Source organism: Castanea sativa, chromosome 3, assembly GCF_040712315.1.
Source record: "Castanea sativa cultivar Marrone di Chiusa Pesio chromosome 3, ASM4071231v1".
Taxonomy (NCBI): domain Eukaryota; kingdom Viridiplantae; phylum Streptophyta; class Magnoliopsida; order Fagales; family Fagaceae; genus Castanea; species Castanea sativa.
This window is the reverse complement of record NC_134015.1, coordinates 12,499,313-12,643,491: the sequence shown is the minus strand read 5'-3', so window position 1 is coordinate 12,643,491 and position 144,179 is coordinate 12,499,313. Positions and strand designations below refer to the sequence as shown.

Below are 144,179 nucleotides of genomic sequence, written 5' to 3'. Positions count from 1 at the left end.
CAGCTACACCCCATACGTGACGGCGTTGGGTTGAAGTATCAGCTGACGGAGTCAAAGTTGAGGGTCCTAAGCTGACGACCTTGCCGGAGACATACGTAGGCTGACGATTGTATAGGAGACGTACGTAGGGTGACGACCTTAGGAGGTAAAAGCTGAAGGGGTAACCCAACCTTCATCCTTAACCTGTTTTGTCCTCTACGTACGTGCATATAAGGAAAGTTCTTGTGCTACACGCTCGACCTTAGTCAAGAAGATTCTTATAAGGAAAAAGGCTCTAGGTGATACGCAAAATCCATAAATTACTCGCCTAGAAGAAAAGTACTTCCTCACCAAGGCGCTTATTTCGGATCCATGCCACTATATATACCTCAAAACTCTCATAACCCAAGGTACGCATAATTCACTTCAGCTCTAGCACTCTAGGGTTGTTAAAAAAAGACTCTAACTTGACCTTCGGAGGGTTTGTGGCCGGCACCACACCGGTGCTCTCTGTTAGGTCTTCTATTCTCCTTTTGTAGGTGTTGCTTCGGTTTGGAGAGTGCTCGCAGCTTACTGGTGATTTTTTCGGCATCATCAGTTGGCGCCGTCTGTGGAGAAGGATTATTTAGCCTTTGCTTTATTCCTGAGACAAAAAGTTGCATGGTACTCACTCGATCGATGGCAACGAACAACAATCAAGGCGACGAACCGCACGCCACAGCTCTAGAGAGGCAAGTCCAAACGCTTGCAGTGGCGGTTGAGCGCCTCACCAAGCAGAATCATGATATAGAAGAGTAACTACGACAAAGGAATGCACACCAAAGTGCACCTGAGGAAGACCAGGAAGGTGCTAGTCCGAAAGGAAGGAACGTAGAAGGGCCTGAGGGTAGCAACGCTCCGACTAGACCGGAGCGGCAGGAGACCAACCGGCCATCCGTCTCCGACACCTTGCAGGAGATGAGATGTAGGAGATGAGGGAACGTATGGACGTGATGATGAACGCCCTTAGAGGACAAATCTCCAACGACTTGGACGACCTAGTCCATAAAACAGATTCGCCTTTCACAGCGCTCGTGAACTCATGCCCCCTTCCTCCAAAGTTTCGCATGCCTCACGTCGAGAATTATGACGGATCCAAGGACCCATTGGACCACTTAGAATCTTTTAAGACCCTGATGCATCTGCAGGGCGTACCTGATGAAATCATGTGTAGGGCTTTCCTCACCACGTTGAAAGGGCCTATAAGGGACTGGTACAGTAGGTTGACACCTAATTCCATCAGCACTTTTAAGGAATTAGGTGCACAGTTTGTATCACACTTTATCGAGAGTCACCGGCATAAGAAGTCTACTGCGTGTCTGTTGAACATCAGGCAATGAGAAGACGAGACCTTAAGGTCATACATAGCCCGCTTCAACAAGGAAGCCCTCTCGATAGACGAGGCAGATGACAAGATACTTGTGGCAACATTCACAAACGGGCTACGAAAGAGTAAGTTCTTGTTTTCTCTGTACAAGAATGACCCAAAGACTATGTTCGATGTGTTTTACAGGACAGCGAAGTATATGAACGCAGAAGACGCATTACTGGCCCGAGAGGACAAACTTAAAAAGAGGGAAAGGCAGGAAGATGCACAATCGGACAGGGGACGAAAAGTGGCTAGAACCAGAGAACGGCGGGACGATCGACGACCCAAATCGCCTACAGGAAGATTCACAAACTTCACTCCCCTAAACACTCCTATCGATCAGGTATTAATGCAGATTAAAGATGAAGAAACTTTGGCCTTTCCTGGCAAACTGAAGGGAGATCCCAACAGGAGACCAAGAGACAAATACTGCCGTTTTCATCCAGATCATGGCCATGACACCGCTGATTGCTACGATTTGAAACAGCACATAGAAGCTCTTATTAGACGAGGGAGGCTACAGAGGTTCGTCAACAAGGAGAGGGCGGACTCGCCACAAAATCAAGCCCCCGACGAGACAATGATCGCCCCAAGCAACCCATAGGAGATATAAGGATGATTGGAAGGGGCACCATGACTATCGGGTCATCCAAGAAAGCCCGAAAGACATACCTCAGAACGGTTCAGAATGTCCAGATGACAAGTTCCGCGCTTGAAAGGTCGCGGATTGACAATCCCCCTTTTGAATTTTTAGAAGGAGACGCCCGGCGCCTTCATCATCCCCATGATGACGCTTTGGTCGTCACCATATAGGCAGGAGACTATAACATACACCGAGTCCTCGTTGACAACGGTAGTTTAGCAAACATCCTCTACTATCCTGCTTTCCAACAAATGGGAATTGGAAGGGAACGACTAGTTCCGACTAACGCCCCGCTCGTTGGCTTTGAAAGAGCGAGGGTACTTCCACTTGGCGTTGTCACTTTGGCAGTAACCATTTGAGACTACCCACAACGGATCACCCGGAATGTAACATTCCTTGTAGTCGATTGCTCGTCGGCCTACAATGCCATCATAGGACGTCCAACCCTCAACTCATAGAAAGCCGTAACATCGACATACCATTTGATGATAAAATTCCCTACTGATTATGGAATTGGAGAATTGAGAGGAAATCAAGTATCCGCACGCGAATGTTACGTAGCCATGATAGAGATGGACAACCACATTCAGGCCATGAACATAGAGGAACGTCGGGTGGCGACAGAGCCCGTCGAGAGGCTCAAAGACGTACTTCTTGACAAAACCCACCCGAAGCGAACAACCAAAATTGGCACCCTGGCAGACCCGACGGTACGTCAAGAACTCGCGACCTTCTTGAAAGAAAAACGGGACGTGTTCGCATGGAACCACGAAGACATGTCGAGAATCGACCTGTCAGTCATGGTACACAGGTTGAACGTGTCGCCATCTTTCCCACCTGTTCGACAAAAGAAAAGAACCTTTGCCCAAGAAAGAGATCAGGTAGTAGCAGAAGAAGTCCGCAAACTACAAGAGGCGAGATTTATCAAGGAAGTGTACTACCTTGATTGGTTGGCAAACGTCGTAATGGTCAAAAAGAACAATGGAAAATGGAGGATGTGTGTCGACTTCACGGACTTAAACAAAGCATGCCCCAAGGATAGCTACCCCGTCCCACGGGTCGACATCCTGGTGGACTCTACGGCCCAACATCAGCTACTGAGCTTCATGGATGCATTTTTCGGATATAACCAAATCTAAATGGACGAAGCTGATCAAGAGAAGACTTCGTTCGTAACAAGCCAAGGCCTTTTTTGCTACAAAGTCATGCCCTTTGGCTTGAAAAATGCTGGCGTAACCTATTAGAGGCTCATGAACAAGATGTTTGCACGACAGATTGGAAGAAACGTCCAGGTATATGTCGACGACATGCTGGTCAAAAGTCAAAGGGAAGAAGATCATTTGGAGGATCTCAAGGAAACCTTTGATACTCTTCGCTCCTACAACATAAAGCTCAATCTAAGCAAGTGTGCCTTCGGAGTGACGGCGGGAAAGTTCTTATGGTACATGGTATCCCATACGTGACGGCGTTAGGTTGAAGTATCAGCTGACGGAGTCAAAGCTGAGAGTCCTAAGCTGACGACCTTGCCGGAGACATACGTAGGCTAACGATTGTATAGGAGACGTACGTAGGGTGACGACCTTAGGAGGTAAAAGCTGAAGGGGTAACCCAACCTTCATCCTTAACCTGTTTTGTCCTTTACGTACGTGCTTATAAGGAAAGTTCTTGCGCTACACGCTCGGCCTTAGTCAAGAAGATTCCTATAAGAAAAATGGCTCTAGGTGATACGGAAAATCCATAAATTACTCTCCTAGAAGGAAAGTACTTTCTCACCAAGGCACTTATTTCGGGTCCATGCCACTATATATACCCCAAAACCCTCATAAGCCAAGGTACTCATACACTTCAGCTCTAGCACTCTAGGGTTGTTTAAAAAAAGACTCTAACTTGACCTTCGGAGGGTTTTTGGCCGGCACCACATCGGTGCTCTCTGTTAGGTCTTCTATTCTCCTTTTGTAGGTGTTGCTTCAGTTTGGAGAGTGGTCATAGCTTACTGGTGATTTTTTCGGCATCATCAAGGATAATATTTATATTTCAATATACATTAGCAAAATTATCTTTGTTTTTTTTCCTAGCTTATAATAGGTGGGGGGGGGGGGATTCGATTTTGGTTTTACAACAAGATGATATTTAGATTTCGAGCTAGGAACTAGTCACCACTTTCTATTTTTATCCGGGTTTTTGTTTACTTTTAGATTCTAAATGCTAATGCTCTCTTCTAATTTCTCAACTCTTAATTACTAATCAGTTACCGAGGTTATGTTTGGTAGCCGTTTTTGTTTTCTATTTTCAAAAACTTGTTTTAGAGAATATAAAGAAAAAACAATTTTCTTGTATTTTTTAAATTAAAAACATATTTGGTTAGTTGAAATTAAAAAAATAATTTTTTGAAGAAAAAAAAAATACTAAAATATGTTGTTACTAGGATTTGAACTGTAATACTAACTTATTAAATGAGACAAATTCATTAAATTAAATATGTGTTTTCATTGACTTTTGAAAACTAGAAACTGAAAACAGTTTTTTGCATGTTTTCAGTTTCCTTCACAAATTGAGTTTTGAAAACAGTTTTTATTTTTTGTCCATTTTGGGTTACGAAATAAGTTTTTTAGTCTCAAAAATAGAAAATTGTTTTTATAAACAGAAAATAAGGGGAAAAAAAGTTACCAAACATACCCTTAATAATTGTTCACAATAAATCTATAAAAACAAAATTCCATATATAAATTACAATAAATGACTTATTTAATTATTTTCTGAAAGTAATTTCTTCTCGTTCAAGTTTTGGCATTCATTGTCTTCCCCAATTTGATGACTCGAATGATATAATTACCTTTTTAAACCTGTGGTTTCCTCTAAAAATTCCACCATGCCATTAAAAAGCTTGCAATATCTTCAATTTGGTCACTATCTCTTTTTCTATAAAACACATGTAAATATTTAACAGTGCAATTGGTTCTACAGAATATCTACGATAGATTTCATGGCCAATATTACAATGCAAACCGTTTGAAATAACAAAGTTATGTTGTTATGTTCTTAACACAAATTGAAGTAACAACACTAGTTCATTGTGATTCTAACATGAGTTCTCCATTTTGCAAGTCTTGGCCGGGGGAGGAGGGGGATAAATGGTTAAGCTTCTACTGATCATATAATCAATTTTTTCTACACTAATTAAAGAAGCCTTCAACATTTTTTTCTGCAAGGAATAGGCTAATGAAGATTCGTCGTGCCATAATTCAAATTAGCATGCCCTCTCACAAAAATGTAGCTAATTTTTTTTTTAATTCCTTTGTTCATATTGGCATGCCCTGCTTGTGTATAGAGAAGAATAATTACCAATAGGACATGCTAACACACGCACAAAACTACCACATAGCTCAAACCTGGGCTCTAAAGCTGAATATATTTCAAGAAAACCAGCAGAGTAGCCAAGAGATGCTACAACCAGCATGATTCAAAGCCATTAAAAGAGCAAAAGCTAAGCCGTATGATTTCCAGATTATCAAAGCAATCAATCAAGAAAAATAATAGCGGAAGATATGCAGCATAATGTAGAAAACTATTAATGCATCCAACAAAGACAAATCTTTGTCCTTCTTAATTAAATATTGCTTCTAATTGATGTAAAATAGATGGCACAAGTCTTCCTTGAGCAGCAAAGGTGCTAGAAATCATGGTGCAAGATAAAAAGGTCAGTAGAAGCCATCGAGGCGACAATGTCGGAATTGCATGAAAATTGGACTGTTGAAGGAAAATGGTATTCTAATCAAGACTCGAGTCTTTGCCTCAAGGATTGCCCTAATTTAGGCGAATTCGTTCATTAAAGCCCCGAAAACAGTGTTTTTCCTTAATAATTTTTAGTTTAAAAGTTAGAATAAGGTTCTGTTTATTTCGGGATGTCTCTTAAAGATAGTAGTTTTAATTTCTGCAATTATCTCATTATTGCTATTTTTGGTAAAAATTACTATTTTACCACCTAATTACGTGATTAGCTTGAATTAGGGTTTTCTGGGTGTGATTAGCCCTAGGTTTTCCTTTTTACTATTTAAACATATTGTAACCTCTAACAGTTTAGTTTTCAGATTGATAAAAATACAAATTTTGTCTATTATTTTTTTCTAGTAGATTCCAGAACCTTATCACCTTGTGGATGAAAGAACCCCTCGTGGATTCAAGGCTTTGATTTAGAAGCTAACTTGTTTAGTTTCTTTTTTCATTAAGAAGGACAACGTGTTTGTTTTTTTTGTATCTTCTGCAACATCACTAATTAATCGGCCTTTAAATCCGAGGCACATTCCCGGTAGTCAATCGCTTTTATCCTCCTTCCAGCGATCCAATCTCTTGCAAGTAATGTTTTGCCTCCATAGCTGCCATGCAACCTGCATCATTACAGAAACCAAGTCAATTAGATTGAGATGCCCATAATACATAATCTGTGAATAAAACATAACTTAAATGGAACATGTCTTATTATTTAAAATTTAAAAGGTAACTTTGGTTGTTCGAAGAAACCCAAATATTGGTGATAGAAATAGTTTAAAACAATAATGGTAGATATCATGGCCAATAGTACAATTAAAATCATTGCCAAAATGATTTTTACATGATGGTTAATGAACAAGAATAAAACAGGGGGAAAAAAAGACATTCCTCCCCACCTCCCAAAAAAAATTACTTAGATTGGAGTTAGTAAGCAACAGCCTGCTGTACTATATATACAACTACCAATTATTTGTATTATCTCAATTCTTATACTCAATCATAGAATCTACCTAATTTCATGCATCCCAATGTAGCTAAAAGATTAACACAGAACACTTCCCCACATCTATTGAGTTTTTTTTTTTTTTTTTAATTTTAATTATTTTATTTTTTAAATCAAATTCAAGAAGACAAAAAATCCAAGCCTAGTCAAGTATCTTGCAATACATTCAGTTTGTGAGATTAAGGTTATGCACAAGCTTAATTTAAATTTTTGCAAAAATCATACATTCATGTCCACTCAATCTTAGGTTAGCAAGCACTGAAAGAAGCTAGAGCCCAACTCAAGCTTAGAGTGACAACCCATTTTATGTTTAACTAGTTGCAAACTTGCATGTTGCCCATGATAAATTCTTTTGAGTGACCTCATTATATATATTTTTAATAATATTATTATTTTAGTTATTAACAGTTGGTTTTGATCATTATCTTCTAAGTTAATAAAAACCTTACATATAACTTTTTTTTAAACCTTTACACACACACATGCGCGTATCTCATATATATATATATATATATATATATATATATATATATATATATAATGTGAATCTTTATGTAATGTCCCCAGTTAAAAAAAAAAAGGTATGGTCAAATATCTTTTGGGTGTCCCATATGCCCCACCTATTCCAATCACTACCCACTACATCTCACACACTCCTTAACTCTCTTGGTTGGCCGGCCATCTCTCTTCCTCTCATTTGTTTTCTTTCTCTTCTTCTCACTTAAACACACACTCCTCTCCCTCACACTCTCCCATGATACCCACTACACACCATCATTTTTCTGGCAAGATCATCGTAAAATTCTTAAGAACCTCTAAGCACCTTCACATATTTTATTTGAGGTAAAAGTTTCTAATTTTTTTAGTTGGATTTTATAATTTTGCTTAAGGTTATTTTTATCTAAGCTGTACGTTTTTAGACCCCTGTAAAACTAAATTGTTTAACCTAATTAATTAACCAAGTGAATACTTAGGTTTATTATTCAGATCTAGGTTAAAACAAAACAATCATATCATGCAAAGCAGTGGAAATATAAAGAACACAATGATATGATGACCCAAGAAAACCAAATCAGTAAAAAACCTGGGAAGGATTTAACCTAGCTATCCTCAAGGTAAAACAGCAAAACCACTATGAAAGAATTGAAGTTTGTACAATAGCGACTTAAACAACTAACATCCTATTGCTACCTCGAGTAGAAAACTTACTACCATGACCCCATGATAGTTCCGAGTCTACGAATTACTTCTTTCCTTGGCCTTTGCAAAACACAAACACCCACATTTGTGACTTTGAGATCCCACTCAAAGGTTTAGCAACACAAACTCTCCTGTTTATGACTCCAAGATCACCCTTGAAGGTTTGGATCATCAACACCTTTGATGAATAAAGAAGGCAGCAACTTCTACAACACCGGATCTTGAGATTCTTCAAGTAATAACACCGGTAGAAGATATAAGGGAGCTTTTTAGGAACAAAACCCTAAATACAAAAGAGGCACACTCTTCTCTCTCTGAAAAGCCTTATAAAAACGTGTTTAGGGTTTCTTTTATATACTGGGAGAAGTAGACCTAAAACCCTAATCCTTAATGGGCTTGAACTGCTATTTGGGCTTAATTAAAATTCTACAGATACGACTTTCAATCGGTCAAGCCTGTTCTACGATCGATTGAACCAGACAAATTCTGAAATCTTCTTTCTGCAGCTTGTATGTTCTTATGTGTTCATGATTTGCCAATTATTCTAAACTTTTAGAACTTAACAAAAGCTTTTATAATAATACCCATGTGATTTACAAGCTTTGGAAGTGATATTCATGTATTTATATGTATGGGTTTTGTATTGGTAGTGATAGGCCAAAAACGTATTGACCCTTTGTGATGGATTAATTGATTAATTAGCCAAAATTGATTAATTAGTCAAGTTTAATTAATTAATCAAATTAACATGCAAACGCGTGGTAGCACAAACAAATCACCAATAAACTAAATATAGTGGAAAATAGATTTGACACGGTGATTTGTTTACGAATGGGGAAAACCTCCAAGGGAAAAACCCCACCGGGTGATTTTAAGATCACCACTCCCGAGAATCCACTATTATCATAACAAGTGGTTACAAGTAAATGAATCTCAGTACCTTATACGAACCTACAGTTGAACCCTTACCCCAATACCCAATTGGACTTGTTCTGTAGTCACAATCTCTCCTTTTGATGCACGGCTCCTAGTACATGACTAACCAATTGCGCGGATCCCAGTACGCGACTTCAATCACCAACTTGAGAAAGATGTTGGCTACAAAGTTCTTCAGTTCATTCTCACAATAAAGAACAAGAAGATGCTTGGTTACAAAACCCTACGGTGCACAAACACAACAGCTTCTTCACAAAGAGATGAACTAGGGCAAACTTTGTCTTCGGTCACAAATTGATTGAACAGACTTTGCAACTTGTGTCTCAGTTGTGTGTAACCAGATACAACTCTTAAAATAATCCTTTTTATATATCTAGGGTTATGAGAAAAGAAGGTCCAAAGACATATCCACGGATTGGAATCAAAATAGATCTGAAAGTCTGTTTTTCTGAAACCTCGACAGCTAGAGGTGTCGAGATGGTGTCGAGCCTTGGGGCTGGAATAGCTTCTTAAGCTCGATAGATGCTAGCTGTTGAGCTTTGATGACAGGCACTTCTTCAACTTGTTTCTTCGACAGACTTGCATAGCTTTAACACTTGGTCTTGAAACAAGGTTTCTTGACGCATTATACACATCCTAGATCTACCTAAATACAAGTAAAGTACGTTTTGTCAAAGGATTAGCCAATTACATAAAAGAACGACATATGTTCTTAACAAGTGAACCACATATGTCCTAACAGGTAGAATTATTTGATGAGTGGGTTTATAGTTTTTACAATGGTAACTCTTTAAGTGGTGAAGATTTGGGGGGGGGGGGGGGAAGGGTGGTTGGCTTTTTAATGTGAAATAGATGGTGAATATAATTTTTATTGACTATTTGGAGCTAGTTTAAGATTCAAATTGTTTGTCTTGAAGAATATTATGATTTTGGTGTCATGGGTCTCTTGTTGATATTACATAAATCTTATGGAAACTACTTATAAATTGTTGAGGTTTTGATGTTAGAGATAATAACTTGGATGATTCATTAGTATTATGGGAGTTTATGCCTTGTAAATTAATTTGTTGAGAAACTTTGGAAGTGAAAAATATTATTTGTGAGGCTAAATACTAGGCTTGCCTAATTAAGTGCTTATCTGGCAATTCCTAATTTGTAGCTAGATACAATTTCAAGCTTTATGCTTATTGTGATAAGTTTGCTTGATATTATTTAGGTTCTAACTAATCTTCGTTGGAGCTTGAAGAATTAGGCTTTTTGCTAGTTGCAAGGTAAGTAGCTTTTTAATCGGATTTTTGAAAAATAACCATGTTGCATAAACGTTATTTTTGGGTCAAACACATTTTGGAAAATTATTTGGGGAACTATGTTTTTCTAAAAAGTTTTGTGTTGTGACCCTATTATATATGATTATATATAAAAAGCGCATTATGTTTAAAATTGCATATGAGGAAATGCATGAATTGTTGGCATGGAAAATATGAGCATCTTTGATTTAATCTTTGATAATGAATTCATGGATTTTATGGTTTACTAGAAAATTTAAAGATGCTTATCTTGTCTTGTTATTTGAGAAATTGATAGAAAATCTTTTTGACAAGAATGAAGTTGAAAACCTTACAAATTTTGTAGAAGTTAGATTATTTAAAGTTTTTTTTTTGAAATTACCTGGATATAAACTATGTATTTGAAAGTATATGTAGCATGTGAGCTTTATATTGTTTTAACCTTATGCCATGTGTGATTTTCTAGTGATCACCCGATTTGGTTTCCATAGTCTTTATGACAACGAAATCAAATCTAGGTCAGTGCCCTTTCACTTTGGATTACACGTTCTTTCCTGCTACCCATGGGGGGAAGAGGTTCTTTGATTGTGTGTAAGTGAGGCTGTTGCCAATGGGGCCAAAAGACCACATGTAAAAGAGGTCATATTTGATGCATTCTCCCTATTGCCCATGGGGGGAGCGACAAAACCTTAAGGGTATGGGTAAGGCTGCTACCCATGGGTCCAAGAGACTACATACCAGAGAGGACAATATCATGCCAGTTGTGAATGGGTGAATCCCCTAATCGGTCTACATGGTAGTGTGGTATATTTGTGATAAATTACCGTATGTTAGATTTTAAGGCTTTGGAATTATATTGTTAATGCTCACATATTATAGCATATAGTTTCAAGGTACTTTAAGAAACTTTTTGTTGCATTACTTAATCATTTTTGTCATATTATTATTATTGAAAATGAAACTTGCATTTCTCCCACCCTCATTAATTATGCTACTTATTAGGCTCTGTCTCATCCCATTCTTTTACAAAAATTTTCAAAGTAGGTAATGGTTGTTTTGAGACATGTTTTTGTGGCTAGCAATAGTTAGACTAACTACTGATGGACGCTAGATTTTTGTGATGGAGATATTTAGATAATGTATATCCTAGATTAGGCTTGACTCATTCTTTTGTATGTTATAGTGGTTATGACTTTATTTTCACTGATGAGACAAGTTAATGATATGTAATTGTATTTATTTAGACCTCCATTCTTTTGTGACCAATGATCCTTGTAATTATAGCATAGAGCTCTAACTTACTTTGAGAGTATCATCAATGAAATTATTAGGACAATTCTTGATGTTGGTACTTTGATAATGAATTTTGGATTGAATTGTCAAAAAGGAAAAATCTACAGATACCTTTGAGATGTTTTTCTCATGTTTTGGACCCTTTTGGGTTTGGGGCATGAGACTTTACATATACCTTTAAGTAAACTTTTTATATTTCACTTCTTAGATGTGTAAAACCATAGACTACTACTTCATAATGATAATTACTAATTAATTTTATCATTTTATTAAGGATCTCATTTGTAATGCCTCTTACCATTATCATATATTTACTAACTAATGATTTATATAACAGAGACGTTAAATGAGAGGTAGTTTCATTCATTAGATTTTCAAAATGTAATAGTGTATGAAAATTATATATATATATATATAGAGAGAGAGAGAGAGAGAGAGAGAGAGAGAGAGAGAGAGGTTCAAGTTACACCTGGTGTAATTATAAAGAGTTACACATTTTCTAAACCATTTGATTTAAGTAGATCAAACGGTTAAAAAAAGATACTCATTAATGCTAATATTCTAATTGATCTCTACAGTATGTTTCTCTCTCTCTCTCTCTCTCTCTCTCTCTCTCTCTCTCTCTCTAGGGTTCCCCCTCTATGGACAGGTCGCCAGCTGCAAAAAAGGCCACCGCCACCAGTTGCATTTCATTCTTCTCAGATCATTTTGCACTCTTGTCCCTTTTTTTTTACATGTGTATTTTATCTTTGGATCAAAATACAATTTTGTTGATCGATTTCTATAAGCAAAAGAGTCCTGAATCAAGATAATAGGTAGACTGCGAATCCATTATAAAACAACATGTTGATAATGTTTAATTGAAAGCCATCCTTGGAGACATTAACATGTTTTGGCAAAATTGTTAATAGACTTCCTCCAAAACATTTTCATCATTCTTCTAACAGATTGCTTCTCCAATATAAAATTTTATTCAATTTCCATGCCATTTAAATACTGCAATTTGAATCGCATAATTTAAATAAATAAATAAAAGCACTTTAAAAATTGGATTCTAAAATGAGAATAATTATTATTTTGAATGGCAGTAGGTATGAAAGTATCTGACATCTTGCATTTTACATGGTGGGATGCGTGTGTGTATATTTAAATTGTATAAGTCTAAGCATTTGAGTACAAGTAATAGGTACTTTATCACATGATGTTTTACTAGTGAAAACCTCAATAAAGTTGAAGGAAAACCAGTCATGATTGGATATGATGTCCTTGTTATAGGAGCGAAAAAAAAAAAACCATATACTTAAACCATATTTTGAGAGAGAGTGTTTACTGCTAAAGCTTTCAAGGCATTCGTACTTCTTGGATCTATTAGGACTTAGGAGAGGTTATATTGAGAGAATATGTTTACGGCTGAATCTTATGAGCCATTCACACTTATTTGATTTGTTAGGACTTCTTGGCTAATCGATAAAAGAGTTGTTTTTTTTGCATTTTTTTTAAATAAAAAAGTTACCACCAGACTTAGTATCTATTGTGTATCTCTGTTTCCGTTTATTTTTAGTAAAAAAAATTGCAGATTATCATTTAAATTTATGCATCATTGTCTCCAATTCGGATTGATTGGTAGAGTAGTGTTGCCTCTACACATCCTTCATTTGATGGAATATACAATCATCAAATCAGCATATCACTTGGTAGAGTATATGTATTTTGCTATTGACAATTTGGCTGTGGAGGTGGAACCCTAGAGAAGAGGAGGAGAGAGAGAGAGAGAGAGAGAGAGAGAGAGAAATACATATACCTTTTTTTGGGTTTATAGATAGGTATGGAATGACACAAATAAGAGATAATAAATGAGATCAACAAGAATATTAGCATTAATGAGTATCATTTTTTAACCATTGGATTTACTTTAATCCAATAGTTTAGAAAATGTGTAACTTGAACTCATCTCATATATATATATATATATATATATATATATATATATATATATAAGTTTAAAAAAAATAAGAGATCTGGGGTTCAATCCCCGCCTACACCAAAAACTGATTGGTGTCTTAGTCTGATAATAAAGAGCTATTATCAGAAACGGATGCCATAGGTTGAAACTCTCTCTCAAAAAAAATAATAATAAATGAAGATTTGCAATTCATAAAACAAAAGGTTAAATGAAATGTCAAAAAAATGATTTTAAATTTTTCTAACTTTATTTCTTATGCAATTTCTATTCTTACTAGGTAACATTTAACAATCAAAGTGAATAAAAAAAATAAAACACAACTAATTCGCATCAACCTAAAATAAAGTTCTAAAGAACACAAAAATATATCAACCTAAAACAGATATGCATGAAAGATTTTAAAAACCACCAAAAAATTGAGAGAGACATAACTTTTTTTTTTTTGTGAGGGAAAATTATGCATAGACTAGAAAAATGAATGAAAAATTTATGCTTAGAGGATGATAATAAAAAGAAAAAAAATAAAGGAAGCAAAAGAGAAAGAGGGATAGTGATATTAAGGTAGAGGTTTTGGAGAGATGAAAAGGAAAAGGGAATGAGAAAGGTTTGAGAAAGTGTAAAATATTTGAATTTCAGTAAAATATTATATTTTTAATTTTTAAAAATAAAAAGGGTGATAAAGTATAAATAATTTAATGATAAGGAGGATGTGGTTGAATTTCAATGTTGAATCAAATAAGATGAGAAGAAAAAAAGAGAGTTAAAAAATGATATATATATAAACACTAAGAATATGTTTGGTAGCTGTTTTTTCTCCTTATTTTCTGTTTCCAAAAACAATTTTCTATTTTTGAGACTAAAAAACTAGTTTGGCAACCCAAAATGAATAGAAAACAAAAACTATTATCAAAACTCAATTTGTGAAGGAAACTAAAAACATGCAAAATGCTGTTTTCAGTCTTTAATTTTCAAAAGTCAATAAAAATACGTATTTAATTTAATGAATCTATCTCATTTAGTGAGTTAGCATTAGAGTTCAAATCCTAGTAACAACATATTTTAGTATTTTTTTTTTCTTCAAAAAAAAAACTATCTTTTTTTAATTTCGACTAACCAAATATATTTGATTTCACAAATACAAGAATTTTTTTTTAATATTTCCATAAACAAGTTTTTGAAAATAAAAAACAAAAACGCTTACCAAACATTACCTAAATTATCCAAATCATGCTATATAATAGAATAATATTATTTTTTATAGACTATCTTTAATTCTTTATGATACAATAGGATAACATTTAACAATTAAAGAGAACAAAAAAAAATCACATAAACCCAAATTAGAATTCTAAAAAACACAAAATTATCAACCTAAAGTGCAAGAAAAAAAAATACACCAAAAAATTGAGAGAGAGAGAGAGACAGAGAGAGAGAGAGAAATAACATTTTTGTGAGGGAAAAAAAATTTATAGAAAGAGGGTGTAAATAAGAAGAGACAAAATAAAGTATGATAAAGGAAAATACGGATAGTGATATTAAGGTAGAGGATTGTGGGGAGATGAAAAGGTAAGGGAAGAAGAAAGGTTAGAGAAAATGTAAATATTAAAATAAAAAAAAAGTGAATGCTAAAAATGTTATAGGAAAATTGGAGAGAAAAATGATAAGATGCTGATGCAACTTTATAGATTATATAAACTAGCTTGTAACTCTATACATATGCATGGATACACTTAAAAATATACAATAAGATGTATAATATAATTCCTATATATATATATATAATTTAAATACTATTGATAGTTATTTTTATATTTTGTTAATTCTTTAAAAAAATTTGTAAGGATATTATTACGTATAAAATGTAAATTGTCCCTTTTTTTTCTTTTAAATTATTATGAAGCACTTTTTTATTTATTTTTTATTTTACGATTCATTTATTCTAGAGTCTTTGGTTTTTGTAATAACTCACTTAGATGAATATTTATGATGTAGTCCCACATTTGATTCTAAAATTAAGAAATAAAACTTTTTAAGAATAAATAATTTAGGACACATAACACAAAATTGGAACTCTAATTTAGAATTCTAATTTGAGTTTCTCTCAGTTTTCCCTATTATATACATATATATAGATTTGCAAGGCTTATATATAGTAAAATTTGTACTAAAATATCACTAAAAAATAATTAGGAGATTATTTATTAGGTTGTTGATGTGAGACTAACAAAACATGTCACTTTGTAAATTTTTGAATTAGTAAACTATATCATTTTAAATTTTTAGTTAGTAAACTATATCATTTTAGCTTTTAGATATTATATAGATATAGATTGATTTTTTTTTAATTGGACATATAGATTGAATATTGATTTCATACTTAGATGTGTTTGGCATACCATTTATTCCGATTTTTTTTATCACTTTAAAAGAATATAACCATTAGTTTCTTTTTATTATGGCTATTGTTAGGGTACTTTTTATTTTTACACCTAATTTTATTCAAGTACCACCTATTTATTTTCAAATACTATTAATAAGTTATTGGGTTTTCCCAAATATTTTTTGCCCTATTACTATGTTTATCACAAATGTTTCATATCCTATTATCTAAATTGGGTCATGATATAAACTATCACAAAAAACTCATATTTTATCTAATTTTATTATCATTATTTAGCTAAGTCCAAAACCGGCCCTATGAGCCTAATACACACATCCCATTCTATTTAAAGCCCAAGAATACTTGAACTTGACAATATTTGAAAAACTCATAATTCAAGTCCATGGAAAAACAATTTTATCAATGGAATTCAAATCCATAATCAAAGCCCATGATTTAAACCCATGGCAATTTTATCAATGGAATTCAAATCCATAATCAAAGCCCATGGTTTAAACCCATGGCAATTTATTTATTAAAAGCCCAATTCACATTGGCAACATCACTAAAAGCCTAGTTCTCGCTGGCAATATCAAAAATCTCAATTCTCATTAGTAACATCAAAACCCCAGTTCTCGCTGACAATATCAAAAGCCCAATTCTCATTGACACTATTAAAAGTCCAACTAACATTGGTATTATCAAAAGCCCAAGCTAACTACTTGGAACTATTTTATAAAAAAGTCTACGCTAACTATTTAATACAATTTTATCAAAAGCTCAAAGTTATTAATACTTGGCAAAATACTATATCATAAGTATTTTACTTAAAAGTCCAATGATGAACAATAATTTAAGTTCTTAAATCTATTACTATAATATTACAAGCCCATGAAATCTATGGCAATTATCTATTTTCAAAACCCATGGCAAACATCTTATAAAAGCCCATGGAAAATTATGATTATTTATTTCATATCATATTCTAAACTCAAAGTCATTATTTATCTTATATCGCAATATTCATAATATTTATTTCCAAAACTCATGATAATTATTTATCCTACATGCCCATTATGATTATCTATAAAAAAACTCATGGGAATATCACATTATTCCATTATAGTGGTTGTTACCATATTTTATTTGAAACTCATGGATATTGCCCTTATTTAAAACCCATGGTAAATATTATTCTCAAGAAAATATTGGAGGTCATTATTTAAAAAGCCCCAAAGAAAATATCATTTAAAAAGTAATCCATAGCAAAAATTATGAGAAACTATACAAGTTGTTATTTGAAGCCCATGGGAATTAAATATTTATTAAACCTCATGGATTCATTTTATTTCTGCTAACAACTAAAACCCACGTGGAATAAAAATCCATGACAATATATGGTAGCTTTGTCCATTTTGTAGGGCTTATAATGAAAAAGCAAAAGGATAGGCCCAAGTGGAGAGAACCACCAAGTCAGAGGCTCACCAAAATACTCAGCCCTTATGGCCAAGCCCAACATGAAATCTCAGCCAAAATAGCTCATGTGTGCAAACTGACCCTGTTGGAGAACTTCATTCTGTTCTGCCTTTCGTTGAAAGTCACCTTAAGAAGCAACCAAGCTCCTAAACCAAATTAGGAGCTGGCCACCTGTCACGCTGCCAACTCTAATGTGAATAGTACCAAAAGTTGACACCTAAAGGCTAATGGGCAATAAATACCCTTCTTCCCCAAGTTTTGGTCACAACTCAAGGAAGCCATAACCAAGACCTCCAAGCTCATGAAATCCTGAACCAAATAGTTTATTTTATTACTAAAACTGTATGCAATTGGTTCATGAACCAAGCCCATGAATCCTAAAGGGGAAAATTTGGGAACATGTGGTTTAGAGGGCATAAAGGGATCTCCAGCGAAACCCTCTGAAGTGGACTTAAACTTTGACACTTGGCTTGGGGTGTTGAATCTTACTTACTAGGGTCCAAATCTCGGTTGCAGCATTGGGATTCCTCCTTAATACCTGCCTTAATCCCATTGGCTGAACACAATCTCAGAATTCTTAGCATTTAATGCAAGATTATGCTGATTTTTACCCATGTGTGACATTGCCCAAAGAAGCAAAATAGCCCCAAAAGCAAATCTCCCATTTTAGGCCAAATCCTAAGATAATTAAGTATGTTGTCCTGCCCCTGATCAGTCCTACATTTTTGGACTTTTGCTAATCAATCCCTTAAGTTTCACTATAAAAGGGAAGTACCATCAACTCATGGAGGACAACAAATCTTATCATAAAATTTCTCACCCATCATTCTATTTCCAGCCCATAAATTAGTCCCTTAGTTTAGAAACGAGCCTTTAGTCCATAAATACTCATATACACTTACCCATAAACATCACATTCCATCTTCTCAAAAAATCCCATCACCTTAAAATAGACACCAAACTCTCTAAAAACCTCTGTTATTCTTGTTATTATGTCAAATTTCAGCTTGTAGTTAGCCCCACTAACCCACAAATAAGCCACTTCTGTCCATACCCACTTAGTTTCAGACATTCCCTTTCCTTTTTTGCATATTTTAAGCTCATAAATGCTTCCTAATCAGTCATAAACAACCATTTACCCATTAAAGACTTAGTTTCAGCATTAACTCTATCATACCATCACAAGCTTACATACCCACTCACTCAAAACAGCCTATAGTTATATATATATATATATATATATATATATATATATATATATATATATATTCCCCAAAATTTTAGTTCAACATTTGCTACACTGAGCTAGAATCTCTCTCTCTCTCTCTTCATTCCATCCTATTTTTTCCTCTTTTATTTGTAATTATGAAGTCTTAATCCTTGTTTATTGTTATTATGATGAAAGCCATAATGTTTTGGATACTATGGAAGCTTTCCCTTATGTTGACTTAATAATAATAAGAAAACATATAATTTTTATCATGTAAACACACTTATGAACCTGTCAGACGTCTACCACTTGAGGTCTGTCATTTTCACTATTGGACCGTTTTTCCTCTTGTGTACTTGTTATAATGGGCCCACTTTTATATTAACCAACTATGGAGGAAATACATAATTTTTACTATGCAAATACATTTATTAGTTTTCCAAACATCTACCGTTGGACGTTTCTCTTGCTTACCGCTAGACTATTATTTAAGCACTCATTGTGGTGGGCCACCCTTTGTGCTAACTTATATTTGTAGGAGGTATTTTGGGGCCTTATTATAATATTTGTTGGATGCAATCCGGACTTTGAGCAAAATGGGCCTTTTACACTTCACTAATAGCTTTTGGGCCATATTCTAAGCCTAAAGTCAAGTCTCGGTCTTGACCCCCCTAACATCATGCAGACAACAAATGAAAAATGCCCCCAACAGCTATTTTGTAATTTGAATACATTCCCAAGTAGCTTTAGTTGTTATTTGTTTGAAATATTATTTTCTTCTTGATTTTAGAAGTGATCAGTATTGAGCAAAATAATGACTGTTTTCTTTTCATTAAAACAACTGTGCAATTTAAATTAGTTCTTGCCTAATTTTATTTGTATACCATGTTCCCGTATATTCTTTTTTTTTTTCCCCTGATTCAGTGATGAAATATTAATTTTCAATGACTTTGAAAAGCATCTGTTTGAGATTTCTATTATTTCTTTATTTATTTATATTAAAAAGCTATATAAGAGTAAACTTGTACACATCTTAAAGAAATAATTTGAGAACTATTCATATATAAATTGGATTTTAATCTTATCCAACCCCAAATTTAAAGTGATTTTACAATTATTATTTGTAGTAATTGCTAATCTATACAATTCGTTGAAAAGATTTGAAGAAATGTGTAACATATAAACACTCAATCATTGACGAAACAATTTCTACATTGTTAAAGTGAAAACTAAAATAGTAAGAAGACTCCATATGTACCATGTGAAAATCATTAGCACCTATCATCACAAAAACATGTCATGACCCAACTCCAATTCTGAATTTGCAACCATGACCAACATGTTAATACCAAGCCTAGCCTAATGTTGGATAAAATAAGATGAGAAGAAAAAAAAAAGTAAAAATAAAAGATATAACAATAATATCTAATTTATCCAAATCATGCTATGTAATATAATAATATTATATTCTTACCTACTATCTTTAATTCTTTATAATGCAATAGGATAACATTTAACAATAAAAGAGAATCAAAAATAAAATAAAACTCAAAACTATATCGCATTAACCCAAATTAGGGTTCTAAAAAACACAAAAATTTATCAACCTAAAGCAAAGATACAAGAAAAATAAAAATAAAAATCCACCGAAAATTTGAGAGAGAGAGAGAGAGAGAGAGAGAGAAAAAAAACATTTTTATAAGGGAAAACTATGTAAAGAATGGAAGGGAGAATGACAATTTTTATAATAAGAGGGTGTGAATAAGAAGAGACAAAATAAAGGAAGATGAAGTGAAAGATTAATAGTAATATTAAGGTAGAGGGTAGTGAGGAGATGAAAAAGTAAGGGATGAAAATAGGTCAAAGGAAGTGTAAATATTAAAATAAATAAGTTAATGTTAAAAAAAAATTATAGGAAAATTGGAAAGAAAAAAGAATAATAACTTGGGTGCTGATGTGGCTTAACTAGAACGTAGCAACAATAAATGCAACACTTCAACTTTTAGATATATATAGATCAAGGGGTACAAAAATGGGTGGGACAAAATCAAGTTCCAAAACCTAGGTTGGACAAGCTTGGGTTTGCTCAAGAATGAGCTCTATCGACACCCGGCCTTGATCGGGGTGGAAACAGAAAAACTGCCGCTGCTGCCGCCGGCCCTCGTTCGACCACTCGCCGTGGTGACAACTCCCGCGTGCGCGGGGCCCCGTTGGAGGGCCCCTCTTGGTATATATGGTGTGCGCACATGCGTGCTTCATGTGGAGCTTTGAGTGCTCTCTCTCTTTCTCTCGGTGGAGGAAGATAGGTTTACCTTTGGCATTATAACAAGAATTTGGGCCAAATTTTAAGGGATTACCAAAGGTAAGTGGAGTTGCCACCTATCATTGGGTTTTTCTAAGGTGTGATTGGTCACCTGTTTCTAGTTAATTTTATTACCTATTCTAAGTTAAGAAAAATGGCATTTTTCCTAATCTAATGTGGATGGCAAAAAATCTTGATTCTTAGATCTAGAAGTTTGGTTACATGTGGGGAAGGTGTTAGGCACCCCACAACGCCTGTCCAAGGACAGTCATTTGTTTTGATAAAATCTTAATTTTTGGAGATTGGCAGTAAAAACATGATTTTGGCATTGGTTGTTGGGGCTTTACATGCATGGGGGCTTTGAGGTTTGGCTTTTGAATGGGTGTAGTCCCAATCTATGGTTTCCTAAGGCGTTCGATCAAAGTGCCAAATTTTCACGGCGAAAATCTGGCGATATGTCACCTTACCTTCATGGCAGAAATAAGGCATCGCTTGTCTTAGGTGACACGGACTGTAACGATCACACCGGAAAAGGGCGAGCATGTATATATATATATATATATATATATACACATATACATACATCATGCACAATGCAAGCATGCAAAGCTAGTGTAATGCCTACATCCCTAAAGCATGGCCCAAAATATAAGTGCAAGAAAGTAAACAAGGGTCATCATACTCTAGAGATGAGGATGAATGGTACACAGTATGATATACCTAATACAAACCATCTAAGAGAGAAAGGGGGGAGGAAGGAAGGGATTTAAAAGAGTACATGACCAAAGAGAGAAACTAAACTCCTAAACCTACTGACTGTAGCTGCTCGACTCACATCTACAAGCTCGCACCTGCGCCTTTTTTGCTTGCACCCTAGAGACCGTGCCCTAGCTCCAAGCGTCCTCGCTCCATATGTGTACATGCAAAGGCAAAGACAAGAAACCAGCAGACAAGAAACCAGCAGATATGCAATGGAAGGAAAAGGTGCAAAGAGTGTATGGAAGAGGCATAAAGCAGATAAGCATGATAGACATGGAAAGCATAGAAACAAGGATGCGAGCAAACAAGCGAAAAGGCAAACAAGCAAGATGGCAAACAAACAAACAAGAAAAAGGTGGTGTCCGCGAGGGACAAATGTAGGTTTGGATTGGATGTCCATAACTTCATTGTGTTGAAACATGGACGACACACTAGCAAGTAAGACTCATGGATGGACATATAAGGAAGTGTGTAAAGATGCATATAAAGCCAACAGGTGGCACAACCAAGCATGGTAAGCATATCATCGCACGGAGCGAAAAAGGGGAAAGGTATGCACGAAGTAACCAGCATCGTTGTCGATGCATCTCAAATGATTACATCCAAACAAGGCCTCATAGGCGTCGAATGTAACCACACAATCACAAATCCGCTAAGGGTGTCAGGCTTGGCAAAGCCTAGAACCAGAGAGGCTAACACAAGCATAAAGCACAAAAGCAAGCAAGCATAGACATTCAAATTGGGTGATCCAAACCCTTTGATGTGGGCCAAGGTGTATGGACGATGACAAAAACCATAGGGTCTAGATCGGGTTCGAACCAATAGGCCAAAACGCAAGAAAGAAAGATAAAGCGACAAAAAGGCTACAATAGCTTATGGCATGACAAACATAGCCTAGGTTTAGGCACACAAACAGGCATGGAGCGCACAAACACATAAAGCATGTAGCGAACATAGATCCAAGTACACAAGCATGTGAAAACATTGATCTAGGCATATAGGCATAGAAACATGCATGTGAACATATAGAAATTTAGCACAAAGACATGGTAGAACATGGATCCAAGCATATAGACATGTACGGATGCGGATCTAAGCATAAAACATGGCAAAAAGCATAGAAACACATAGATCCGAGCAAAGCATAGCCAACAATGCCATACAAGCATGTGAGCATATAAACCTAATCATCAACCTAGAACTAAAAAAAGGCATAAAACAAGGGAAAACATGTCATAAAACCCTAAGCATGTAGATCTAAACATATGAACATGTGGGAACATAGATCTAAGCACAAAAAATGGCATAAGACATAACAACAAAGAGATTTAAGCTAGAAACACAAATAAAGAAAGAAACATGCTACAGAAAGCAATAAATCATGTTATTCAAGCAAAAAGAGCAAGATAAATGCTAGAAAAAGATTTAGGAGATTAGGGGTGTGGATGATAGCTAGAAAAGCCACGTCCACACCCCTAAACCCCAAATCCAAAGTGTAGAACCAAGGAAAGAAAGATTGGGTATAAGAACAATACCTTGTGCTTTTGGTGAAGAGAGAAGAATCAAGAAGTTTTTATGTGTTTTTGGGTGCTTTTTTGTGTGTTTTCGGTGTTTTGAAGAGAGAAAAAACGTGTAGAGAAGCTGGATAGAGAGCAGAAAATCAGAAAAATGTCTTCCTCCCCTAGCCTAAGGGGTGCTTGGGGCTATTTATAGCCCCAGCGAGTTTTTCGAGGTAGCAGCCCTTGTAAGGTTGCCAGCAGCTCTTCAAGGACCGCCGGCCTCAAAAGGCCTTTGATCGGGTTGATATTAAAACCCTTGGAAAGATCTTGATTTTCAATTTTTGAAAAGGGGTGGAACTCAAAAATCCAACGATTGGATCAAAAGTTATGGCTTCGGGAAGTTAGTGATGCATCAATCGATGCGTTAACCCGGTTTTCGTGATATCTCGGCCGTTCTAACTCCCATTTCGACCCGTGAATAGTCGTTGGAATGAGAATTTGATAATATTTGCAATGACATTGGTTTTAACCCGTTCTGAAGGCCGGATCAAAATTAAGGTTTTTGGGCCCACTTGAAGTCAACTTCGGATCAAACTTGGTCAAAGTGGATAAAAATCTCCAAGAAGCTCGGGTTTGATGAAAAACTATGAAAGGTGCTATTTTGTGTGGATTTTGACCTTGTTTGACCTTCGGTCAACCCTAGGTTGGCCAGGGGCATTCTGATCATTTTAGCTGGAAAATACAATTTGGGTGCTCCGGTGTCCGAACGAGGTACGCCATGTCATTTTGCATGTTCTTGCGGTCCCATGAAGAGAAAATGATTTTTTGGGGTTTTCAGGGTTCGGCACACAAATCGAGGGCGGACAAAATGCAGTATCAACAGGTTCAATAGCTTAAGAGAATTTGCTTAAATCAAGACTCAATAGTTATCCATTTGCATATGAGAGACGGTGATCAAGCCATGTCAAACACATCATGAATATATTTAATTTCTTAGCAACTTTATATTACAAGTTTCATCATTTTTATTAAGAACAAAAAAAAAAGTGCATGGTCACACGAGGTGGGACTAATTTTATTTGTAAATCCACAAGCGTAGAATGGGCAAGAAACATCTATTTTTTAGAACATTCTTAACTATATCCCTATTAGGAGTGTGGTAAATAAAAAATAAAAATAATAAAAGACAAACTAGCAAACTAAGAAAGCACAAATCTTCTTTGTTCTTGTAGATCTGGACCCTTTATCATCTCTATTTTTGATTAAGTTAAGGGCAATTTGATGAAGAGCATGGAAAAAAATAAACTGTTGGGTGTGTGGCAAACATGGGTTCCAACCCACATTGATGGAATAGCTCAATTAATGACCTTGTCTCTAGAGTCTTCATGCCAACCATGTCTCTTAACATGACTTGACATGAAGGGTCCGTTAGATGAGTGAAAAAGTAGGAGGATAGAAAATGATGGGAGGGTGGAAAAGTAAGAGGATAGAAAATATTTTAATTTTCCTCCTTTTTGTTTGGTTGGAAGTGGAAAAGTTGAAGAGGCAACGTCCAAACCAGCAGGAAAAAAAAAAGAAAAAAAAAAAGAGCAACGGATTGGACAAGCCCATGCATTTTCGTTATTTACCTATTAAATTCTTCCCACTTAGTTTTCTCTCCATTTTGGAGAGAAAACATTTTGGTGGGCCCGAGGAGAAAACACCCAGGCCCCACCAAATTTTTTCCCTCCCCTCTCTCCAACCAAACACCCACCAAAAAAGTTTTTCTTCCAATTTTGTCTCTAAAGTTTTCTATCCACCCTATTTCACCTCCAGACACGTTAAAGGAAGAAAAAAATTTGGCTAAAGAAAACACAAGGACATTCGGCGAAGTGAAGAGAAGAATTGAATTCATCCTTTTTGTCTAATATCATGCACAAAAGTCAAGGCTTGTGTGCTTGCAATTATTGTGACTTGATTTGAAGAGTGTGGAAGGAAGAAAAGAAGAAAAGGTGAAAAAATAAAAGGAAAGGCCATTCAGCCATTTGGAGCAGAAGAGTGAAGAGAAGTCTTAGTGAGTGAGACTAAAGATGACGCAATCTTAGAGAACTGCCTGAGTGAGAGCAAGCAAAAGAGAAGAGAAAAATATAGAGAGGAAGAGAAAATTGTGAGAGATACACAGTGAGGGAGAGAGCAATGAGTGAAAAGAAAAAGGAATTTTTTTTTTTTTTTACTTAAGTTGTATCTCTAAGTGTTGTGATCTCTATTTAATATAGTGAAATTATTCTGAGTTTGTCCCGTAGTTTTTCCTTTTAAGGAGAAAGGGTTTTCACGTAAATTTTTGCTTTCGTATGTGCTTGTACTTTTACTGTACTTGCTGAAATTTATTCACAATTATATAAAAATTTTTCCAAACATAAGCATGCAACATGCAGTTGAAAGATGTATTTGAGTAAGTAGTACAGAGAAGAGGAGTGAACCAACTTAATAATTAGATCTTGAATGTCAGTTACACCAACATGTCACATGATAGATTCTATTGTGAATGAATATGTACCATAGGTGCTCCAAGTTAGTAGTTAAGATTATCGTCATCGTTATGTACACAAGTTAATGCAAAATTTAATATGACTACAAGTCTGTCTTTAGTCACAGTAGTTTGTGGGTAATTATTGAGTCTCTCTTTTGTCTAATATCATGCACAAAAGTCAAGGCTTGTGTGCTTGCAATTATTGTGACTTGATTTGAAGAGTGTGGAAGGAAGAAAAGAAGAAAAGGTGAAGAAATAAAAGGAAAGGCCATTCGGCCATTTGGAGCAGAAGAGTGAAGAGAAGTACTGGTGAGTGAGACTAAGGACGGTGCAGTCTTTGAGAACTGCCTGAGTGAGAGCAAGCAAAAGAGAAGAGAAAAATATAAAGAGCAAGAGAAAATTGTGAGAGATACATAGTGAGGATGAGAGCAATGAGTGGAAAAAAAAATAGGAGTTTCTTTCTTTGCTCAAGTTGTATCTCTAAGTGTTGTAATCTCTATTTAATACAGTGAAATTATTCTAAGTTTGTCCCGTAGTTTTTCCTTTTAAGGAAAAAGGGTTTTCACGTAAATTTTTATGTTCTTATATGGTTGTGCTTCTACAGTACTTGCTAAAATTTATTCAGAATTATATAGAATTTTTCCCGACATAAACATGTAACATGCAGTTGAAAGGTGTATTTGAGTAAGCAATACAGAGAAGAGGAGTGAACCAACTTAATAATTAGATCTTGAATGTCAGTTACACCAACTTGTCACATGATAGATTCTATTGCGAATGAATGTGTACCATAGGTGCACCAAGTTAGTAGTTAGGATTATCGTCATAGTTAGGTACACAAGTTAATGCAAAATTTAATATGACTACAAGTCTCTCTTTAGTCATAGTAGTTTATGGGTAATTATTGAGTCTCTCTTTTGTCTAATATCATGCACAAAAGTCAAGGCTTGTGTGCTTGCAATTATTGTGACTTGATTTGAAGAGTGTGGAAGGAAGAAAAGAAGAAAAGGATAAGAAATAAAAGGAGAGGCCATTCGGCCATTTGGAGCAAAAGAGTGAAGAGAAGTCCTAGGGAGTAAGACTAAGGTCGGTGCAGTTTTAAAGAATTGCCTGAGTGAGAGCAAGCAAAAGAGAAGAGAAAAATATAGAGAGCAAGAGAAAATTGTGAGAGATACACAGTGAGGAAGAGAGCAATAAGTGAAAAGAAAAAATGGAGTTTTTTTTTCTTTGCTCAAGTTGTATCTCTAAGTTTGTCCCGTAGTTTTTCCTTTTAAGGAGAAAGGGTTTTCACGTAAATTTTTGTATTCTTATATGGTTGTGTTTCCACTGTACTTGCTAAAATTTATTCACAGTTATATAGAATTTTTTTCCCAACATAAACATGCAACATGCAGTTGAAAGATGTATCTGAGTAAGCTGTACAAAGAAGAGGAGGGAACCAACTTAATAATTAGATCTTGAATGTCAGTTACACCAACTTGTCACATGATAGATTCTATTGCGAATGAATGTGTACCATAGGTGCACCAAGTTAGTAGTTAGGATTATCGTCATAGTTAGGTACACAAATTAATGCAAAATTTAATATGACTACAAGTCTCTCTTTAGTCATAGTAGTTTATGGGTAATTATTGAGTCTTTCTTTTGTCTAATATCATGCACAAAAGTCAAGGCTTGTGTGCTTGCAATTATTGTGACTTGATTTGAAGAGTGTGGAAGGAAGAAAAGAAGAAAAGGATAAGAAATAAAAGGAAAGGCCATTCGGCCATTTGGAGCAAAAGAGTGAAGAGAAGTCCTAGGGAGTGAGACTAAGGTCGGTGCAGTTTTAGAGAACTGCCTGAGTGAGAGCAAGCAAAAGAGAAAAGAAAAATATAGAGAGCAAGAGAAAATTGTGAGAGATACACAGTGAGGAAGAGAGCAATAAGTGAAAAGAAAAAATGGAGTTTTTTTTTTCTTTGCTCAAGTTATATCTCTAAGTGTTGTAATCTCTATTTAATATAGTGAAATTATTCTAAGTTTGTCCCGTAGTTTTTCCTTTTAAGGAGAAAGGGTTTTCACGTAAATTTTTGTGTTCTTATATGATTGCGTTTCCACTGTACTTGCTAAAATTTATTCACAGTTATATCGAATTTTTTCCCTAACATAAACATGCAACATGCAGTTGAAAGATGTATTTGAGTAAGCTGTACAGAGAAGAGGAGGGAACCAACTTAATAATTAGATCTTAAATGTCAGTTACACCAACTTGTCACATGATAGACTCTATTGCGAATGAATGTGTACCATAGGTGCACCAAGTTAGTATTTAGGATTATTGTCATAAGTCTCTCTTTAGTCATAGTAGTTTATGGGTAATTATTGAGTACTCCTGAAATACCATAAATGCATACTCCTTCCTCTTACATAATTGTGAATCCCACTAATTAAATTTATTGTAGGATCCACAATTCATTTGAAAGGAGGGAGTATGCATTTATGATACTCGCGGAGTATTCAATAATTTTCGGTAGTCCATGGGGATTGTTAAAATTAATAGTCCTTGATAAAAGTTAGCACCAATGACCAACTTTTTGTACGGTTGCTTAAATTTTGTTGCAATTTTTTTTGTTTGTTGAAGATAGTTGGTTCGTAATTTCTAGATATTACGAATAAACTTTGGTACGGGCTTAATCGCGGGATTATACATTTGGTAATGTGAAATTGTGAATCTCTACACGCTTTATGCACGTATAGAAGAGTGAGCAACTATTAGTCTATTACTTTTTCTTTTTTGATTTTTTGAGATTTATCCCATGCAATCAAAATTCCAAGTCAAACAAAATCCAATTCTCTAATTTATTCTTTCATTTTTTTCTTCTAGATTTCTCTCTCTCTCTCTCTCTCTCTCTCTCTCTCTCTCTCTCTCTATATATATATATATATATATATATATATATATTGTGTGTGTGTGTAATAAGTTATTTATATGTTCATATAGACAATTAGCATTCAGATATTTGGTAAGTTCAATATGTTAGTCATAATAGAATAATTAACCATTCTTTCAATTCTCACACTTAAATGTTGACTAAGAGCACAACTGTTAGAAAAATATGCCATTTATATTTTTAACACGTTAAAAAACTACTTTATTATTTTGGTAAACTGTTTATCAATTACAATCGCTCATGTAATCAAACAGTGGTAAGACGTGGGGTTGTAGAACTGTTTTTCTCATGTGAACTAGACTATAAAAGGTGTTGTGCACAGTAGCAAAATTGAATTTAATTTTCTCTAATACTAAGTTAAAGAATAATTTGTGAGTTCTAGTTAACTCAATTAGTAAAGTCTCTGATGGTTGAACAAGTGATCTGGGGATCAATCCTCAGTTACACCAAAAACTTATTGATGTCTTGATCTGATAATAAAGAGTTATCATCAGGAGCGAACGTCATAGGTTGAAATAATCTAAAAAAAGAAAGGTTAAAGGATTATTTAGTGTATGGAACACGATATTATTTTATAACGTAGAAATTTTTTGCAAGTGGATACTGTGAGGGTAAAAGATCTAGGGCTTGTTCTTGGGCTTGATCCGAGGGTATTAATTCACCCGAGGAGAGTTTCCGTGACATAAATAGTTCATTGCATGTAAATTGAGGATCTAGCCCATCACTTTTGTTATCCAATATCCATAGAACCTAGGTTTTAAGCCCACTCTCTACAAATTTCATTGTGTTGGGCTTTTTGGGCCTGTTCCCTTCATACTGTTGGGTTCGGATGCAAAACTATGTCCTTACAATTGGCACCATCTGTGGAAAAATCTTGTGTTTTAGGAATTGTAACAATATGGCAGGCTCAGGTCCATATCATGTAGAGTCTATGGGGTCTCAGCATGAAGATCACTTCTTGCATCTTGAGTAAGAAAGAGATCATGAGGGCAGTGTGCATACAAGGCACACCGGTGGGAGTCGTTCATAAAGTGGAAGCAAAATTCCTCACGAGAAAAATGCTAAGGCCATGCAGAAGGAGATTGACCACCTAAAGAAGAAGCTGCGTCGTGAGAGGCGAAGGCGAACTCCCTCTTTTTCTGACCCTTCTTATGAAGATTCCTAGGGTAGCAGTTATAGGCCCAGGTCAAGAACTCCTCCTAGTGAGTCTTTCTCTTATGAGGAGGATTATCTTCATGGTTATATGGGCAATAAGTCCTCCTCCAGAGGCTTAGGAAGTGATGCTATTAGTAGGGCGTTGCACCAAATTTCCAAGTCACCTTTTACCCAACCCACGTTCACTATTTATAATGGCTGAACGGATCCTGTAGAGCACGTGAGTCATTTCAATCAGAGAATGATGGTACACTCCAAAAATGAAACTTTAATGTGCAAAGTCTTCCCTTCTAGCATGGGACCTGTTGCGATGAGGTGGTTTAATGGCCTGAGGGCAGGTTCTATTGATTCTTTAATGTAACTCACTAGGGCATTTGGGTCTCGCTTCATCACTTGCAGTAGGGTTCCTCGGCCTCTGGATTCGTTATTGTCCATCGCCATGCGAGAGGGGGGGACTCTGAAAACATACTCTGACAGATACAGGGAAATGTTTAATGAGATCGATGGTGATTTGGACGATGTAGCAATAAAGACTTTCAAGGTTGGCCTCCCTAATGAGCACGACTTAAGGAAATCTCTGACTAAAAAGCATTGATGAGTACAAACGGGTTGAGGAAGATAAACAACAAGGTAAAGGAAAAACGAAGGTTATCCCTCAGGAGAGGAGGGATTTCAGGTCGAACAGATACAATAATAACAGGCCTCGAAGAGATTTTGCTGGGCCATCCAGTCCTACTATTCCTCAGGTGGTTAATACTGTATTCCGAGAACTTGTGCATCAAGTGTTGGAGAAAATCCAGAATGAACCATACTTCAGGTGGCCCAACAAGATGGTCGGGGACCCCATGAGGCGTAATCAGAATCTCCTTTGCAACTATCATCAAGAGAGGAGTCATACCACTGAGGATTGTAGGACACTGTGGAACCATTTGGAGCAGTTAGTTAAGGAAGGAAGGTTGAAACAGTTTTTGTATTGACCTAATAGGCAAGGGGGTCATTCAAGTTCGATAAATCAAGGTAACAATACTTCAAAGCCTCCTTTGGGTACGATCAATGTTATTTTTGCTGCTCCGGGTAGGACTGGCTCTTGTCCTTCCAGGGTGATGTCTGTGGCACGAACCCTTGCCGAGGAGTCTAGCTCTGTACCAAAGAGGATTAAGGGGAATGTCCCACCTATTTTAGGTTTTTCAGAAGAAGATAAGATCGAAGCTATCCAACCCCATGATGATGCTTTGGTGGTTACGCTGAGGATAGGGGTTACAACGTAAAGAGAGTGATGGTTGACCAGAGTAGTGGGGCAGATATTATGTACCCTGACTTATTCAAGGGGCTGAACTTAAGACTTGAGGATCTTACGGCTTATGACTCGCCGCTAATAAGTTTTGAGGGGAAGGCTGTCATCCCAAAGGGGCTAATTAGGTTGCTCGTGCAATCAGGTCCAAAAGTGGTAGAAGTGGATTTCATTATGGTAGATGCCTATTCTCCCTACACGGCTATTGTGGCAGGACCTTGGTTGCATGCTCTAGGTGCCGTGTCCTCGACTTTACATGTCAATGTCAAGTTTCCATCTAGGGATCAGATCAAGGAGTTGATTGGAAGTCAAGTTGTGGCTAGACAGTGCATATCAACTGAAGTCTTGCATCTGCCTGGATTGGAGTCCTCGGCCTCAGCTGAGGGGGACTCATAGCAATCAATGTCTCTGGTCATGCCCAAGGAAGCAGAGGTAGAAGAAGCTGCCTGTGAAGAATTAGAGAAGGTTCTTATAGATGGTGACCTTGAAAAATTCTTTCAGGTGGGAATTCAATTGCCACCTCAAGAGAAGATGGAGCTAGTTACATTTTTGAGAAAGAATGTGGATGTATTTGCATGGAATGCTTTTGAGGCCCCTAGGGTTGATCCGAGTTTCATTTGTCATCATTTGAATGTCAATCCGGCTATAGTACTGAGGAGGCAACCACCTCGGCGTTCCTCTAAAGAGCATTCTGAGGCTTTCAAGGAAGAGGTGCTCAAGCTCAAGAAGGCTGGGGCTATCAAAGAAGTGTTCTATCCTGAATGGTTGGCTCATACAGTAATGGTGAAGAAGAAGAATGGGAAGTCGAGAGTATGCGTAGACTTCACAAACTTGAACAAGGCTTGTCCTAAAGATTCTTTCCCAATGCCTCGCATAGATCAGTTGGTAGATGCTACCGTTGGGCATCCTTGGATGAGTTTCTTGGATACCTTTAGCTTTGGATGATCAGGAGAAGGCGGCCTTTGTCACTCCTATTGGGAATTATCACTATAAGGTGATGCCTTTCGGCTTGAAGAACGCAAGAGCTACCTATCAAAGGATGATGACTAGAATGTTTGAGCCACAGCTGGGAAAGACTTATGAAGTGTATGTGGATGACATGGTGGTAAAAAGTAAAACAGTTTCCATGCATGTGGGAGACCTACATGATACTTTTCAGACGCTAAGGAGGTACAAGTTGCCCCTTAATGCTTCCAAGTGTTCTTTTGGTGTGGGATTTGGTAGATTTCTAGGTTATATGGTAACTCGTCAGGGAATTGAAGTTAATCATGTACAGGTCAAAGCAATTAACAGCTTACAGCCACCTCAGAATCCTAAAGAGGTTCAAAGGTTGACAGGGATGACTACTGCCCTCAACCGGTTTATTTCTCGGTTCGCAGATAGGTGCAAGCCTTTCTTCCAACTGCTGAATAAGTGGAAAGGATTTGAATGGACCGAGGAGTGTGCTTTAGCTTTTCAACAGCTTAAGGACTATCTTTCGCGATCACCCATTATGTCTCGGCCAGAAGTTGATGAAGTTTTGTTTGCGTATATTGTTGTGGCTAGTCATGCCTCCAGTTTAGTTCTAATACGGGTTGATAATAGTGTACAGAGGCCAATTTATTACATGAGCAAATCTCTACATGAAGCCGAGGTGCATTATTTACCGTTGGAAAAAGCGATCCTAGCAGTGGTGCATGCTACGCGTAAACTTCCCCATTACTTCCAATCTCATACAGTAGTTGTTTTGACTCAACTTCCTCTTAAGTCTGTACTTCGGAGTGCTGATTACACGGGAAGGATTGCTAAATGGGGCACCATCTTGGGGGCTTTTGATATCGAGTATATGCCTCGCACCTCAATGAAGGGTCAATTCCTTGTTGATTTGGTCGCGGAATTTGCTGAACCCTCATTAGAAGAAAATGTCAAGAAGTTGGACATGGATGAAAAATCAGTTGGCTTGATCTCGTGTTTGGCCCTTTGACACTTTTTGTTATTTTTGTTATTTTTGTTTTTTTTGTTGGGCCAACTATTCTTCTTCAAACTCGCCCGCTCTTTTCTTTTTCTTGAGGTTGGGTATGGGAATGAGAGAGCCAGGTGGAGGAGGTAGGGGTGGTAGATTGGCAGGAGGTTGAGATCCCGAAGCGTTTTTCACTGTGGCTTGCTTGCCCCTTTTTGCAAGAAGATCCTTCAAACTTGTCCCTGGTTGTAGAGACATTTCTTCTTCTTCTTCCTTGGAGTTGTTATCTACACATGCAACTATGAAGCCTTTGATACCAAAGCTCTCGACAGGTTCGTTTTCTTCGTCCGAGATGTTGACAACGTGGCCCTCTGAAGGTTTTTCTGCTTCCTCAAGTTGAAACTGGTCTATTTCCTCCTCAAGGGACAGGCGAGGAGATGTGGGCTCTTCTCGAATGGCTTTTGCCTCAAGTTGCACAGAAAGAGGGACTGCTTTTATTAGGCGTAGATATAGGATGACAGAAGGGTCGTCCGATAAGTCGTGTGGAGCAAGGAACGCCGATTTCAAGACGTCTATCCTTTTACATCGCCAGTCACCCGCGATGATCGCGTTGCCAATATCTTGGAAGGTAGCTGATAGCGGTTCATATCCCAAGATGAGATGGGCTACCATTACCTGTAGGTCTTCACTCATGAAAACCTCAGATCTTAGAACTCTATTGAGGTTTGCGATGCTGGATAGGCTTAGACGGGGCGATACGTGCTGTTTATCTGAAAAAATGTCCGAGGAACTGAATATGGTTAGATCAACAATAAAAGTCAAATAAAGAGGAAAATAAAATACAATATAGATCTAAATGATAAAGTTAGGAGAACTAAACCTCAGGCCAGGGGACCTAAATCCTATGGAATCACACCTGGTTTTCCCTCTTCGACTAGACAATGAGGACCATTGTACCACTTCCCAGAAGCGATTAAGTAGTCGTCCTTCATGCCTTTGTTAGATTTGGGAAGACTTAATATGAGCCTAACAATATTAGACCTAGACTTGAGGTAATACCCTACGTTTTTAAGTTTGTGACACTCATACATATGGGCAACGTCGTGCCATGTAAGTCTCAAACCCATTTGCTCATTGAGAGCGTCGACACAACCTAAGATTCTAAACATGTTAGGTGTACATTGGTCTGAGCATAATCTATGATTACGCAGGTATTCACTGGTTACGTTCTTCATAGGGAGTGTCATTCCACCCTCTAAAATGCGATTATGGGAATGACAACTTCCCTTCTTTCCTATCGTCAGCTATGGCTTCTGGGGAGCAATACCTCAAACCCACTTCTTGAGGGATGTGATATTTGGCTCGAAAACCCTCCATACTAGCGTCGGTATCTACTAGACATTTGAATCTACCCATTTGGTTGGAGTAAAAAAGGAAGATTTGGAAAGGGAAGGGGTACAATTAATGGCAGAAGACTATATCCGAAAAGACAAAGAACTTAATAGTGTGAAAACTTACGAGAGAAGGTGTAGACAACTCTTCAAGAACTTCTTAGGAGTAGAAAAAGTGAGGAACTCTTTAGAACTGGTCAATTTCCGTAGTAAATGGGAAAATTACAACTTCCCAGGCATTTTATATGAAAGGCCGAATCGAATGGTAGTTATCCCGCTCGAAATTCAAAAGAAGAATCCACGCTGTTAGATTTACATCTCACCGTTGGACGTGGGTGACAATGCGCCGCTTAAAGCAATTAATAGGGGAGTTGTAGACTTCGAGGCGTCATAAGCAGTTTTTAAAGAAGGAAATGACGTTTTCATGTGTGGCAGTTTAAGAAGCATGAGAAGGTTAGCGCATGGGGTCAAAATTTCAATTTTCTCCTTAGATGGAAAAGAAAGCTGAAATTTTGAGGGACTATTGTGAGGGCAAAAGGTTCAGGACTTGTTCTTGGGCCTTGGGTCTGATCCAAGGGTATTAATTCATTCGAGGAGAGTTTCTGTTACATAAACAGTTCATTGCATGTGAATTGAGGATCTAGCCCATTGCTTTTGTTATCCAATATCCATAGAACCTAGGTTTCAAGCTCACTCTCTACAAATTTCATTGTGTTGGGCTTTTTGAGCTTGTTCCCTTCATACTGTTAGGTTCGGGTGCAAAACTGTGTCCTTACAGATACCATGTTTCAGTAAAGGAAAAGAAGAAAGTGAATACCATGCCAATCAGGGGTGTGATTTCCATATTAATACCAATGTGCTATAGAAAAATTAGTTTAAGAAAACCGCCAAGCCCACCCTTAATCAAGCACCTCATGGAACCACATAGTGATTATGAAGGGTTGAAGAAGAGAAATAGTTTTTAAACCAACAAAGGTCCTCAAATAAAATTGGGTTTCATATATGGTCAAGTAAGTCAAAAATTTATTGTTTTTGGGGTTTTAATATGTCAGATAGAAAAGAATTTGTAATTTGTAAATATGCTAATGCCAAACACACCATGTTCAAGTTTGATTTATTTTATAGTCGAATGAGATCCAACTTGTTTACAAACTACTTGATTTCCCCCCCCCCCTCATATATAGTAATCGATATGACAAAAACTTTTTATCTTTTCACAAATCTATACTAAAAAGTAATAGGTAAATTATTATTGAAATTATAATATTTGAGTTACTTAGATAAATTGATTTTTTTTTAAATTTATTAAAATTAGATTTACTAGCATTGTATCATTAAAAATTACTACTTACACTATCAATAAATTATAAATACTAATTTGATATCTTAGGAACTTATTTACAAATTTACACAATTACATATTAGATTTATATTAATATATTTTAATATATGTATATATTATATATAATATTATATAAAATTAATATTAATCTATATTTTGGTTTCAAAAAAAAAAATTACTCTATATTTTTGTTTATAAATCTATAATTTATATAGAGAATTGAAAGTGTTTTTAAACATTTCATTAGAATTTTGCTACATTATATTTTATTTAAATAGTGAAATTTATAATTTCATATACATACATAATTATTATAAATTACTAATGTTATGATTTATAAATCTATATACAAACACATTCATAATAAATATCAATTACTAATTTTCATAATTATCAAATTTCGTATTTAATCAAGAAATACAAAAAAAAAAAAAATTTATTATATTATATTAAACTTTCTTATGAATTAACTATGAACTTTTTTTTTTGGAAAAGGAATTAACTATGAACTTGATTCTTCTAAAAAAAAAAAAGATTTACGAACTTGACTCATCTCACAACTGAGTATAATGCTCTGTTTATTTTAACAATGATATTTTCTAAAAAATGAGTCATTTTCTAAGAAGCATTTTTTATAAAACTATCTCATTTTCTAATGTTTGGTAGCAACTTTAAATGAGTTGAAAAACAAACTCCTAACTTTCCATATTTAGTTTGTTGTGAGATATAGTTTTTTTTAAAAAAAAATTTATTAGAAAACAATCTCTAAAAAATAAGCCATACTTTTTATGTTGACTAAAGATAATTTTCTTTTTGACTTATCTTTTTTTATACTACCAAATATTAAAAAATAAAAAAAATTATCTTTACACAAAATTTTTTATTAAAACAGATAGATCGTAAATTTAGGCGTAAACACTAAACATGCGTATCACAAAAATTACAGCCTAGCCCCAAGGCCCTCTCAACTCACAAAAGAAGTTGCCAAGAATTTTCTATTTTCACTGATTACCGACACTGGTGTGAATTGAATGTGGTCATATCTTTGGTTTTTGTGCCAAAAGTCGTACTATCTTGATTGGTTGCACTTGCTTTTCAGTTTTACTTTTGAGTGATTATTGATGAATTATTTTCTCCGCCTTGAATTTTCTGTATTGACTAGTCTTTTTATCTTCCTCATCCATGGTTCATTATTCACGCTCTACGTTCTGCCTACTTCCCTACCCTTCACGTTTCATTGCCAAACTTTGATCTGGGTCTTCGTGTTCAAGGCTTGTAGCTGCTCATTCACTTTGCACTTTTAAATTAGAGGAGTTAAGAGCGGTACGTGTTTCTACTGTCCATCTTTGCTTTGCTTTACAAATTTAGTGTTGTGACGTGTGACCACTTTTACTTGTACACAATAATTTCCCAATTATTACTATCCAAATTCCTTAATTCCCGTGCATTTTCCTATGATATATTCCTACTGCACATTTGTTCTTGTGTTAATTATCTTCTTGGTTTTAACTATCTGCCTATTTTTGTATTTTTTTTCTAAATAAAAAATAAAAATTTTGTGTCTTTTCTCCCAGCCTCCAAAAACATTTTTAGTATATTACCATATTTGTTTAATTGTAAAATTTGGTTAAACCTAAAAATGTTTTCTTTTAATAATATTGTTAAACATTTTACCTTAAACAACCTGGGAAAATACAAAAAAACACAGTGATCCCTTTTTGTGACTGGGTTGTCGGTCCGGTGGCCGAAGTCGACCATTTAGTTGTCGAAGCCGTCAGCCACCAGTTTGACAACCAGAGCCAATGGCTCGCCGGAGTTGGTTGTTCTGTTGCCAAAATTGTCAGTCCAATGATCAAACTGCCAGCAGCCAGATGGGTAGCTCTGGTGGCTGAGCCGTTGTTTCTGTTGATTTGTGTTTGAAAATTTCTGCATGTCATACCAATTGCCTAAAAATGGTTTACTGAAAATGTTTTCAAATGTAAAATATTTTCATTATAAACATTACAGCAAAACAAACAGAGCATCATGCACGAACTATTTTTTGTCATTTTGTGATCTTGGATTTCAAATTCATTTCGGTGACATCGTGGCTAAACTCTTTAAGTCAGAGAAGTAATATAGAGGTTTGTTGATCTTGTTTGTTTTTGCTTTGGATCTTGGATTTAATCTAGATGCCGGAGGTTTATTCTTTATCTTCTTTGTTCTTTTATTTGTTGATCTTATTTGTTCTTCTAGTCTACTTAGCATGCGTTTTGGATTAACTTTTTTATTTTTTTTTTAGTCTCATAGTTTATTGGTTTAATATAAATTTTTTAAGAGTCTCAGTTTTTCTAAATACAATTGTATTTTTGTCAATTTTAAGCGAATAGTGAAAGAATAATCCAAGCGCAGTATAAATTTAACTTGGTGTGGGATTATGATGTTCCAAAGGGTAATGCATTGTTGATACGGTTAAGAGGTTGCAAAAACAATAAAAAGTATTTAGGGTTTCTATGGAACAGATATACGAAATTTATCTTCCCCTCAAAAAAAAAAAAAAAAAAAAAAAAAAAAAAAAAAAAAAAAAGATATACGAAATTTGTCTAGATATATGAAATTTAAATATAACAAAGTTTATTATTACGTAGTGGCAGAGTCATCAAATTTATTTGGGAGGGTCTTCATTTAATGTTATAGATATATGTGGTGGCATTTTCTTAGCAACCTTGGGCTGGTTGGGCTCAAGCCCGCAATTTATTTTCATTTTGGGTTGGGTTTAGCTCACGATGGGATATCTCCCTAAAGCGATTTTGTGCTATAATAGACCACATCTTAGTTCTATTTTACTATTGGGCTACTTCAAATTAAGCCTTCATTGTGGTGGCGTTTTACTAACAACCTTGGGTTGGTTGAGCTCAAGCACCCAATTTATTTGTATTCTGAATTGGGTTTAGCCCACAATAGGAGATCTCTAACAACCTTGGGTTGGTTGAGCTCAAGCACCCAATTTCTTTGTATTCTGAATTGGGTTTAGCCCACAATAAGAGACCTCTGAACGGATTAGTGCTATGGTAGACCAAACCCTAGTTCTATTTTACTATTGGGCTACTTCGAATTAAGCCTAGCCAAGAAGGCTTTCAAATAGCCGAGCTTCCCTTCTGAAGTCCGAGCAAGACCTCTGTTCCCAAAGCTGTGTTCTCACCTTTCTCTTATGTATCACTCTCCTTATTTTTTTGTTCCAACCCCAGATTTCTGCCTCTCCCTTCTAATTTATACCCTTGTTTTAATGGGTTTGTCATGATGAGAGAATATTCGATCTGATAGTGGGTCCATCCACCCATGAAGTTTAGGTGGTTTCTTAGGTCTTGCCCACTGTTCCGTTGTGTCTTATCACGTATCAGAGTGGGGCCCCACTTCCTGCTGTTGAGGTGACACTTTAGTAACTTGTGCTTGATGTTGAATTCTGTGTTCGACAGCGGATTCTCCCAAGGCATTGCTTTATATACTCAGTTTATATGGACGCTTGTTGGAAAGTTTTTCCAAGGTTGGATCCTTCGCCTATGATGCTTCACTATCCACTCGGCTAGCATAGGCCTATCTTGGGCTAAGACAATCTCGAATGGGCCTAAATTGTTCAGTGGATGGGTCCACTATATACGGCTCACCCACAATATATAATAACACTAGTATTATTCCCATGCGAAGGTACAACTTAATGAAAATTTCATTGAGATTAAAAAATTATACTAAAAATTAGGAAAAATATATTAATTAATATTACAAACAGATACACACTTAACGTGAATCGATAGGAAAAAAACTGCTAATATTCAAAATATAAATTTAAAAAAATTAGGAAAAAGGGAACAATATGAATAAATCCTACTAAAAAATATTTTATTTAGATGCATAATTATAGTTGAAAAACACAGTTTTTTTTATAAAATTACATAATATATACTTTATTTGAGAAACAATAACTAAGTTTGTTTAGAAGAAATAATTGCGCTTATAATTATTAACTTAGCCAAGCCTTAATGTGGTGTATTTAAATGATCCAAAAAATAATAATAAAGCATGCTTGCATTGGATAAGTACTTGTCCATCATTGCTGCAGTAGCAATGGAAGCCTCATCTTTGAGATAAAGAATTAGTGTAATGCTTATAAAAGCAACCTAAAACAGTTAAAGGTTCAATAAAAATTAAAGAATAAGTGATCAAGTGTAAATAATTATCTCACTAAAATAAGGGGCAAGAATTTTGCTTAGAATCAACTTTATAATGATATATGATAACTCCAATTTTTTTTGAGAAAGTGATAATTCCGAATTGTTAAATATTAGCTTTGATACTATATTAAATATGCTAAAAAAGATGTGAAGAGAAAGCATAAAATAGAATAATACAAAAATACAAGGGTTTCATGGTTCAGTCTAAAGATTTATGTCCACGAAGGAAACCCTCAAGGACTATATCTTCTTTATTATAAAAGTGAAATGCAGATCTTGTGTTACAATGAACCCAACAAGGGTATATATAGTAGAATAAACCATAGACTAACCATACACGTTCAGTCTGAAGATTTATGTCTATGGAGGAAACCCTGAAGGACTATATCTTCTTTATTATAAAAGTAAAATACAAATATTGTGTTACAATGAACTGAATAAGAGTATATATAGTAGAGTAAACCCTAGACTAACCATACACTAACTATAGTTAATAAACTTTTAGTACAAGTAAGATATTTGACTTGCACACAAAGTAAGATTAGGCTTGAGCCTATACCATTGAACTAATATATCTCTAACACAAATTATATTTTAAATTAATAAGTCTTAAAAAAACACATACTAAGCAATTGATAACAACATAATGTATACAGCTAAAATCATACTTATGATTTTGGAAAACAGCATTATGATTATTGATTAAACACAAAAAGTGACATAATTAACAAAAGCCCCTTGGATTTGAATCTTTGATTTTGGTGGAAAATTAAAAAAAAAAAAAAAGGATAAAATATGAGAAATCAAAAACTAAAAAAAGATATAACATAACATACATGATGACTTATCTAAAACAAGATTAAACTTTGAACTTGTTTTTAATTTAAAACAATAAACCTAAAAAATTTTAGAGATCTAATTCTTAAGGTCCCAACACAATTCAGAGGGCATAAATCTTAACCAAAAAAATTCATCTACACTAATAATAGAAATAAGTGAATAATAGCAACATAATGCATGAACGGTTGCTAAAAAAAAGATTTGATCGCTTCTATTTAGACCAGATTATTAAACATCAACACTATCTTTATAAGCCATGCCTCAAAGCCAAAGCCCCCTTTTCAGTTTGGCTCAGGCATATTGTTGAACATTTGAGGTGATGGATTGGCCTCTGTTCTCTTCTCATGCCATGAAGAACTATCAAAGCTTATTGGTTTCCATTATTTATTTCAAGGATTCCATCATTAAAAAAATATATATATATATATATATATCTTGTAAAAGGGGGGAAAATTACAGAACAAAGAGAGTAAAAAAAAAAAAAAAATAGAAGAAAGCTAAAGATAGACCTAGTGAGGCCAACTATGACAACCAAATATGCAGCCACACCCTCTACCACAGTTGGGCTTTTGTTAGGATTCGCTTGGCAGTAGTACTAAGGCAGCCATTCAAGTGGGGCTGTTCTCCCGCGGGGTGTTGGGGGCTGAAACTATTGCCGAAGAATATATATATATATATATATAGTGGACTGGAGAGTGGAGATAAAGGAGAAGAAGGTGGTGATTGAATGTGATGGTGGGAGATGGGGCTCCACAATGGCTAGGTGGTGGTTGTCAATCATCCTTGCTAGAGAGAGATAGTTTGCATTGGCAAGTTTGAGAGAGAGAAGAGGGGGGAGTTGAATTATCGAAGAACAAGTTAGGTAAAATAAAGTAATACTAGGGACACAAAAAATCCCATAACTTTTTTTACAACTTACCATGTGGCAAATTGTGAGTGGTGAAGGTCTGGACCCACCATTTGATTTGATTTCCACCATTCCTAGCTCACCACATGGTGAGTTGTGGTTAAAGTTGTGAAATTTTGTGTCTCTAGCATTTTCCAGGTGAAAAATTAAAAGAAAAAAAAATTTATTAAAAAAAAGCATAAGTTGAAATTTGTAAGCTCTCCAAAGCTGCTGTGGCACAATATGAAAAAGTAAAATAATGGTGAAACACCTTCAGTTTTATATATATTGTGGTGGTGAAACCCACAATGATATTTGGATCATTGGGCCTGGACCGCTAATTAATTTGTATACTAATTAGGCTATAGCTCACAATGGGAAGTCCAAAGAGAAGTTTGGTTAGTGGGGGTGGATAAAATAGTTGTGAGACGGTTGGTAGCTAGAAATATGGCCTCTCTCTCTCTCTCTCTCTCTCTCTTGAAAGATGTTTCAACCCCCATTATTGACTGCTCTTCTCATTTTTATAACCTCCAGTTAGTGGACCTATAATGATGAGAGAATATTATGCTGGCATATGGGTCCCTCCACTCATGGTGTCTGAGTGGCCTTCTAGGTCTAGGCTACTATTCCAACATGTCCAATCTTGTGTTAAGGAGTGGGACCTATCGCTTTGCTATTGAGGCTATGTTTGGCTCAATGTAAAATGATTTCAAAGTGTAAAATATTTTCATGTGTTTGGTCGCATCACAAAAATGCTTTGGAAGATATTTTAAGGTGTCTGGTTTGTTCCTAAAAATCCTCTAGAAAACACATCCTCTCTTATTTTCTCATCTTCCAAACAAATATTATAACAAGAAATCAAAATATATAAACCAAATCAACAAAAAATATATCGAAAAAAAAAATTCAATCTTTCTAAAAAATAAGCACTAATCATGAGAGAGGGAGTGAGATAGATTGAGACAGAGAGAGGTAAAGGATCACATATCAGTGGGTGGGTTTGAAGGAAGTGAGATTGGCGGGTGGGTCTGAAGGAGGTGACAGATACGAGATTGGTTTGTAGATCGAAGAGTAAGAGAGAACAAAAAGAGCTTCCTTGAGTCCAAAAAATGACGGCGACTACTTCAAGCTTGAGGCAATAGCGATGGCGAGGGTTGGGGAGCCGTGCTAGAGTTCAAGTGAGTGGTCTCTCTCTCTCTCTCTCTCTCTCTCTCTCTCTCTCTCTCTCTCTCAGTTTGGGTAGGATGAAAAGGGGGGTGTAAGTGGTTTAAAGGTAAAATAGAAGTGTAAACTATTTTACATTTTAAGGGTTGATATTTTATGGTCAGCGGAGATTGTTTTCCGTTTAACTGAATTTTTTGGCCAATCCAAACATTCCCTATGGTGTAAAATATTTTCCATATTCCTTTTACAGTTGAAACAAACACAACCTAAAATAATTTTCTAGTAACTTGAGTCTAACGCAGAATCTCATGCCCCAAGGCATTATGTTCGTTCCTCAAGGGATAGATGGGGCTTGGTCGGATGCCATTATAAAAACGTGATGGCTTATGCGTAGACCAGTTCAGGCCTCTTGTTTATGGGCTGGGCTTGGGATTGGTTGTCCTCAGCCCTAGTTCAATGTGGGCTAAACTTTTCCAACCAGTTCCTTAAAAAAAGATAAGGAAAAAATTTGGCCACAACTCCATTTTATATCATTTTTATTGAATGTAAATTTTGAAAAATCCATTGTTGGATTGCATTTTCTTCTTATTACAAAATTTCTAAAAGATTGAATATCAATAGCTATAGTATCAATCAAATTTTTAGATTTAAGTTTTTGTGGTCTTAAATTATGCATAAAAAATAATAACAGTAACACCTATATTCCAGTAATATAGTACACTGCTAGTAATATATGATCTTACTTCAGCTTGGCGACCAACATGAGTAGTATCGTACATTAGCTACAAGGAAGCATCAATATTAATCTAGGCAGCCCAATCCCATGTAAACTTTATAGACATTGATAGTAACATAGGGATACAAATTGAAAGAATAATAGCTAATCACAATTCCAAACCCCAACCCCAACTGGGTTAACTATGAACCTGCTCAAAGACCGATTTTTTAAGCATCAAGAACCGGCTCAAACCGCGGGTGAACCGTCTAGTTTTTAAAGAACTGGATAGGATTCAAACACGGGTCAAGTCAAGGTCAATATTTGAAAAAATATGTTTAGTTGCAAATGGTAGGAATGTAACCTGGGAGCACAATAAACAAATACATACATGCTAACCACTAGGGCAACTAAAGCTTCTTATGCACTAAAATGAAAGTATATTATTTTTAACTTAACTTTCAAAAACTTAGATATATTAAAAAAGAATCCAATAGTCTGATTATAAAATATATATTTTGATCTATAATTAAAATCATAAATATTTTATTGTGACTAATATACTTAATATTATTCTATGTGAAACATCAAAATTATTACATTTTTTAAGCACTATTTTTTACTCTAACAAAAGTAATATTTTTATATTTGAAGGATTAAGTGTAATTATACTTTCATTTTTTTGTGTTGTATTTTTTTTATATATAAGTTGTGAAAATGTACTTGAAAATTATTTAATTTCTCTATATCTTGTTTTTTTTTAATCAAAATTACTCATTTTTACAAATATGATATTTTATTTTGTATTTATTAAATTAATTATGACATCATCAGGTCTGACCTCGATCGAACTCCGGTCTGACCTTAAAAACCATAAACCTCTCTCTTTTATGGTTTTATGAACGATCCAAGTCTAAAAATCATGGTCCCCATTAGAACCGTCTCTTCCCTAAACAAAAACACCTAAATCTCACCCCATAACAAACCTGCAAAGCCAAATTCATCATCATACAAATCTTGCAACATCAAGTGTTCTCATCCCATAATAGTATAAAACCATTTTAGGTAAGATTTGGTTATAAAAATAAGACAAATTATGGTGCCAAATCCAACGCCATAAAAAGATAGACCCTTTTATTTTCAGTAAAAAAAAAAATACAAATAAGATGTGAAAAATACAAAAAATAAATAGAAAAGAGATAAGAGAACCTTCTTTTGACATCAGGTTTTGGAATCGGCAAGAAAGCTTCAGGGTTTGGGGGTTGGGAGCAACAAGAATGAGAGATGATTTTGGAGTTTTCTAACCAGGCAAAGGTTAATCTTTTCAGAATTGGATATGTCCAACAGCGTAGCTTCGACGACAATGCTAGGCAGTGGCTATGGAGGTTTGGAGGAGAGAGAGCGGTGCAAGAGAGAGCTAAGATAGAAAATTTTTATTTTCAAAAAAGGGAGAATGTGTGTTGTTGTTTAAATGGCAAGGCTTTGAAATTTTTAGGGGCATTTTTGTCTTTTTATTTTAATTGACTTGAGTTTCTAATTTTTAATTTTTTTTAATACACATGTCAATGTTTTATTGGCCTTAAAAACACCACATGGATGCTGAGTTGGAGTTTCAAAAACAGAGCATATACTTTGTTGTCAAAGATGACCAAAAAAAGGAAAACGTGCAACATGTGACACTAAGGCCCACATTAGGACAGGTCCTACTTCACTTTTTGTACCCTTGAAGTCTCAAGCTTTAATCAAGATTTTTTTTTTTTCAAAATAACACCAATTTTTAAACAATTTCGTTAGTTAGCACGTTTTCAAAAGTATTTAGAAAACTAACATCTCGAGTGTAATAGATTCAATTTTGGAGTACTAAATCGAGTCCACTAAACTCGATTTCCGTGGGAGCAGCTATACAAATCGAGTTTGTAGAACTCGATTTCTTAGCACAACTCTCTCCTTCCTCAATGATGCAACAATACTCCATCAACAAACCCAACGAAATCCAAAGAAGCCAGAGAGAGACATCATGATTTTTCAATCACCTAACTCTCTCCATCTCTTACTCACCTCCAACGAGGCAGCAACAATCCGTCAACAAACCCAATGAAATCCAGAGAGAAACATCAAGAATTAAGAAACCCACCCAAAGATTCAGAGAGAAACATCAACAAACCCCGTTGCCGCCACCTGGAGCCTTCGCCACTTGGGTTTGATCACCACCGCCTCTTGGAGCCTTCGTCGTCGCCACCTGGGTTTGATCTCTCTGGTTTGTTTTTTCTATCTTCGTAGTTTGGGCTTGCTCTTCGTGAGAAGTTTGGGTTTCTGTTTTTCTGTCTTCGTTGAAGAATGCCGAAATCGATTTCTTAGATTGAAAATGAAATCGAGCCTTACAAACTCAATTTGTATTGCTGCTTCCATAGAATCGAGTTCAGTGGACTTGATTTAGCACTCCAAAATCGAGTCTATTGTAATCGAGATGTTAATTTCCTAAATAATTTTGAAAACGTGATAATTAACGAAATTATTTGAAAATTTGTGTCATTTTGAAAAAAAAAAAAAAAATTCCCTTTAATCACCGTATCCAATAGCAAGTGAGAGAGATCTCTTTAAAAAGAATGGATGGGTTGTTTCCACTTTCTACCTTCTGGTCCTTCTCCAACATGTATTTCCAGTGTTGACTTGTCTTTCATCTTCCTCATCCATGATTCATTTTTCACGCTTTACATTCTGCCTACTTCCATACCCTTCACGTTTAATTGCCAAATTTTGATCTGGATATTCGTATTCAAGTCTAGTAGCTGTTTTTTCGCTTTGCACTCTTAAATCAGGGGAGTAAAGATAGGTACATGCTTTTGCTTCTATTGTCCATCTTTGCTTTGCTTTACAAATTTATTGTTGTGACCAGATTTACTTGTAAATTATTACTATCCAAATTCCTTAATTCCCATGCATTTCATTTTAATTTTACCCTTGCTGCATATTTGTTATCGTGTTAATTTTCTTCTTGGTTAACTACATGCCTATTTTAGTGTTAGTTTTTTTTTTTTAATTAAAAAAAAATCTGTGCCTATTCTCCCTGACTGCATATTTGTTTCCAATTTGGGACTAAAATTTTGTTTTTAAAACAAGATTATTAAAATTGTGTTAGCACGACTTCATTATAAACATATTGTACATTGGATTCATGTTTTGAAAACATGATTTCAGTGCAAAACTTGTAATTTCCATTCTTCAAAGAGGTTATTCTTTTTTCATTATGAAACTATGGAACCACCTGGTGATTGGGAAAGGATTAGGCAGATAAAAGGTTTTAAACCTTCCGAGGTCTAGGCAAAGTCACCTGAATATCAAATAAAGAGGGTTTTCATATGTCATCATGTAAGTAAAAAATCTATTGTAATTAGAGTTGTAAATGATCTGAGTATTAAAAATTTACGATTGTCCTTATAGTTTTAATTCAAATGAGAGTTAAGCTCTGATATTAAAAAAAAAAAAAAAGAGTTAAGCTCGATTTCATCAAGAAACTAAATCATGTTCAATTTTGGTTAATTTTAGTGTCGAATAAACTCCAACTTGTTCACAAGCTATTTGACTCATATGTTTTTCTCATATATAGTAATCGCTATGACTAAAACTTTTTATTCTGTCGCAAATCTATACTATCAATTAATAAATTAATTATTATTGGAATTATATTATTTGAATTACTTAGATAAAATGATTTTCATTTCTAAAATTATTAAAACTAGATTTACTAGTATTGTATCATTAAAAATGACTATTTATATTATCAATAAATTATAAATACTACTCTAATATCTTCACGATTTATTTACAAACTTACAAAAATTTATATTAAATTTATACTAATATATATTTTATATTTGTATATATATACATATATTAAATTTAAATATATGTTTTGTTTACAAATTTATAATTTATATAAAGACATTTAATTTTTGATTGACCTTATAACATTATGCAATATAAAATTTTGAATTTTCACAATTTTAAATGTGATATATATATATATATATATATATTCAATTTTAATTTTTTTTTGAGGGGGAATTTAAATTTTATTTTATATTTAAACATTTCATTAGAATTTTGGTATATTATATTTTCTTTAAATAGTGAAATATATAATTTCATATATATACACAATTATTATAAATGCTTAAATATATTCATATATAATTCCATAAACAAACACATTCATAATAAGTGTTATATTAAACTTTCTTTTGCAATGCACAAAGCACGAACTATGAACTTGCTCATCTCACAGTTGAGTGTAAATTTACGCATAAACATGTTTACCACATAAATTACAGCCTACCATGAACTTAGAAGAATTTGCCAAGGGTTTTCTTTTTTCATTGATTAACAAAACCGGTATGAATGTGATGGCTCGTATGTTCTTGGGGGTGGGGGGTGTCCTATTATTACCTTTTTCTTTTTCTGAACTTTCATTGGGGTGGGATCCGGTTGGTCACATCATTTCTCTTTTGTCTGTGCCTTTTCTTTTTATTTTGATTGATTGCTTGTGCTTTTATTGTTTCTTTTGAGTAATATAATTTATTGATGGGTTGTTTCCACTTTCCACCTTCTCCACCATGAAGTTTCAGTGTTGACTGGCTACCGTTCACAATTCATTGCCAAACTTTGATCTGGGTCTTCATATTGAAGTCTAGTAACTGTTAATTTGTCTACAAGTACGTGCTTCTACCGTCCATCTTTGCTTCGCTTTATAAATTTATTGTTGTGACTAGATTTACTAATACATTATTACCATATATCCAAATTCCTTAATTCTCATGCATATCCCTATGATTTTATTCCTGCTGCACATATGTTCTTGTGTTAATTATTGTTGTGCCCGTTTTAGTTTTTTTTTTAGTATTTTTTATCTCTAAAAAAAAAAATCTGTTCCTATTCATTTTCCCGCTGCCTCCAAAAATAAGAAAGAACACGATCCCCTCCCAAAAAAAGAGAGTGATTTAAAATAAAAAAATAAATGAAGCTGGATTTGACTTGGTGAGATATATCATACTGTAGAACTTTATAGTTTTTCTTGGATGATGCTTTAGTATATGGTTAATTGGTTGCAAAAGGAGCTTAGACGGTTAGGCCTTTATCGCACAAATTCTACTAATAAATCAAATTTATCTGGATTTTCTGATTTTCAATATAATAATTTTAATATATCCTTAAAATATATTTTTGTCCCTTTGATTTTTTTTTTTGGTTGAACTTTCCTACTGCACAAAAACAAAGTTTTGGACTTAGGTTTGTTGGATATCGCTTATTATTGAAAATTGAAAACTAAAAATACTGTTGTAAAATAATTTTAAATGTGTGAATAGTACCGTAAAACCCAATTTTAAAGAAAAATTTGTTGAAATCCGTATTTGCAGATCTCGTGAACAGTGCACGAGATCCATACAAAAAACGCAGTGCCAGCACAAACGCAAAGGCATTTTGTATCCAAACTAACACTTAGTCCACAGTCCACACTATCTAATTCATAAGAATTTTTTTTATTGGCATAATTTAAAATAATAAAAAAAAATTCAATAGTTACAACAAGTAAAAAGGAGATTTGAACCATAAATGTTTATATTAAAAATATTAGGTAGTACCAACCAGTTAAGCCACAAGACTTTTGATATATTTATATATAGACACACACACACTAGCTTCATCACATGCACTTTACTCGTGTGATTAGTTTTTTTTTTTTGCTTTAGTGTCATAATTTTCCGGAAAATAAAAGTAAAAATAGAAAATAAAAATCATCAAATAAATGAGAACCTTTTTCATTTTCTTTTTCCTGCGAGTATTGAAGATTAACATGCATCATTCGTAGAGTTTTCTGGTCTTTTGCTGCTTTTTTTTTCTCTGTCAATTTTTTACTAAGGGATATTTTGTAGAAGTGTTCAGTTTTTTACAATCTTTTTAAATGTTGTGAGTTAAGATTGTGTTAATCATTTAAACATGAGTTAGTAGAGGCGTGCATGAAGGAAACTATTAGAAATTTTTCAATCTGAAGTTTATCACTTTGTTTTAAATTTAATTCTTTTTTTTAATTAAAATTTAAAAATAAAACAAAAATGAGCTTGATTTTTTTTTTTGGATACAACCGTGCTTGATATCAGGAGAGTTTGCTCTCCTTTTTTTCTTTCTTTCTTTTTTTTTTTTTTTTCTCTCTCTCTCTCTAAAGGGTTATACATAATTCCTTTGATATCAGGAGAGTTTGCTCTCCTTTTTTTCTTTCTTTCTTTTTTTTTTTTCTCTCTCTCTCTCTCTCTAAAGGGTTATACATAATTCCTTAAAAAAGAGAGTATTTTTTTATAGGATAATTGAGAGTATTTGAATTCAAATAGGAAACAAACTTTTCAAATAGAAATAAGATGAATGTAGTTATAGGTCTAGTTTAAATAATGCCAAATTACGCTTTTAACCTTTTTGTTGTCTTTTATAGCAAATAAAATTAAACTAATGTGGTGTTTGGTATAGAGAAATCCACATTACTCCTAGCATCCAGATTACTAAGAATATAGTGTCTTACAATCTGAATGCCTAGAAATGTAACTATTCCTATGTTTGGTTTAGTTGGAAAGATAATAAAATTCTTAGGAATGTGAGATTATAATGTTTGGTTTATTCCTAGAAATCTTAATTAAATTATTTATTTTTCTCATTCTTTCCTTAGATTTGTAAACCCAATATTAGTCTCTCTTTTTTTATTTAAATCTTCCTCTAAATAAATAATGAAAAACAAAATATAAATTATAAATTATGACATATTCATTAAAATTATAGTCTAACATTTCAAACTTTTTTTTCTTCACACGTGAAACCTAAATAGAACTTTATTGATGAATATATCAACAGAGTTATCTATCCTGTTTATGTTGTTTTGGTGGGAAAAGATAATGTTTTTTAGGCGGGAAGAGATAAAGACAAAAAAAAAATATTGATGATTTTTTTTATATTTTATCTCAATTGCTTAAATGATAAATAAAAATGGTTAAAATTGTCAATTTATAATGAAAACAATTTTCTTTAAGCTTAGGAATCTGGATACCGACTTGTTTTAGAGGGAATCTACATTCCTACTGAAAGGGGGTAAAAGGGGAATCCAGATGCCAAGGAAATCTGGATTCCCTCGGTATCTAATTCTCTAGTGTGATTTACAACTAAATATGAGAATCTTTAAACATTCCTGGAATTTCTAAAATATTACCCTGTACCATTCGCCACATAAGGGTATGTGATTTTAGATTTTGTGTAATGATATTTTGGTAGGCAAAATGATGAAACCCAAACAGAGAATTATATTATTAATAGTATAGATAGATAGATAAATAAAGAGGTTTAAAACATGTGTTGTGTATCCAAAAGTTATGCTCTTTTGGATCTACACCAATGTCAAATTCTTTAAGACCTTTTTCCCTCTCCCCGTGTGTTTGTTAAAATAATTAGTATTGTTTAGGTAAGAAGAGATAAAGACAAAGGAAAAGATATTAATGATTTGTTTTATATTTTATCCCAATTGCTTAAATGATAAAGAAAAAATAGTTAAAATTGTCAATTTATAAAAAATACAATTTCCTTTAAGTTTAGGAATCTAGATACCCACTTGTTTTAAAGGGAATCCACATTCCTACTGAAAGGGAGTTAAAGGGGGAATCCAGATTCCCCTGATATCTAATTCTTAAGTGTGATTTACAACCAAACATAAGAATATTTAAATATTCCTGGGAATCCTAAAACATTACCCTGTACCAAACGCCACATAAGGGTATGTGATTTTAGAATTTGTGTAATGATATTTTGGTACACAAAATGATGAAACCCAAACAGAGAATTCTATTATTAATAGTATAGATAGATAGATAAAGAGGTTTAAAGCGTGTGCTATGTGTCCAAGAGTTATATTCTTTTGGATATACACCAATGTCAGTTTCTTTAAGACCTTTTCCCCTCTCCCCGTGTGTGTGTGTTAAAAAACTTAGTATTCTAAAAAAAAAGAAAAAAAAGATAGATAGATAGATAGATAAAAGTGTGTATTTATGTATTTATTTTGGTGGTTGAATCATATGGTCTAGAGTTAATACAGGGACGGACCCAGTAGGGGCCAAAAGGGGCTTGGGCCCATTGGACCTTTTTTTTTTCCCCCCTTACATATGCTATTTTTCATTTTTGTAGTTGGCCCCCTCTTCTAAAACCATAGGTCCCCCTCCTCCCCAATCAGCCTAGCACAACTAGCAACTATCTAACTCAAAAACTTAACAAAAACAATAAAAACATTCATAATGGTGATTGTATTGTAGCAAAAAAAAAAAAAAACTACTTGACCACCAAAGAACTAAACAACCATGTATTATTTGAGAAGATAAAGTTAAATTTTTTGCAACTATAGTGAATTGGTATTTATTCCAATTTACTGTAGCAAATTGTTAAAAATAAAATAAAATATTTTATTAAGATTATCTCTCTAACTTCAATTGAAAAACTCAAATTATCTCTCATCCTTATGATTTTAATGAGTTGTTTATATTATCTATACTATCTATAAGAGGATTCCCCTCTTTGGACTGGATTTTTATGTGATTCAAAAATATTCTTAAACCTTATGTTTAATAGAGAAAAAACTTGAGGATAACTCAGTAAAATTATGAGTGTATTGTAAAGTGGGGTAATAAAAATAGATATAGTAGCTTTTTGAGATGCTAAAAGCTAATTTTTTAGCACCACTACTGTAAATACTCTAACTTCAACAAAAAAAAAAAAAAAAGCTAGCCTAGTATTAAAAAAAAACTTTTTTGTTTTTGTTTTTATTAGTAGATGATTGCATCTTAATGTATCATGAAACAATGATTTTGTGTATTTATAATTTGTTAATATTATATGAATGCTTATTTGAAGTTTTTTTTTTTTGCTTATACTTCGGTCTCCTTTAACTTAAAATTCTAGGTCCGTCCTGAGTCAAAGTTTATAACAACTTGAGTAGTAAAGTCTTGTTGCCTGCATGAACAAACTTTTCAAACTCTGGGCAGCCCCATAGTTTATCAAGGAGCATCCTGGTGAATGGCGATGCCAATTTTCGTTAATAGGTTTTTGGCTTTTCAGGTTTAACATAAAAACGCAATTTTCCCAAGTGAGAAAATGCGCGATTGCCCTGCAAAAACTCATTTTAATTTGTTCAGCGAAATCACGTTTTGGTTAGTGATTTTGGTTTTCGATTCTTATTGCATTTGCAGCTACTGCCTTTCTAAACTGATTTTAATTTGTTTTCCTTCTCAAAACAAGAAAAACAAAGGTAAATAAAATAGGGGAAAAAGGAATTAAGGTGTATCTATTTTTAACGTTTACTCTCTTTGATAAGAATATTGACCGTCGTTGATCAACAGCTCTGCAGTCCGAGTGGAGGCAGTGGAAAACAGCATGCATTAGTGCTCAATCTACAATTTGTTAGCTTAAAGAGAGGTACATTCTATATTTAATTTTTTTGTTGTTTGATTTTATTATCGTGCTGTATTTCAGCTGTCATTGTAGTCCGGCCCCACGTGGTTTTACTTGGCATATACTGTCCCCTAAAAGAAATCGTAGAAATGGGAAGTAATTTCTATATTAACTCAACCACTAAATTTTTTCTAGTTAATCTGTAAGAGATTTAGGATTTAGACTCGGTCTATACCAAAAATCAATTGGTATATTTTTTTTATTAGAACAAATTGGTGTTTTGACCTGCCTAAGAGTGAGGCAAGCCAGGAACGGCTTGAAACTTACAATTGGAAGACCAAGTCATAGACTACTAGACGTCCCACAGAGCGACTCTCAACGAGGATGGCTTACATGTAAACCATTGAAGATGGTCCTCGAGGCTCTAAGAGCTCGAACTAAATAACAATCCCCAAGCTCCTATTCTTCAGCAATCGAAGTATTTCGCTATTGGACGATAGCCTTCAGTTAACAAAGCCCCTAATTCCGATAGTAGCTCTGCCTCACAGGGACAGCAAAAAGAAGGAAGGGAAAAAAGCCTGACTTAACTAATTGTGTACGAAGATTAGGCCTAGTTCCAATATTGACCTCACGAAAATATCACATAACAGGCAAAGCGTGACTTTTTTTTTTATAAAGTCGGTATAACTTCTAACCAAAAGATTGATTCTTTAGAAATCATGTACCCTACAAAGAGTGCACACACACACACACACACACACACACACGTGCGTGCCCAAAATCGTCTCTGCTGCAATAATGGGCTTACAATTTATTTGTATGTGGGGGTTATATTAGCAAAACATTATTGGATTCAGAAACTTGATACCTTCCATTAGAGAAGATGGCACTGGCATTGGTACATGCAATGAGAAAATTGCCCTAATATTTCCAAGCCCACATGAATTGGGTCTTGACTGAATACCCCCTGCAATCGCTCTTGAGGATATCGAATTTTACCGGGAGAATAGCACAATGGGGAACAAGACTCGGGACGTTTGATATTTGGTATAAATTGAGGAACTCTATTAAGGGCCAGATATTAGTAGACTTTGTGGCAGAATTCACGCCAGCACTAGGGGTCACCGTAGTTGTATGCCAAGTCTCGGCACAACCGTGGCGAGTGTTAGTAGACGAGGCATCAAACGTAAGGGGATCAGGAGTCGGGGTCATGATGATATCCCTTAAGGGGTTAAGGCTGGAAAAATTCACTAAGGTTGGGTTTTCAGGCTTCCAACAATGAAGCTGAGTACGAAGCACTTGTTGCTGGGCTTAGAGCATCCCCGAAGTTAGGTGCCGAAGAGGTAGAAATATTCTCGGATTCAAGACTAGTGGTAAACCAAGTAGAGGGAAGTTTTGAGGCGAAGGACCCACGTATGTCATAATACTTGAAGCTGTTCGGGACTCTATAAGCGTGTTTTTGAAAAGGGAGTGTGCCTAGAGTCCTAAGGAGTCAAAATAGCCACATAGATTCTCTAGCCACTTTGGCCTCATCGTTGGATGAATGTTGATGTAACCGCTATGGCCACATGTGCAAAAAGTGCAAGCTGTCATGTCCATTGCATTTATTGGCTAATGGTTGATCTTCCCAAGGTGTAACAGTAGTTTTGAAAAATTATACCAACCTTTGAAACGAAAGGACCCCGATCCCATCTCCACTTTGTGAGAATGGGATCATGGGGGGTTGTTGTAGGGATCTGGGATCGATGACCGGTATTAGCCTAATGTTGTTAGGATAGGCCCAACTCATTAGCAATAGTATAAGGACATAGGATCGGCACTCGAAGGTGGCCTACTGTTATTGGGCTGGGCTCAGCCCAGTATCGTAGAGCAAGTTGGGGATGACCAAAGGGGGTAACAATCAATACTTGGATCGGTCCCTAAGTGTCGTTAGTGCCTTGGGAAAATTCATTGCCGAGTGATATTCGGCATCAGGTGCAAGTTTCAAGAGAATTCTCATAATGGACCAATTTACTAGGGATTCTGGGCAGAAGCAGGGGCTACATGAGAAATGACGAAGAAGTAATCATTTGGATCCCCATTAAGGAGAGACTATAAAAGAGGAGAAATAGAAGAGAGTAGAGTTTTTTGGGTGAACACTGAGGTGTTAGAAATAGGAGCGAAGGTGAGGAAAGATTCTAGGGAGTGGAAGGGATTAAGCATGAGAGGTGCAAGAGTTATACAATTGGGCTGTCAAGGTAGCGTTTGAAGCTTACCCAAGTAGGAGTTCAAGGATTCCCACTAACAACTGAAATTGGGAGCCTAATCCCTGCATAGGAAGTACCACTAAGCTTGGGTACCACAATAATTAATTCATTTACACTATAATCCAAATTAGTTTAAAATAAATAAATAAATATATATATATATATATATATATATATATGCTTTTATATATATACAAAATTCTCTTTAAAGTTGCGCATAATTAATAACTTCAAATATTGCTTTGTGTGTTCCAAAACGTACGCCTAGCTTTCTTTTCCTCTACTTCCCTGTTTTCTCAAAAGTTAGAAGTCTTTATAAGACATGGGAAACCTTTACAATGTGTTTAAATGTTTAGAGGGAGAGAAGAGTGGAAGGTCAGGTAGGGAAGGAAAGAAGAGGGGATGGGAATCGTTACCCCTTCCTCTTATTTGGATATTTGAAGATTAAGTGAAGTAAATGAGAGGAGAATGCTTACATAAATTCACAATTATGACCTGTTGTACGTAGAAGTAAGGTTTTAGGGACATGTTTGTGTAACCTCCAAACCATAACCTTTAGTACATTTAGAATGCCATTGTTGAAGTATAAAAATGGTATTGTTAAATATTCGTATTAATACACCATGTTGAATATACTAGTATAGATGCGGATGCGGAAGCGAAAGCATAAAATATAGAATACAATAACACGCGAAGATTACGTAGTTCAGCCTAATGGTCTACGTCTACGGAGGAAACCCTAAAGGGCTACATCAATAATATATTAGAGTGTAGTACAAATCCTGTATTACAATGAACTATAACATGTGTATATATAATAGACTAAACCCTAGACTAATAGACTTCTAGTACAAGTAGGAGACTTGGCTTGCACACAAGGTAGAATTAAGTTTGGACTTATACTAATGGGCTAATATATCTTTGACACCCCCTCTCAAATTCAAGATGGAAGTTTGATGAAATCTTGAGATTTGATAAGGTTGAGAAGATCCCTTGAATGAAGTTTGACTCTATGACGGTGGTTTGAGGAAGGCAATGGTCTTGCAGTGTTGATGCGACTTCTATCGGTGGCATAACTAAACCGAAGAGATTTTACGGCAGCAGTGGGAAGCCAAAGTTGATGAATGCAACGAAGAAACACCAAGGAAGACAAAGATTGCTCTTAATACACCGTAAAGATAAAAAATCATGGCCATAAGAAAGTGGCTCTGACATCATGTTAAATATTAGCATTAATACACCATGTTGAATATACTAGTATAAATGCAGATGCAGATGCGGAAGCGGAAGCGGAAGCGAAAGCATAAAGTATAAAACACAATAACACATGAGGTTACGTGGTTCAGCTTAATAGCCTACATCCACGGAGGAAACCTTAAAGGGCTACATCAATAATATATTAGAGTGTAATACAAATCTTGTATTACAATGAACTATAACATGTGTATATATAGTAAACTAAACCCTAAACTAATAGACTTCTTGTACAAGTAGGAGACTTGGCTTGTACACAAAGTAGAATTAGGCTTGGACTTATACTAATGAGCTAATATATCTTTGACAACTATTTTAAAGTATTAAAGCAATAAATTTGTTAAAGAGAATGCAAACAAATGTACGTGAAAAACCCCAAAAAATGAGGAGGAAAAACGACGACGGAGCAAGGACTAAAAATCCTTACTCTTGAGAAGATTTCTTTGATGAATACTATGAAAAATACAAGGTATTACTTTTCTATCTAGAACCCAGCGACTATTCTTTCTTAGCCCTTTTTCCCTTTTTTTCCTTGTTTACCTAGTATGGTCAGCTTCCCTTTCTTTTATAGTATAGGAAGGGCAGTTGGATTACATCAATGTGGCGCCATCTCATTGGAGCCCGAATATGCGAAGGCTGGTGTAGCCATGCATTCGTACCGCTGCTGCTGCCTAGAGAGAGAGAGAGAGAGAGAGAGAGAGAGAGAGAGAGAGAGAGAGAGAGAGAGAAAGAGAAGGACAGCGTTGGACAAGGTCGTGCCCCATCCTCACTCTGCTCCAATGAGAAGGCTCCAAGGGTGTAGTGATCTGACCTTGCAGGCAGCTGACCAATAGGAGTGCCGAGTTGGTGTCCTTTTGCTGGCTAGACTAGCACTGCCCATGGTAGTACTTGAAGAATTCATAGGTCAGCAACCAAGAGCACATTCTTCTTCTTTAGTCCTTGCAACCACATCAAAGAGGCCACGCATTTGATGTTACCCTTAAGCACGATCTTTGGTTGGGATGAACCAAATTTATTAGCCCTTGTGAAAGACACTAATACCCTTGATCCCAACCTAGCGAAGGTACACTTGTTTTTGTTAATTTTAAATAAGTGCATATTACTTGAAATTATAAGTGAAAATTTGACAATTCATATATATTTTTTTAATATAAGTCAAACCTCTTCTCTCTCCTCTCCCTCCACATGCATACACAGAGACCTTATACAAGAGAGCACAAGGTTCTGCCATATAGTGATCTCTTCGAAAATATAATTGAAATAATCTTAATTTAAAGACACAAGATAAGAACAAAAAGTGGAGCCTTTTGGTTTTTTTGGTTCAATACTTTAAGACTTTTCCTATTACAAAATAAGGATTCTTTGTAAGACTATTTGTTTTCTTTGGTTCAATGTTTCAAGCTAAAAACCTCTTGCACTTCTTCTCATTTATATATACATGCCACAACCTTTCATGTCATGTCATCTCAAATACATCCCAACCTTTCATGTCATCTTTTCTCAATGATACCTGCTTAGCTTCAACTTCATCGTCTTATTTAATCTTAACCCATATGAGTTGGCTGTAACCAGGGAAGAGGGTCTACTTATTTTATTGAGTGAAAACAATGACTTATTGTTTTAATGTTGAAGTTAGATGTTGTGGCTTCTATAAATGATGTGATTGTCTTTGGGTTTTTAGGTGTTTGGTGTGGAAAAGTCATAATTGTGTTTTGTTTTAGAACTGAAGAGGAATAGAAATAAACATTCTAATTGATTATTAATGAGATTAGTTGTTTTGTTTATTATTATGTTTTAGAAATCATAATTTTAAGGTTTCTCTGTAGCTTTTTATTGTTGTTTAGTGCAATATCAATATGAGCTATGATGATAAAAGTGAAAGTCAATGATGATTTTAGAGTTTTTTTCGTGTTTTTTTTCCCCTTCTAATTTTATGTGGAAGCCTAGCTAAAGGCAATTAAATCTTTATAAATGGAAATGTGTTAACCGTTTTATCTTTATTTTATCACATTCTCTATATGCCGGTACTAACAAATGATTTCCTTTCGTTGAGATAATGAAATTGGTGTTTGAGATTTGTGGGTCGATATTTGGTTGTGAAAATTGAGTAGTTGAGGAAGAGTTTGGGAGATTATTTGAATATTTGTAATTTTAAAATATGAAAGTATTTTCTGCTTTGAATTTACATTTATAAATTTCAAATTTCAAAATCATTTAAGCAATTTAAAAAATAAAGTCTAGATATAATAGAATATGTTAGTCTCCAAGAAATGTCCAAAAATCTTAACTATTCCAACCTCAGAAACTTAGATTAGTAGAACAATTTTACTCAATATTCTTGTGGGTGTGGACTAGGTGGTCGTGGAACTTTCTTATGAACTTTAGATCTCACACGTCGATCCACATGAACAGATTCTTCTAAAATGCTTGGTTGTGCTAGGTGGGCTGGTCCGCTTCGAGATCAATTCCCCATACTCCCAAGAAGAAGTAAATCAACTCTTAAGTTTACTGCTGAGTAGAGTTTTCCCACAGAAAGCCCCTATTTTGGGCGGGAAAAAACTGGCCCGTTAGGACCTTTATGAATTGCAGTTGAAATGTCTTACACAATCAATTTATAATTAAACAAAAAGGGAATAAACACTCCACAATGAGAAACTCAAGTAATTGATTTCATTGAACATATGTATTACAGATATTGCTCAAGTGTCACCACCATAAACTCTCTTATTCCTGTGGTGTTATACATTTTCTCTCTCTCTATGAGTGCTCACTCTTTTTTCCTTCTCTCACTCCCAGGATCCCCCTCTCTTTGCCTATCTCTCCCATTTTATAGTTACATTCTTTGTTCTTATCTCTACAGCTATCCTGTTGCTAGCCAAATTCTTAGGGATATTTTCTTTTACTTTATCAGTTTCCTCCCCTCTCTTATCTTGGAACTCTGACTTTGGGGGGGGGGGGGGGGGGAAGGTGGTTGTACTGTTTAGGCTATCTCATATCCATTTAATGCGGCAGATGTTAGGCCGTCTGCTGCCAATATAGAAGGTTCTGCCTATACTAGTAGGGAGAGGAAAGTGGAAAGGCTAAGGGAGCAAGTGGCTATGCCGCAGAGGGAAGCGGTGAGGAATAAGGAGCTTCTTCACCATAAAGACGAAGAACTTCATCATTGGAGAGAGTTGAGTCCAGCACCCAGTCGTTCTTGAGGAGATGAGCACGTGGTGGGTGATAGGAGTAGGAAGAGAGATAGGAGACCACCCTAGCCGAAACCAATTCTATGACATTTTTTTTGTATATAAAAATATGATTTAAGAAAATTGAGTTTCAATTAATTCAAATATATTGTGGTAAAATATAAATATTATACAACAGAATGAGTATTATAAATAGGTCTTGATAAAACATAAAAATTATTTCAAATGATTTTTCATGTGCATCACATGAGAGATTATCTAGTACATATAAAAGAAGGAACCTCATATGAAAGAGCATCAAATTCTGCTATGTAGCATATTCATTAGATATCTTTTTATTTAACTTTCCACCTTACCAAACTTTGCATTTATGTTAAGCACAAAATTTTACTAATTGTTTTCCATGTTTTAATGGGATCAATCCATTTATCTTCATGTATTAATATATATATATATATATATATATATATATATATATATATATTGTATAATTGGTTTATAAGTACTTGTAGGGTGTGGGGGGCAAGAGTTGGGGTTCAAGTCTCCAGGAGAGAGTTTCACACACATATATTCTTAGATTAGGTTAGAGTAGAATTCTATCTTGTAAAAAAAAAAAACTCTTTGCTTTTATATATATATATATATAGACACAAACACATATTAGTTAAAGGCTCGTGCGTTGCACAGTATTATTATAAATTTATATAATATAATAACAAAAGGAATAAATTGTGTTGGTGTAACAACCATCAAATATAAAATGATAACTCTTCAATGAAAAATTATCTTCTAACACACCAATTGTGCTATAATGAGACTTGTAGTCACATGTATTGAATTTTTTACATTAAAATTTTGTATCTATTGGATCTGCAATATAAGTACTAAGTTTTGTAAGAAATTTGCAGGTTTGTTAACAATAATATAATGAAAAGGAAATGTTAGAAGTTGTTTTTACCTTTGGGAGATTATTAAATTCCTCTTTGTAAACTATATTTTTAGTGTATCATTGTTCTTGTTTATCATTGTTATTTATTAAAATCTTTAGTTCTTCGGGGCTTGTTACTCAAGACAAAGCAACATACAACTGCCCATAGCTGAACATCCTTGACCCTTTTATTATTGTCACAGCATAATAGTTTTTTAAAGGAAAATGTTTTCTTTACAGGATCAATGATCTCTTGCACAAATATTTGATTCTTGAATAGTATTTTTTTGCCTTTTGGAGATTGAATTTGTAGCTCTTTGCATCATTCATTCATAATGAATTTTTTTCTTAATCTTGCACCTCTTGCTATTTCAACCTTGTTCAACTATTTTAAGAAAAATTAAAAGTTTATGCCAAAAAATATTAATTATTGAATTGAAAACACTTGAAAACAAATTTATTATCATATAAATGTACACAATTCAACCAAATGAGTTTGCAATTTGCTACCAATTCATTATGTAAAATAAATGTATGACCATATTGGTACCTTTAAATGCTCATTGCTTATATGGTCTGTTTGAAAAAATAGTTGATTCTTGAATAATGATTCTTTGCCTTTTCTTGGTTGAATCTACCGATCTTGATTATCATAAATTGATAATCGATCTTCGTTTTAATCTTGCAACTCTTGTTATTTCAGCATTGTTCAACTATTTAACCCAAAAATAAAAAATAAAGGCAAACAACTATAGCATAGACAACCAAACTAACAATATGTATATTTGAAATACAAATCAAGTGCATGTAAAAAATACTTGCTTGTAGGTCAGTGGTGGTGGTTGTGATGTCTCCCATATGTTGTATATCTCTTAAATAATCAACAAATGATGTTCTAAATTCTAATACTTGCATGTGAATAAGGTTATTTTGAAAAAAATAAGAGAAAATTAATTAAAATAAAAAATAAATATAAATTGTGATGAGGGATGAAGGCACTCAGACCGTCCTTGGACGGTCATCACCTCGGCAGCCGTCCAGGGGTTAGCATCAAGACGAGGGTAACTCGCAAGTTCGCAAGTCCGTCCTTAGGTTATAGGAAAGCTACATCCCTCGTCCAAAGGATGCACACAGCCCGTCCCGAGAGGACTCGTCCACGTAAAGACTCAAGGACGAGGATTTTACACTTGAATTATTAAGTACATTTTATTCAGGCGACCGTTATATGAGAGAATATAACTCCTAAACGGTTGTAGGAGTTATCCACGAGCCCCCGGCTTCCTCAAATCTAGGAGAGGTTATAATCCCAATAACTGCTCCTAGGACACTATATAAACACCTGTTCAGACCGATGAAAGGTACGCTGAACTTTTCCCAAGAAAATTGGAATTCCAAAAATATAGAGGAAAAACTGACTTTACCATCGGAGGGTTCTTGGCCGGCGATCCCGGTCACCTTTGATCGTTTTCCTTTGTTTTTCAGGCCATAAGAGAGTGAGTGGTCCTTTCAAATCCGGAGCATCCAGCCTACTGATTTTCCTTGCATCATCAAATTGTATTTGAAGACATAAATTTTTTTTTTTTTTTACTTCAAAACTTACACCAAATCAACTCTCATAAGTTCATTATTTTCTTTAATATTAACTACCTCCCACATTCTTGTGACTCTTACTTTACATTTCAATCATTTTTTTCAATGTCAATTTCATCAAAGATGTTATATCTTTGATTTTGTCTACCATTCTGATAAAAAATTATTTTAAAAAAAAAATCAAAATGTTATCAACAATTTATCATCATATTAATATCAAGATAAAAAAAATTATGATATTTATGTAAAATTACTTTGATTAAAATAACTAATAAAATAGAGATGCATTCCCCTTTTCTTTATATCATGGTAATGTTAAAAGTGTTCACTTTGATGGTGTTTGTCCACAGATTGATTTTCTAAGCGATTAAAGTAAAAGAAAAAAAATAGTTTGTGCAAGTACGTGTACTGTATACCAACTCTTAAAAGATGAGTTGTTTTTTTATTGTGTTTTTTTCTACCAGAATATCATTGAGTGGATTCTTCTATTCTAAGAGTCATGAATAACCCAAAAATAGGATTGTCCTCTAAATTAAAATTGAGGGTAATATAAACAAAATAAATAAATTGTTATCAACAATTTACCATCAAATTAAAGTTAAAAGGAAGGTTTTCCTCGAAATCAAAATTAAGGGATGGAAACAACATAGTAACATTGGAACCTATGTCATAAACATGTAATTTATATATTTTGGGGGGTAAAAGTGCTTGAATATACGTTTGGGCTTTGGGTCTGAGTAATTGGTACAAATCTGTTCAACTAGGGTCTCTAGGCCCATAAATTAGTCCATACTATAAATAGTCTGGGGATTTGTCCGAGGAGGAGTATCTCCTCGGACAAGCCCAGCAAAGGTCCTGGAACTTGATAAACGGTAAAGAGGCAGAATTCTGGAAGATCTGTGGGGGTAAAGGTGTGATCTAAGCACCCTTTAGAAGCAGGAACATGTGAGAAATATCTGAGGTAAAAGCTGCTACCACCGCATTAAAGGCCCTGCATTTACCTCCCTGACCGCATTAATGGAGAAATGACCTCTGAACAGTAGAATTCAGCCTTCCAGCTATTATTTGAAGACTTTAAAAAGGTGGTGGATGGGACAAGTATCTACGAGAAAGATTTGTGTTACAAGTGGATGAAACAATGAAGAAGAAGAAGGATATAAGAAGACGAGAGAGGAAATAAAGGGGGAGGTTTTCTTTTTTGGAAACAAAAAATTGTAATCTTTTGCTTAAGAGAAAGAAAGACTATACAAATTGTCCTCGGCTTACGTCCGATGAGGGTTTTTCTTGTCATATTCATCTAACACTTGCATAGATTGTGGCATTCTAGCCTGTTTATCAACTCCCAACATCCCAAACCTAGGTTTCAAACTCATACTCTACAAATCTCATTGTATAAGGCTCTTTGGGCCTGAGCTCATCATTTATTTTTGAGTTTGGGGACAAATTGTGCACTTACAATTGGCACTATCTGTGGGAATCTAGGTTGAAAGGAATTGGAATATCATGGCAGGCTTAGGTTCACATCATGCAGAATCTCAGGGGTCCCAGCACGAGGATCTTTTTGAGCATCTCGAGCGTCGGAGGGATCGAGAAGGAAGCGTGCATACCGTATACCCTGATGCAAGCCATTCGCGTAGTGGGAGCAGCGCCACCCATAAGGATGATGCCAGGGCCATGCAGAGGGAGATCAACTACCTCAAGAAAAAGTTACGCCATGTCAAACGAAGGTGGGCTTCACCCCATCCAATCCTTCCTTAGGGGGGTCCTGGGGAAACAGTTACAGTCCAAGGTCCAAGACTCCCCCAAGTGAAACCTTCTCTTACGAAAAAGATGACCTACCGAGTCGTAAGCATAGGAAATTTCCTTCCTGGGGCTTGGGGAATGACGCTATGAGCCGAGCGTTGCACCAATTCTCCAAGTCACCCTTCTCACGCAGAATTGAAAAGGGAAGGCTCCCTAGGCGTTTCACTCAGCCCACCTTTACCATCTATAATGGCAGGACGGACCCTGTCGAACACGTGAGCCATTTTAATCAGAGGATGGCGGTACATTCTCAGAATGAAACCTTGATGTGGAAAGTCTTTCCTTCTAGCCCGGGACTTGTTGCTATGAGATGGTTCAACGGACTAAAGTCGGGGTCTGTCAATTCTTTCATGGAACTTACCAAGGCATTCGCGTTTCGATTCATTACATGTAGCAAGGTCCCTCGACCTTTGGACTCATTATTATCTATGGCCATGAGGGAGGGTGAGACATTGAAAGCATACTCCAACAGGTACTGGGAGATGTTTAACGAGATCGATGGAGATTTTGATGAAGTGGCGATTAATACTTTCAAAATAGGCCTCCCCACTGATCATGATTTAAAGAAATCCCTGACCAAAAAGCCCGTATGGAGTGTACGTCGCCTTATGGATCACATTGACGAGTACAAAAGGGTTAAGGAAGATCAACAACAAGGTAAGGGTAAGGCGAAGGTTATCCGGCAGGAGAGAAGGAATTTCAGGTTGGACAGGTACCATAACAATAAGCCGAGAAGAGATTACTATGGGCAATCTGGTTTAGCCACTCCTCAAGTAGTTAATATTGTATTCTGAGAACCAGTGCACCAATTGCTGGAGAAAGTCCGTAAAGAGCCCTACTTTAAGTAGCCCAGTAAGATGGCGGGGGACCCCACAAAGCGAAATCAGAACCTTTTTTGCCAGTATCATCAGGATGTGAGTCATACCACCGAGAATTGTCAGACCCTTTGGAACCATTTAGAACAACTTGTTAGCGAGGGAAAATTGAAGAAGCACCTGTATCAACCAAACGGACAAGGTAATTAGTCAAGTTCAAACAATAAGAAGAATAACTTATCTCGGCTGCCATTGGGAACGATTAATGTCATCTTCGCTGTACCTGGCAGGACTGGTTCCTGTCCCACAAGGGTGATGGCAGTGTCACATTCCCAAATCGAAGAGTCAGGCTCGAGGCCGAAGAGGATCAAAGGGAGTGTGCCTATTTTAGGATTCTCTGATGAAGATAAGGTTGGGACTATTCAACCCCATGACGATGCCCTGGTGGTCACATTAAGGATAGGGAATTATGACGTCAAGAGGGTGATGATCGATCAGGGCAGCAGTGCGAATATTATGTACCCTGACTTTTTCAAAGGGCTTAAGTTAAGACTGGAGGACCTCACTCCCTATGACTTGCCGTTGATAAGTTTTGAAGGGAAGACTGTTATACCAAAAGGACAGATCTGATTGCCCGTACAGTCCGGCTCGGAAATGGTTGATGTGGATTTCATTGTGGTTGACGCATATTCTCCATACATGGCCATCCTCGCTAGGCCTTGGCTGCATGCTTTGGGTGCTGTCTCCTTAATTTTGCATGTTAAAGTAAAATTTCCTTCGGATAGAATCATTGAAGAAATTCTTGGTAGCCAATCAGTAGCAAGACAATGCATATCAGTTGCAGTACTGCATCAGGCCAAGACAGAGTCCTCGGCCTCGGCTATGGTAGACTTATAGCAATTAACAACTCTGGATGCACCCGGTGCGGTGACAACAGAGGAGGCCATGTGTGAAGATTTGGAAAGATTTCTTATAACTGATGATCCCAAAAGGTTCTTCCAAGTTGGGATACGATTACCACACCAAGAGAAGATGGAACTGGTGAAGTTTTTGAAAAACAATATCGATATTTTTGCCTAGGATCCTTATGAGGCACCGGGGGTTGACCCGAGCTTCATTTGCCATCATTTGAATGTTAACCCTGCCGTTGTTCCTAGGAGGCAACCACCTCGGCGATCTTCGAAAGAGCATTCCGAGGCTGTCAAGGAAGAGGTGCTCGAGTTCAAAAGGGCTGGGGCTATTAAAGAAGTTTTTTACCCAAAATGGTTGGTGCACACAGTCGTAGTGAAAAAGAAGAGTGGAAAGTGGAGAGTATGTGTGGACTTCACAGATCTAAACAAAGCCTGCCCAAAGGACTCGTTTCCGATGCCTCGCATCGATCAGCTAGTGGATGCTACGGTTGGACATCCTCGGATGAGTTTTTTAGATGCTTTCCAAGGTTATCACCAAATACCATTGGCGTTGGGTGATCAGGAGAAGACTGCCTTCATCACTCCTATGAGGAATTATCATTACAAAGTGATGCCATTCGGTTTGAAAAATGCAGGGGCTACTTACCAAAGGATGATGACCAGAATGTTCGAATCGTAACTTGGAAAGACTATCGAGGTATATGTGGATGATATGGTAGTGAAGAGTAAGGCAGTACCTATGCATGTGAAAGACTTGGACGACACCTTTCAAACATTTAGGAAGTACAAGCTGTGCCTTAACGCCTCAAAGTGTTCTTTTGGGGTGGGTTCCGGAAAGTTCCTAAGCTACATGGTGATTCATAGAGGAATAGAGGTGAACCCGGCACAGGTCAGAGCCATTCAGGGCCTGCAACGACCTCAAAATCCAAAGGAAGTTCAGAAATTGACTGGGATGACTGCTACGCTCAGCAGATTTATCTCTCGGTCTGCTGACAAGTGTAGTTCTTTTTTCCAACTGTCAAACAAATGGAAAGGATTCCAATGGTCCGAGGAGTGTGCTTTAGCTTTTCAGCAACTTAAGGAATATCTTTCCCGACCACCTATCATGTCTCGGCCGGAGGTCGATGAAATCCTGTTTCCATACTTAGTTGTAGCTATCCATACAGTCAGCCTAGTTCTAATAAGGGACGACGGCGGGGTACAAAGACCAGTTTATTATGTTAGCAAATCTTTGAATGAAGTTGAGGTGCGTTATTTGCCTTTGGAGAAGGCAATTTTGGCTGTAGTCCATGCCACATGAAAGCTTCCTCACTATTTTCAGTCTCACACCGTCGTGGTTTTGACTCAACTACCTCTCAAGTTAGTGTTACGAAGTGCTGACTACTCGGGGAGGGTAGCCAAGTAGGGAACTATTCTGGGTGCTTTCGATATCAAATATATGCCCCGCACCTCGGTGAAGGGCTATGTTCTTGCTAATTTGGTGGCAGAGTTCGCTGAACCATCGTGGGAAGAAAATGCGATGGAATCTCACATGGATGAAAAATTAGTTGGCATGATCACGAACGAAGGACCTTCGATTTGAAAAGTGTATGTTGATGGGGCAGCAAACCAGAGGGAGTCTGGCGTTGGACTTGTTTTAGTATCCCCTGAGGGAATTACCTTTGAGAAATCGTTGAGATTAGCGTTCTCGGCCACAAATAACGAGGCTGAATACAAAGCTGTCTTGGTCAGTATGAATATGGTACGGAGAATGGGGGAAAGGCAGTTCATATGTCCTCGGATTCTCAATTAGTTATGGGCCAAGTGGCAGGGACCATGGAGGCTAGGGATCCAAGAATGCAAGAGTACTTGATCCAAGTCAAATGTTTACAATCCGAGTTCGATTCCTTCGTCCTTTCGTACGTTTCTAGAAGTGGAAACACACATGCAGACTCGTTGGCCACTTTGGCGACATCCTTGGCTCAATGTTTGCCTAGGATTATCCTTGTCGAAGACTTGCTACAACCAACTCTAACCACTGCAAGTGCCATCCATATCCATTTGATAAGGCCCAGGTCTAGCTGGATTGACTCTGTGGTTTCTTTTCTGAAAAGCGATATTCTGCCCGAGGAGAAGACTGAAGCAGATAAGATTCGTCGGAAGGTGCCTCGGCTCTGGTTGTCCGAGGATTAAAAGTTGTACAAGCGCTCCTTTTCAGGACCATACCTGCTGTGTGTACATCCTGAAGCAACGGAGACACTTTTGGAAGAATTGCATAAGGGAATTTATGGGAGCCATACTTGGGGAAGATCCTTAGCCCATAGAGCTCTGACTTAGGGATATTGGTGGCCCAATATGCAGAGGGAAGCTCAAGACTACGTAAGAAAGTGTGACCAATGCCAAAGGTTTGCTCCCAACATTCATCAGCTTGGGGGAGTCCTTAATCCTTTGTCTAGTCCTTGGCTATTCGCTCAATGGGGACTGGATATAGTTGGACCTTTTTCGAGGGCTGTGAGAAACAAAAGGTGGTTGCTCGTGGGAACTGATTACTTCACCAAGTGAGTCGAAGTTGAGCCTTTATCAAATATTAGGGATGTCAACTCCAAGAAATTTATCTAGAAGAATATTATCACTAGATTTGGGGTACCTCACACACTCATTTCAGATAATGGCGTACAATTTGATAGTAAAGCTTTCAAGAAATATTGTAATGACTTGGGCATCACAATAGATATTCCGCCCCAGCTTATCCTCAGGGAAATGGGCAGGCCGAGGCCGTTAACAAAGTTATAGTCAGTGGACTTAAGAAGAGGCTGGATGATGCGAAGGGTAGATGGGTAAAGGAGTTGCTGCATATTCTGTGGACATATCGGACTACGCCGCGGAGATCCACTGGAGAAACACCCTTCTCCATGACTTACGGGGCCGAGGCGGTGATACCTTTAGAATCTGGTTTTCCCACGTTAAGGACGAGTTCCTTCAGTTCGGGGAATAACGATGGCCTCCTGGAAAAAAGTCTTGATCTAGTCAAGGAACGGCGAGAGGCCGTCATGGTCCAAATGGCTTGTTATCAGCAGAAGCTTAAACGAGGATATGATGCTCATGTGAAAATTGAGGCCACTAGCACCTGGCGATTTGGTGTTGAGGAAAGTCATGGGTACTGCCAAAAATCCAGCATGGGGAAAACTAGCACCAAATTGGGAAGGACCATATCGGATCATCTCCGTAGCGGGTATAGGGTCATATCGCTTAGCTAATCTAGATGAAAAAATTGTACAACGCCCCTGGAATGTAAACAACCTACGAAGGTATTATTATTAATAAAAAGTATTTTTGTCGTTCGTTGTTCAAAACTATCATTGTGCAGTTCGGTTTATTTAGTGTTGCTCATAAGTATCAAACAGAAACTTGGACATGCATGGTCCTCGGACCACATGCCTTGTGAAAATTGATATCCTATTGTTTGTTAAACGGAACTTTAGTTTTGTCGGGTCCTCGGACCTTCTGCTTTGGGAAAATTAACATTTCAATTCACTATTTCTAAGTATCAAATAGAAACTTGGACATGCATGGTCCTCGGACCACTGCTTTGTGGAAATTGATATCCTATTGTTTGTTAAACAGAACCTTAGTTATGTCGAGTCCTCAGACCTTCTACTTTGAGGAAATTAACATTTCAATTTACTATTTCTAAGTATCAAACAGAAACTTGGACATGCATGGTCTTTGGACCATATGCCTTGTGGAAATTGATATTTTATTGTTTGTTAAACAGAACTTTAGTTATGTCGGGTCCTTGGACCCTCTGCTTTGGGAATATGACCAGAAATCATACCACGTTAGTGTCGATTTATTGATGAGCCACAGTAAGTTTGATGGATTGCTTTACGCCTCAGACTGAATCCTAAGTTAAATCTTTGGTTGTGTGTTGCCGTGTTACATGTATTATGCTCTTGAGGCATGATTTACAAATATACGCTAAGTGTATGTACTTTTGTTTAAAGTTGTTTAAAGTTACGACTAATTGAAATTTTGAAGGTGCAGTTAGATGTTCCATTCATTCATTTTTTGTGCTAAAAAAGAGGTGAATGAGTATTTTTGTATTAAAGATTGGGAGACAGATAAAGATTAAGCCAGTTAAAGTTTCTCATTAATTTCTTTTAAAATATACATACAAAGCAAAAGTCTTAATATAAAATTTGTTACATGAGAAAAAAAGAAGAAGTCCTAGCTAGCCTAAGCCTTAAGCCTTAGAGGGGAGGTCCTGCTCGGTAGTGCTGGCAGCTTCTATTCATTTCAGCTCTGCTTCAAAGGGAGTCTGGACTTGCTTCCCTTTATCTCTTGCCACCGGTGGAGGGACATTGGGCTTGGCATTTTGGCTTGCAGGCTTCTCGGCGCCATCGCCCTGTTCCTTCTCTTTATTAGAACCTTCAGGTTCTTTAGGAGTTGGAATGGGCTCTGGAATCATGGAGGGGAGCGTGGAAGACGCTGTCTCAGGAATAGGTGCGACAGGAGGAAGTTCTTCAAGCACCTGGATGTCTTGGGGGAGCCAAATGTTTTCAGGCTTCCTCAACTCGGAGGTTGTGGGAATCCCTGCCACATTTAAAGTTTCCTCCCACACTTGTTGACAATATTCCCGACACAGCTCGGTGAACTCCTCAGTCAGTTGGTTTTCTGTCGCCTCCACCCCTTCCTTGTAAGCGGTCTTCTTCGCGGCCTCCATGGTGTCCTTGAAGGTACAAGCCTCTTCCTTCATCTTAGCAAGCTCCTTCTCTAGGTCGGAGTTCTCTTGCTGAGCTTTAGATAAGTCTTCGTCCTTCTGACGCAGAAGCTTGCGTTGCCCCTCCACCTGGGTCCTCATTGTCTTCAGGTTGGCCTCGGCACCATCCCTATCCCTTTTTAGCTCTGCCAGCTACGTGGTTAGGTTCTCGTGCTACGCAAGAGCTTGGCCTAGGGACTTCTCAGTCTCTTGCCTAACCTCCAGTTCAGCTGTAGCTTTCTTTCGAGAGTCTTCCACCCACTTCTCGGCAGCGAAGACTTCTTGAATGGCCTGTGGTGAAGTATTAAAATAGATGCATTATTAGTAGAGCAAATTTAAGGTACATGAGGATGGTTTTTTCGTTAAAATGTAATGAAAGCAGTAAAGCGAGGTTGAGACCGAGACACTTACCAAAGCCAAGTCCCTTTTTAACGAAAGGAACAGATGCGGTTGGCTCATTTTGTCCAGGGTGTCCATGTCCTTGGGCAGAAGAAGGGGACATTCCAAAGCCTCGGCCAAGTGGTGAGCATGACCTTGCTGGAACGCCCTAATGCTGGATTGGCAAGAGATTGGCGCCCCATCCAGCTTCAGTTCAGGAGACCAGTTGGCCGGTGTACGGTGTACCTCGGCTAGGTCTCGGTTCTCCCCGCTTTCCACTGAAGAGGCACGTCCCTTGCCTTTGCCAACCTTTTGTTGTTGTTGTTGTTGTTTCAGCTTCTTCTGCTTGCCTTCTCGGCCTCATTCTTCCTCTTCTTCTTAGGCTTCGGATTGGGAACCTTAGGATCGGAGGGAGGAGGGGGTGGTGGCAAGGAAGGAGGGACCTGGGACCCACCTGTTCCCTTGTTAGAAACTTTTGAGCCCCTCTTTATCATCAGCTTCCGTAGAGTGGCCATATCGTCTTCTTCGGAGCTGGAGTCAGACTATGCAATTATTAGACCTTGTATGCCCGAAGTTTCAGTGGGAGCATGTTCTTCGTCCAAGAGGATGACGAGTTGATCCTCTCGAGGTCTCTCAGCTTCCTCGAGTCGAAATTGGTCTATCTCCTCGACCAACGATTGTTGCGAGGACGCTTGCTCTTCTCGGACGGCGGTTGTTTGGAAATGTACCGAAAGAGGAATCACCGTAATAGGGCGAGAGTATAGTATGATGGAGGGGTCGTCTGGGAGTTCGCGGTCAGAAAGGAAGCCTGGCCGTGACACATCTATCATTCTGCGTCGTTTGTCTCCCACAGTAATCGCAATGTCAATCTCTTGAAAATCCACTAATAAAGGATCGTATCTTAGTATCAGGTGGGCAGCTCTCACTTGTAGGTCTTCACTGACAAAGACTTCGGAGCGAAGGACGCGATTCAAGTCTGCGACGTTGCAAAGGCTTAGATGCGAACGTACGTGTTGTTTATCTGTGAAGAGAAACGTCCGAGGAGACGAGCATGGTTAGAATAGCAATCAATATCAAGGGAAAAAGCAATAATGTGCAATAAAATTTAAAAAACGGTAAAAATAACAAGATTGGGTCATGGGTTAGGAAATCTAACTCCTATGGAGTCACACCTGGCTCTTCCCATTCGACTGGGCAGTGAAGACCGTTAAACCAGTTTCCCGAGACGATGAGATAGTCGTCTTTCATGCTTTTGTTGGATTTGGGAAGACAGGATATCAGTCTAACGATACTAGACCTGGATTTAATGTAGTATCCTACACTTTTGAGTTTATGTCACTCGTACATATAGACAACGCCGCGCCATGTGAGGTTTAGACCCATTTGCTCGTTTAAAGTATCTACACAACCTAAGACCCTAAATACGTTTGGTGTGCACTGATCTGGGCATAACCTATGGTTTCGTAGGTATTCGCTGGTTACGTTTTTCATGGGGAGGGTCATCCCACCTTTTAGGAAGGCAATCATGGGATTGATAACTTCTCCCTCTCTCCTAGCGTCACCTATGGCGTCTACTAGGCAATATTTCAAGCCTACATCGTGAGGAATCCGATATTTAGCCCTAAAACCCTCCATACCAGCGTCGGTATCTACTAAACACTTAAATCTACCCATTTGGTGGGAATGAAAAAAAAAAGTTTAAAGAGGGAAAGGGATCTAGATGGTGGCCGAGGATATAAGCCGAGAGGGAATGAGTAGAGAAAATGGAGAACTTACGGGAGTTGATTAGGCGATTCTTCACGAGCTTCTTGAGAGCAAAGATAATGATTAGCACTTAGATGTGATGGATTTATGAAAGAATGGATGGAGATACGGATTCCCAGGCGTTTTAACGTGCGGGAGGGGGCCTCGAAATCAAAATTCTCCCGCCCAATTTTTTTGAGCAAACCTAAGCCGTTGGATGCATATCTCACCGTTAAACGTGGGGGACAAGACGTAACCTACAGTCATAAATGCGAGCGTTCCGGGTTTCGAAGCGTCAAAGACGGTTTAAGGGAACGAAAGGACCCCCACACGTGTGGCGGTTTGCAAAGTGTGTGAAGGGTGCGCTGTTTGGTTCAAAACTCTATTTCTCTCCTCGGACGGGAGGGAAAAATAAAGTTTTGAGGGGCTATTGTGGGGGGTAAAAGTGCTTGAATATACGTTTGAGCTTTGGGCCTGAGTAATTGGTACAAATCTGTTCAATCAGGGTCTCTAGGCCCACAGATCAGTTCATACTATAAATAGTCCGGGGATTTGTCCGAGGAGGAGTATCTCCTCGGACAAGCCCAGCAAAGGTCCTAGGACTTGATAAACGGTAAAGAGGCAGAATTCTGGAAGATCTGTGGGGTAAAGGTGTGATCCAAGCACCCTTTAGAAGCAGAAACGTGTGAGAAATATCTGAGGTAAAAACTGCTACCACCGCATTAAAGGCCCTGCATCTACCTCCCTGGCCGCATTAATGGAGAAATGACCTCTGAACAGTAGAATTCAGCCTTCCAGCTATTATTTGAATACTTTAAGAAGGTGGTGGATGGGACAAGTATCTTGGAGGAAGATTTGTGTTAAACGTGGATGAAACAAGGAAGAAGAAGAAGAAGGATATAAGAAAACGAGAGAGGAAAGAAAGGGGGAGGTTTTCTTTTTTGGAAACAAAAAATTGTAATCTTTTACTTAAGAGAAAGAAAGACTATACAAATTGTCCTCGGCTTACGTCCGATGAGGGTTTTTCTTGTCATATTTATCTAACACTTGCATAGATTGTGGCATTCTAGCCTGTTTATCAACTCCCAACATCCCAAACCTAGGTTCTAAACCCATATTCTACAAATTTCATTGTATAATGCTCTTTGGGTCTGAGCCCATCACTTGTTTTTGGGTCCGAATACAAATTGTGCACTTACAATATTAATATCAAGATAAACAAATTATGATATTTATGTAAAATTACTTTGATTAAAATAACTAATAAAATAGAGATGCATTCCCCTTTTCTTTATATCATGGTAATGTTAAAAGTGTCTACTTTGATGGTTTTTGTCCACAGATTGATTTTCTAAGCTATTAAAGTAAAAGAAAAAAAAAAGTTTGTGCAAGTATGTGTACTGTATACCAACTCTTAAAAGATGAGTTGTTGTTTTTTTATTGTGTTTTTTTCTACCAGAATATCATTGAGTGGATTCTTCTATTCTAAGAGTCATGAATAACCCAAAAATAGGATTGTCCTCTAAATCAAAATTGAGGGTAATATAAACAAAATAAATAAATTGTTATCAACAATTTACCATCAAATTAAAGTTAAAAGGAAGGTTGTCCTTGAAATCAAAATTAAGGGATGGAAACAACATAGTAACATTGGAACCTATGTCATAAACATGTAATTTATATATGATATACAAAATTGGAACCCACTTTATCTTTGTAGTTAACTAAAAACTTTAATATTAATAATATATGGGAGATCGTGAGAGAAGAATTATAAAAAGAAAAATCTTACATGCAAGTTCATAACAAATTTTTTTGAATAATATACAAAATATTATAAAATCACCTCTAACCATATTTAATGATTTATTCCTAAACTATAAACATATGAATTGGATAAAACTTAAGGAAATAAGGTTAACAAAAGACAAAACAAAATACAAAATATCTATTCAATTTGATAAAAAAAAAAAAAATACATACCTCTGCAAGGTTATGTAGGTAGGAGAAGAATTGAGTAAAAACCTTGTACGGAAGGTAGTAAAAAATCATAATTTTATCACATATATTTATACTCCATGTTGAAGAAGTTGATATGAGCAAAAAATTGTGCCGTGTGATGAGAGAAATTAGCAAAATATTCTAAACTAACATCTAACATAAAATTTGTAGATAAAAACAAAAAAAATTGTATTTCAGGCACCTAATCTGAAAATTTAGATAAAAAAGATGTATATCAAATTATCAATTAACGCAGGCCTCATGTATATCAATTAATTGTGGGGACACAATTTTCAGACCAAGCCCAAAATGTAAGGGATCTTAGCCCAGTGAACCCAGTACAATAAATTTGTAGAGAGTGGGTCAAAGAGCTAGGCTTTAGTGCGTGGATAGCAATTAGTATGGTTTTGGATGATGAGCCAATATGAATTGTACCCGGTTTGTGCAAGAAAGTTTGTCCTCGGCACAATCCGAGGAGCTCTGTTCTAGCATATATTGGATGACCACGGTTACAGGAGTTGTTGAGGTTGCTACAGTGCTTTCTCTTCTCCTTTTTTCCGTCCCGTCTCTCTGGGATCTCTACCCTTATTTATATTACATCTCCCCCTTCATCCTTACCCTACATGTGGACTACATGTGGACAGTTGATGGTTTATGCTGATATTTGTCCCATCATCCCCCTCTAAAAGTCTTCTGGAGTGGCTGTAAGGCTGCCATAATACTGTTCAGATGTCACTTCCTCATTAATGCGGTGATAGCAGCTTTCCCTTAGATATTTTTGAGTCCTTATCCCTCTTGTACGTTCATGATACTCGTTGCTATCATTAGAACTTCTTGGAAGGTCATCCTTGATCATTAGGATTTATACTAGATTTACATTTTTAGCTTTGTCCGAGGAGATAGTACTCCTCGGACTAGGACCACCCATGCTTCTCGGCCAAACCCACATGCTCGCGGCCAAAACCATATGCTCTCGGCCAAATCCCAAAATCCATGACCCCACATTAATTAGAACTCTTTTGTGAATGAAAAAAAAAAATTGCATTTCAGGCACCTAATTTGAAATCTTTTAGATTTAAAGGTCTCATGTATATCAATTAATGTAGGCCTCATGTATTTAGAACTCTATATCTATATTAATGTTAATAATAACTCTATTTTAAATTCTGGAGTTTATCCAAAGAATAAAAAAGTTAAGGAAAAAAATAAGTAGTTTTTTTTAAAAAAAATTAAGTTCAAGAGACGTTAAATTACAAATTATATGGACGAACAATTTTAGTATATCAATTAATGTAGACCTCATGTATTTAGAACTCTATATCTATATTAACGTTAATCATATACAACTCTATACTAAATTTTGGAGTTTATCCAAAGAATAAAAAAGTGAAGGAAAAAAATAGTTAAAAAAAAGAGTCCATGAGACGTTAAATTAGAAAAGATATTGATGACCAATTTTAGTTTTTGCCATTCAAACTGGTTTGGTCTCCACATTGAAGAATTTTATATGAACAAAAAGTTTAATTGAATACAATTTTATAAATTAAAATTCTAAACGCTATGTTGCAACCTTAGACAAAATAAACTAAAGAAAGAACAAATTAAACACTACATTGCTGTATTTTTATCCACTTTGAAATATAGCAAATGTAATTCAACTTTAATCAAATTAAGATTTTTATTCACTTAGAAATTATAGTCGAAGAAAACTTCTATTTAAAAAAAAAATTAAAAACCTAAGAAAATTTTTGCAATTTGGTGCCCACTTGTCGCAACTATAGAATCTAAGTCTAACTTTTATTATATATAATATAATATGATATTATATTATATATATATATGTATATATATATATATATATATATATATATATATATATATATATATATATATATATATGTTTTCGTCGTATAATAGAAAAGTACTGAGATATGTTGCGATTAAATATTTGGTTTCGTTGATACGGAAACGAGAAATAACCATTTGGCCCCTCTTCTTCTCTTCCTCTGTTCCCCTTCAGTGGTAGCCCATCTTGATTTTTGGAAGTGAACAGTTTTCTTCCTTTGACTTTGACAGGAATGCTTCTCAACACAAAGAAAAAGGAAATCATGTAATTTGTTGGAGTATTGAACACATCCCTATTCGAACACATTTCCAAACCGTGTACAATTGCAAAAATCAGAACAGGAATGGAGATTCTAATTTCAATTGCTTCGAAAATCGCCGAGTACTCAGTTGCACCAGTTGGGCAGTGGCTATGTTATTCTTTTCAGTACGACAACAACATTAAGAATATGACGGATCAGGTAAACAACTTGAGGGCTACTAGGGATGGGATGCAAAATCGCGTTAAAGCAGCTGAAAACAACGTTGAAAATATTGCAGCAGATGTTGACTTGTGGTTGAAAAAGGTGGATGACATTATGGAAAAGGCCAAGGAAGTTTTAGAAGCAGATGAAGAAAAGAAAAACTCTTCCCAAGGGGCATGCCTGAATTGGAAGCTAAGGCATAAGCACAGTAAGACAGCAAAGAAGATGTTGCTAGAGATTGATAAACTCCTTAAAAATGTCAATTTTGACCATTTTTCCCAACGTCCTGCTTCACAAGATTTAGTGACTTCAACATATATGGATTACATGACGTTTAATTCAAGAATTTCAATTATGAAGGATATTATGGTGGCACTAGGAGATGCTGATATCAACTTGATTGGGGTGTGGGGGATGCCTGGTGTGGGAAAAAGTACACTGGTAAAAGAAGTTGCTAAGAAAGTCAAGGAAGAAAAGTTATTTGATGAGGTAGCTATATCAATTGTGAAGCCGAACTCAAGCTTAGAAAAGATTCAAACAGAAATCACAGAAACATTAGATCTAAGGCTTGACAAGGAAACTTTAGGCGAGAGGGCAAGACTTCTAAATGCGAGGTTAACAAAAGACAATAATAAGAAGAGACTCGTTATCTTAGATGATATATGGGAGAAACTTGATTTGGAAAAGATAGGAATTCCTCCAAAGGGATGCAAGGTAGTGGTAACATCCAGGAACAAAGATATATTAACTTCTCAGATGGGTACACAAAAGGATTTTGGGCTTCATATTTTGCCCAAAGAAGAAGCATGGAGTTTATTTGAGAAGATGTCAGGTAATTCTCTCAAAGATTCAAATTTGCGATCCAAAGCAGTGGAGGTATCCACAGCGTGTGAAGGTCTTCCACTTGCGCTTGTAACAGTTGCAACTACATTAAAAAACAAGCATTTTCCTGAATGGGAGGACGCCCTACAACAACTAAAGAGCCCCAACTCCGAGGGAGTAATGTATTCAGCAATAGAGTTGAGTTACAATTATCTTGAAAGTCAAGAACTCCAGCCCTTCTTTTTGTTATGTGCTCAAATTGGTTCTAGAATTTCTTATGCGTACTTGTTAAAAAGATGTTTTGGGCTGCGTTTATTTCATGGCATCAATACATTGGAAAAAACAAGAAATAGAATATATACTCTGCTTCGTAGCCTCAAAGACTCTGGCTTATTGTTAGATGGTCCTGATATTAGTAAATATGTCCGTATGCATGACCGTGTTCTCGATGCCGCTCTCTCAATTGCAAGCAAGAGATATGTGTTGACGATGAGAGATGAGGGCCCAGTAGAATGGCCAAACGAGGATGACAAAAAAATATGCACATCAATCTGTGTTGAACAAGTGGATATTAATGAATTTCCTGAAAATTTGAATTTTCCAGAACTAATATCCTTTTATGTGTATCCCAAAGACCGAGATCTTTCTTTTAAAATTCCAGACACATTTTTTAAAGGGATGAAGAAGCTAAAAGTTTTAGATTTGACTTATATGCAACTTTCATCACTTCCTTCCTCACTTATGCTACTCACAAACTTGAAAACATTGTGTCTGGATCAATGCGTGTTGGGAGACATAGCTATGATTGGAGAGATGAAAAATTTAGAAATTCTTAGTCTTAGTCACTCTGAATTTAAACAGTTGCCAAGAGAAATAGGGTTTTTGACTCATCTACGGATGTTGGATTTGAGTGAGTGTAAGAAACTTCAAGTGATTCCAGCCAACGTCCTATCATGCTTGATTCAATTAGAAGAGCTATTTGTTGGCAATAGCTTCACTCAATGGGAGGTTGAAGGACTCAACAATGAAAGAGCTAGCCTTGCAGAGCTAAAGCATTTGTCACGGTTGACTACTTTAGAAGTGCACATTCCAGATGCCAACATGTTGCCAAAAGATCTGTCATTCGAGAAGTTGCAAAGATACAAAATATTCGTAGGAGATGTGTGGGATTGGTCTGATAAACATAAAAACTCAAGAGCACTAAAACTCAAGTTGAACACAAGCTTTCATTTGGAGAGGGGGATTAAAATGTTGCTGAATGGTATTGAAAATCTGTGTTTGGATGAGTTAAAGGGTGTTAAGAGCGTCATCGATGAATTCGATATGACAGGCTTCCAACAACTGAAGCATCTCCATGTCCAAAACAATGTCGAGATCGAGTACATCATCAACTCGAGAGGGATGATTATCTCTGATGTTTTCTTTCCTGTCTTGGAGATGCTATCTCTGAAAAACATGATCAACTTGGAAGAAATATGTCATGGCCAAATTCCCTCGGCATCCTTCCGTAACTTAAGCATTATGAAAGTGGAACATTGTGAGAAACTAAAATTTATCTTCTCGTCAGCCATAGCCAAGGGCCTTCCACAACTTCAAGAATTGGTGATACAAGAATGCAGCATAATGGGTGCAATAATCATAAAAGAAGAGGGCGAAATAGAAGACACAGATATGATCTTGTTCCCTCAATTGCGTCACTTAGAACTCTGTCAGCTTCCAAAACTCGTGAGCTTTTTAAACACACAAAAGTCAGTCATAAATGATGCTGGAGAAATCATTCCCGAATGGGAGCTGGATTTTCACATGCCAATCCTACAGGAACAGGTATAATAAAAGTTTAGATTTGCATATAATGATCCCAAAGATGGGGCACACACCCACATAGATTGCTTGTCCAATTTGTCCGTGTAAACCAACCAATTTATTATTTTGGAGTATATGCTTCTTTTTTCCACATAGCAGTGATTAAATTCTTTACAATTACACCTTCCATAGCAATATAAATCATGAAACATTAATACCAGTAAAATATTGATAGTCAATTATCTACTGTTAATTGAAGTGTATAGGAAGCAACGCACTATTGGGTGCTTGTGAGTTGTGAGTTGTGACAAACACATGACCTTCCTCCTGGTCAAACAATCCCTGGACACGTGAGAGAGACAAGTGCCTCAAGTGAGGTTCTTGCCTTACATATAGTTGAAGATTATTTGTGTCCTAATTTATGGAGCTAAATTTAGAGTCTGTTTGACTTTTTCTTTTGGTCTAATTTTTTTCAACTTTTTTTTTAATAAATAATCTAACTTTTAATTTTTCAAAAAATAAGTTTACTTTTTGGTTTTTTGTCACACATTTAACTTCAAATTTACTAAAAACTATATATATATATATATATATATATATATATATTATATAAACACTACTAAAATAAGCTACCTAAAAATAAGAGACCTAAAAATAAGAGGTTACCAAATGAACACTTAAATATTGAAAATTTTATTACTTATTTTAATCGCCCCTATTATTTAATTAAAATTTTTAATGAGACTTTAAATGACTATTGGGTGTGGTCTCACCTATTAGCTTTTATGTACGTAGCCAAATCCGTTTTAATGGAAAAAATTACTCTAACTTAATCTGAAGTTTACTAAATTTCATTGACTTCTTTCATTATTTTGAATTGTATATAAACCTTCCTTGAGCACTCGCACCAATGCCAGTATAATAGAAAGAAAACCACATTTTAACCAACTAAGTCCAACCTTCACCCATATTAGACCATGTAAAGTTGTGTAAAAATACATAGTCGCTACAGTATCAGTATAAATTTACACTATCATTATTCATTTTGTATTAATTTTTTGTTCTTTCTTTGCATAACCTAAGGATGAAAGAAGAGAGAGAATAATGGTTGTTGTGTGTGAAGAAATATAAACAATTAAAAAATCAAGAAAATTGATTATTAAATGAGGTGTAGTGTAACATAGATAATTTGATGTGGGTTATTTTGAAAAGTTGGAATGTAAAATAGAAAAAGTAGTTTCTTATCCTAAAATAAAAATAAATTTTTGCACGAACTAATACAAATGCTCTTCAAAATAAACTATCATCTCTCAGAATTGAGATTAGGTGCAATAACTCTCAATAGCTGAGAAGAAACTTCCAAATCTTAACCATTGAATAAAAAAGTTATAAAATTTGAAAATTAAAAAAAAAAAAAAAAAAGTAAAGATGGTAAAAATATTTTATGAGTGATGAGGGGGAAATTGTACCTAATTCAAATCATGTTAGCTTTACACTATTAAAACTAAAAAGTCACTATCCAGAAATTAATAAATTTATATTTTTTACCATCACTTTCTAATTGAAATTATCATTCACCCTCCAAAACCCATCTTCTGATTGCTTCTGTCTTCCCCTGTGAGGCTATGACTAAAATCTACTCTCTCTCTCTCTCTCTCTCTCTCTCTCTCTCTCTCTCTCTCTCTCTAATCCTAACATTGAACCCCCCCCCCCTTTTTATCTTTCCCTTTTCTTTGATTTTGATTTTCCCACCCTCGAGGATTGAGGTGTGAGCTTTGGTTGTATGATGTGGGTTTGGTGGATGGTGGCGGATTTCTAGAGGTGTTTGAGTGTGTTTGATGTGTAGATAGATGTGATTCCAAAGCTGGTGATTGATTAAACAAGGAGGGGGAAATCAGGTTGGTTCAACCACTGGCTTATCGGGTTTACAAGCTTGGACGATTCGGTGAATTAGATACTTGGGTTTTTCTTGAGTTTTAAGTGATTGTTACTTGATGACTATTGGAATTCAAAAATTGGAATCATACTTACCCATAGGGGTGGCAATTCGTGTTCGCGTGTCGGGTTCGTGTCGTGTCAAGTCATGAGTATTCGACTACATAGGTCAACACTAACCCGACCTGTTTATTAAACGGGTCAAGATTTCTCAACCCTAACACGACCCATTTATTAAACGGGTCAGTCGTGTCGACCTGTTTATTAGATTTTATCAAAATGAAAAATAAAAATTAATGAAAAAACAAAAAAATAAATATTTTTAATATAAAATTTAGAACTAACGAGTAACTGCATCACAAATAATCATTCAAAGTTAAAGCATATCCCAATATCACAAATAATCAATCACAATATGTCAAAGAAAATAAATCACAACAACTAATAAGTTTATATACCTAGAGTTTGAAGGGTATATTTGTAAAATATCATTTAATTAAACGGGTCAGACGGGTCAAACAGGTTCTATGTGTTCAACCCTAACCCAACCCATTTATTAAACGGGTTAGTCGTGTCAACCCGAATATGACACGAACCCGTTAAGCCTCAACCCATAACCTGCTAATTTCGTGTCGTGTCGTGTCGGGTTCGCAGGTCGTGTCAAATTTTGCGACCCCTACTTACCCACGCATGTGGTATTGAAATTTATTCGGGTCTCTAATTAACATATGTGCTTATGCTATGGCTGAACAAGTAGGTGGGTAGTTAGAGGCTGTTTTGGGACAGATTTGAATAAACAGTGTAGAAAATATTTGATAAATTTCCCGTAGAGCTATATGGAAAGGAAGGTGTACTGTGCCAAGGAGAAGAACAACTGGGTGGTAAACAAAAGAAGCTAGATTTGTCATAAATCCTAAATAAGTCGTCTTTCATTACTGACTTTTAACAATGTTTAAGGGAGAAAGTGTAGTTTATTTTGGAAAAGGAAAGTAAGGTCTGTACAGTCCAAAACAATAAGGAAAGTTAGTGTAATTTTAGTTTTTTTTTTTTTTAGGGAAAGTAATTTTAGTGACCTCCCAGTGCAATTTTCCCAATTTTAATAAGATGTTCTTGTAATAAAAGCTTATAGCACAAATAGTATTATTATACTATAATACTATTACAACGACAAAAATCAAACATTAAAAAAACTTTAATTTCAAAATTTTTGAACCATCATGCAAATATCCACGTGGTTTCTCAAAAAAATAAAAAAAATCCATGTGGTGGGCACGTTGGTGTGAGCTGTGACATATATATATATATATATATATATATATATATATATATATATATATATATATATATATATATATATATATAGAGGGTTTCAGATTCAATCCACCATACAATCCGTTATTTAGATTTTTGGAACATATTATTGGTAAGAGAGTGGAATAGTTCGACTAAAGGTTAGGACACCACTTCCTTATATTATAAATAAATGAATAAATAAAATCTCAAAATTATGGGTTGGCTATAGATCTCAAAAATTTTAATATATAAAAATTAAGATGTAATTGACCTAGTTAAATAACAATAATAAATCGCTATTTTATACTTCATGATTAGTCAAAATTCACTTCCAATAAAAAGATATTGAGTAGGATTATAGCTTTAGACTACAAACAATTTTGTAGCTAAATTTTTTATTATTAATTATTCAACTACACACAACACTCATCCAGAACATAGCCATGCAGCATTGCCTCACACCCATTGGTAACGTTCACTTAGCACTTTAAATAAATAACGCACTACTCATTGTACCCATTAACTATACAAATTCTAGCACTAACTTTACCATTATTTTTTCTTTCTTTCTTGAATCACATACTAGTCTAAAAAAGAAAAAAAAAAGACTTTCATCTCCCCTCCCTCACTTAGAACATAAAGTAGAACACTAAGTGAGATAAAGGATTTTTATTCTAAATTTTGCATGGAACTTCTTGTGTATTAGCTATCATGCCACATTTTTTTTATGGATACCGTGCCGCATATTAAAAACTGCTAGTGTCTGGCTATGGGATAAGGGTGCAGGGGGGCGAGTGGCCCAAAGTTTGGTGCATGGCCTCATGCTGCCCGAGGATGCCCATTATTATGCGCAGGGCGATGACGAGACACTTGCCACGCGACTACAATGGCATTCCATCGCGGCAACGCTCTATTCCACTTGACTATGTACATTATACTAAGTGGCCTTTTTTTTTTTTTTTTTTAATTTCACCATTTGGCTACTATCCTATCTCCAGGCTGTGCAGATGACCAGCATTGTGACCGGGCGGTTGAAGGATGCGGCCGAGGCCTTGGAGGGGGAAAAGGTGCTAAAGGCTGTTGTTAAGGCCACGGCCAGGGAAAAAGGGAAGGCTGCCTCGGCATCGGAAAGGAAAGTGATAGATGCCGAGAACGCCAGACAGGCCGCCGAGGGAAAGCTGACTGTCCTGGAGGCGAAGCTAGGGGAGGCCGAGCTCAAGTTAGCGACGGTAGATAGCTTGAGTCTAGCCTAAGCTAATGAAATCGCCAGCCTGAAGGAGTCCCTCGAAGCCTGCGAGGAGAAGTGGTACAATGTCGGCTTCTCGGATGCTGAGAACTCCGCAGAGCCGATCATTCACCAAGCTCGGCGCCATGGATTCGGAGAGGGATGGGTAGCCGCCCTTCAGGCAATAGGCGTGGCCATAGACTCTCCGCTTTGGGACCCCGAGCAGATCCCTTACCCAGCCCCTCCTCCCCCCGTCGTTCAGAGTTAGACCGAGGCTTCAGATGAGGAGCAGACTCCGAGTATGATTGACCTCGTGCGGGATATTGACGCTCACATGGAGGCAGCTGACCCAGAGGTTACAAGCAACATCCGCGCTGGGGCCAAAGCTGCACCAAACCAGGTCCCACCGATAATCGGAACTGAGCAGCCTATTCCTCCGCCCACACTAACCGACCCTGCCGTTTGAAGATCTAGCCTTTCTTTGTCTCTTTTTTCTTTTATTACTGTTATTATTATTATTTTTTTTTTTTTGACGTTTGATGAGCTTAAATCGCCGGGCTGTGGCGATGAAACAATTTCCCTGTCTTCCGAACAGTTACAATTAATGTCGTTTAAATATTGTTGTTTTAATTAATGCTGTTTAAATGTCATTGTGCTTCCCTGTCGCTTGCTTGGTAACTGCCGCTCCTGTGCAATGATTACTTTCTTAATGTTAATGTTGTTGGTAAATGCCATCATACCTTACTTTCCTGCCTTTGGGGGCTGGGAGTAGCCCCTTTGAATTCAAGCCGTAGTGGCTTATGTGACTGGACGCTCGGCGTTGCTGGCCATGCCAAGAACGGGTCCTTGTACCTAGGCGAGAATAGCGTAAGGTTTCTACCTTCTCGGTGATAGGAATCGAACCGAGGGCAAGTTGTCCTTAGATAAAGTAGCCTAAGGTTTCCACCTTCTCGGTGATAAGAATCGAACCAAGGGCAGGTTTCTGTCCTTAGATAAAGTAGCCTAAGGTTTCCACCTTCTCGGTGATAGGAATCGAACCGAGGGCAGGTTTTTGTCCTTAGATAAAGTAGCCTAAGGTTTTCACCTTCTCGGTGATAGGAATCGAACCGAGGGCAGGTTTCTGTCCTTATTGTGAATGAGTTGTCTTTACCCTCGCGATTCTCTTTATAATTCTTGCTTGGCGATAATAACTTGAAAAAACAAAAAGAAAAAGGGAAATTCAGCTGAATAAATGCCTTCGTATTAAACATGCAGTAATGCAAGATTACATCAAGTTTATATCTTTGGAGGGTGTCCGGTCACTGATAAATTTTTTTCAAATTGCGAACATTCTATGGCCGGTGGAGTGGTTTTTCCTCCAAATCATCCAGATAGTATGCCCCTGCTCTAGCAATAGCAGTCACACGGTAGGGCCCCTCCCAGGTCGGAGCTAGCTTTCCCGCGCTCGTCTCTCGCGTATTCCCCACTACCTTTCGGAGTACTAGATCTCCCGCGGCGAACTCCCTCCTTCTGACGGCTCTATTGTACCTCAGGGCAAGTTTTTGTTGATACTCTGCCAGCCAAATGGTGACCACATCTCGGTGTTCCTCCAGCAAGTTCAGCTCCTTGGCCATCAACTTCTCGTTCTTGTTAGAAGTGAATCCCGCAACTCGTGCGCTACACAGGTTTACTTCAGTAGGGATGACTGCCTCCGCCCCGTAAGTTAGAGAGAATGGCTTTTCTCTCGTGGATCTCCTCGGAGTGGTTCGGTATGCCCATAGGACGTTTGGCAACTCCTCGACCCATCTACCCATGGCACCCTCCAATCTTTTCTTCAAACCGCTCACGATAGCCTTATTTGTTGCTTCCGCCTGGCCGTTACTCTGCTGGTAGGCTGGTGTGGAGTATCAGTTCCGGATACCGAGGTTCTCGCGGAACTCCCGAAAAGCCCTGCTGTTGAACTGCAGGCCATTGTCCGATATTAAAGATTCTGGCACTTCGAACCTTGTTACAATGTTCCTCCACATGAATCTTTTAACGTCAACGTCTCAGATGTTGGCCAGTGCCTCAACTTCTGCCCACTTTGTGAAGTAGTCTACTGCCACCAGCACGAACCTTCGGTTGCCTGTTACTTAGGAAAATGGTCTAACTATATCTAGCCCCCAGCGGGTGAATGGCCACGGGCTGCAAACTGAGTTCAAGTTCCCAGCCGGTTGGTAGATCATTGGAGCGTGCACCTGACACTGTTCACATTTTTGAGCATACTCGGTAACTTCCTTCCTCATCTGCGACCACCAGAACCCTTGGGTCATTGCTCGGTGCGCCAGCGAGCGTCCCCCCACATGGCTACCGCAGACTCCCTCGTGCAGTTCAGCTAATAGTTCTTTAGCCTGGCTGGGGTGAAGGCACTGCAGGTATGGCCCTTCAAATGATCTGCGATATAGCTGTCGATCGGCAGATAAGCAGTACCGAGTGGAAGTTCGCTGTACTCTGGCTGCCTCTTTCTCATCTTTCGGGGCTCAATCTTCTGCAAGAAAGTCGATGATTGGATCCATTTAGCACTTCTCGGTTTCAGTGACCTATAGAATCAATGCCCTGGCTGTAATACTTGGCTTGGGCACCAACTCCATCCTAATCAGCCGAGGTACCTCGTCAGCTATTGACGATGCAAGAGTTGCCAAAGAATCGGCGTGCCGGTTCTGTCCCCGGGCTATCTGCTCGATCTTGGCTATCACAAAGTTACCCATCATCTACTTTGCTAGTCGTAGATATTCTATCATCCAGGGATCTTTGGCCTTGAAGTTCCCTTGGACTTGACTTACTACTAGAAGGGAGTCCGAGTACACTTCCACCTCCTTTGCCCCCAGATCTATGACAACCCTTAGTCCAACCAGCAGAGCCTCGTATTATGCCTCATTATTAGAAGCCTTGAAGCCCAATCTGAATGAGTGTTCTAGCTTCAAATCTTCCGAGGTGATGACCACGATCCTTGCCCCGCTGCAGCCGCATTGGACGCTCCGTCCATAAATACCTTCCATGGCTTGACTTCTACTACACAGGTTATATCTGTACCTCTCGGCGAGAACTCGGCAATAAAGTCCGCAAGTACCTATCCCTTCATTGAGTTCCTTGGCTTGTATCTGATGTCGAAAGAGCCCAGCCGAGTCCCCCACTTGGCTATCCTCCCTGTAAAGTCAGATCTCTTCAACAATGACTGGAGCGGGTACTCGGTCAAGACGTGGACTGTGTGGGCCTGAAAATAATGGGGTAATTTTCGGGTGGAATGCACGAGTGCCAGCACCGGTTTTTCCAGTGTTAAGTACCTGGTCTCCGCATTGACTAACGTCTTGCTGATGTAATAAACCGGGAGCTGTACACCGCTATCCCTCAGTAGTACGGCGCTCGCTGCATGCTCGGATACTGAGAGGTACATATACAAGTCTTCTCCTGATTCTGGGGCTGACAACGTCAGTGCCTTCCCAAGGTAATCCTTTAGATCTTGGAAGGCTCTGTCACACTCCTCATCCCACTAGAACCCCTTCCACTTCTTCAGAAGTTGGTAAAAGGGCTGGCACCGATCAACGAACTTGGAAATAAATCGGTTAAGAGCAGCCAGCATACCAGTCAACTTTTGAACCTCTTTCGAATTGCTCGGCGGTTTGAGATGTTTCACAGCTTCAATTTGATCGGGGCTGACTTCGATCCCTAGTTTAGTAATCAAATACCCCAGGAACTTGCCAGATCCAATCCCGAATGCACATTTATCGGCGTTGAGGCACAGCCGGTGTCGTCGGAGTATCTCGAACACTTATTTCAGGTCGCCAAGGTGTTGTCCTTCTAGCTTACTTTTTATCACCATGTCGTCAATGTACACTTCAACGGTCCGTCCAATCTTATCCCTAAACATCCTCGTCATCATTCGTTGATAAGTGGCTCCCGCGTTCTTCAAACCGAACGGCATCACGGTATAGTGGTAGTTAGCATCGGGCATTAAGAATGCCGTCTTCTCCTGATCCTCAGCAGCTAGGGCAATCTGGTGATAGCCTTGGAAGGCATCAAGGAAACTCATTCTTGGGTGCCCGCACGTAGCGTCCACCAACTGGTCGATTTTCGGCATTGGAAACAGATCCTTCGGACATGCTCAGTTCAGATTGGTAAAATCAACACAAGCTCTCCACTTACCACTCTTCTTTCTCACGACCATCGTGTTTACGAGCCATTTCGAAAAGAATGTTTCCCTTATGGCTCCCGTCTCTCTCAGCTTCCTAACTTCCTGTCTGACGGCTTCCACATGCTCCTTAGCTGATCTTCTTGATCTCTGTTTCTTAGGAGGGCATAGTAGATCCACATTTAGCTTGTGAACTATGAACTCGGGGTCGACACCGGGCACCTCATATGGATTCCATGCAAACACATCCACGTTTTGTATGAGGAACAGCAGTAGCTGCACCCTTTCCCCATCACTCAAGCCTGCCCCTATCTGAAAACTCCTTTCACTTCCCGGTAAGATCTTTACGCTCACCAAATCCTCGGCAGCGTTGGTCCCCTTCACCTGGGGATACTGTAATTACTATAGGGCGCCTCCTCGGCTGATTCCTTCTGCTCCATTTGTTTGTTTGCCGCGGCTACCAAACATTGTCTAGCCGCTTGCTGATCACCCCTTATTACTATAATCCCTTCGTCAGTTCGGAACTTGACTTTCACGTGCAAGGTAGACGGTACAGCCCCCATGTCATGTATCCATGGCCTTCTGAATATTACCGTGTACAGCAAGAAAGAGGCAACCACTATGAATGTCACCATTACCTTCCTGCCCCCCATGATAACTGGGAACGAAATCTGCCCTTCTGGAGTCACCATATGCCCATCGAATCCCATTAAAGGTGTATTATACTTGGACAAGTCCCCCTTTTTCAGCCCGAGCCCCCTGTATAGGTCCGGGTACATTACGTCTGCGCCATTCCCTTAATCTATCATTATTCTCTTCACTATAAAACCCCTTATTCGGGCCGTGACTATTAAAGCATCGTGGTGGGGCTGAGTAGTACCTTCCAGGTCGTCGTCGTCAAACGCTATGGGTTGTCTACTATACCTCGGCTTCTTCCCCGGGGATTGTTCGCTCGCGCTTCCTTCCGTTGACACCACGGTCAACACCCTTTTTGCTGTGGGTACTCTAATTGCCGTCGTCGAGGTCGTCGTCGACGCTGCCGATCTGCTTGCAAGGTCTCTTGATTCCCTGCCTTCACCAGAAACTCTTTCAAATGCCCCGCCTTCACCAACTGTTCCAGGTGATCTTTCAACACCCTACACTGCTCGGTGGTGTGCCCTTTATCTCTGTGATAGGTGCAATACAAATTCTGGTTTCTCCTTGACGGGTCGCCCGCCATCTTGTTCGACCGCTTAAAATACGGCTCATTTTTTATCCTATCAATGATGTAGTGTACGGGCTCCTTAAACGTCGCGTTGACTCCTCCAACTGCCGAGCCGAGCTCTTGAATTCTCAAATCCTTCCTGTGTTTGGGGTTGAAGCCGTTGTTCCGAGGATAACTGAATATCAGCTCCTTCCCTTTGGACTGCAGCCAATCATCTTTTAAGCGCTTGTACTCTTCGATACGCCTCATCAACTGCCTCATATCCTCGGGAGGCTTTAGGGTCAACAATTCTCTCAGCCCGGATTCTTCAGGTAAGCCCATCCGAAAGGTGTTCACCGCGATCTTTTCATTACCCCCGCCGATCTCATTATACAACTCCCAGTACCGACTGGCATAGTTACAAAGGGTCTCTCCAGCCCCCATCTTCATTGATAGCAACGCATCCACGGGCTGCAGCACCCGGCTGCAAGTCATGAACCGCACTCCAAACTCCTGGATCAGTTTCGAAAAACTATGGATCGAACCCTTCTTCAACCCGTTGAACCACCCCCAAGCAGTGGGGCCAAGGCTCGAGGGGAAAACCTTACACATCAATGCATCGTTATGGGAGTGTAAGGACATCATCTGAATATAGTGACTTACATGTTCCACCGGGTCTGTCTTCCTAGTGTAGGAATTGAACGGTGGGCGTGCGAACTGGCTTGGCATAGGTGCACTCTCGATATCTCTAGAAAACGGAGACCAGGCAGCTTGACGCAATGCTCGGCTCATGGTATCCATGGCCGCATTGCGTGGTTGCTCCGCGTTGGGGGAAGTCGATTCATGGTCCGCATACTCTCGCGAACGGTCGCAGTGCCCACGAGACTCGGATTGATGAGATCTTGCCTCACGGCGATTCCCCACACTAACTGACCTTTCCCTTCGTTCTTCCTGGTCCTTTCTCCAGCGTCGACCCCGTGCTTGCAACTCCAAATCCCTGACCGTCCTGAGTAGGCGTTCGAGCTCTTGATCCTTCTGCTCAAGCTCGTGGTCTCTTCTGTCAAGGCAGCTACGGCCCGAGGCGTCAGACATTGTTCGGAAGGTTTGGTACGACCCTTCTCCAGGCCCGGATTCTTCTACCTCCTCATGCCTTTTGTCCTCCTGCCTTTTTTGCCTCCTTTCTCGCCATGTAGACCCTCGTGACGGCCCTCTAATGCCGCTCTTTGCATGACTTCCCTGTGCACCTCTAGACATTCTTGCGAGCGTGCCAAGATAGCACCACAGTTACGTAGGAGATTTCCACAGACAGCGCCAATTGTGCGTTCCAAAATAAGGCTATTGGGCCTAAAAGGAGTTTGGGCTCACAATCTATTTTTATAGTGGGCTTATGGATTTCCTACCACAGGTGGTGCTATGCTCGGCTGCCCCGTTTCCTTAGTCTCCCCTCTTTTCTCACTAACACTCCCCTCTCTTCCTTAGGGGGGCTTTAGTATTACTTTCTCTAGTCTTTTCACTCTGGAATTGCCAACCTCTTCAACTGAATCTTCCTTGCCTATTTATAGCCAAACTTAGTGGAACGGTCATGATTATCCACCTGGTGGGTGGAAGGAGGGGTCTAATACTATTACTCATAAGTGGGGGTTTAGTTAGGAGTGGGAGTAAATGAGAGTAACATTGGAACTGGCTCCACCGCTGGGTTTGATGCTCGGCAGGGGCGTTCCCTAGGCAATGGAAGGGAGGTCCAATACCGTTTCACCTAAGTGGATGTTTGGTGATGGGAAGGAGAAACTGATAGTGGCATTGGGACCAGCCCTGCATGTAAGTTTTGTGCTCGGCAGGAGCACGCCACAGACTGCTTTGAGCACTCTGAGCTCAAACCTCTCGGACGGCACATGCGTTACCATGTGTGATTAGCGCGGGGTTCTTATAAGAGTTAGTCTTCATGGGCCTTAGGGCGATTGGGCTTGACGGGGGGTGAGTCCCGTACACCTATAAATCGAGTCTTTGAGGGTCGATTTTCATGGTCTGACCTATTTATAGCCAAACTTAGTGGAACGGTCATGATTATCCACCTGGTTGCCAACCTCTTCAACTGAATCTTCCTTGCCTATTTATAGCCAAACTTAGTGGAACGGTCATGATTATCCACCTGGTGGGTGGAAGGAGGGGTCTAATACTATTACTCATAAGTGGGGGTTTAGTTAGGAGTGGGAGTAAATGAGAGTAACATTGGAACTGGCTCCACCGCTGGGTTTGATGCTTGGCAGGGGCGTTCCCTAGGCAATGGAAGGGAGGTCCAATACCGTTTCACCTAAGTGGATGTTTGGTGATGGGAAGGAGAAACTGATAGTGGCATTGGGACCAGCCCTGCATGTAAGTTTTGTGCTCGGCAGGAGCACGCCACAGACTGCTTTGAGCACTCTGAGCTCAAACCTCTCGGACGGCACATGCGTTACCATGTGTGATTAGCGCGGGGTTCTTATAAGAGTTAGTCTTCATGGGCCTTAGGGCGATTGGGCTTGACGGGGGGTGAGTCCCGTACACCTATAAATCGAGTCTTTGAGGGTCGATTTTCATGGTCTGACCACGTTTGATGTGACATTTTTTCCACATGGTGCTTACTAGGAAATCGAGTCTCTAACACTCGATTTATAAGCCAAAAAAACTTTAGTCTAAGTCCTCGTACAAGCCATTCCTAGAAAGGCAGAAATACCCAAAAAAAAAAATAATAATATCACCCACAACAAACTTTCAACTATCCACATCCACCTCCACCACCACTCTACCAGCAACAAACTCCATACAGCAACCCCAGCCCACAGGAAAAAAAAAAAAAAAAAAAAACCACCACCAACACAGCCACAACCATAACCCACTATTACAACCAAACCCAACACAGCCCACGACAACCACAACCACAGCTACTGAACCACCACCAACACAGCCACCAAACCGCCATTTCAACAACCCACAGTCACAACCAAACCCACAAAAAAAAAAAATCAAACACCAAAAAACCTATGCGAAGAAGAACCAAAAACACCAGCAAAAAAAAAAAAAACCCATGAACCCACAAAATCAGCAATCCAAAACCCATGAACCTAGAATTCTCGCCATCGCCGATCATGGTGCCGTTTTGCTGTCCATCGAGCGGTGGTGGTCGATGGAGAATCGCACCGAAGGAGACGTCGGATGTGAGGCTCTGTACATGTTGACGCGTGGCAGAGAGGCGGAGCAATGGTGGTTGTTGAAGAAGGTCGTCGATCTGGACAAGAAGCTTGAAGTGGAATAAGCGAAGGCAGAGGAAGACAAAGAAGGTTGTCAATCTGGTCTACTCACGCCGATCTGTTTTTGGGTTTTTTTTCTCTCTCTTTCTTCTCTGATGAGAAGATGTAAATGGTGGACGAGAAGCTTGAAGTGGAATAAGCAAAGGCAAAGGAAGACGAAGAAGGTCGTCTATTTGGTCCACCCACGCCGATCTGTTTCTGATTTTTTTTTTTATGAGAAGATGTAAATGGTGGGCTTAAAACATTATACAAGGGATGTAAAGGGTTATAAATCGAGTCTTAGAGACTTGATTTTCAGGTGGACGCCACGTGGAAAAAATGCCACATCAGACATGGTCAGACCATGAAAATCGACCTTCAAAGACTTGATTTATAAGCCCAAAATCGACTCTTAGACTCGAGATACTAGTAAAAAATATAGTTTAGTAACAGTAACTACTAATTATATTGTTTATAAATTATTGTTAATTTTCTATTTTGGCCGTTTGGGTTTGTTCTCTAATCTGGTTTTAGAAGCATGCACAGACCATCCTATTTTCACCGTGGGTCTTGAGTTTTGATACCCTCCAAATAGAAGACAAAAATTGCCCATAACCAGTGATCCTAAGGCCAAATCACGCTATTGAGGACCTTGCAACCACTAAGCAATCTCACCCTATAGTATATTTTCAAAACCCAACCCAGAACTTCTAGATCTGTGCCATTCTAGATCTAACAACTTTACAATCACTGTGTATTGTATCTATGAAAAGAGGGGGGGAAAGACAATCATAGAGCAAGAAAGATTAGAGTTGGGCAAGAGATCTATCTCTCTCGCACCCTTATGACCGAACCCCCTTCTTTTGTTCTCCCTTTTCTTTGATTTTGATTTTCCCTCCCTCGGTCTCCAATCTCCATTGAGAGTTGAGGTGTGAGTTTCGGTTTTATGATGTAGGCTTGGTGGATGGTGGCAGATTTCTAAAGGTGTTTGAATGAGTTTGACGTGTAAATAGATGTGATTCCAAAGCTGGTGTTTGATTAAACAAGGAGGGGTAAATCAGGTTGGTTCAACCATTGGCATATCGGGTATACAAGCTTGGACGATTCGGTGAATTAGATATCGGGTATACAAGGTTGGTTCCAATTTTAGGCGATTGTTACTCGATGATTATAGGAATTCAAAATTGGAATCACACCTATTTAAGTACTCCCAAGTTTTTATGACATCGTTTTGAGTCTGGACTTCATCACCGTTTGAGGTCTGGGCCTTGTTGTATTAGGCAAATACGACACCGTTTTCTTCATTTCTTTTAACAAGTTTGCTGAAGTAGATAATTAATTGTTGTTGCAGGTTGTGTTCCCCAACTTGGAAACGTTGGCACTGTCCTCTATACACTCTGAAGAGATACTACTTCACAACCAACATCGGCCAAGCTCCTCTTTCAAATTAACAAACATACAAACAGACTCAAGATTTCACAATTTGTGTAACTTGATCGTGAAAGGCTCTGGCAATTTAAAATACCTGCTGTCTTCCTCTACAGTGAGATTTATGGTTCAGCTCATATCTCTTTACATCAAGGACTGTAAGGTAATTTGGTGATTTCCTCAAATGAAATAGCAATTATATACAGCGAGATTTATGATGAATGTCAAACATCTTCACATAATTGAATGCAAGGTTATGGAAGAGATTCTACACATAGATGAAGAAGAAATACTTTCAGATGCGTTGTTTCCTCGACTAGAATTCTTCGTCTTAGAAGATCTTCCAATAGTTAAAAGATTCTGTATTGACAGTAATGTGGAATTTCCATCATTGAAGAGATGTCGCATAAAGAATTGCCCTAAATTGAAGACATGTGCATTTAAACATGCCAGTTCAAACATGGAGGTTAGTAAAGGACTCATGAAAATAAATTCAGAGGACAATCGTCATACAACTTCGCAATCACACATCAATGAAAGCGTAGATATTTTTTAAACTTTCCCCCTTCTCTTATTTTTGAGTTTTTTTAAATGCTAAAATTAAAAATCTTTTAGCATATTTAACTTGTACATATGTTTATGAGGATTTGAGTTTGTCAGAGTTGAAAAAGAATTTATTATTGCTGCAGATTGTGTTCGCCAACTTGGAAAGTTTGGAACAGTCCTTAATAGACTTGGAAGAGAAACAGCAAAACCAACATTGGGCAAGGTCCTTCTGCAAAATAAAAAACATGCAAACATCCATAAGGTTTCAAAATTTGTTGTTTTTGGGCGTGTGGGGCTCTGATAGTTTCAAATATCTACTGTCATCCTCCATAGCAAGATCTATGGTGCAGGTCAAGTATCTTCACATAGTGAATTGCAAGGCTATGGAAGAGATACTATTCATAGAAGATTTAGGAGATGAAGAAGAAGAAGAAGAAGAAGAAGAAATAATTCCTAAGTTGATGTTCCCTCGACTGGAAGTCCTGAAACTAAATGATCTACCAATTCTGAAAAGATTCTGCGTTGGAGGTAATATTGAATTTAAATCCATGAGGTCACTGATCATAGAACATTGCCCTAAATTGAAGACATTCATATCCAAACCTTCCAATTCAGACACAGTGATGACTGTCTGCAAAGAAATCAAGGAAATGAATACAGAGGAAATCCCTCGTACTGTTGCTATACACCCTCTCTTCAGTGAAGAGGTAGATATTTTTCAATTTTCCTCCTGATTTAGTTTCTTGTGCTTATTAATCAATGTAAGAGTTGACCACTTAACCAACCATTGCACTCACTCACGAATATTCTAACACTTTATCTTCCATTATGTGAGTTATTATTATTAGGTGTTTCATTAACACATGGGATGAACCCTGCAGGTTGCATTCCCTAATTTGGAAGATTTGGAAATATCCTACGTGGATGACTTGAAAATCATATGGGACAACCAAGTCCCCCCATATTCCTTTTGCAAGCTTCAGACAATGAAAGTTGAATTTTGTGAAAATCTTATGAACATCTTTCAATCCGATGTGCTGACAAGATTTCGGAGCCTAGAGAATGTCACCATAACTGATTGTGGTTCACTACAAGAAGTATTTCAACTGCAGGAGCAAGATGCTAAAGAAACGCATGATGCAACTGTCATTCCGTTGAAAGAATTGCGTTTGGATCGCGTACCCAAATTGAAATATGTATGGAATAAGGACCCCCAAGGAATTTTTAATTTTCCAAATCTCAACCTTGATAGTACGGGTTTAAGAAGTTACTGGTCAGACTCAGTGCCTAGTGACTAGATGTCTCACGTAATTGGAGAATCTTCAGATAGTTGTTTTAGGGGTGGAATAAATTTTTTCTTTGTTGTTGTAGTCCTGCTCTAGTATATGTAGGTTATAGTAGCTGCTGTATTTGTGGTAGACTGGTATTTGTTGCTGTTGGATTGCCTTTTTAGGAGTCTTGTTTGTTTGTTGTTTGTACATTGTTGCTGGGTTTCCAGCTTGTTTTCAATCAAGTTTCTTGATTATTAAAATAAAAAAAAATAAAAAAAAAGAAGAGGAAGAAGAAGAAAAGCAAAAAAAAAAAAAAAATGTTGCAGTGGAAGGAGCAAAAGCTATAGCTAGATTTCTGCTACCTCGAGCAAATCCTGAATCTTATACTAAGACTAATGCGGAAAGATATATGGACTCATGGACGTGAAAATTTTGAGATATTTGCTTCTGAACGTCTATGCTTTCAAGAAACTCTAAAAGAGAGCAAAGTTGATATCTTCATTCAACAAATTTTCTTGTGTAAGAGGTAAGAGCCTTAACTAATCTTTTTAAATGTTTGAGTTGCAGTGATAGAAGAGATGTTGCTTCTTGATGTGATAAAATTTTTTTTTGAATCCTTGTGTTCATGCATGTAGTAAGAGCTTTGGATGATTAATTCATTTGTAGTTTTCACTGAGTAATTAGTTTCAACTATTTGTTCATAAACCACTTATGAATTTTAGTTTTAAACTTTTTGTTTTGTTTTGAAATTTTTTTGCTTTAAAGAAATCTTTTTTTTTTCTTTTACTTTCTGTTTGTGTTTGACTTCTTGGATTTACTTTTTATTTTGTTTGTTGTTCAGATTATCATTTATTTACTCTTATCTAAAAAAATTTGTAAATATCGTTTTCTTAGAGCTGTTTGAACTCACAAATAAATGATTGAAAAAAGAAACCAAAAGAAAAGAAGAAGAAATGTTGCTTAGTTTTAATTTTTTATTATAATTTTGTTTTATGAACTTTGTGGTGTTGAAGGGCTTTTGATCGGGGGAAATGTTGTGCATAGATCTTTTTGTGTAAAAGGTGTTTGAGAAAAAGCCGAGCCCAAAATAGAAGAAGAAAAGAAGCATGCTTCTTGATGTGTTTTAATTTTAGGTATTCTCTTCTCTGTCCCATCTCTCATTCATCACTGTATCTTAAAATTTATTTATCTATACAAAAGCTAATGTAATACTCAACAGGAACTGTAGGTAACCTGAACCAATCAATGACAATCAATTTGAGTCTCCCAATTCCGGCACTCCTTCCTCAATCAATCCCTTTGATCTTCTCAAAGACCAAGATGACCCTTATGACCAGGTTCCCCTTCCTCATTCTTCTTCTTCTTTTTATTTATTATTTATTCTTTTCTTTTCTTTTCTTTTTTTGCAATTTAAAATATTTTGAGCTTGTCTGATTGTACTTTGACCTGTAATTAGAGATTTGTTTCATTCAAATTTAATCCCTGACATTGGGTGGACAATGGGATTGTTTTCTATTTTTTGCATTAGGGTTTAGATGCATTTAACGAGGTGTAATTGAGAGGGGGAAAAGGATAAATTATATTATTTGTCCTATTTTTGAAACACGTAACTGTTTAAAAAAAAATTCATGATTTTTTAGGTCGGACTAGGTTTAATCGTGATCAAACCGTGACAAAATAAAAATTTTAATTCAATTATATATAATAGATAGAATATTTTGTGACATAAAGACTCAACAAGCCCACTTGCCTTAATTGTCAGAGTGTTAGACAACTTTCCATGCATATGGGGGGCTGATAACAATGCTTTTTGTCTCTAAAATTTAGGGTAAGAGTCCAACTCAAATGTTTGGAGACAATTGCATTACTCTCCGAATTTGTAATAGCTTTTTAGTTTAGGGAATGAATGTTTAAGGAGTACCTATTAGAAAGATCGAGGAACAGGTCTTTTGCTTTGAAATTTGCCATTTCAGTGTATCATTTTTTTTTCACTGGATTTTTTTCTCTGTGATTTGGTTGTATCCAATTTATTTGTTGGTAGTTTCTTAATTCAAATGAGAAATGAACTCTGAGAATATGTTCTTTTTCAAAATTTTGAATTTTAGGAAATTTTATAAGAAAGTGTTAGATACTTGTCCTAAGATTGGTTGAAATGGTTTTTTTTTTTCTTCATATGAATAGTTATTTAGCCAAGACACACTGAATCTAAGTATAGGGATGTTAGTAGTACAAATTTGAGTTCTTTTCCAACATTTTGACTATGTGAATATTCCAATAAATCTCTTCCTTCCCATGGGGGCCTTCTACCAAGTCACTTGTAGCACTTTAATTAGTATTCCCTTTGAAGGGAAGACATTTTCTAATTAATATACCAATTATTGGGGAGTGAATACCTTAGGATTAGAAAGACTCGAATTGAAAAGTTAATATAACATATAGGGAAACTACTTAACCCAAAAGTTTAAACTTACGAGTTTGAGTTCAATTATGTGTTCTCTTTACCACTTACTCTTTTCATTGAAATTCAATGCGGGACTTCACTATTTAACTAAACTTACTACTCACACATGAATATTTCAACATGTTGAAATTATATGATTATGGTTTTCCTACTTGATTTTGTAGAAAAAAGTTTTCCATTCATGCTTACGATGTTGCGGGTTATTCTAGTTTATTGAAGGTAGCATTTGTAACCTGAAGTTGTTTGTACAAGTTGCCTTACAAGAAGATGCATTTGTCATGTCAAAGAATTACTCTATAACCCAACAATGTGCGCACGGCGCGTCGGCGCTTGCGTTTTAAGAAAATTTTCTTTTGAATTTCTCTGTGACATGCACATCTGGCGGTCTATAAATTTTATGATTCTTTCCCCTATTTCCTTGAAGGTGTAAGTCAATTCAAAGACAAATGGAGAGAATACAAGAAACCAAAAAAACTGAAAAGAAAATGATATCCTTGTTTTCTGTCGAAGAGGTGAATGTGGGGCCGTGGCTGCAAGAAATCAGATAAAAATTCTGTGGAAGGATGATGACTACATTGAACTCTGTTGAACTTTTACCAGTAAGTTCAATTTGTTGATGTCATTGATGATTGAATCATGGTTGTGATATCATTAGTTTCAGATATCATTGAGTTATGTTTGTAAATGAGTCGTATTGTTTTCAAGGGGTGGCAGACTAAATTCAGTTCTTTATATGTTATCAATATTGATGCTTTAGTTTGTCAATGTGATCATACTGTTTTGTGTAAAGAACAAAGCCTAGAGTAGTGTTCTTGCTGCATATTCTCAGTCTTCTGGGAAGAGGGTTCTGTGATCTGGGAAAATGGATGAGGATTTCCGAATTTTTAGACATTTATATTGGTGAAATAGCTAGGATCAGATTTCACTATGGTAGGATGGGTGAATATTGTGCAATTTATAATCACAAGTGGGATAATTATCTCACAGTGCGAAAACTATATCATAAGGAATGTAGCATACAACTGCATGACAACAAGAACCCTAAAGAAAGATCAACATAGCAGAAAAATCCATTCAATGCAGTGAGCCTTTATATTCAACGCATAGGGTATAGGGACATCTTTTCTATTTTGTAAGATAAAACCTTCTAATACAACCCTATAAACCTTAACCATATGCAGTGGTGTATCATCTGATTTGTAGTCATCTCAAGATGGAAAGGACGAAGACAGAAAGGTGGTGTTTAGTTTGCAATAACAAGGAAAACATTATGGAAAAATGGAATTATAATGTTTGGTTCGTTTATTTGTACACAATTTTATAGTAATGTAAAATTACTAAAAGATTCACATTACCATTAATTATTGTAATGTGATTACCTTCTTAGATGGTGAAAATCTTATATTTCCCACTCATGAGAATTACTAAAATGCCCATATATTTCCCGAAATCTTTAATTTTACGAGTCAAAAAAAAGCAATCAAGACATTCTTCTTGTCTGTATTGTTTCTTTGTAGTGGGTTTCCTAAGGACTTTAGCAAATTCTTATCAAATTGAGCATGGAATCACTCAGGCTTGGCTTGTTAGAAATTAACTCAAAACTCAAGCTTGGGCTTAATTTGGTCGATGTATAAGCCTTGATGAGCTTGTACTTGTCAAATAAAGAAGCCTAGAGGAGCTTAATAGTTAAAGTCAGCCAATTTATTAAGCATCAGATCAGGGGTAGAGCTGGGTGCCCGGGAGGGGGGGGGGGGGGGGGGGGGGAGTGTCTCAAGGGGGGCGGCTGCCCCCCAGCCTGTCCAAAAAAGACCATTAGTTTCATAGCTAGTACTTATTAAAAACCCCAACCTATTTTTTTCTTTTGATAGAAATAGTAATCTAGATCAAAGATCTTCCTTATCATGTGAGGAATTTCATTTAACCAAAAGCTCTACTCAATCACACTTAAAGATAATTTAGCCAACTAAAACTCCACTCTATTTCTTTAGTCTTGAATAAAGCATAACTCTACCTTCTAAGTGAACAAATAAGTAACCACAAGTCCTCCACTAGCATGCCTTACACATAAGTTTTAATGTTTTCCTACTATACTTTAGCAAAAAGGCCCTGATCAATGTTGGGAATAATACATAAAGTAATAAAGGACGAACAAGGATAACACAAAGACAAAATAGAAAATAGATAACTTGAAGGCACAATATCGTTTTCCTTAAACAATATTTGCCCCCATGCTATCGTTACTAAAGGGTTATCACAAATTTATCCCCAAGATACAACTAAGTTGTTGAGTTTAACAGATAGCAATTCTAGAAAATGACCTATAGGATTATATTTCATCAAAAGGCACGTATGGAGAATCAAACTGTTTCATAAAACCATTTACAAGCTTGAAATCTCTTCAAACTTTCAGAATAGTCACTAGAAAATTCTACAGAAAATGTAGTTTTTTTTCGAGTTTCGATCGATTGAGAGTTTCTTTTGATCGATCAAATGCTCTGTTTGATCGATCGAATAGGAATTGAATAGCAATCGAATTATCCAGTGACTCCAGGATTACTTTCTTAATCATTTCAATTGATTGAGCAAAAGTTTCGACCAATCAAAAAAAATTTAGTTCGAATTTACTTAAAAAATTTCAGAATTTGAATTTTCACTTTATAAAACAATATTCTCCAAACTCAAACATCATTATTACAACCTATCCATGTATATACCTATATATACAACAATTAATCCCTTCAAAAATGCAGTCTTGCATACCAACGTGAAAAGCGAAGTTCACCGCTTGGAAAGCCACAATCCATCATGAACCTTGATAAAACTCCTCTGTACTTAGCTATTATAATATTTGACTTTTTTTATTTTCTTTCATGAAAGTGTATGTATCATATACAAATTTTGCCCTCTCTTAACTCAAATCCTGGCTCTGCCATTGCTTTAGATTGTCCTAATTTAGAATGTCTACTTAGTGTGATTTCCATTGAATTTACAAATAGAGTCACTATTCGCTTAATATACTAATAAGGGCATTATTTTAGTCGGGTAGGTTGGACTGGGATTATGGGAAAATCTCTACAAATTCTTCTCTTACCCCATCCATTTCTTGTTTTTTCTTTCTCGCCTTCCCCCTCATCTCTCACGAATATCACAGAAAAAACGAAGTGGAAAAAAAAAAGTTTCCAATCAAGCTGAATCAAAAACTTGCTCTTGATTAATCTAGTTGCACTCTCTAATCCATAGAAAATATGCAATGAGGAAAAGTATGGAGAATGTGTAAATTTTCTTTGAAAAAATGATAAGAAAAAAGAATTCTTTTTCAAAGTTTCATTGTGTATGATGGCATTTTGTACTACACGCAGTTCAGTTTCCTCTTTCCTGTACAACTTCATATATGGACATAAGCTAAATTCCCCAATGGCACTTTATTGCTCACAAGGAGTTTTAAACAGATCATAAATTGATTAATTTCTTCGCAACCCTAGAGCACAAGTTTCATCATTTTAATTAAGAAGATGGAAAAAAAAAAAAAGGAAAAAAAAAAAGAAGAAGAAGAAGAGGTAAATGGTTACAACTTACATGAGGTGGGACTAATTTTATTTGTAAATCCACAAGCATAGAATGGGCAAGAAACAGAAATGTTTTAGAACATTCTTAACTATATCCCTATTAGTGTTTGCTATGGGAGTTTGGCACCTTTGGCTACACTGAAACAACTTTGCATTTAGAACAGGTAAGGTGGACCATATGTTTTTTCAAAAATGCATCAAGGAAAGTGCATATTTCTACTCCAAGGGTATGAAGGCAAAAGCCAAGGTTCATAAAACTATTATTCTAGTGGAATGGGAAAAGCTACCGGAGGGATGGGTTAAGCTGAATTCAGATGGATCAGCCTTGGGGAACCTGAAAAGAGTAGGGGATGAAGGTGTTATCAGAAATCATGAAGGAGAATGGGTTAAAGGGTATGCTAGATCACTTGGCAACACCAACAGCTTCATTGCTGAGCTATAGGCCTTAAGAGATGGTTAGATTTTAGCCAAAGAGCTTGGGGTGAATAATTTGATTGTGGAGCTTGATGCTCTAAGCATTGTGATTCTAATGAATAATAACACCCCAAATCCTTAAATGGAGCCCTTACTAATTGATTGCAAAAATCTATTGAGAACTATTGAAGATATTTCAGAATCAATGACCCATGCATCAAGCATACGTGAATCAAGGCTCCTTGAATAAAGCAATCACACCAAAGCAGCTGGCAGCCAAAGTCAAATATGTACCAAATAAAGGAAATCCCTCAATAGGATATTTACATTTAATATGAATATTATAATCCCTCAATGGGATATTTACATTTAATGTAAATATTATAATGACAGATTTGTTGCATGTTATTGTGTACAAATTCAATATATATATATATATATATATATATATGAAAGTTCCCACCTCACATTGGTCGTGTGTGGGAATTCAGAATCACTTTGCTTCTTTACTTCAATATCACTCTGCTTCTATATGGTATTAGAGCAGTAAAGGCTTTAATGTCATCTTCTTCTTTTTTTTTTCAAATATTCCTCCCATAGCCAACCTCCTCTCTACTTTTATCAATGGCCTTTTCGAGTGTGTCGACAAGTCCTACCCAGCCCTCACAACCAAAGCCTACTACTCCAATAATTGTTCTTAATCATTGGATCACCATCAGACTTTCTGACGATAACTTTCTACTTTGGAAAGCCCAACTCACTCCCTTTCTCAAAGGACAGAATTTGCTCGGCTATGTGGATGGCTCTATCCCTCCACCACCTTGCTTTTATCATACTACCTCCACTAATTCGTCTAAACAGCAGATGCTACCCAATCCAGCCTTTGATTTATGGCTTCAACAAGACCAAATGATCTTGTCTACTCTGCTCTTGTCCCTTTCAGAAAAAGTTATGGCTCATGTGGTGGGCCTTGCCACTTCCCATGAAGTATGGACCACTCTAGATCGTCTCTTTTCATCTCAATCTCAGGCTCATATTCTCAGGATTTGATATCAACTCTCTACCTTGCAGAGAGGCAACCTCTCCATTTCCAACTATTACCAAAGGGCTAAAACACTTGATGATACCTTAGCTGCCATTGGGCAACCTTTACAGGATTCTGAGGTGGTTTCTTACATCTTAGGTGGCTTAGATTCCACCTATGACTCCTTGGTCACATCAATTACCACCCAAGTCGACCCCATCTCATTGGAAGACCTTTTCAGTCATCTTCTTAGCCATGAACAACGCATTGAGCGAAACCATGCTGCCATAGGTATCCCATTCCCCTCAGCAAATGCTGCCACTCACTCCTTTAATTCGTGTGGATGCGGTATTCGATCTCCACCATAATCTCAGTCCTCTCATCAAGGACCATCTTATCATGGACATAACCATAATTGTGGTCGGGGGCGTGGACGTAATACAACTAATGGCAACTCACGTCTGATTTGTCAGGTGTGCAAGAAACCTGGACATATTGCTCTCACTTGTTACCATCGTTTTGATCATTCCTTTCAAGGTATATCTCCCAATATGGCTGCCTTTGGTGTTGATCCTCCATCTCAATTTGATGCTAATTGGTATCCAAATTCAGGGTCCACTAATCAACTGACACCTGATCTGCATAATCTCAATTTACATGCTGAAGAATATTAAGGACCAAGCCAAATTCGCGTTGGGGATGGAACAGGTTTGGATATCAAACATATTGGTTCTTCAAAATTGCTTACTTCCTCCACTTCTTTTCCTTTAAAACACGTTCCTGACATTCAAAAAAATTTAGTTCTGTCAGTCAATTTACTCGTGACCATGATGTTTTCATTGAATTTCATGCTAACTATTTTTATGTCAAGGACGAAACCACAGGGAGACTTCTTCTTCGTGGTCAATGTGAACATGGACTCTACCCATTCCCTACCTCACTTCCATCTCACTGATCTCCTCAAGCTTTTCTTGGAGTATGTGTCCCTCTTGATGTGTGGCACTGTCACTTTGGACATCCTGCTCATCGCATTGTTCAACGCATTATCTCCCGTTTCTCATTACCAGTTGTCAAGAATAAAACTCATGCTGTTTGTGGTGCTTGTCAACAAGCTAAAAGCCAGCAACTTCCCTTTCATGATTATGCTTTTCATTCCAATGCTTCTTTAGATTTAATATTCTCTGATGTTTGGGGACCTTCTCCCATTTGCCCTATTAATGGACATCGATATTATGTTAGCTTTGTGGATCATTTTTCTAAATTTACTTGGTTGTTTCCTATTAAGCTTAAATCTGATGTTATGAATGTATATAAAGTTTTTTAGTTGCATGTTGAGAGTTTCTTTGACAGAAAAATAAAAGCCCTTCAAATTGATCGGGGTGGTGAATATCGCTCCCTCCATAAGTATTTCTCCACTCTCGGTATTCTACATCCCTTATCATGTCCTCATACCCATGAACAAAATGGTACTGTTGAACGAAAACATCGTCATTCGGTTGAGACTGCTTTATCTTTACTAGCCAAAGCTTCAATACCTCAGTGTTATTGGGATGAAGCATTTACTACTGCATGTTTCCTAGTAAATTGCTTACCTTCTCTAGTCTTGACCAATGTTTTCCCATTTGAAAAATTATTTCAGGTTTAACCTGATTATTCCTTTCTAAGAACTTTTGGATGTGCTTGTTGGCCATATCTTCGGCCTTATAATACCCACAAAATGGAATTTTGCTCAAAATTGTGTCTTTTTAGGCTATAGTTCCTCTCATTAAGGCTACAAATGCCTCCATGTTCCTTCTGGCCGTCTCTACATATCTAGGCATGTTATATTTGATGAAAATCTTTTTCCCTTTGCATCTAATATTTTTCTCCCATTGTTGGACAGGATGCCCTTCGTACACATGTGCCCACATCTATTTCTCCCTCGCCATCCTGTCCATCTTCATCACCCGTGGTGTCTCATCATCCTTCACGTGGTTCTCTCCCTTGTGTCCCACCACCTCCATTAGTGTCTTCTCATATGTCTCACTCTCCTTCTCCACATGCTCACTCCCCTACCTCACCATCTACTACCTCCTCCTCTCCTCCATTGCCCGAGGCTGAACAAACCACTCGCACCATTGGCATGGTACCATCTTCCCATGCATCTCCTCCTCCTCCTCCTCCTGCTCCTCCTGTGCACACACAGCCCATGGTTACTCGGCTACAACACAATATCACTAAACCAAAAGTGTTCTCTAATGGTACTGTCAAATATCCTCTTTCTAGAGCTCTTATTGCGGTGAGTTCAAGCAAAAATGATGAACCAACTTGTTTTTCTGAAGCTGTTAAACATGCCCCTTGGCGTAACGCCATGAATGTTGAATTTGATGCTCTTTTACATAATGGCACTTGGTCCTTGGTTCTTGCCCATCCTTCCATGAATATTGTGGGCTGTAAAGGAGTTTTTAAACTCAAACACAAGCCTGATGGCTCTATTGATTGCCACAAAGTCTGCCTTGTTGCTAAAGGCTTCAATTAACTGCTGGCATCGACTTTGCTGATACCTTCAGCCCTGTGGTTAAGCCCATCACAATTCGCACCATTCTTTCTCTTGCCGTGTCTTACAGATGGTCCATTAAACAAATTGATATCCAAAATGCATTCCTACATGGGCTTTTAGATAAAGAACTCTACATGAAACAACCACCCGGCTTTGTTCATCCTCAATATCCTCATCATGTTTGCAAGCTACACAAGGCACTATATGGGCTGAAGCAAGCCCCTTGTGCTTGGTTTTCTCGACTTAGTTCGAAATTGCTTGAGTTAGGTTTTCACGACTCTCTCTCAGACACTTGTTCATTTCTCACCATGAAAAGTTTCATTTATATGTTCTCATTTATGTCGATGACATCATCATCACTTGGTCCTCCTCTCAAGCCGTTGACTCTCTCATATTAGCTCTTGGGTCCGATGTTGCTATCAAAAATTTGGGTGACCTACACTATTTTTTGGGCATTGAGGCCTACCGTTCACAAGATGGGCTATTTTTATGTCAAAAGATGTATATTCTTTCTCTACTTAAGAGGACCAACGTGCTCCATGCCAAACCAATCAGTTCCCCTATGTCTACAGCCCATCAGCTCTCGTTATTTGAAGGCAGTCCAGTCTCTAATGTCACCCAACACCGTTGGGGCTCTCCAATATTTATCTCTCACAAGGCCTGACATCTCTTTTGCTGTTAATAAAGTTTGTCAATTCATGCACAAGCCAACAAATCTTCATTGGACTGTTGTCAAACGCATCTTGTGCTATCTTAAACATTCCTTGGATTATGGTCTTCTTCTTCGTTGTAACCCCTCTCCTTAACTCAGTGCCTTCTCTGATGTTGATTGGGCTGGTTGCCCCGATGACAGACGCTCTACTAGCGGATTTTGTATCTTTCTAGGGCCTAATCTCATCTCCTGAAATTCAAGGAAACAACTGACTGTGGCTCGTTCTAGCACTGAGGCGGAGTACAAAGCCTTGACCAATACTACTGCAGAATTGATTTGGCTTCAATCTCTACTCCGGAACTTGGTCTTTTCCTTCCCAACTTGCCCATTCTTTGGTGCGACAACATTGGTGCCACTTACCTCTCTACTAATCCCATGTTTCATGCCCACACCAAACATGTGGAAATTGATTATCATTTTGTCCGCGAAAAAGTTGCTCGTCGTGATCTTGATGTTTGCTTCTTATCTAGTAAAGATCAACTTGCAGATGCTCTCACAAAGCCCCTGTCTTTCATCTAGTTCTCCTTTCTTCGCTCCAAGCTCAACGTCCAGCCGCTCCCGTTGAGCTTGCGAGGGAGTATTGAAGAAATTTCAGAATCAAGGACCCATGCATCAAGTATACGTGAATCAAGGCTCCTTGAATCAAGCAATCACACCAAAGCAGCTGGGAGCCAAAGTCAAATATGTTCCAAATAAAGGAAATCCCTCAATAGGATATTTACATTTAATGTAAATATTATAATGGCAGATTTGTTGCCTGTCATTGTGTACAAATTCAATATATATATATATATATATGAAAGTCCCCACCTCACATTGGCCGTGTGTGGGAATTTAGAATCACTCTGCTTCTTTACTTCAATATCACTCTGCTTCTATAAGGACCTTCCAGAACAAGCAAATAATCCACACCTACCGTGAAGCTAATCAATGCGCGGATGCACTGGCAAGACTAGGAGCATGCTCTCTGTCTTCTTTTGTTGTCTTTTTGAACCCACCACCTGTGGTGGAAAATATTTTAGTTTTTGACAAAAAAGACTTGTAATGTAATAGATTTGTAAATGCTTAGTTCTTAATGCACTTTTCATGGTTTACCCAAAAAAAAATTTTTTTTTATTTAAAAAAAAAAAAAGCTTAGACTTTCCTTCTTTTTTTAATTATCAGTTTTATCAGTCAAGGGAAACTACATTTACTAATGTGTTGCACATAGAAAACACCATAATGCAACAAATAAATTAGACACATTGGCAATTTAAGAAAGCATTAATGTTCTCTGTTCTTGTGGTCAAGCCCCTTTAAGGCTTTATCATCTCTGTTCTTGATCAAATTAAGGGCCATTTGATCAAGAACAAGTAAAAATGCAAGCGTGCAGCAGTTGAAATATGTGTTTGAGTAACCAATGTAGAGAAGAGGAGTAAACCAGTTACCAGGGAATTAAGTTCAACATTATGTCAATTCACCAGTATTGTCACCAATTACTAGACTTTGAAAACAGAGGCTGGCTCATGAAGCTTCAAAACTGAGGGGGAAAAAAATCAAGAATTGGGTAGAGTGGAAACGCAGCGAATGAAACTCTTCTTAGTTGACTGTGTTGGGTTTACTGTCTCTCTCTCTCTCTATCTCTCTCTTCCATAATTCTTGACTACCTATATAAAAAAAAAATTGCCTTTGTTTTTAAACTGAATTGGGTTACAGTCAACAACCTACCCGCAATTTTGAGTTTAGTATGGAAGAATTGTCCTGGTATATCATGTATGTTATCGCTAATTTGTTTCATGAGTTTAGGACACCAAATTTGATTGCAAAATATCATATGGTGGTTCGTTATTTTATCGGATCAGGTTGCTAAAAGATGTTAATGAAAACAGTGAAGAACGTGAGAGCTTGGTTTGATTTGGGGTTGGGCCTGTGTGGTTTGCGCAGATGAGTTAATTTCATAGTAAGATGGGTTGATGTATTTTTAGTCTTATTTCAGGTTGGACTTAAGATTGCGTTGGGCTATGGTTGCTTAGTTTTGATTTTTTGGATATGGGTTGGCTGGTTTAGTTGATTTGGTCCTAAACTGATGGGTTTGTGCCTTCTTATTGGGCTTAGCTTTGAGTTTGTTTGAAGCTGTATGGGCTTGTGAGAGTTGAGTTTAATTGATGAAGGTGTTGAATGTTGGGGCTAGTATTCCTAATAAATAATGTTCCGGGTATAATTTTCCCAAGGAATACATAGGTAAGAGTATGGTGAGGCGGTGCTCGTGCTCTCTCTCTCACTCATTCATGTTGGTTTTCAATAATTAAATTTAGGTTTTTTTTTAGAAATAATTAAATTTAGGCTAAAATGATGAAAAACCCACTCGTATATGTTTCACCAAAATTTATTCCAGTTTTCTAACTTTGTTTTCGTTCATTTCAGTTGTTTAACTTTCAACTTTATTCAATTAAGACTTTTCCATCAATTTTTTTTGATATTGTGGTAAATTTTTCAATTTTTAAAATTAAAAAAAAAATCAATTAATGAATGAAAATTATTTTCTAGATTTGTTTTTTACAAAAAAATTTAACAAAATTTGACGAAAATGTCTTAATTGAATAACTTTGAAATTCAAAGGACTGAAATGAATGAAAATAAAGTTAGATGACTAAAATGAAACTTAAAGAAACTTAAAGGGTCAATTTTGCATTTTATCCTTATATTTATTATACAATACACCATATGTGTAAGAGGAGAAAACACCATGTCACTAAACTCTCAAAGTACCTAATACTTTTTGTTAGGAACCTAGAGGTTCCTAATGGGGATGGGTATGAATTGTAGGGGTATTGATGGGCATTGTGAGAAAATTGACTTAATTTGAGGTAGTCACCCTCCATAGAGAAAGAGAGAGATTAAGAGAAAGAGGGAGAGAGATGCACTAATGCACTAAGAAGTTGGTTTATTCTTCAATTGATATCTCATATTGGATTACAATCATATATTTATAGGAGACTAGTTCTAATCTTATTAGTCTACATGGCTTCATCTTATTGGCTCTATTATTCCCTATGTGCATTAATAATTCCAACATATGCTAAATGTGATTAACATACTTGGAATTGTAACTAACTAACTAATTAACTAAATCTCAATACAACAATTATTATCCACATGCTTATAGCATTCCTAACATTTCCCTCCCTTTGAAAACACCTTGCCCACAAGGTGTTGTGAAATAGCATCTTCATTAAAGGAGATCTTCCAACGGACCAATACCTTAATGACGTTTTGATCACCATATTCATGCAGTTCTTTTTAACAAGCGGTCCCGTGCACATGAAGGTTTCTTCTTTGTAGATCTTCATACTTGGCTCGAATTCTTTAGCCTTTAATGGTTCTTCAATCTTCAAGGTTTCATTGGTTCTTTGAACCTTGAAATATTCTTGTATCCTCAAGACATCATTTGATTCTAGAACTATTAAAATTGTTGGCGCTTGTATCTTGGATTCTTGGATCACCAACACTTGGATTGCCAATTCTTGAATCATAGACTCTTGAATGGAAGCCTCCATTGGTGCATCAAGAACTGGTTCTTAGAAGACCATCATCACCTTCTTTGTTTGGTTCTTTTGACTGAACTTTAAGGGCAGCATGTACATGTATATCATCATTCACTTTGATATAGAAATCAACATCCTGGCTTGCAACAACAGTAGTAGATTCTTGGAACTTGATTTGGTCTTCGAGTTTCATTGAATCAAGAGATTGTAACTCTTCTTCGGATATGTTCTCAAGATTCCATTGCACTCTTGAAAGTTCTTCCTTCATGGCCATGTTAGATTCAACCAAGACCTTGACCTTCTCTGAAACTTCATTAATCATTTGTTATAAGTCCTTCAAGATTTCTTGTCGGTCATATTCACTTATCTTGAGATCGACGGCTCTGATACCAAATGTTAGGAATCTAGAGGTTCCTAATGGGAATGGGTATGAATTGTAGGGGTATTGATGGGCATTGTAGGGAAATTGACTTAATTCGAGGTAGTTACCATCTATAAAGAAATAGAGAGATTAAGAGAGAGAGAGAGAGAGAAAGAGAGAAAGAGAGAGGTGCACTAATGCACTAAGAAGTTGGTTTATTCTTCAATTGATATCTCATATTGGATTACAATCATATATTTATAGGAGACTAGCTCTAATCTTATAAGTCTACATGGCCTCATCCTATTAGTTCTATTATTCTCCATGTACATTAATAATTCCAACATGTGCTAAATGTAATTAACATGCTTGAAATTGTAACTAACTAACTAACTAAATCTCAATACAACAATTATTATCCACATGCTTATAGTATTCCTAACACTTTTCCAGTTCTCTCAACCTCTCTCAACAGTTTGATTCTAGTTTGCATTATGAAATTTGTCTATTCTACTCCAATCTTGAGTGACCATATCGTCATCAAGAATTTTTTTTTATAACAACAAATCTCTGTATTATTTTGTCTTCTATATTTCTAGTATCATATCAGATCACCTAAAATTCAGAAATTAATTAAAAAAGAAAGGAAATAAAAAAATTGATTGATGCATATCCATTTGTTCTATCTTTCAATTGTGGGGGAAGCGCATTATATGACATCTGAAAAAGAATGAATTGGTCCCTTTTTCTTCAATTTTTTTAAAATTAAAAAATTCAATTAATGATTGAAAAATATTTTCCAATTTTTCTTTTCAAAACATTTTAATAGAAGTTGACGAAAAATGCCTTAATTGAATAAATTTAAAACTTAGAAGACTGAAATGAATGAAAACAAAATTAGATGATTAAAATGAAATTTGAAGAAACTTAGAGGGTCAGTTTTGCATTTTATCATTATATTTATTATGTAGTACACCATATGTGTAAGAGGAGAGAGTATCATGTCACTAAACTCTCAAAGTACCTAATACTTTTCTAGTTCTCTCAACTTCTCTCAACAGTTTGATTCTAGTTTGCATTATGAAATTTGACTATTCTATTCCAATCATGAGTGACCATATCATTATCAAGAATTTTTTTTTTATAACAACAAATCTCTATATTATTTTGTCTTCTGTATTTCTAGGATCGTGTCAGATCACCTAAAATTTAGAAATTAATTAAAAAAGAAAGGAAAAAAAAAATTTGATTGATGCATATCCATTCATTCTATCTTTCAATTGTGGGGCAAGCGCATTATATGACATCTGAAAAAGAATGATTTGGTCCCTTTTTCTTCAATTTGTTTTAAATTAAAAAAAATTCAATTAATGGTTGAAAAATATATTTCAATTTTTTTTTTCAAAATATTTTAATAGAAGTTGACAAAAAAGGCCTTAATTAAGTAAATCTGAAACTTAGAGAATTGAAATGAATGAAAACAAAGTTAGAAGACTGAAATGAAATATGAAGAAACTTAGAGGGTTAGTTTTACATTTTATCCTTAAATTTAGTATGGGGTCTACCATATATCAGAGGAGAGAGCACCATGTCACTATACTCTTGAAGTACCTAATAATTTTCCAACTGTAGTTTGCTTATAGTTTGCATTATGAAATTTGACTATTCTACTCCAAACGTGAGTGACCATATCATTATCAAGAATTTTATTTTATAACAAAGAATCTCTATTTTATTTTGTCTTCTATATATCTAGTATCATATTGGATCGACTAATATTTAGAAATTAATTAAAAAAGAAAGGAAATACAAAATTGATTGATGCATATCCATTCACTATCTTTTTCAGTTGTGGGGCTAGCGCATTATATGACCTCTGAAAAAGAATGCATTGATCCCTTGTTCTTCAAATTTTTTAAATTAAAAATTTTCAAATAATTATTGAAAACTATTTTCTAGATTTTTTTTTTCAAAAAATTCTCACAAAAATTAATGAAAAATGTCTTAGTTGAATAAATCTGAAACTTAGAGGATTCAAATGAACCAAAGTAAAATTAGAAGACTGAAATAAAATATGACGAAACTTAAAGGATCAGTTTTGCATTTTATCCTTAAATTTTTATGTGATCCACCTTTATGTAAGAGGAGAAAGTATCACAACACTATACTCTCAAAGTACCTAATAATTTTCTAGTTCTCTCAACCTCTCTCAACAGTTTGCATTATGAAATTGGACTTCATCACCGTTTGAGGTCCGAGCCTTATTGTATTAGGCAAATACGACACCGTTTTCTTCATTGCTTTTAACAAGTTTGCTGAAGTAGATAAGTAAGGGTCCGGCTCCCCTCCCGTTTCAAACTGTCATGTTTTCTCCTGTTTTAATATAGATGAAGGACACTTGGCAGACCAACAATCCAAAGGCTAAAAAATCCCCACGTCATTTTCTCTCAATTTTGTCTCTCTCTCTCTCTCAATTACTCAGAAGTTTTCACGGCCCAAGCAAACCCACTAGGCACTATCATACATACACCCAACACTATTGGCAAAGGACGGCAAGGAGTTGTCGAAAATAATGCCGGAGACGCCATTTGAGATGCGTGGCCAGCACATCAAAATCGCTGCTGCAAATACTTTAGAAGCTGAACAAATTTTTCTTTGATTTTATATTCCTAATTTCCAACGTCTATGTCTCTCCCTCTTGCTACTGATTTCATCATTGCTGCATGATTACTTTTCTCTCTTTTTGTTTCTAGCACTTCATTTTGTGATATATTTGATGGATGGGTGATTGATTATGGGTACTAGTATGTGGCTTAAATTTCTTTGATTTTACTGTTATGGGTTTTGCAAAGTTATTCTTGGGGTTTCTTTTTGAGGGAGACAGAGAGGCAAATTTTGAGAGATTTCTTGCTTTACCTCTTCTGGGTTCTTTGAATTTGTCCAAAAAATTTTGTTTCCATTTGGGTGATGCTTTCTTCTCTAGCGAGATCTGGTCTTTAGCTCTAATACCCTGTTGACAGTGATGATATTGGAGAGAGATTACAGCAAGGAAAGGGAAAGAAAGACAAATTATAAAGGAGAAAAAATTGTATTTAAGGCGTTGGGTGTATGAGTATGACGGTGGGTTTGCTTGGTCTGTTATTGACATAGAATGTGAGAGAGAGAGAGAGAATGACGTGGGTTTTTTTTAGCCTTTAGATTGTTGGTCTGCCAGGTGTCTTTCATCTATATTAAAACCGGAGATAACATGAGAGTTTGAACCGGGAGGGGAGCCGGACCCGATAATTAATTGTTGTCGCAGGTTGTGTTTCCCAACTTGGAAATGTTGGAACTGCCCTCTTTACACTCTTAAGAGATACTACTTCACAACCAACATCGGGCAAGCTCCACTTTCAAATTAACAGACCCGAGATTTCGAAATTTGCGTGACTTGAACGTGAAAGGCTCTGGCAATTTAAAATACCTATTGTCTTCTTCTACAGCGACATTTATGATTCAGCTCAAATATCTTGTCATTGAGGACTGTATGGTAATGGAAGAGGTACTACTCATAGAAGACTTAGGTCAAGAAGAAATAATTCCAAATGTGTTGTTCCCACGGCTGGAAGACTTGATTCTAAACGATCTTCAAGTGCTTAAAAGATTCTGCATAGGAACCAATCTAAGATTTTCATCCTTGAAGGGTCTGCGGATAGAACAATGCCCTAAATTGGAGTCATTCATATTCAAACCTGTCAGTTCAGGCATAACAGTGAGCAAAGAACTTAAGGAAGTGAATTCAGAGGAGATCTCTTATACTGCCATGCAACCTCTCTTCAATTAAAAGGTAATTCTATTTATATTATCCCATACTTTACTTCTAATATGTGAGTTATTATGATTAGATATGTCAATAACACACAGTATGGACTTTCAGGTTGCATTCCCTAGTTTGGAAACATTGGGAATCTTTCACTTGGAAAACTTGAAAATCATATGGCATATATACTCAAACAAATTGTGTTTTTCAAGGGCATATTTTTAAAATTGCTAGTTTTTTTTTTTTCTAAAAGAAATGCACATTTTCAAATAGTTACGATGTTAGTACTTGCTTTAGTCTTTAGCTGAATTTGTTGATTTTATGTGATACATTTTGTACATATGCATATGCACTAAAGTAATCCCCGAATACTTCATTAAACATAATCAATATATATATATATATATAAAAGCAAAGACCTCATACGAGAGAGTATGAGGTCTTGCCATGTGGTGTACTCTATGAAGAAAATTGAAATACTCTTAAGCCACATAAGAAATAAGATTTTTTTAATTAAAAAATAAATATTCTTTGTATCCTTTGGTTCAATGTTTCAAGACTTTTCATTTCTTTCACACACACACAAAACTCTTTGCATTTTAATTCACTATTTTCACCTTTTGCATTTCTACCCTTTTATATATACCTACCCATAGTCCTTCATGTCATCCCATATCAAATACACAGACAAAAAATGATGTCATTTACCTTCAAACTTCAATCTTTTGGCGACACCTACCTACCTCTAACACTATTGTTTCATCTAATCCTATCCTGTTTGAGTTGGCTACAACTAAGGAAGGAGGATTTGCATTTTATATTGAGTGACAACGGCGATTACGATTTTGATGTTAAAATTGGACGTTGTGGATTTGGAGTTTTGTAAATGATGTGATTAACTGTAGGTGTTTGGAATGTATATTTTGTTTTAGTATTAAGGAGAAAGAGAAAGACACATTCTATATCAACTTTTGTTCTATAATTTTTCTCCAAAGTTTTTTTTTTTTCTCATTAGTTCAATTGAATAATTATAATGGATGTGTAAGAAATTTATAATTGTTGTTTTTTATGATAAACTCGTTACTAATAAAATTCTATAACAATTATGCTATAATACATATACAATATTCTTCAAAACCTTCTTACATAAAATATTACAATATTATTCATGCATTGCATGGGTAACTTACTAGTTAATATAATGGTTGAATGCCCAAGTGGAATATATATTGAATGAACTTATAGTTTTCCCTTTATTCTTTTGCTAGCACTATGAGTAAATTTCTTATAAGGAAATCACATATATTGCAAGATTCACATTCTAAGAAAATTCATATTGACTTGAATAATCTTCGATCAAGACTTAGGCTATGAGAAAATATTTCATCTTTTCATCCTAATAATCAGGATGAAATAAGAAAAGTATATTTACAAAGAGATTCTTGTCAACCTCTTGGCCATGTTTCCCTAAAAAAAATTAAATAAAATTAGTGGAGCATTGCGTCTATTTAACTCTGATTAGTTTAAAGAATACAAAAATTAGTTGGAAAATATCATAAAAAATGGATATGAATTTTGTTTATATTGTTACTTATTGAGGCAAGTTATTAGTAATTGAATTGGAGATCAATAGTTTAAGAGGTCCATAACATTTTCACAATACTTTCATTTTAAATATAAAAATTTCCTAAATTAGTAAGTCAAATACTAATACAATAACCAATAGGCTATGCTCCTTTATTATGTCAGTCCTGGGTTTAATATTTTATTTATTTACAATTTAAATTATAGTTTTCCAAATTATTATACTACCCCTCTCAATCTATTATTATTTGATAATTTTATTAGAAGTTCAAGAATTATGTTTTTTACATGTGTATATACAATTTATTAATTTATGTTGGAAATGATTTTATTTTAGGTAATTTTTTTAATTTGAAAGATTACTAAAAACAATTTTTTTCCCACTTGAATATGCTTTATTATTTTCTATTAACCTTATAAAAATGGTGAACATTCATTTGAAAGTTGTGTAATTTTTTTAGACATATTTTTAGTAGAAATTTGTTAATGTTTGTCGCTTTAATATCTTTATTTGTATTTTATTATTATTAAATTAATTATAACATCATTACGGTTCGACCTCGGTGCAAATTCTATGACATCAGTACAAATTCTAAATGTTAGGTTGTTATTGTTTGGTATAAGTGGGCCAAAAAAAAAAATTAACTTGTAGATTCATATTAGAACTAATTGCAGCTTATCACCTATGATTTGTTGTAGACATAGCACCTCTCATATTTTTGTGATAAAAATGTGTATATACATTGCTTGTATTAATAAAATCTTATTGGAATAAAAGCTTATAGCAATGAAATTCTAAAGAGAGAATCTAATAGTATTTAGCTAGATTGAAGAACAACAAACAATTGCAGAGAGAGAAGAAAAGGGAGAAAGAGAGAGAGATATCAAAGAGAAATTGTATTTGATCTTGCTTAATTACATTCTGGTGCTAGATACAGTATTTATACAAGTAAATCTCCCTAACTGAATAAAACAGAACCCCTGGAATTACGGATGAGATCCATGAAAGGTGGAGTTTGTTGAGTTGGTTGATCATAGCTTCCTAACTAAAAAGCCCACCAATACCAACTGATTCTTGAATCTTCAATAGGACACCATTTGAGCAATACCAATTCATTAGCTATTTACTTGAATGAAACGATGCGTCTGACTGCCTTTTGTCTGCAGACTTAATGAAAAGGTGTGTTTAGCTCTATCATGTTCAACATAAAGCATAATCAGTATCATTAAAACATTAAAAATTAATTAATAAAATTCAGATGAAATCCTTATTTATAACCTAGCTATTTGGTAGGATCATAATGTGCTATTGTAATGAATTTATCTTTAGATGGCTCCTTCCTCACGTTGCTTTCCAAGTTGCCTCAAATGAAACTTTAGGTTTGTCAAAAATAGAATTGTTGTGATCTTTATTGAAGAAGAAGATGTGAGAATATGTTACAATGAGAGCCTCTGTTTTTTTATGTAGTAAACAGAGCAATCAAAAATGAGAAACTTTTTTTTTTAATTAATAAAGTGAGAAACTGATATCAAAAGTTTAACGAATCTAGTCTTTTGAGAAACTAATTGCTTCCTAATTACTTACGATGAATTCTCTGTGCAACCTCTCCTCACTGAAGAGGTAATTCTATTTTTGTAATCCCCTGTTTTACTTTGTATATATCTTATTTTCTATTACGTGAGTTACTATGATTGGTTACGTTATTAACACACATGGAATGGACTTGCAGGTTGCATTCCCTAGTTTGGAAACATTGACAATCATGCACATGGAGAACTTGAAAATCATATGGCACCATCGATTAGCTGAAGATTCTTTTTCCAAGCTTCAATCTCTATTTGTTTTATACTGTGAAAATCTTGTGAACATCTTTGAATCTAATATGCTAACAAGATTCCAAAGTCTAGAGAGTCTTGAAGTAGGTTATTGTGGTTCACTACAAGAAGTGTTTGAACTTCAAAGGCTCGATGTTAGAGAATCGGATGCTGTGACAGTCATTCCGTTGAAAAGATTGGTATTGTGTTGTCTACCGAAAATGAAGCAAGTATGGAATAAGGACCCCCAAGAATTTTCAGCTTTCAAAATCTACAATTAATAAGTGTTTGGGAATGTGAGAGTTTGAAAAGTTTGTTCCCAGCATCTGTGGCTAGATTTCTCATGAAATTGGAAGATCTTCGGATAGCCGATTGTGGAGTGGAGGAAATTGTTTCACGTGAAGAAATTGCAGAAGTAGCAGCAAGATTTGTTTTCCCTAAAGTAATTCTCCTAGTACTTTATAAATTGCCAAAGCTCAAGTGGTTTTGTCGAGGGGTGCATACCTCAGAATGGCCATTGTTGAAAGAATTGGAGGTGACTGGATGTGATCAAATTGAGATACTTACTTCAAAAATTTTGAACTTTCAAGAAACAGTCGAACAAAGCCAACTAGAGACCTCCATTCAACAACCCTTTTTCTTGGTTGAAGAGGTAAGAGGCTAATTTAACTACTCTTTTATAATATTTTGGTTTACGAGAAATAACAACTTTGTTTGGAGTAGTACTTGTCTCTCACGCAAAAAACAAGTTTCAAACGCGAAGTTCTTAGTAAAGGTCATATATCTATATACTTTTTTTTTTCTTTTTTAATGAAATCCTTAATCTATATTTTTACATCAAAACATAGGTACCTTTGTTGTGTGTGTGTGTTTTTGTTGTTGTTGTTGTTTTGTCAACGTGTCCAGAAATATGAAAGTACTACAGGTGTCAAATTGTGACAAATTGAAACAATTGATTGGCAACAACTACTAATTGATTAAGGTTGTTTTGGAAAAAAAGGCTTTTCTTGTAAATACTCTTACACCACTATGCATTTGATTGACTAGTACTGTCCGATAGTATTTTCGAATTACGACATTGTTCTTTATTATATACTTTCTTTCTTTGTTTTTTTTGTTTTTTTGTTTTTTTTTTTTAAAGTTTCATCTAGATATAATAAGATTGGACCATATTCTTACCATTAATTTTAGAGACTTCACGGATATAATCAATTTCATTGATAAATCTAATTTCATTGATAAATCTAATTTCTTTTATTCAATGCTTTATTTTTTTTATAGGGTACAGTATTCCCTAACTTGGAGGTTTTGACATTGGGTGGAAATTTCAAAATGAAGGAGATACAACGTGACCAACTTTTGGAAGAGTGCTTTTACAAATTAAAAAGTCTTTCCATATTTGGCTATCTAGTTGTTTTTGATTGGATTAATTTTCTAAAAAGATTACACAATTTGGAGAAACTTTCTGTGAGGCTTACTTCTTGGGAAGAAATATTCCCAAATGAAGAACTTTTTGACCAGGAAAATAATGCTACAATTCTGGCACAACTACGAGAACTAGAGCTATGTGATCTACCAACTTTAACACATTTGTGGAAAGAAGACACCCAACCAAGCCCAATTTTGTATAATCTAGAAAATCTGATAGTGTCTTTTTGTGAAAAATTGAAAATTTTAGTACCATCATCAATATCTTTCCAAAATTTGACAAATGTAGAAATACTAAAATGTCATGGATTGATTAACTTAGTTACATCATCAACAGCCAAAAGTTTGGTACAGCTCAAATAAATGAGTGTAAGTGAATGCGAAAGGATAACAGGAGTTGTAGTAGGAGAGGGAGGTGAAGTGAGTGAGGTGATTACTTTCACCCAGTTGATATACTTAAAACTTGATCCCTTGCCAAACCTTGCAAGTTTTTGCTCCGAAAGTTATTCTTTCAATTTCCCATCTTTGGAAGAAGTAATTGTGAGGCAGTGCCCTGAAATGAAGACTTTCTCTCATGGAGCTCTAGGGACACCAAAGCTAGAAAGAGTACAAGCAACACAAGAAGATGAATGGCATTGGAAGGTTGACTTGAACACTACCATACATTGGCTCACACAATAGTTCATTGGAGAAAGGTAAGTATATTATTCAAAGATCTCCTAATTTCTCACACCATGTACTGTAATCTTTTTAATGCATTGATGCATAAACACGAGCAACCTTTTCACTCTTCCACTAGATAATTATCATAATAGAATCCTTGTAAATTGCATCAAAATTTCTCCATCATACATATTATTATGACCCTTTGCACTTCGTAAGCACACACAAATTAAATAATTTTATTACCTTTAAAAGGATAATTATTTTTCCTTGATGATACTTTGATGTCAGTGGTTATAATGATTGATGTTTTTTCTTCAATATGTTGTTTTCTATAACGCATGGTTCAGAATTCTAAAGATGGAGTTCATCCTAAATATGCAACAGCGGGAATGAGGCTTGGAATTGTAGTTTGTGGTACTCGGGATCATGTTTCTTTCTCCAAAAATCATGTAAGGGTTGTTGTCCCATGGTTATGGAAATCAATAGAGTTCATCCATTTGTTGTTTATCTTGCTATTGTTTCTTTATTTTCTTGTTTTGCCATGTTTGAAAAAAATAAATAAATAAAAAAGTAGTAGTAGTAGGCTAGTAGCAGTACTACTACATCTTATTTGTGTGATACATTTCTCTTTGGAGTGTTATAAACTACCCCTTCTTAGTGTAAAAAGACCATATGGCTATTTGAATGAAGTTGTGCATACATGTTATTATTTTGATGAGTGTTATAAACTACATGCTATCATTGAGTGTCAAAATTTCTCACACATATTCATTTAGATTATGTTAGAGTAAAATTCTATTTCAAAGTTGCTGATTATTTTAAATTTTCTAACTCAGTTATTCATGTATGCTCACCCATGCACATAATAGACCAACACTATAAGGCTATCATAGAAGCAGCTGTACAGATTATCGTAGCGAATTTGATTTCCCTTGACTTTTAGCTTCATGGTTACGGAAGATAAATGATAATGTATATGTTTGTGAAATTTTAGTTAAAGATGGTTAGAAGAAATTTTTTATCGTTATGACTAACCATGCATGAGTAAATTATCTTCTCTTCATAAAAAAATTTATGTAATTGAAATCCAAATTAGTATTTTATGGAGCAAGAAAAGAACAAATAGTAACATTGACCACCAAAATAGGAAGAATGCAGTTATTTTTTTAAAATAATTAAAATAGTTAAAATAATAATAACCCTGAAATAAGCATAAATCTCATGAATCAAAGATCCAACAGCTCTATCTTATGAAAGGGGTGTAAATTATATTAAAAGATGGTAATGAAAATCATATTTGCATTTCAACATAGATGAGCAAAATGATCTTCATTTTATTTTTCCTACTTACAATAACTGGGAAGAGGGAAGAGGGAATTCAAATTCAGGTTTGCCACACCCCCCCCCCACCCCCACCCAAAAAAAAAAAAAAATTTTAATGCTAGGTACTAATCACAACTTCCCATTCCTATTTGGGATTTTTGTATACTTTACATGCTAATGCTCTATTCCAATTTCTCCAAACTTCCAATAATTTGCAAACTTCCAAAAACAAGGATTCCCTATTAAAATTACAATGAAAAAAAAATTCAAAGATTAACAAAAACTTCTACTCTTCCAAGTTTTGGCACTCAATGTCTCCTCTTTAATTTGAATACTCAAATGATATGAGTACCTTCTTTCACCTGTGGTTTCCTCTACAAATTCCACCATGACATTATAAAACTTTCAATGTCTTCAATTTGGTCAATCTTATTTTGTGCAAAACACGTATAAATATTCAATGGTACTATTGGTTCTAAGAATGACAATGGTGGATACCATGGCCAATTGTAACAAAGCAATGTTTTTTTTTCTTGAACACAAATTGAAGTAACAATGACACTAGTTCTTCGTAATTCTAAATAACTTCTTCATGTTGTGAGTTAAATTGTTTTTTTTTTTGGGGGGAGGGTGGGGTTGGTAAAAGGTCCTACAATAAAGCTTTTTCTGCCCATATATCCAATTGATCCTATAGAATAACTGATTAAAAATTTAAAGAAGCATTAAACTTTTTTTTTTTTTTTTTTCTGCAGGAAATAAGTAAATGAAGATTTATCATTCATGCCATAATTCAAAATAGCATGCTGGGTAAATAACCCATAGGATCTGTTGAAGGTCAGGGCTCTACAAACCTGGTGATCAAAAATTTGATTTCTTTGTTCATATTGGCATGTCCTTGTGTAGAGAAGAATAATTACCAACAGGACATGCTATCACACTAACCAAGTGCACCCAAAAAAAATAAATAAATAAATAAACACCTGCCATATAGTACATCAAACATGGTGTTAAAGAAGAATATATCTCAAGAAACCAGCAGAGTAGCCAAGATCCAAGAGAAAATGCTACAGTCAACATGTTTAAAAGCCACCAAAAGGGCAAAACCTAAGGTTTAAGATTTACAGATTACCAAAGCCAAACAATCAAGACAAGTTACAGCTGAAAACAGATGCAGCATAATTTTAGAAATCTATTTATGCATCCAACATTGACAAAGTAAAATGTCATTGTTTTGGAGACAATTCTTTGTCCTTCTTGATTAAATATTGTTCATCAATTAGCTTCTTTTTTGAACAATTTTTTAAAAGGGTACACGACCCCACCTGCCACATTGTGTATTAGGTAATCTAGGGAAACTCTCCTAGTGGGGATGAGCCTAGTATGTCTGGATCTATAACTCATACTAAGCCTCCAACCACTAGGCTGTACCCTAACAGGTACTCATCAATCAATTTTACCCTCCTGAGATCCAATCTCTTGCAAGTAATGTTCGGCTTCCAAAGCTGCCATGCAACCTGCATCATTAAAGAAACCAAGTAAACTAAATAGAGAGACCTTAATACATATACTGTGAATAAACCATAACTTAAGTGGAACAGGTCTTTTTATTTAAATTTAAGATGATAACATAAATTGTTCAACAAAACCCAAATATTGGTGACAGAAACAGGTTATCGCAACAATGGTAGATGCCATGGCCAATGGTATAATCAAAACCACTGCTTACATGATTTCTAATTTTTTACATGACTATTCTGAAAATTGAGAATGAAACAAAAACCAGCAGCAGCCTTTCTCTCCCCCCCTTCTTCCCCAAAATCTTGGGACCTAAATGAACATTTCAGAAAGACATGTATTCCCAATAGCAGAATCACTTAGATTGGAGTTAGTAAGCAACCTGCTGTTATTTACCTACTTATATACCACTACCAATTATTTGTATTATCTCAATTCTTATAGTCAATTACAAAAACTGTCAAATCTTATGCATCCCAATGTAGCTAAATGATGAACACAAAACACTTTCCCAAATCAATGTAGTTTGTTTATTTTGTTTTTTTTTTTTGTAAATCACATTTAAAAAGACAAACAATCCAAGCCTAGTCAAGTATCTTGCGATAAGTTCAGTTTGTGAGATTAAAGTTATGCACAGGCTTAATTTACATTTGCGCAGAAATCATAAATACATGTCACCCAGTCTCAGGTCACCAAGCAATAAAAAAAGCCAGAGTCTAGCTCAACCTTGAAGTGACAACCCATTTGATCTTATTTTAAGGGGTCCAAAAATGGGTGGGACAAAATCAAGTTCCAAATATTCACATATCTGAATACTCTATGTTCTTAAAACCTGAGTTAGATCAGCTTGGGTTTGCTCAAAAATGGGCTCAGTGTCTCAAAAGAATGTGCTTAATTCAAGACTTAACAGTCATCCAATTGCATAGAGAGATGGTGATCAAACCATGTCAAACAGATCATAAATAGATTAATTTCTTCACAACCCTAGAGCACAAGTTTCATCATTTGGATAAAGAAGAACAAAAAAAGTACATGGTCACACAAGGTGAGATTCGTGAGACTAATTTTCTTTTTAAATCCACAAGCATAGAATGGACAAGAAACATAACTTTTTAGAACCATCTTCACTATACACCTATTAGGAGTGAGTCAAAAAATAAATATTAAAATTTCCTTTTGTTTATTATCAGTTTCATCGGTAAAGGGCAACTACATTCACTAATGTGTTGCACATAGAAAATACCATAATGCAACAAGTAAATTAGAGACACTGGCAAATTTAGAAAGCATAAATATTCTCTGTTCTTGCAGTCAGGCCCTTTATTATCTGGTGGGCAATTTGATCAAGAACAAAGAAACATGTAAACCAGCAGCTTGTAGCTGAAAAATGCATCTGAGTAAGCAGTACAGAGAAGAGAAGTGAACCAGGCAATTAAGTTCAGCATTATATCAATGCGATAAACATAATTTTGACCCAGCAAAAAATAGAAACAGAAACAAATACACCTTATTACCCACACAAAACATATAATCCCAAATAAAATGAAGAAGAGAAGTGCTGCAAACATAGAACCTCCAAAATTGAAATTTAAATGATGAAGGGGAGAGATAGTGGATATTGACAAACCAGTGCCGGCAGCAGTAACAGCCTGCCTATAATTTTTATCCTGGACATCTCCAGCAGCAAAAACTCCAGGCACACTTGTCTGGGTGGTCCCTGGCTTTGTGACAACATAGCCACCAGAATCAAGTTCAATCTGACCATCCAAGAACTTGGTGGCTGGTTCGTGCCCTATCGCAAAGAACAATCCCGAAACCTTGAGATCCGAAACCTCCCCACTCAGTACATTCTTCACCTTCAACCCTCCCAAGACCCTATTATTAGTATTTTCGTCCCCATAGGCTCCAGCGACCACCGAGTTCCATAGAACTTGAATCTTAGGGCTAGTCAAGACCCTCTGCTGCATAATTTTTGAAGCCCTAAATGTATCTCTCCTATGGATGATATACACAATGGAACCATACTTGGTGAGGAATGTGGCCTCCTCCATGGCTGAATCCCCACCTCCAATTACTCCCAGGGGCCTGTTCCTGAAAATGGGTGCAGCACCATCACATACAGCACAAGCTGATATCCCTCGGTTCCAAAACCCACCTGGGCCCTCACCAGAGCCAGGGAAGTCTAACCGCTTGGCGACAGCACCAGTCGCCACAATGATGGAATTGGCAATGACAGTCTTAGAATCAGTGAAGACCTTGAAAGGGGTGGTGGAGAAATCCACCTTGTTGACGGTCTCGGTTAGAATCTGAGTGCCAAAGCGGAGTGACTGCTTGCGGCAGCAGTCCATGAGCTCAATGCCATTAATTCCATCTGGAAATCCTGGGAAGTTCTCCACCTCAGTGGTCGTGGTGAGCTGGCCGCCAGGGGCAATGCCATTGGCCATCCACCCCTCAAAGAGGATGGGCTTCAACTCTGCACGGGATGCATATATGGCAGCAGTGTGGGCAGCTGGGCCACTTCCAATGATGCACAACCTTGTTTTGAGGGTATGGAGATCATCCATGGCCGAAGTCAAAGAAATGGCAGCGGCAGAGGATGCTTGTCCAGGTGTGGAAGTGGGAGCTACGGTGGGAGCAGCAGAGTTGGAGGCCTTTCGAAAAAACTTGGAACCTCTTCTGAGTAGATTTAAGAGCTTGTTTTTAGGGCAATAACTCATAATTTCTCCTTTCTGCAGTCTCTTTTGCTATAAAAGTTAAAAAGCATGATTTTGAAAACCAAATTGTAAAGAGAACAAAAAAAAAAAGAAAAAAAAAAAAGAAAAAAAAAAGAGATGTTCAAGTTTTTAAGATTGGACCATAATGGCATCATAAAAAATTTAGAATAAAATAATAAAGCATAAACAAGCTAATTAAAATTTGAACAATAACAATTCTTTAAGTACAACGTCTAAACAAACAAATAAATTCCACATAGTAATATTACACATTAAAAATATATATATTCGACTACAACAACAGCAGCAACAATCACCACCAAAGATGATATAGAAAATCAAGAGGAATAACAAATAAACCTAAGAATTAAACAAACTGAGGACAGATATAAACAAAAACAGAACACCCACTAAGTACTTGATTTTCATAAACAATGTGGTTCAAGTCGCAGCAAACCCTGAAATGAAAAATGAAGTAAAACAAACCAGAAACGGTGACACACTTCACGGCAAAGATTGAATAATTTAAACAAATGAAAACAGATTGAATCTAAATTTAGCTAATTCCAGGTTACACCTACATACAGTCAAAGATAAATATAACAGGACCAAATAAAAAACACTTAATTAAGCATTTTTTGTTTAAAGCATGCACTGATAAAAAGGGGGATTACATTTTAATTTTGATTTATAGCACATACCCAGTAAAGAAAATTCTCCAAAAAATAGAATAACCCTCAAATGATTCTATGTTCTCTGCATTTACCAATGTGGGGTTGCCCTTCTGACTGAGTAAACTAAGTATAATGGAAAAGAATTTGGAACACCCCATGTTTTTTCTACATTTCAAAGCTCAAATTAACAAGACACAACAGCTGATAAACAACAAGAAGCTTCAACAAGTGAAAACTTCCAATACCCACAAGTGGGTTTTTTTGTCCTCTCAAGAACCCATCTAAGATCATGTAATACACAAACCCAAAAAGATAAAGTTATCCAAAAGTAAACAACAAAGTGAAGACGATGAAAATGTTTACCTCAATGTCTAGACTTCCCAAGTTCCCAGTGAGCTATTCAGATTGGGGTTATGGAGGAGGAGGAGGGTTGGTGGTACCGTGGCAGAGGGGAAAGAAGAAAGCATAAGCTCATAGGATTGGTAGATAATAAGTCCATCCATGACTTCTTGTGTATGCTTTGCTTGGGCGGTAGGTTTGGGCCTTGAGACAGAGGAAAAGAATGAACGCAACTGTTTCTTGGAATACCGAAAAAACTCTTAAATAGAACAAAACTGGAATACCAGTACCAGTGGTCGTGTTTTTTTTTTTTTTTATTTGGGTGGGTACGGTACCTGCTAAAATCAACCGTAGATTTTACTTGCTCTAATCCTAACCGTTATTTTATTTTAATGAAAAACCTGCTACCTTATCCCTACCTTTTTTTTTTTTTTTTTTTTTAAATATCTGTCGTTGCATAAATTTTAGTAATTGGGGCTTTAGATCTGAAAGAGGTTTTTAAGGAAATGTTTTATTTAGCTGTTTGGTTACTAAGAAAAGTTCAGGGAAAGTAAAGGTTACTAGTATGATTTAGGTTCTTGGATGCTTTTTGTTTGGGTTTGAGAAAGTGTTTAGGATCTACTCTACTTAGTCTTACGGAATTAATATTTTAGTTCTAGTTTAATTTTTTGTTAATTAAAAGTTTGCTAAAAACTTTTTTAGTTTTCCTTAGTTGATGTACTAATTATTTAGGATTTAGGATTATGGGAATGAAACAGGGGGAAAAAAAAGAAAAGAAAACCCAAATGGGAAATTTGATTAAATTGCTTATACATAATATGGATTTGCAAAATGGGATTAATTTTTCTTTTGAGCATTAGTACTATAAGAGCATTCATATCAGTCCATCCGTGTATAATAGAAAAAGACGTAAAATTTACAAAGTTTTGCTAAAAAATGACTCTCATCAGTCAGTGTATAATTGTGTAGATTTATAAGTTTGCTACAGGAATCATGTAAATTTATACTGCCGCTATTCATTTTGCATTTAGTTGTTTATTCTTTCTTTATCTATCTCGGGGACAAAAGAAGAGTGGATGGTGGTGGTTGTGTGCGAAGAAAGAGAAAAAAATTAATTAAAAAAAGAAAAATTAATATTTTAATGCAATGGAGCGTAAAATAGATGATTTGATATGGGGTGGTGAGGTGTTTTGAAAAGTGAGTATGTAAAATAGAAAAAGTAGGTTTTTATACTAAAATAGACAAAAATTTTGACACAAGTTGATGCGAATGTTCTAAAGATTATATAATTGCTTATTGAAAGCAAATCCAAACTAACTTGTTTTGAAGTTCTTTGAAATGGGTGTTATATGTCATAAAAATGTGTTCTTAAAAAAGCTTGCTTTTTAAAGGTAAAAGCTTGATTCTTAGCTAACCAATTGTGTGGTTACTGATATGGGGATGTACTAACAATTGACCACCACGTGTGTATGATTATTTGAATGTGGTTGCAATTAAGGCATCGATGAGAAGCTGTTGTTTAGTTTTGCTCCTAAAATCTTGTCAGGGATTTCTAGCTCTTTATTTAGGTGGGTAGCATTGAATCTAACATGAATATATAAGGGAGTGGTAGAACTGCAGAAATAACTTTTTTTGAAGCTATCAGCAGCATGGGGTTCATGTAATTAATTTAGATCTTGTTACTTATTAGTTATTACTGATATAGTAAGTTTTGTATGCATATTTGTTTATATTAGTGATTATTTGATACTCGCTATAGTTCTCAGCATGCTTGACCATATAATGCTGCTTGCAATGGTAAAAATACTATTTCTTTTTAGGTATACCATGGAGCGGCCTCGTTTCAGTGATCATCTAGAGGCAATCAAGTTCATCTGCAAGGACTTCTGGTCCGAGCTCTTCAAGAAGCAAATAGACAACTTGAAGACCAATCATAGAGTCAGTTCAAATATTTTAACTGATTATACATTATATGTTTTTGTGTGAATTTAAGAAAATAATTTTTTTTTCTTGTAGGGTACGTTTGTCTTGCAAGATAATCGATTTCGTTGGCTTGCACGTATGTCAGTTGATCCATCTCCTGAAAATGGAGATTTATCTCAAGATAATCCTCCGGCTGAAAACAAGGCAGCACAAGCTACTAGCATGCATCTATATTTCCCATGTGGAATCATAAGGGGCGCTCTTTCAAATTTGGGAATTCCTTGTGCAGTTACTACAGATATATCCAATCTTCCTGCATGTAAGTACTGGTTATTGAGTGCTTTAGATTGTGAATGCTTTTATGCACATTGTATTTTTTGGTAAGCATTCCATGATATGCTTTCTTTTGTCATTCAAGACATTGGTTGATAATCATTATTTATTTGTTTATCCATTCATGAAGGGAAACATGCTTTTATGACTTCTCGCTTGTGATTCAGGATTTTCTTACTCACTCACTTTCCTAGTAAAGGTGGATAAGTTGATTATGGCAATACCTACACTGATCTCCACAATTTCATTCTTTCTCCTTTAACGTGCATATGTTTTGCCATAATGTTCCTCTGTTTATTTATATGTCATATTCGGCATACAGAGTTGAGCAAATCATCCTGAGTCCTGCCATATATATTCATATCTTTTAATGTCTCAAATCTAAACAAAAGAAACAGTTAAGAGAAGTAGTCCCTTTGATATTCATATCTTTTAATTCTAAGTAGTCCCATTGATCTCATTCAGGTTATAAGCTCTGCTCAGTTCATCTATGTTAGGCTTTTTAATGCGTTGACTTATCATTGTATATATTCAACTTGGTATTATTTTATAGGTATTAGGTACTTGATGTTTAATCTTACTAGTTCGTAGACTGTTTTCACATCTTTTGTATAGCTGATTTCTTATACAAGCCACTTGTGGTGTATATCACTAATATGTTTATATGTTTTTCTGAGGGTTAATTTTCTTTGTCCACAATATTCTTCTTTGTAATCTCCTCCATATTCCATCTTATTTTCAATATTTGATCTTTGAAATTTTTTTATTTTTTTTCCCCTTTGCCTTACCCTACTACTATCCATTCCCCACCTTCTTTTTCCTCATTCATCGTTCAAAAACTTTTAGCAGTAATCGCCTTGTATTTTGTCCCTGATTTTAACTTTCCAGTAGTATTTTATTCAAAATCATTTTATTAGGAGTTCCTCTGGATTATTAGGAGCTCCTTGGCTGCATATTGGTATGTGCAAATCCTGCATGCCTCTTTTTCATATTTATTGGCCTTTTTACACGCTGCTTTTCCTGGGAAACCTTATATTGTTCTAATATGCAATTTTCTGTTTGTTGCATCCTGTTATCAACATACTGCATCTCTTATGAGTTATGAGGGTGTCAGAAACTGTTTTCCAACAAGATTGCATATGGAATGCTTGAAACTACCATTAGGATGCATGCAACATAGTAAGAACTGACTGACTTGATTGGTCTTATCTTTCTTCCCCAGAACCTCCTATTATGTGTGCCTCTGCACAACTATTTAGGGAAAACAAAGAAAACCAGGATCATCTATGATAATGATCCAATCTAAATTACTTTTGACAAATAATTACTTCACACATATCTTTGGTTTTTTTCATTTTCCTTTGCTGACCAAGCTATCACTTTCTTGATTTTATGCCATTTGATGTTTTGATTGTGTTTGGCACTAATGCAAAGTTATCTTCTTGTATTCTGGTTACTTTTGTCGCTCCTTTTAGATGAATGAACCACAAGCCTTTTATAACCTAATATTTAGGCCTTTCCAATATAAATCATGTTCTTTTGAATACTACTTTTTGCATGCTTTCTTGTAATCATGCTTGTTAAAAATTATAGAACAGGTTCATTTGTGGTTCGCATAAAGGCCTAATGAGCACTACTACAGAAGATTGGGGCCAGGACTACAGTTTGAAGGATCGGCTATTGTTTAAATTAGGACTTGTGATCTTCCCCTTTTCCTTTCAAACAACAGTTACTTGATCTGTGAACTACACTGCTGCAATATCAGGTCATCTCACATTCAAACTCAGGAATATTTAGAGAGGAATCTCTGCTGTTGCATGTATATCGTGAATTTCTGATACAAATATTGCGGAGGCTTGGTTGATTACCAGATTGTTTTTTCAGTAATGAGGATGCCAGTGGCCAAGATAACCTTCATGCATTTTAGTATTTATAATGAAACATAGCCTTGACAAGGTATCTGATAACTGAGCTGTTACTGCTGTGGGTGTAATTCAAAAATAATTTCATACAGTATATGCATATACAAGCAACATTTAATTCATAATTTTTCACCAGGTATATTATGAAGATTGACGAATAATTGTTTGGGAATGCGAGAGTTTGAAAAGTTTGTTTCCAGCTTATGTGGCTAGATTTCACATGCAATTGGAGGATCTTCGGATAGTCAAATGTGGACTGGAGGAAGTTGTTGCACTTGAAGATAGTGCAGAAGCAGCAGCAAGACTTGTGTTCCCTTAAATAACTCTCTTGATGCTTAAGAAATTGCCCAAACTCAAGTGGTATTCTCGAGGGGCGCATACTTCAAAATAGCCATTGTTGAAAGTATCGGAGTTGATTAAATGTGATCAAATTGAGATATTTGTTTCAAAATATTTGAAAGTTGAAGGAATAGTTAAACAAAGCCAACTTGAGACCTCCATCCAACAACCACTTTTCTTGGTTTGAGAGGTAAGTGGCTAATTTATTTAATCTTTTAAAATATTTAGGGTTACAAGAAGTTATATATAATCCTGTTTGGAGTACTAGTAGTACTCATCTTTCACACGCGAATAAAAAAAGAAGTGTTCTCAGTAAAGCTTATAAATCTATATACCTGAAATAAAATGTGTTCTTAGTTTTTTCGTCCACATGTGATTCAGGGAATGTGATAGGCTATAGTTTTTTGTTTGGAATTGGAATAGGGAATGGAGAGTTGCTTAGAACAACTAATAGATGGATAGACACCACTGGAAGAACACAGTTCCAAGAAAGCACACAAAGGCTTATTTTCATTCAAATCACAAAACTGATTACAATGAATTACATTCAAGTACTTATATTAACTGTTTGGAACTTGCAGCCTCAGCCTTTTAAGAGTCCTAATCCTATTAAGTATAGCCTCTACAATTATCCAAAAGTCTACTGAGTTAGTTACAAGAGATTAGGATAGGCTGCTGGATCCAAAACTGCATGCAACCTCCTGTTTGGACACGAACATGGCATAACTAACTAACTACCTACAGCAGACAACTCCCAACTTCGGAACTCTCTCCAGTTGCCTCCAATTGCCATACAACCACTTTTGGAACCTAATTAAGATCCTTAATCATCACATAGTTGGCTACACCCAGGATTGGAACTCGTATTTAAAAAAATAAAAAAATAAAAACCTCAAGATGCTCCTGCATCAACAAGTCTAGAAATATGGGAATACCACAGGTGATAAATTTTGACAACTTGAAAATATTGATCCCCAATAACTGCTCAATGATTAAAATGGTTTTCGAAAATGCTTTTCTAATAAAATGACTCTTATTCCCCCTTGCATTTGATTCACAAAGCATATTTCTGCATCATTTTTTGTTGACATCTTATCTTAATTCTTCAATAGTATTTAGGAAATTTTCTTTTAACTTTATTTATTTATTTATATTTCATTTAGATATATTCCAGTAATAAGTTGGGACCATATTTCTAATGGCATGAACTTAATGGATATAATCCATTTTGTAGCCCCTACTATGAATGTTATTGATTGGCCTAAATTGTTAAGAAATTAGACACTAACTCATATTTTCTTTTGTTTAATATTTTGATTTTTTATAGGTTCCATTCCCCAACTTGGAGGATTTGAGATTGGGTGGAAATTTCAACTTGAAGGAGATATAGCATGGCCAATTTTCGGAAGAAAGCTTTTACAAATTAAAAAACCTTCACGTGCAAGGCTATCTAGTTGTTTCTAATTGGGGTACTTTTCTTGCAACATTACATAATTTGGAGGAAGTAGTTGTGAAGGACAGTTCCTGGGAAGAAATAATCCTATATGAAGAACTTTTTGATTTATTTGATTCACAAAGCATATTTCTGCATCATTTTTGGTTGACATCTTATATTAATTCTTCAATAGTATTTAGGAAATTTTCTTTTAACTTTATTTATTTATTTATATTTCATTTAGATATATTCTAGTAATAAGTTGGGACCATATTTCTAATGGTATGAACTTAATGGATATAATCCATTTTGTAGCCCCTACTATGAATGTTATTGATTGGCCTAAATTGTTAAGAAATTAGATACTAACTCATATTTTCTTTTGTTTAATATTTTGATTTTCTATAGGGTCCATTCCCCAACTTGGAGGATTTGAGCTTGGGTGGAAATTTCAACATGAAGGAGATATTGCATGGCCAATTTTCGGAAGAAAGCTTTTACAAATTAAAAAACCTTCACGTGGAAGGCTATCTAGTTGTTTCTAATTGGGGTACTTTTCTTTCAACATTACATAATTTGGAGGAAGTAGTTATGAAGGACAGTTCCTGGGAAGAAATAATCCTATATGAAGAACTTTTTGGTCAGCAAAAACATGCTAGGATACTCCCAGAACTAAAAGAACTACAGCTGTTTGACATATCGTTGTTGAAACATTTGTGGAAAGAAGACACAAAACCAAGCCCAATTTTTCATTATCTAGAAAATCTACGTGTCACTATGTCAAAAATTGAAAATTTTAGTAGAAATATTGAAATGCCATGGATTGATTAATTTAGTTATATCCTCAACAGCCAAAGTCTGGTACAACTCAAGAAAATGAATGCAAGTGAATGCGAAAGGATAGCAGAAATTATAGTATGAAAGGGGGGTGAAGCAGTGAGGTGATTACTTTCACCCAGTTGACATACTTAAAACTTGATTGCTTGCCAAAGCTCACAAGTTTTTGCTCCGGAAGTTATTCTTTTCAGTTCCCATCTTTGGAAGAAGTAATTGTGAGGCAATGCCCTAAGGTAAAGGCCTTTTGTCATGGACCCTTATGGACACCAGAGCTAGAAAGAGTACAATCACCAAAAGAAGATGAATGGCATTGGAAGGCTGCCCTGAATGCCAATACATTGGCTTTGGAAGGGAAAATTATATACTAATACACAATAGTTTTGTTGAGAAAGGGTAAGTATATTGATCTTTTTAATGCATTGCTGCATGAACATGAGAAAACATGTTTACCACATAAATTATAGGAGTCTTCTTGGCTGAATATTGTAAAAAATGAAGTTTGTTTGTGATATGGGTACTGTTCAAACTTATTTGGCAAAATGAGGAGAGAAGTGAATTTCGACAACATCAATGCCGAAATTTTGAGAAAAAAAGTAAAAGAGGAGAGAAAAATGAATTTTGGCAATGATATTGTTGAAAATAAAAAAATTGAATTGTGGCAATTGAATTGCCGAAATTAGAAGATTAAAAAAAAAAAAAAAAAAGAAGAAGAAAACTGAACTGTGACAAGAGTAATGCTACGGTCACATGCTATTTTATCATATTTTTTACAAACTGTTGTTATGACCAATTATTTACTAGTTCTCATTAGTGCCTATTAACATCACTTTTTTATTTACTAATAATTTCTCACAATATCAACAGTTTAAGAAAGTTTTTGTAAAAAAATTTGTAACTTTAGCATTTTGCCAAAAGTGGATGATTTAAAAAAAAAAAAAAAAAAACTCAATTGTGGCAATTGAATTGTCAAAATTGAAGGAGTAAATAAAAATAAATAAATAAACCTTGATTGTGGTAAGATACCGCCACACTTTTGGGTGACTAAATGTGTCTCTATAATTTTACTCCAAAAAGTGTGGCTGTAGCATTAATCTTACCAGAATCAAGGGTTTTTTTTTTTTTACTCTTTCAATTTCGGCAATTCAACTGCTACAATTGGCTTCTTTTTTTTTTCTTTTTTTTTTAAAATCATCCACTTTTGACAAAATGCTAGAGATACAAACTTTTTTACAAAAACTTTCATAAAATGTTGATGTGATGAGTGATTGTTGATAAATAAAAAAAGTGATGTTATTGGTAGGCACTAATGAGAACCAGTAAAAAATTGGCCATAACAACAGTTTGTAAAAAATATGGTAAAATAGTGTGTGGCCGTAACATTATTCTTGCCATAGTTTAGTTTTTTTTTTTTTAATCTTCCAATTTCAGCAATTCAAAATTTTTTTTTGGAAATATCATTGTCAGAATTCCTTTTTATTTCTCCCATCCGTCACATCATTTCTCTCTCATCTCTCTTTTTCTCAGAGTTACGACATTGGTGTTGCCGAAATTTATTTCTCTCCTCATTTTACCAAATAAGTTTGAACAGTACCCATATCACAAATAAACTTTATTTTTTATAATATTCAGCCAAAAGACTCTAAATTACAGCCTAGCCTCAGCTCCTAAGAAGTTGCCAAGAATTTCGATTTTCACTTATTAACGAGACCGCCGTAAATGTGATGGCTCATATTTTCTTGAGTGGTGAGTCTTTGGTTTTTAGCTTGTAGGTCAAAAGTCATTATTTCCTTCTTCTTTTTTGTCTTGTATTTTCATTGTGGTGAGATCCGCTTGGTCACATCATTTCTCTTTTTCTTTTTTTTCTTTTTTTTTTGGGTGCTTTTTTATCATGATTGGTTGCTAACATTATATTGTTAAAAATTTTGGGCCCGTTTGGTAGAAGATTTCTAGTAACTTTTTTTTTTTTCGAAATACGTGTGGGTGAAAAAGTGTGTGTAAAAGTGTGTGTAAATATTATAAACTTTTAAATTTTTTATTTATTTATAAATATATTATAATATTTGAGCTGGTTTGCCTTTTTGCCAATTGCTTATTTACTAAAAGTTTTACTTTTTATCTCAATTTTTTTATTACTATAAATAATCTAATTTTTAGCTAGTTTTCATAAAATAAATTAACTTTTGATAAATATCATATAAATGAAAATGAGATACCAAAAATAAGCAATTATCAAACAATCACTTGATATTTATAGTTGAGTATAAATTTACAAATAAACATTGCTAGATAGTTTACAAGGAGCCTGAACTCATCAAGAAGTTGCCAGGAATATTCTGTTTTCGCTTATCAATGCAACCGGTATGAATGTGATCAATGATGGCTCATATTGGGTGGTTGGGTCGTATCTTTGGTTTTTAGGTCAAAACTCAAAAGTCATATTATTATTATTTTGATTGGTTACTTGTGATTTTTATTGATGGGTTGTTTCCCTAATAATCTGCTCCCTCAATGAACTTTTAGGGATGCATAATTGATTACTTTGAAAGAGGAAACCATCCTGAATGTACATACTATAAATAGCAGTATGAATTTGTTAACACTTACCCCAAATATCACCAAAATCCTCATCATTCTCTTACAGTTCCTTGAGGCAATCAAACCCTACAACTTCAGTACGTAGGGTGGTCAACAAAGATGCTCGCCTACTAAGCGCATCTACCACCTTATCAGTGACACCAGACTTGTGCTTTAATGTGAAATGGAAGTGTTGTATGTAAGCTACCTACCAAGCATGTATCCTGTTAATGCTAACTTGACTGTTAATGTGCTTCAATGCTTGATGATTTGTATATAATGCAAACTCCCTCTAAGTCCGTATTATGGCAAAGAACTCCAGTTCATAGGCCAACCATTTAGTTCGAGCTTCATAGACTGTCTCATTGAAAAATGCTACTAATCTGTTGTCTTGTGAAAGAACAGTGCCTATCCCGACCATAGATGCTACTAATATTTCCAAGTCTCTAATTGAAAAGAAAAAATCTCTGAGTATTGCAGAAGAAGACGCAAGGGGTAGTATGGATTTCTTTTAACAGCTTAAATTTGAAGTGAATAAGTTACTTTGAATGGAAGAGCAGATGTGGCAGCAACAAAGTCATTCTCATTGGATGGTTTCAGGTGACTGTAAAACTAAGTACTTCCACAATAGGGCATCTCGGCGATTTTGTCAAAATACCATATCTAAGCTCTGAGATTTACATGGTATGTTGGTGTCAAGAGAGGAAAATGTATCATCTATGGTCGTGGACTATTATAAATAGCTTTTCTCTTCCTCTAACCAAAGTGACATGGAGATGGTGGTTCAACACACAAAAAGCGTGGTGAATGTAGATATGAATGCTCTCTTGGTTGGGGAACTTTCAAAAGTGGAAGTAGAAGTAGCTTTAAAATAGATGGTGCCCTTAAAAGCTCCTAGCCCTGATAGTATGCCCCCGATCTTCTTTCAACATTATTGGGATAGTATTGGTGATGATATTGTCAAGGCTGTCTTATTTTGCCTAAACGCCAAAGAAATTCTACTAGGTTTGAATCACACTTTCATTACTCTCATCCCAAAAGTAAAATGCCTAGAATATGTCACTGAATTTCGTCTTGTAGCTCTTTGTAATATTCTATATAAACTTGTTTCTAAAGTTTTGGCTAACAGATTAAAAAGACTTTTGCCTCATATTATTTTTGAATCCCAAAATGCTTTCCAGCTGGATAAAGCCATTTTGGATAATATCTTGGTGGCTTTTGAGACCTTCCACCATATGAAGATGAAGAAAACAGGAAGAGTGGGACATGTGGCTCTAAAACTGGATATGAGCAAAGTGTATGACAAATTGGAGTGGGGGGCTTTCCTGAAACGAATTATGGAGAAAATGGGCTTTCATCCCATTTGGATAGGGTGGATTTTAGAGTGTATTCAGTCTATTACTTATTCTATTTTGGTTAATGGAGAACCTAAGGGCCATATTATTCTATCTAGAGGTATTCGTTAATGGGACCCTTTTGTCTCTATATCTCTCCTTACTATGTTTAGAGGGACTAAATGGGCTTATTCAGCATGGAGTAGATGGTGGGCTAATTGAGGGCTTTTCTATTTGTAGAAACGATCCAAAGATTTCTCACTTATTTTTTGCAGATGACAGTCTCTTTTTTTGCCAGACACGGGTGGAGGATGTGGAGACTATTCAAGATATTTTGAGTACCTATGAAAAGGCTTCGGGACAAAAAATAAATTCTGCAAAAACTATTCTTTTCTTTAGTAAGAATGTCTTGGATTCTACAAAGAAGGTAATAAAAAATTTGTTGGGGGTGCTTGAGATTAAAGAATATGAGAAGTATTTGGGCTTGCCTGCTGTGGTAGGGAGAAATAAAAAAGCTAGCATAAATTATATTAAAGATAGGGTGTGGGGAAAACTACAAGGTTGGAAAGAGAAGTTGCTTTCTTAAGCAGGTAAAGAAGTTTTGTTTAAGGCGGTGGTTCAAGCCATCCCTACCTTTGCTATGAGTTGTTTCCGGTTACCAGTGGGTCTATGCCAAGATATGGAGATGCTTATTTGAAAATTTTGGTGGGGCCAAAGGGGAGATAGGAGAAAAATTCATTGGAAGAAGTGGGAAGTTTTGTGCAAACCAAAATTGAAGGGAGGTTTGGGTTTCAAAGATCTTTGTAAATTCAAGAAGCAATGTTAGTAAAGCAAGTGTGGAGACTGATTCATGACACAGATTCTCTATTTTACAAAGTTTTTAAGGCGAAATGTTTCCCAAATGGCAGTGTGTTTGAAGCAAAGTCATCCTCGAGCTCATTTGCTTAGAAAAGTATTCACTGCTTAAGAAATCTGACTGCATGGGGAGCTTGATGGAGAATAGGGGATGGAAAAACTACCCGGATCTTTGCCCATTAAAGTTAATTTGTTGAAGAGAACCATTTTACAAGAAGATGCTTGTCACCTTTGTTCCAAAAATTTAGAAGATGTTCTCCATGCTATATGGGGATGTGAGAAGGTCCATCAGGTTTGGCAGAGGAAGTTTGGTTGGCTGGACAGTAATCAATTTGCTTCGGGTTCTTTTTCAAAACTGGTGCAACAAGTTCAAACAAAACCAAATTTGTTTCCTCTTTTTGCAGTCATGACTTGGTCATTTTGGCACCATCAGAATAAGTCATGTATGCGGGAGCATTCGGTACCATTGGAAAAAATAGTTGGTTTTGCCTAGGAATATCTCCAGGGTTATTTATCTTGGGTTCGACCAAAGGAAAAATCTCAGGGAGTTGCTTCAAAGAAATGGAGGCCGCCTAGTGTGGACTCTGTGAAGGTAAATTTTGATGATGCACTGTTTGGAGAGTCTGATGAAGCGAGGCTCAGAGTGGTGATTTGAAATTCAGAGAGGGGGAAGTAATGGCTGCTCTCTCGAAGAAAATCAAGAAACCACTATATGTGGAGACCGTGGAGTAGTTGGCAGTTTGTCGTGCAATGGTGTTCTCTCTTGAAGTTGGGTTTCGAAACTCGATTTTTGAGGGTGATTCCGCATCTATTAATAATTCCTTGAAGGATAGGGGCATGACAAATTCTCATAGAGGTCATATCATAAAAGACATTGTGTCTTACTCTTAACACTTTTCAGAGTTGTTTTCTCTCATGTTGTTAGACAAGGTAATGCAGTTATACATGCCTTAGCCCAGATAGCAAGATTATCTTTTCCTTTAAAGGTTTGGATAGAGTCTAATCCACCATATATTTGTTCTTTTGTTCTATCTAATTTTCAGAATCTAGTTTAATAAAATGGCTTAGTCTTTCTTCTCAAAAAAAAAGTTGATGAATTTTTGTATTAATTATAATTCTACTTTGAGCTAATGCAATTTAGTTTTGTGTTTTAAGTTGTTACATTTTTTATTCTCTTTGATTGTTAAATATTATCCTACGGCATCATACATATAGTATATAATAATATAATGTTGTTATATTACATAGCATGACTTGGATAATTTGATGTTTATTACTATATATTTTATTTTTACTCTTTTTTCTTCTTATCTTATTTTATTCAACATTTAAATTTAGCCACCTCTTCCATATCGTTAAATTATGCAGCACAAATCAAGAAAATGACTAGACACACACCTGCCTTCCTTTACCATATATTAGGGGAATCAAAGTATTTGTGTGATAAAGGGTCATATAATTTATAATTTAGATAGCATTCTTGATTGTGTCTAGGCCTATAGATTGAGCAATTTGTATACTTAAATTAAAGGTATTGTGAATAAACTTTTTGAATCAAAACTAAACGAATATGGACTACTATGTATCATATAGATAAAAACCTTTATCATAGATATATTAAATATTTTTGCCACAAATTTAAATCACACAAACTTAATAATTTTATATTATGTGTTAGCATCTTCTCTGTTTCTTCTTCTTTTTCTCAAAAATATTATGTATCATCTTTAAAGAATGCCAATAATATTGATTTTGTGGGAAAAGTTACATAAAATATTGAGAAAAAAATGTTTTATATTCCGGTCTACAAATTTTTTTTTATAAATATTTAAACATTTCTATTTTTTATACCACTAATGTGTTTTACCACTACCACATGTGGTAACTTAAGTCTTAATATTCTTAAATTGTTTTGGCAAAAAGAATAATAATTAAAAAAAATTAAAAGGTTGTCACAAAAAAAGAAGAGGTCATGTAAAGTTTTTTGCAAAGTGAAATACCAATTTTGTAAGGCCACCAAACTTGATAATTTACAAAAGGTGGAACCACTGGCAAAAATATTTACATAGTTATATAGTTCTAGCTAAAGCAATTCAGCATACTTTTAGTCTTCAAAAAACACATATCTACGAGTGGTTAAACGTTCATCTTGGGCAGTTTTAACTTTTCATATAATTTTACATTTACATATTCATTTACTTTATTTTAGATTTTTCTTTAAAAAAAAAAACTTTAATGTAGATAATTATAAGTAAACAATGAAATATTGATTCAAGAAAAATCAAAAATAAAAAATATCTATACTTATTCATTTTGTGTTGTTGTAACTTTACATATAATCTTGCATTTATATATTCATCTATTTTGATTAGATGTTTATAATTGAATAATGAAATCTATGAACAAGGTATTTAAAACAATCATATTTTTATTCTTCAAAAAGTTACCAATTTTTTTATTTAAAAAAAATGCTTTTTACATTTCCTTGGAAATTCATTTAAAAAAAAAAACTTTGACATACCACTAACCTAACCACTTCATACATTAAAAAAATTTAAGGCTCATTATTACTTTATTACTTTCGTTAAGATATTATGGATGCCTTAATTGATTGAGACCAGATTAGAGAAATGTCTTTTATATTTCCTAGTAAATTCAGAAAAAAAAAGACAATTTTTTTTTTTGATACAAGATAGAATTTCTACTCTAGTCTAATCTAAGTGTATATGTGTGTGAAACTCCCTCCTGGAGACTTGAATCCCAGCCCTTGCCCCCCCCACACCCCGCAAGCATTTATACTTGTAGAGTGACCACTGCACAAAAGGGGAGCGGTGGTAAATAATTTTTTTTAGAGAGTTTCAACCTATAGCATCCGCTCTTGATGATATCTCTTTATTATCAGACGAAGACACCAATCAGTTTTTGGTATAAGCGGGGATTGAACCCCAGATCTCTTATACAACCATCAGAGACTTTACTAATTGAGCTAACTGGAACCCACAAAATGATAATTATAAACAAATGAGAACGCTGTCTGTGGAAGGGATGGAACCCATAACCACATAGTTAAAAGCCATGCGCTCTACCACTGAGCAAAGACAACCTTTGATATACCACTAATGTAACTACATCTATTACTATTTAAGATATCCATGATATATATTTTTTATGAGAAATGATATGTCTACAACATTTTTACAACAAATCTTAAGTGGCAGGTTATTATTGATTATTATTGTTGGAGCAAAAAAGTAATTTTTGTATTAGGTTCAAATTTGAACCAATAACAACTAACCACTTATGATTTGTTGTAAAAATATTGTGGACGCAGCACATCTCATTTTTTTATTGATAACCATAAAAATTACAACTAGCAAGGGAACATACAAAATAATAAAGAATAAATGAAAGGAAAAAAAATGAAATTAAACGTCAATTAGGAACCGTTAAATGGAAAATAAAGAAGTGGTTAAGAGGAGTAAAGAAAAAAATAGAGACAACCGTATAAAGAACATTAAAAACTCTATAGTGCAATAAAATCAACCATTACATTTTTTTAATTAAATCAATAATCAACAATGAAATATACTAATACAAAATTTATATTTGAAACTAATCAAACTCTAACTAGGGAAATTATATTTCCTATCATAACTAAAAATGAGACGTTCACCAATAATAATAGAAATTATATAAGAAATAAAATTGGAAAATTCTATAATAAGTTATTGAGTGATATAACATTACTTAGAATTACACTAGGTGCAACTTGATATCAACCAGTAAATATATGATAATGGTAAGAAACATTACAAATGAGATCATAACAAATATGATAAAATTAATTAAAAAAAATTACTCCTTACAAAATTTAGGAACCAAAATAATATTTTAACTAAAAAATTGTCACGCACAATGCGCAAGTCTACAACTGGTTTCCTTAATTCCCAAGCATTTCCCCTATGATTTTATTCCTGCTGCACAATTCTTCTTAATATTAATTATCTTCTTTAGTTTTAACTTTGTGCCTATTTTAGTTTTTTTTTTTCCCTAATTTTTCCTATTCTCCCTGCCTCCAAAAAGAACAAAAGAAAACGACCCCACTCCAACAAAAAAAGAAAAAGAAAAAGAAAGGAGTGATTTAATTAGAAAAACAAAAATGAAAGAGGAAAAAATACAATGAAATCGAATTTAACTTGGTAGGATATATGATACTATAAAACTTTATAAGTTCTTCTTGAGTGATGCTTTGATTGGATATCAGATATTTAATTGGTTGCAAAAACAACAAAAGGAACTTAGACCTTTTATGGCACAAGTTCCACTGATAAAACAAATCTATCTGGATTTTCTTATTTTAAATATAACAATTTAAATATTGGCTTAAAAGATTTTTTTCCCCTTTTACTTTGTGTTTTAATGATTTTGTTGAAGTTGGTTGTTTTTATTGTTTTGCAAACATGAATGAAGAGGCAGCTGAAGACGTAAGTTGACAGACGTACTTTTAATAATACACAAACAAAGTTTTGGGCTAAGTCCACACTATCCCTAATGTCCCCTCCCTTGATTCTTTCTAATTTTTATTTAGACGTAAAACATGTATTATTCAAAATCCAAACAAATAACACCTGTCAGACATCCGGAGAATTAGAGAATTCTTTCGTAATAAAAGGATGGCTCAAAATCATGGGTTCAATCTGTATACTATTACGCATATAATTATAAATATTTTTTTATTTGTGATGTTATAATAAAAAAATAAAAATTATATAAACCATGTTAATATGTGAATAAATAAAATCGGGAGAAAAATCTTACAAACCAATATTGTCTAACTGGCCTACACACATATCCAGGTCCAATCCAGCTTCCACGTGTGTGAGCAAGCCCACTTGAGTTGCTCCTCCACTCCTCCCTTCCGCAAAATTTGGGTGCCCCACTGGAACCACAATGGTATATAAACCCATAAAAAGTCTACTAGCCTTGATACATGCGATTCATTTGTGCGATGAGAGTTTTTTTTTAGTAGTCCTATTTTGTAAAAAAAAAATTGTATTTAATTATTTTATATATATAATTTTTATTTTAAAAATCTAATTTATAAGTGAATAAATTAATTTAAAAATTAATAGGAAAGTGGTTCTATTTTTTAAGCAATGTTTTAGTAAGAGTTAGAGTTGCATTTTTACCGGATTATTTTTTAGTTTTGTCTCTACTTAAACATAGGACTATAGGGACATTTTTGAACTAACAAATGAAAAATCCAAACAGGGAAAGCCCCTTAAATAGTAGTATAGATAATCTTCCCTATATTGGAGTACTATGCGTTTTTACCTCTTTTACTCATATTTAAGTAGGTACTTTATTTTTCACTCTTCGACAATTTTGAGCAATTGACCACGTGATGTTATTCTTCTCAAGGAGGAGAACATGACTTGATTTAGATCCAACTCAAAGGACAAGAGTGGATCTCAAGTAACTTGTGTATTCACTAGAAAAAATAGTATATGTAATACATGCTTAATTGATACGTATAAATAAATAAAAATTTAAATTAAAAAACTTGTAGAAAATAACTTGCTTAATTTAATTATAATTTGTATAGAGAATACCAAACATAATTTAATTAAAATTTGTTTAGTGTTGGCTTGTTTTAACCAAAAAAAAAAAAATCGGTGAGTTTTAGTTAGTTTAAACTAAACATAATATTAGAAGTCCACAAAAAGTCAATGTAAGTTAGATCTGGGATCATGTTCAAAATCAACTAGTTTCTTTTTATTTTTTTTTCATTAAAATTGATAAATTGAATTTTTTTTTATATAGATGCTAACGTGGCATTTATTATTATTATTTTAGTAGCCAAGATAGTATCAACTATACACATCATTTGCCACATAGGTGTTTTCGTAATGAGCTGATGATAGAGACTAAATTTATTACAAATTGAAAATAATGTGGATAAAATTAATTACTAATAAAATGTAAGGATTGAATTGACTTTAAACCCAAAATATAGAGACCAAAATTAGTACTTTTTGCCTCTTTTTATAAGCTACTCTATTGTGATTTATTTGGCTTTATTGATAGCTGCGCTTTAAGTAAAGGAGCTAAGTATGAACACCCAAACTTCATAATAGAAATTGCGAAATGGCCTTTTGGCCTTCTTTTCCTCTACTTTCTCTATCCCGGTCTTGCCCTGGTTTCCTTCTTTCTTCGGTGCCCCTTCTTTGTCTTTAGGAAGTCCAGTTTTCTTGCTGTCAAAGAATTAATGCTTCTCAGCACAAAGAAAAAGGAAACTTGTGTGTATTTTGTTAAGAGTATTGAACATACCTAATTAAACAAATTTTCATATCTGTTTGCACGATTGCAGAAATCATAACAAGAATGGAGATTCCAATTTCAATTG

General features: G+C 36.0%; 2 protein-coding genes and 1 long non-coding RNA gene across 7 annotated transcripts; 2 read left to right on the top strand and 1 right to left on the bottom strand.

Annotated features, from left to right (window-relative positions):
• The first annotated feature begins 36,742 nt into the window (after window positions 1–36,742).
• LOC142628115 (putative disease resistance protein At4g27220) lies at window positions 36,743–99,431 on the top strand. Of its 3 annotated transcripts, none has more exons than XM_075802112.1 (11): window positions 36,743–36,982; window positions 48,098–48,184; window positions 52,889–52,964; window positions 76,612–79,490; window positions 93,870–94,109; window positions 94,200–94,412; window positions 94,636–95,199; window positions 95,374–96,289; window positions 96,777–96,896; window positions 96,983–97,100; window positions 98,649–99,431. In XM_075802112.1, exons 4-8 carry the CDS (start codon window positions 76,725–76,727, stop codon window positions 95,788–95,790), a joined length of 4,200 nt encoding a protein of 1,399 aa, XP_075658227.1. In that variant the 5' UTR covers window positions 36,743–36,982; window positions 48,098–48,184; window positions 52,889–52,964; window positions 76,612–76,724; the 3' UTR covers window positions 95,791–96,289; window positions 96,777–96,896; window positions 96,983–97,100; window positions 98,649–99,431. The 3 variants fall into 3 exon arrangements, with proteins under 3 accessions (XP_075658227.1, XP_075658226.1, XP_075658225.1); XM_075802111.1 differs by having other exon boundaries at window positions 94,200–94,487; window positions 96,808–96,896; XM_075802110.1 differs by having other exon boundaries at window positions 94,200–94,487.
• A 14,194-nt stretch (window positions 99,432–113,625) lies between these two features.
• LOC142627647 (uncharacterized) lies at window positions 113,626–120,197 on the top strand. The gene is made up of 3 exons (XR_012842903.1): window positions 113,626–114,190; window positions 117,656–118,214; window positions 118,844–120,197. It is a non-coding gene; the product is annotated as an uncharacterized LOC142627647 (long non-coding RNA).
• A 1,784-nt stretch (window positions 120,198–121,981) lies between these two features.
• Window positions 121,982–126,475, bottom strand: LOC142626879 (thioredoxin reductase NTRB-like). 3 transcript variants are annotated; one of them, XM_075800584.1, is made up of 3 exons: window positions 126,246–126,475; window positions 124,122–125,238; window positions 121,982–122,493 (listed from the first exon to the last, which is right to left on the bottom strand). In XM_075800584.1, exons 2-3 carry the CDS (start codon window positions 125,209–125,211, stop codon window positions 122,423–122,425), a joined length of 1,161 nt encoding a protein of 386 aa, XP_075656699.1. In that variant the 5' UTR covers window positions 125,212–125,238; window positions 126,246–126,475; the 3' UTR covers window positions 121,982–122,422. The 3 variants fall into 3 exon arrangements, with proteins under 3 accessions (XP_075656699.1, XP_075656700.1, XP_075656701.1); XM_075800585.1 differs by having other exon boundaries at window positions 124,122–125,232; XM_075800586.1 differs by having other exon boundaries at window positions 124,122–125,223.
• Window positions 126,476–144,179: the final 17,704 nt, after the last annotated feature.

Bases quoted from the DNA above. Each gene is read 5' to 3' on its own strand.
- LOC142628115 (XM_075802111.1), top strand. From the start codon at position 76,725: ATGGAGATTCTAATTTCAATTGCTTCGAAAATCGCCGAGTACTCAGTT. The intron at 79,491-93,869 runs GTATAATAAAAG...TTGTTGTTGCAG, and splicing joins TGCCAATCCTACAGGAACAG to GTTGTGTTCCCCAACTTGGA. The intron at 95,200-95,373 runs GTAGATATTTTT...TGAACCCTGCAG, and splicing joins ACCCTCTCTTCAGTGAAGAG to GTTGCATTCCCTAATTTGGA.
- LOC142626879 (XM_075800584.1), bottom strand. From the start codon at position 125,211: ATGAGTTATTGCCCTAAAAACAAGCTCTTAAATCTACTCAGAAGAGGT. The intron at 122,494-124,121 runs GTTTGTCAATAT...TTAATGATGCAG, and splicing joins TGTTACTGCTGCCGGCACTG to GTTGCATGGCAGCTTTGGAA.